General features: G+C 43.6%; 2 protein-coding genes, 1 long non-coding RNA gene and 2 pseudogenes across 3 annotated transcripts; 3 read left to right on the forward strand and 2 right to left on the reverse strand.

The window, feature by feature from the left end:
* Positions 1 to 1,057: 1,057 nt before the first annotated feature.
* On the reverse strand, positions 1,058 to 7,501 carry LOC117438236 (transmembrane protein 231-like). The gene is given in 6 exon segments (XM_034073744.1): positions 1,058 to 1,197; positions 1,331 to 1,371; positions 1,373 to 1,410; positions 2,288 to 2,428; positions 3,216 to 3,358; positions 7,456 to 7,501. Coding segments are annotated over 6 exon segments (549 nt in total).
* Positions 7,502 to 7,585: 84 nt separating this feature from the next.
* On the forward strand, positions 7,586 to 33,106 carry LOC101881402 (gamma-aminobutyric acid receptor-associated protein-like 2). The gene is made up of 4 exons (XM_034073770.1): positions 7,586 to 7,723; positions 8,006 to 8,061; positions 29,266 to 29,438; positions 32,529 to 33,106. Exons 1-4 carry the CDS (start codon positions 7,690 to 7,692, stop codon positions 32,617 to 32,619), a joined length of 354 nt encoding a protein of 117 aa, XP_033929661.1. The 5' UTR covers positions 7,586 to 7,689; the 3' UTR covers positions 32,620 to 33,106.
* A 2,821-nt stretch (positions 33,107 to 35,927) lies between these two features.
* Positions 35,928 to 38,649, forward strand: LOC117438250 (uncharacterized). Its single transcript, XR_004550674.1, has 3 exons — positions 35,928 to 36,151; positions 36,325 to 36,419; positions 37,241 to 38,649. It is a non-coding gene; the product is annotated as an uncharacterized lncRNA (long non-coding RNA).
* A 15,470-nt stretch (positions 38,650 to 54,119) lies between these two features.
* Positions 54,120 to 77,697, reverse strand: LOC117438237 (kelch-like protein 36; annotated as a pseudogene).
* A 20,512-nt stretch (positions 77,698 to 98,209) lies between these two features.
* LOC117438256 (kelch-like protein 36) lies at positions 98,210 to 105,948 on the forward strand (annotated as a pseudogene).
* Positions 105,949 to 121,807: the final 15,859 nt, after the last annotated feature.

A 121,807-nucleotide genomic window follows, 5' to 3' on the forward strand; every position in this document is an offset into this window, starting at 1 on the left:
GAACTTTTCTGGTCACTGTTAAGCTTGTCTGGTTTCATCAAATTAAGTTTGTTCTTTGTTGGGGTGATGATTGGAGGGAAGCCAGGGTCAGTTTATGGTGACCAGAGAACAGTTCTGCTGTTGCTGGCTTTCCAGCCATCTGGTGGTTGCTTCCACCATGGTAAGCACATGATGCTTGCCTTAGCGGATCAGTGGGAGTGTGATATAATCAATCTGCCAGGCCTCCCCATATCTGTACTTCAGCCATCATCCTCCATACCAGAGAGGCTTTAACCACTTGGCTTGCTTAACTGCAGCACATTTCACAGTCATGAATAACCTGGGCAATAATGTCCACTGTTAAGTTCACCCCTCGATCACAAGCCCATCTACATTTGCATCTCTGCCCTGATGGCCTGAATTGTCATGGGCCCACCAGGCTAAAAATAATTCACCCTTATGTTGCCAATCTAAGTCCATCTGAGCCACTCCAATCTTAGCAGCTTGATCCACCTCTTGGTTGTTCTGCTGTTCCTCAGTGGCCAGACTCTTAGGTACATGAGCACCTACGTGGTGTATCTTCACCACCAGGTTCTGCACCTGGGCAGTGATATCTTGCCACAGTGCAGCAGCCCAGATGGGTTTACCTCTGCATTGCCAGTTGTTCTGTTTCCATTGCTGCAACCACCCCCACAGGACATTTGCCACCATCCATGAGTCAGTAGAGAGATAAAGTACTGGCCACCTTTCTCGTTCAGCAATGTCCAAGGCCAGCTGGATGGCTTTCACCTCAGCAAACTGACTCTATTCACCCTCTCCTTCAGAATCACAGAATCCCAAGGGTTGGAAGGGGTGGGGGGAAGTGAGTGAGCAGCTGCATGGTTCTGAGTTACCAGCTGTGCTTAAACCACAACAGACAAAAAATGGTTATGCAAGCAGAACCATCCAGAGGAATGGGCAAGTAGGTATTCAGTTAGCTACAGAACTATAGCATTTGCTTAGCTAAGAAAGAAAAGGTTCAGCAACAAAAACAGTTTTTATTTGGCCTATGTGTGAAAGCCTTAATAATGCAACCCAGTTACATCACAGTATATGCAGTTTTCGAAGGATACAAGATAACTTCCACTGGGTAATGAATAGGGGTGTTAATGATAAATGGTCTATCTGTTGCTCTTCCAGCCATCCATACAGGGTTGGGATCTGAAAAAACTCTTGTAACTAAAATAGGGAAAGGAAACATCCAGGTTAAGTGTTTTTTCAGTCTTAATACAGAGCTCAAATTCTCACAGAACAGCTGCCAGTATGATAATGACTACTGCCCTGTTATTCATAGCTGTACATTCAGGCTTACCATATCTATCCCAATATGCTGCAATGATGTTTGTTAGATCAGTCACTTGCAAAGAGACTTGTGCCATTGACCACAGACACCTGTTACAACAAGGAGATACTTGCATTATTTGTCCACTCTTCAAGGAAGTAACTCTACCAAGTTTCTTACACAAAGTCACCATGCTCTTGAAGGAATGCACATAACCATCAGACTGAACATCTTGGCAGAATGTCGTGGTTTAAAACCAAACTGCACAGCTCGTTCACTCACTCCCCCCCTTGCTCCCCTGACTACCAGAGAGTTAGGAAGGAGAATCCAAAAAATGTAGACCCCACGGGTTGAGATAAGAACGGTTTAATAACTAAGGCATAACACAAATCACTACTGCTACTACTATTACAAATAATAATGATAAAGCCAATAACAAGTGAAGAGAATACAACACCTCACCAGCCACCAACCCATAACTCACCCCACCCTGCCCGACCGAGCACCGACTGATACCTTCTCCATCCCTCCAGAGCTCCAGCCCTTCCGGGTCTCTCCCAGTTACATCCTGGGTATGACGTGCTATGGTATGGAATACCTCTTTGGCTAGCCTGGGTCAGGTGTCCTGTCTCTCCTTCCTCCCGGCCTCCCCTCCTCCCTGGCAGAGCATGAGCTCAGAAAAAGGCCTTGGACAAACCAAACATCTGATCAGTAACTCAAAACATGCTTGCTATCAGCAACCGTTCTCAGCCCGAAAGTCAAAACACAGCACTGCACCAGCTACCAAGAAGGAGAAAAATGACTGCTACTGTTCAAACCAGGACACAGAATAACCTTATCTGCCTTTCAGCCTAACAAGAAAACACCAGTTCCAATGTTTTGCAGTCTACTCTGTACTGGATTATGAATAATTAGGGTGTAACCTATGATACTAGGAGGGTAAAGAGAGGGGGAATGGATGGAGAAGGAAAAAAAAAGTTTCTTCACATTGTATCTGGTATCCAGTCCACAATGGTTAAGCAATTGCCTATGGTTCCGTTTCAGGTGTCCATTTATACAGAGCTGAGACCCTGGCACAGGAGAAAAATACTGAAGAGCTATGCTCTGCATCACAAGCCTTGACATTCTCTGAAATGGTGAACATGAGAAAAGTGAATTTGGGGGGGGACGACACAGGACAGGACATGACACAACACAACACACTTTTCTACTTCTTTGTTTTTTACAGATTTTCTGCATGGATTTTATTTTTCTCCTGACTCCCAGTTTCAGACTGTCACATTACAACAAGGGAACACCAAATAAGAAATATTAATTAATTTTTTTAATTAGCTACCTTAGTTGGGAGTTACTTAACTTTATAAACCAATCAGTCCCACAGAAATTCAGTGAAGTGCAACAATCTGTGGCTAATGACAAAGATTTGACTTGACATGTGAAAAGCAGCAAGATAACTAAACACATTCATTGGAGACACATTTTAAAATACTCAGACAGTAAAGACCAAACAAGAAAGTTCCTTTGCCCTTATCAACCACTCAATCTGAAGGAAAATGTTATTTCCTGTAAAACAAAGGTGCTATGAATATTGGAACTGTGATACTAATCACACTCCAGCACAAATTTAGGACTGTCAGGCCTTTATTCTGTGCCTTGTAGGTTTAAGAATGTTTTCTACATCACACACCAAAACCCAAAATGAAACCAAACCAAAACCAAGACACACAAAACATATCCAAAGATGCAACGGAGCAAGACTAAGAATAACCCAGCAGAGGAGGAGAAAATAAATCATTTGTTAATAAATCTTTCAGATAGTAATTTCAAATATGAAAAGGTTCTTCCATGCTTTGCATAACCACTACTGGAATATTACATTGGGTCTAAATGTTAAAACAAAACTAAAAATGCTCACATAAAACTGGTAGGAAATGAGTAGAATTAGCTGAAATTCAACTACATGCTCTGAAGATTGTAGCAGAAGGTCCAATCTAAAATACAACTGATCCATTTTGCCATCTTGGTTTTCATTGTCTTCTTTAGTTGTTTTTTTGAAGACTGGAATTTATGTTAGAAAGAAAACCAAAGGTAAAACCCCAAGGGATCTCCACAACTGCAGTATGCACATACTACAGAAGCAGATAAACCACACTTAGCAATAAAAAGCTGCTTGACTTTATAGACACAGGACTACAAGCAAGCAAGAAACCTGCAATTTTGTCTGTTATACAATGTCTCATATGCCCTCCAGGGAGGGAAAGCATATCAGACTCTTCAAGGTCTCTTCTGCCCTATACCATTCCAACCACCTCCCCTGCATGCTACAAAGCACACCTTAGTACTGGATCTTGTGTTACATCCTGTGCAAGTGTGTGATCGATAGTCAGGCGTTTACACCTTGCCATTGCAGCCTGCCTCTTAACGGCCTCTGAATGACAATTTATGATTATAAGCCAAGGCTTGCTATGCTTCTGTGCCACAAATGCCCAGCACTTCAGCTATTTGCAAGCATAACAGGATCTATAACAGACGTAATGCAGAAAAAAAATTGCCACTGTTGAATCCCAAAAAGGACAACATTCAGTTTAGAAAGCACATACCTGCTTTCAAAACCAGAGGCTACCAAGCAACCCCTGCAAACTTCAGACCACAATAAGCTATATGGAGGATGGAGGGGAGCAACTAATTTGAGTAAACTGATGTGTTCATGCAAACTACCAGTAGTGCTTAGGGACATGGCCTGGAGGTGGACTTGGTAGTGTTAAATTAATGGTTGGACTTCATTATCTTAAGGGTCTTTTCCAACCAAAATGATTCTACGACACAGGGAGTTGATGTAAAGAATAGTAACGGACTAAGCAAAGGGTTAAGAAATTTTTTTGAAACTATGTCTTGATTGTCTTAACTTAGTATAGGGAACAGATATAGAATCATAGAATAGTTAGGGTTGGAAAGGACCTTAAGATCATCTAGTTCCAACCCCCCTGCAATGGACAGGGACACCTCACACTAAACCATATCACCCAAGGCTTCATCCAACCTGCTCTTGAACACTGCCAGGGATGGAGCATTCACTACCTCCCTGGCCAACCCATTCCAGTACCTCACCACCCTAACAGGAAAGAATTTCTTCCTTATATCCAATCTAAACCTCTGCTGTTTAAGTTTCAACCCGTTACCCCTTGTCCTATCACTACAGTCCCTAATGAATAGTCCCTCCCCAGCATCCCTGTAGGCCCCCTTCAGATACTGGAAGGCTCCTATGAGGTCTCCATGCAGCCTTCTCTTCTCCAGGCTGAACAGCCCCAACTTTCTCAGCCTGTCTTCATATGGAAGGTGCTCCAGTCCCCTGATCATCCTCGTGGCCCTCCTCTGGACTTGTTCTAACAGCTCCATGTCCTTTTTATGTTGAGGGCACCAGAACTGCACACCGTACTCCAAGGGAGGTCTCATGAGAGCAGAGTGGCAGGATGACCTCCTTTGACCTGCTTGTCATGCTCCTTTTGATGCAGCCCAGAATACGGTTGACTTTCTGGGCTGCAAGCGCACACTGCTGGCTCATGTTCATTTTCTCATTGACCAACACCCCCAAGTCCATCTCTGCAGGGCTGCTCTGAATTTCCTTTTTTTGCCCAACCTGTAGCTGTGCCTGGGATTGCTCCGACACAGGTGGAGGACCTTGCACTTGGCATGGTTAAATTTCATGGGGTTGGCATCAGCCCACCTCACAAGCGTGTCAAGGTCCCTCTGAATGGCATTCCTTCCCTCCAGCGTATCAACCGAACCACACAGCTTGGTGTCATCGGCAAACTTGCTGAGGGCACACTCAATCCCACTGTCCATGTCAGCAACAAAGATGTTAAACAAGACCAGTCCCAACACCAATCTCTGAGGGACACCACTCGTTACTGGTTTCCTAGCTGGCCATTGAACTGTTGACCACAACTCTTTGCGTGCGGCCATCCAGCCAGTTCTTTATCCACCGAGTGGTCCACCTATCAAATTGATGTCTCTCCAATTTAGAGACAAGGATGTCATGTGGGACAGTGTCGAACGCTTTGCACAAGTCCAGGTAGATGACATCAACTGCTCCACCCCTGTCCATCATGAAATGCCCGCAGCATGGGGAACAAACCAGAGGAATTAGAGGCATGGGCACATATACGAGGCTATGATAAAATAGGCATCACAGAAATATGGTGGGATGGCTAATATGACTGGAGTGTTGGAATGGAAGGTTACAGGCTTTTTAGAAAAGACAGGCCCGTTAGGAGGGGAGAGGGAGTTGCCCTTTATGTTAGGGATAGGCTGGAGAGTATGGAACTCTGGTGACTGCTGAGCAGTTAACAGAAAGTTTGTGCGTCAGGGTTAAGGGGAAAACAGTGATGGGAGACATTACTGTGGGGATCTGTTACAAACTGCCTGATCAAGAGGAACCTGTGGATGAAGAACTCTACAGACAAATAGGAAAAGCCTCACGCTCACAGGCCCTTGTTCTCATGGGGGACTTCAACCACCCTGACATCTGTTGGGGCGACGGTACGGCCAGGCACAAGCAATCCAGGAGGTTTCTCGATTGTGTGGAAGACAACTTCCTTCTGCAAGCAATAGAGGAGCTGACGAGGAGAAGTGCCGTGCTTGACCTTGTAAAATACGAATTCACTTCTCCACACAAGATAACAAGGTTTTATTAAGGGACAACGTCAATAAAGCAAAAGCAAACAGCGCTGGGCTCATGACCGTAGCCAGAGGCGCAAATGATTAGTAATTGTTACAGGTTTACGTACTTTCACAATTCCATTAGTCACATACATACTCATAATCCCTGTATATAGGCAGGGAATATTATAATTAAGTCCAGTAATTTATTATCATAAGTCTCCTCCTCTTGGCGTCTGCGCACTGCTCTTCAGTAATTGTGGGCAAGGGTCTTGAGGATGAAGTAAGCAGTCTTCCTCTTGTGAGTAGGGGTCTTCAAGATGAAGTAAGCAGTCTTCCTCACAGTGTACTTTTCAACTTTGGCACAGTTGAACACCCCAGTAATCACACAACTTGCTAAAATCAGCCATATCTGTAATTATTCTGATAACTAACAAAGATTTAAAACAGTGTGACCTTCCTGCAAATTTTATATCAGGACAGGCAGACGAGGAGTATCTGAAGCTAGCAGATGTTTGGGAGGCTCTGTCTCTAAACTAACTGATAAGTAGAAGGATGGTGTGAAATAACTCCTTCATGCTTAGTGGGGTCACTAAATCTTGTTATCTCACCACAGACTTACAACACAAACATTGTTCTTTAAAACTAAAGATACTTTAGAGGACTAGTGTGAAACAATTAACTCACATTTAGTGAGGCCACTAAATTCCACAGGCTAACAACATAAACATTGTTCTCTTTCTACAACCTAAGTTAAACTAAAAAGTACTTTATATTTTACAGGCCCTAGCTTTTCTTCTATCAAGCATGCAAACCCCCCCTTTCTTCTCTTTACCTTTACAGATTCTTCTATTATGCGACTCCGTTTTGCTCATCTTGTGTCTTTTTTTAGTTTTGTTACTGTAAACTTGTATAGTTGTATCCACATAACCACACCTATGATTTGCGAAAGCCAATACATTTATCACAGTAGCCAAAACACATTGTTTGAAATCGGGGACACTTTTCCCACAAAAAGATGAATGTCTGACACAACCTGTTTTAACTAGTCGCTATAAGACTTGCGGTTGCCAGCTGGGGAAACTGTGCCAAGGATGAAAAGTACATAACGAGGAAGACCTCTTACTTCATCCAGAAGACCCCGGGGAGAGACCAGTAGATGGCAGTGCGCAGGTGTAGAAGGGAAGCATGAAAAAAACTCTTAACCTTTTGCTTAGTCTGTTACTATTCCTCACATCAGTATCGCGTGTGCAACACGGCGTACGAAAACAACTCTACAACCACCATCTTACCCCCAACCCTCATCATGGCTACAGCAGAACATAGATTGATAGGATACGGCGCCTATCAGCATGCCAGGCGCAGGGTGGGGGTGGGTGGAGAGGTGGGGAAAGGGCTCGCCAGCCAATAAGCGCGCTCCGTTGCATTCCGTGACTGACGGCTGCGGTGAGGTGGGAGCGCGCCCCAGACTGATAGTGGGATAGACGTGGGGGTACCCACGATATGGTTTGGAGCAACCCGGGCAAAGCCGAGCGGACGCATGACTCCGCATTCGGTCGATGGTGGCACTCTCGGCTGGCGCAACCCAGCTCACGCGCCAGCCGGAAGCGCCGAGTTCGGGTGGTTGTTAGGGAACGGACCAACCGGAAGTTCCGCCTACCGAGCCGCGGTGTTGTTGTGACAGGCACCGTGACACCGCCAGGCCTGCCACGAGTTCCCACCGCTGCACCATGAAGTGGATGTTCAAGGAGGACCACGCACTGGGTAAGGATGGGCTCTGGCTGGGCACTGCTCGCCGCCTCTCGTGTTGCTGTGTGTTCCGGTTGGTTCCCCGGGTCGGACGGCCTGTGTCTGGGCGGACAGCTGTCCGAGGCCCGCGGTAGCGAAGGGTGGCGCGATGCCCGAGGACGCATTCCTGAACAGCCGGAGGTCCCCCTCGGGGGGGGGGCAAGGCGACTACGAACCCCACAGGCTGCTGTTCCTGCGGGCCTGGGACACCGTCGGTTTCGTTACCGTGCAGTGACTAATTGCGAGTTTTGTTCACAGAGCATAGATGTGTCGAGTCGGCAAAAATCCGAGCCAAATACCCTGATCGTGTCCCGGTGAGTAACCAAGCCAGCTTCATCTGATTGCTGCGAAGCAAAGATGGATAAGCTGCTTCCATCCTGTCCTCTCATTTAATCAGATCCTACTGTGAAATACAAGCTCACTCCTCTAATCGAGATAACAAGGTTTTATTGAGGGACAAAGTCAATAAAGCAAAAGCAACAGCGCTGGGCACATGACCATAGCCAGAGGTGCGCTGATTAGCATTTGTTACAGGTTTATATACTTTCACTATTGTATTAGTCACATACATATTCATAATTCCCGTGTATAGGCGGGGAATATTATAACTAGCTCCAAGAACTTATTATCATAAGTCTCCTCCTCTTGGCGTCTGCGCACTGCTCTCCAGTGATTGTGGGCAGGGGTCTTGAGGATGAAGTAAACAGTCTTCCTCTTGTGAGTAGGGGTCTTCAAGATGAAGTAAGCAGTCTTCCTCACTGTACTTTTCACCTTTGGCACAGTTGGACGCCCCAGTAATCACACAACTCGTTAAAACCAGCCATATCTGTAATTATTCTGATAACTAGCAAAGATTTAGAACAGTGTGACCTTCCTGCAAAATTTATTGCAGGATGTGCAGACAAGGAGTATCTGAAGCTAGCAGATATTTGGGAGGCTCTGTCTCTAAACTAACTGATAAGTAGAGGGATGGTGTGAAATAATTCACTTATGTTTAGTGGGGCCACTAAATCCTGTTATCTCGCCACAGACTTGCAACACAAACATTGTTCTTTAAAGCTAAAGGTACTTAGTGTGAAAGAATTTACTCATGCTTAGTGGGGCCACTAAATTCCACAGGCTTACAACATAAACATTGTTATCTTTCTACAGCCTAAGTTAAGCTAAAAGTACTTTATATTTTCCAGGCACTAGCTTTTCTTATATCAACTCCCCCCCCCCCCCTTCTTTTACCTTTACAAATTCTTTTGCTATGTGGTTCTGTTTTGCTCAAGAGTTCTGGCCATTTTCAACTTGTTGTCTAATCTTGGGTCTTTAGCGAGCTTTGTTTCTGTTATTTCAAACTCATACAGTTATATCCACATAGCAACACCTATGATTTGTGAAAGCCAATACATTTATGTGTTTATCACTCTACTAAGGGAATTAATCTTTCCTTGTGTCTTCTTAGGTGTTTTAAAGAGGCCCCAAACACATCTAACTAATCCAACATCCTCTCTTCTGCCCCAGTGCACAAGTAAGCAAGAGTGCCCGATCTAAGCACTTTCCAGGCATATTTATGCTTTATCAGTATCCTGATTTCTTCTAATGGCAATTATATCCCAGTAAATACCTTCAGTGTCCTGAGGATTCATTCTGTGCCTGATCCCAAGAGCAATAAGTTCTTTAAACCTTGACAGTCTTCCATCCTGGCTCTATGGGGAAGATGATTTTCTCTCATGTATCCATGTCTATAACCACTTAGCGTGGTAAATTTCCCCATGCAAATCCTGTTTGAAGAGCCAGTGCAAGTGGTGACTTTTCCTTTTTGCATTAATAACTCCCTACCTGCTAATTAGTGAATGAGTTTTCCTCTTCACACCACAATTCCTTTTATAATCGTTCAGTCAGATGACCACACTTCACATCTTTGTTACAGCTAGCAGCACGTCCATGTTCTTGACATACCTGCTTGGGAGTAAAATTTCCCACATCTAGTCTGATCACATGCCAGTTGGTGCCACTTCTGTCTGGCCTTTTGGTAAATAGCATCCATTAGGTAGTGCAGCCTGGAGAAGAACCTCTAATCCCATTGACTTTGCTGCTGAGCTGCAACTAGTCACAGCACCTTCTCCAGCTGCAGTCTGGCAGGCTGAGCTGATCCTTGCCATTCCCTGCTTGGCTAGCTACCCCCTCATGTACAGACTGCAGCGCGCTAGTGACCATCCATCTCCACAGATACCCATTTGTCCATTTCAAGAATATCCCTCATAACCCTAGGGGAAGAAGAAACACTTAAATTCAGTGTGAGACAGAATTACATGATGCTGTATCAGGAATGGACAGCAATGTGTGGATGGATACAGGAGTTAAATCTCAAATTGCAGTGTGATGCTTTTTCTGGGCCAGTACATGTTTTATGCATGATTGGGGAAACAGGTGGTCTAAGGGTTAAAGTTTTTCTAGAAGCAGTTCACCAACAGCCTCAACTTTGATTTATGACAGTTTCTGCATTATGAAGCTAAAATGCTTAGTGTGTTATTGTAATCTTAAAAATTCAAAAGTATCAGTTGTTAAGGCTTCAGTATGCCTTTCAGGTTGTTCTTGGTCTGCTTTACAGGTCCCTCAAACTAAACTGAGGGGGCAGGTCCTATGCCCTCCTTTTATTTCTGTAGGCAGATCTGAAGAAATTATAAGGAAAACCCTCTCCACATCATAAGATAGCATATTTTGTAAATTTACTTGGGCATTACCTGGATGATGTGGCAATGGGGAATGCAGAGCTAAGGAATGGAGACACTGTAAGCCTTATTTCCTCATGTGCTATATTTTTTCCTTTAAGAACTAGCCTGTGTAGAGGAATAAGCATTAAGTCCTTTTCACAAATAATACTTAATTCTCTTTCTTCCTGTATCTGTTGCTTTCTGTTTGTTTTGTTTGTGGCCATCCTGTAGTAAATTTCTGATTTCCTAACCTAAAGTAAGATACTCTAATATCAGTCCAGCATAATACAAAGCAGAGAATAGCATCAGTGAATCCTATCTTGATGACAGTAACACAGTGGAACAAACAATGTGCCTTAGAGTGCAGGTATATACAGAATAACACGTGTGAAAATAAAAAAAAATTGATTTTCAGAGCTAAATTCAGTATGTTATTGCAGACCTGAGTCTACAGACATCCTAAAATAGTGGTTAACACAGGCAGCATTTTTTTCAGAGTTGCAAGCAAATGTTTTTTCCTAGCTGTTAACAGGAGCAAGAAATGTAACTTACAACTGCTAGATAAAGCTAATTATGTGCTAACACATAGATATATCCAAACAAAACAGGGGAAGATGAAGTTTTATTCCCAATGTTATGATCAAGGTGATTTTTGGAATACCCTTCATAAGCCTCTCAAAAAACCCCATGTGATTAACATCTCTGTAATAATGAGTTTAGATTTAGGAGACCAGGTACATGAGTAATTCCAGAGGATGCAAGTATACCTGTGTTAAGTAATAACTTTACTTTTTATCTACAGATGCACTTAAAATGGCAATAAAACATCAAAAGGTTTCTTTTTGAAATGCAGAGATGAAATGCATCCCTTTAGATAGCACAATCACTCTTGTAAAATTATGAAAAGCATTTGGGTCCCATGTGTTTTGCTAACCCTTCAGACCTGGGAAGGCATTTAAATTTATACACTGATCAGAAAACAAAAATACTTCACAGTTCCTACAGCAACCCTTCTACACCACCTATGTTCAAGATAGATGAAATGTCATCTCCAATGTAACTAAACCAGTACTAGATGAATTTAGATGGTCTTTCCTCAAAAATTTATTTTGCTTCTACCTGTAAACCACTGCTGCAACCCTCTTATAATGACATTGTCAGATGCTTGGGGTGGTTGTGCTTTGAGAGAAAGAACTGCTGCTCACAGCCCCTCAACTATGGCTCCCAATTTTACTTCAGTGCCTTTCTTTCCTCCCTACCAACAGTAGCTTCCCAGAAGTAACTCACATTTAATTTCCATGCTTGTGCCTCAAGCATTTTCTCCTGGTCTGGTTTCATAACCAGTTAATGGTTTGTAACAAGTAAAAGGAAGCAGCATCACAGCCCTAGCTCATCCTTTTCTCTACTGCTTCTGGGCTTATGGCAAAGCTGATTTAACTCCTAGTGAAAAGCTACACTGAGTTTTGGGCTCGTTGATTGTTTTTCTATGAAGGCAGTAGTTCAATTTACTCTGAAAATACTGAGATCAGTAAGTGCTCCAGCCTGCCTAAGGTGAGCAGTGGAAGCACCCTGCAAAAATCAAAACCTTGCTTTTACAAAGGTACTGGGATGTTAGCATGTTGTCTCATGAACTGCAGCCATTAGGGTTCCGCTCAAGCAGACTGTTTACTTCTACACTTGGACAGAAACACTTGTTTCCATGATCTGGTTTTGACTTCCTTAAAGAAGGCAGCTCTGCCTTGTTACTGTGATTGAAAACAGAATGGTGTTTCCAACAGTGAATCTGTTAAAGACATCCCACTCAAAACAAGGATTATAGTTTCTTTGTTCTGGCTAATAGGGACCATTGGTCTACGTACTAGTTTGGGAAAGTCAGGGACCTATCCTGTAATACAAATATGCTCATTTTACGCATGCCTTGGTAATCTCAGTGCCTTCATATGCTCTGCTGCTCCCCTCACCGTTTGGTTGTCCTCACTAACCATCAACTGTGGGTGCTTCATTTCCCCTACTTACCCCTCCCCACAACTCTGTTTCCCTGTCTGTCCTGGGTTCAGCAGTAGCAGTCATTTTTTCTCCTTCTTAGTAGCTGGTGCAGAGCTGTGTTTTTGACTTTATTACTATTGGTGGTAGCAGTAGTGGTTTGTGTTATACGTTAGTTACTGGGCTGTTCTTATCTCAGCCCATGGGAGTTACATTCTTTAGATTCTCCTCCTCATCCCTCCAGGAGTGGGGGGTGGGGGGGCAGGGAAGAAAGGGAGAGAGTGAGCAAGAGGGCTGAGTGGCTGACTTATAGCCTGGGTTTAAACCATGACAGTTCTTTTTGGTGCCCAACATGGGGCACAGAGGGTTGAGATAATAACAGATCTGACTGGAGTGTGTCTAATCATATTTGTGATAAGCTTTCATTGTTTCGGATTAATAGTCACTTGTCACAGTGCTGGTTTATTGGCTCTCAAATTTCTTGTGCCTCATCTCACAGTTTCAGTATGTCATACCTTACTTACAGATGGTATTTGTTATGTAAGTGTTTATCAAGTGGGGGGCTTGGGCTAAGGTTCTTGTCTCAGTGTACTTTATGGTAATGACTTGTAATACAATAGAATCATTGATCATGAAACTGATCTGGCTTATGTTCCCATTGTGGTCACCACCTTTATAATTTGGGAGGTATATAATAAAAGTGCTTAGCAATTACACATCTTTTTTCTCTTTCTCGGGTGGTCAACCTATGAGAGAGATATTCTCTTACCCTCCCAACCCCCCCACGCAGACCGTTTACAGCATTATTTGAGAGTTTTGAAGGTTTTGAATGGCCTTTAAATACCCTTGAGACCTGTTTGCTGATTGTGATGGAGATCACTATGTTAGCACATATACGGAGTGTGTTTTGCCCAGGACTATTTTGTCTGGTCCTGAGAGTTAAGCAGAGTCGGGTTTGGGTCTTGTCTAGGGTTAGACAATGGTATAGGAGGACCAAGAGATTTTCCCCAAGGCTGGACAGCCATGAGTGGCAGGGTGTGTGGGACGGTATAGGCAAGTATCTAGGCCAATGGGCCCCTCCAGTGCTTTGGAATTTCACCACTGAGCAAGTACAAAATACAGAAAAATTAGTAAAACAGTTAAATGAGGTGTGTTGTCATCCTGGCCATAGCAGAGATGGACAAATCATGGCAACGTGCTGGGGCTTGGCCTATGCTTACAGGGCCTTCTTTAACACTGTCCAGCACCTTCAAAAGGAAAAAAATGTCCCTGGATCTGAGGGCAAAGCAACAGTCAGCGCAGCTACACCAGCCCCAGCGATATGTACAGTAGCTACCCAAACTTTGGCTGCAACAGACAGCACGACTACTCCAGCAACAAGTACAGTAGCTACACCAGCCCCAGCGACAACTACAGTTGTTACTCAAACCACAGTGATAATCACTGCAGCTAAACCAGAGGACCAATTCGTATCAATAACAGTTGCCCCCATACACAAGAGGAAAAGCAAAAAAAAAGGCAAGAAAGATGAAGCAAGATGAAGAAACAATGTACTCACCACCTGGGCCCAGCATCTGATAAGGAGTCATCATCACGTGATGAAGAAGTGACTTCTCGACCTTGGAACTCAACCGAGCTATGGAATATGCAAAAAGATTTTACCCATTGTTGGGGGTCGAGCATGGGTGCTTGAACAGGCCTACAGCAAGCTGTGAGAAAGTGAACTTATGACCCCAGGTTAAAAGAAGAAGAAGTGTCAAGATCAGCAAAACAGGAATGCAATAACAGGATGCCAGTAATTGCAGAAGCATGATGTAACGCCAAGCTGAAGCGAAGGTGTGAAACCAATCAGGAGAGGTAAAGGGGAGCATTTTGTGAATCTACATCGTATCGGTGTTTTCTCCCCTCCACCTGGCCGCGGCATTCTGGTGACCCCGACGTGATACCAGGAGAGAGAGAGACCGCGGACGAGAGAAGGTGGAGATCCCGGCTGCCTGAGAGAGGCAGGCTGCCCGAGAGAGGCAGGAAAAGAGCTCAAATTACGTGGCCACGGCTGACCGGTGAGTCAGGCAGACTGCGGTCTGGTTCGGGATGGGTTTCGCTGTATCAGCGATGGAAAAGGCTACGATAGAAGGAGTGCTATGCGTAGCGAAGAAAACAGGGTACTCGATACCCCGACAGGAACTTGTGGACTTTTTATTTTGGTGCCGACGAAGGGGGTTGTTAGAAAATACGGGACAGTTATTCTCCAAAGATCAATGGCGTAAGATAGGGGAAGAATTGTGGGAGTCGGTGAAGCTTTTAATCTCGAGACTTGGGAGAAAATTACTAAGGAAGAAGCCCCTGATTTATGGATGTTTTCAGTCCTTCCTAAGGTGAAGGGAGCAACCCTTAAAGAGACAGACCTAAAGTTAATGTTGAAATGGTCGAAGACACGTTACCCAGAGATTTATGAGTCTACCGGATTTGAGATATCCTTGTGGAATGGGGCAAGAGTTAAGCTGTGGAATGCAGCCACGAAAGGCAATGAAGCTGTGAAAGGAGTTAAGCTGTGGAATGCAGCCACGAAAGGCAATGAAGCTGTGAAAAGAGTTAAGCTGTGGAATGCAGCCACGAAAGGCAATGATGCTGTGAAAAGTTTGTTAGTCATTTGGAGAACTGTTTTAGAAATGCTAAAGTCAAAAAATGAGATCATGGAGACCAGCGTGCCCCCCCCCCCCCCCCCCCCCCCCCCCCGAACCTCCACTGGTTGCCGCTGCAGCAGCGAAGACTGAGGACGGGGATGAAGACGATCCTTTCAACCTGAGCCCTATTGACCCCGAGAAGGAGCCTGTGCACGTTCATCAGTTTGCTGTTGCTGCTCCTGAGATTCTGACACCTGATAATGCCGATGCTGACCTGGATGGTGCTCTTGACCTGGAGCCTATTCATCCGGAAAAGAAGCCTGATTTATATCCCCCATATCCTCATGATAAATGGGTAGCTGTAAAGGGAGAAGTGAGATGGGTGGGGGATGTGGATGTATTGCACGGTTTCCCATGGTGTGTGTGCTTCTCACCCGAGATGGGAAGGTCTCTTGTATGCTCTTATCAGGGGTATCGGGCAGAATGTGTCAGACCGTGGAGTTGGGACCCCATATGCAACTCCTGTGATACAGTCTCTCTGTGATACTCATGTACTAGAAGTTGGTAAATATAAGTATGTCCATGTTTCTATTGACCCTTGGAAACCTTTAGAGGTATTGCTGGCTACTTCTTCCAACATAGGCTGGCCACCTGTGTCGGAACGAGTGTGCATTTTGGTCAGTATAAAAGCCCAAGCCTCATGCGATGTGAGGGAGGCAAAGCCTCTGCGGGGACGCTCGCTAAGGTTGAGCCTGCCACCCCACATTCTGATGATGCTTCTCGGAGCTGGTTTCCTGATAGTCTTCACAAGGTCCTTGTGCTATGCTGTGCATGTGGGACTGTGTAGAGGGAGTAATGATTGTCTGGATTTTGTGTTTCAAATATTGTAGTTGTGTGGAGTGTGCTTGTGGGATCCCATACGTGTGTGTGTTTGTAATGAGGGCAGACAGTGTTCTGTGTATTTTTTTGCTGTCAGGTTCATGTAAAAGTTTTAACAGGTAGCGGTTTAACCTTTCGGGCAAGAAAAGGTTAATGCAAAAGTGCAGTTGCCGATAGGCCGGTGGTTTTAGCTGTGCAAAGCAGGATGAGCGACTTTGAAAAAAAAAAAAAAAAAAGATAGAAAAAAAAATGAAAAAAATAGAAAAAAATAGGAAAAAAATAGAAAAAAATAGAAAAAAAAGGGTAATGATAACACATTCTAGCTGTTATTAATGACTGCAGTTTTGATGTATATTGCTTCAACCTTGTTTTCCAGACAATATGCATGTGTAATCCAAAAAAAAAAAAAAAAAAAAAAAACCATCACTTGAGGGCAACTGAAAATTAACAGCTTGAATATGCATGCTTGTAAAGTAGCTGTTATTAGAGGTTGTGATTTTGCATATAAAACCACCTGTATTTACTAGCCAGTTGCTAATAAGAAACTATACCTTGTATTGTATGGATTTGTCACTTGTAAAAGAGATGTTAAAGAATGCAAATTTGCAGCAGCTTCTTGAAAATGCTAAGGTAAAAGCTAGAAATATTCTAATATGATGGTACTGTTACAAAGCAGGTAATGGAACAAATTAAGAGGGTGGGAGAACTCCACTGGTAAGAAGTTTCTTTGATTAGTCCCTCGCTGCCATTAGCATCTTCAACATGCTGATGCACTCTGTGATAGTTACTCTGCTAATGTAAATCTGTGTGTGCTTTGCTGTAGTAGTGACTTGTTACTGGGTTAAGCAGGTGAAACTCTGCATTGACAACAAGGTGCAAGGACTGAGATTGAACAAATGCCTGCTACCACAATCAAGGGCAAGACTGAGTTGGCCTCTGTGTTTGCCACCAAGAAGAACCTTTACCTCCGCTGCTGGCTGCAACCAGCAGGTGTAGAGTGGTGGAGACACATGCCATGCCAGATTTGGTACATGAGCTCTGAATAACTCTGAGGGATACAGCAAGGCCATGAGAGGCCCGAGGAAGCCTAAGCAAGCAAGATAAGAAGAAGCTGTAATTCACTGAGTTATGAGAACTGTGGACTGTTGGCAAGTGTTCGAGGTCAAGTTCTCACACCTGTGCTTAACCAATTATATGTTAGTCACTAAGGGTCTTCAAGACAAGTATCTAATCATGATATGCCAAATTGCTGTAGGTGTGTGTAAGCAATAGTATATAAGGAGTTAATGCTTTGTAATAAATGGCTTTTTGTCTGAATAAAAAAAAAAAAAAAAGGGGGAGTGTAACTCCTTGACTGTTAACACTGTACAGTTTACTTCTGCAGCTGCTTCACATCCCCTTTGCATTAGAATGCTTCTGGGCATGTGTTGTATGAATCTTTCTGATCATCCAGAATCTATTCACAAGAAATTGTTTGAACTTAAAGAAAATACTGTAGAAACAAATCCTATAGACTCTTGGTTAAAATCGTTAGGAATAAGTAATTGGTTAAGGAGTTTAATCATGATGTTTAGCGGACCAATAATGATTATGTTGTTAATTTTGTTTTTTGGACCTTGTTTGTTACAATGTATTATGCAACGCATGCAGCAGATGACGAACACCTTATTTGAAAAAAGAGGGGGAGATGTTGGGGGTCGAGCATGGGTGCTTGAACAGGCCTACAGCAAGCTGTGAGAAAGTGAACTTATGACCCCAGGTTAAAAGAAGAAGAAGTGTCAAGATCAGCAAAACAGGAATGCAATAACAGGATGCCAGTAATTGCAGAAGCATGATGTAACGCCAAGCTGAAGCGAAGGTGTGAAACCAATCAGGAGAGGTAAAGGGGAGCATTTTGTGAATCTACATCGTATCGGTGTTTTCTCCCCTCCACCTGGCCGCGGCAACCCATCAACCAGGGGAGCACATCATCACCTGGTTGCTCCAATGCTGGGATAATAGGGCCGACAGTCATTAACTAGAAGGTACAGAAGCCAAGCAGCTGGGATCACTTGCTAGAGAAGGGGGAATTGACAAAGCAATTGCAAGAGAGAAAAAGACCCTCAGCCTTTGGAGGCAGCTCTTGGCAGATGAGAAAGAAAGGTTTCCATACAAGGACAATGTTATGAGTCGTTCGGCCAAGTGGACTACTTAGATACTCGGGGATAATAGATACTACTAGATACTACTAGACTCGGGGATAATAGATACTACTTAGATACTCGGTTAGATAACCGAGTCTTGGAAGGCTGACGCAGGGACTGTGAAAACCTAGACCTTTTGCCCACTGTAGGAGATGATCTGGTTCGAGACCATCTTAAGAACCTGAATGTACACAAGTCCATGGGACCTGATGAAATCCATCCGCGGGTCCAGAAGGAGCTGGCGAATGAAGTTGCAAAGCCACTGGCCATCATATTTGAAAAAGCATGGCAGTCAGGTGAAGTTCCTGACGACTGGAAAAAGGGAAATATAACCCTCATTTTCAAGAAGGGGAAAATGGATGACCCGGGGAATTACAGACCAGTCAGTCTCACCTCTGTGCCTGGCAAAATCTTGGAGCAGATTCTCTTGGAAGGCATGCTAGGGCACATGAAATACAACAAGGTGCTTGGTGACAGCCAGCATGGCTTCACTAGGGGGAAATCCTGCCTGACCAATTTGGTGGCCTTCTATGACGGGGCTACAAAAGTGATGGACAGGGGTGGAGCAGTTGACGTCATCTACCTGGACTTGTGCAAAGAGTTTGACACTGTCCTACATGACATCCTTGTCTCTAAATTGGAGTGTCATCAATTTGACAGGTGGACCACTCGGTGGATAAAGAACTGGCTGGATGGTTGCACTCAAAGAGTTGTGGTCAACGGTTCAATGTCCAGCTGGAGAGCAGTAAAGAGTGGTGTCCCTCAGGGATCGGTGTTGGGACCAGTCTTGTTTAATATTTTTGTTGCTGACATGGACAATGGAATTGAGTGTGCCCTCAGCAAGTTTGCCGATGACACCAAGCTGTGTGGTTCGGTTGATACGCTGGAGGGAAGGAATGCCATTCAGAGGGACCTTGACATGCTTGTGAGGTGGGCTGATGCCAACCTCATGAAGTTTAACCATGATAAGTGCAAGGTCCTACACCTGGGTGGGAGCAATCCCAGGCACAGCTGCAGGTTGGGTAAAAAGGAAATTCATGGTAGTCCTGCGGAGAAGGACTTGGGGGTGTTAGTCAATGAGAAAATGAACATGAACCAGCAGTGTGCACTTACAGCCCTGAAAGCCAACCGTATCCTGGGCTGCATCAAGATGAGTGTGACCAGCAGGTCGAAGGAGGTGATGCTGCCCCTCTACTCTGCTCTCGTGAGACCTCACTTGGAGTATTGTATGCAGTTCTGGTGTCCTCAACATAAAAAGGACATGGTACTGTTAGAACAAGTCCAGAGGAGGGCCACAAGGATGATCAGGGGACTGGAGCACCTTCCATATGAAGACAGGCTGTGAAAGTTGGGGCTGTTCAGCCTGGAGAAGAGAAGGCTGCATGGGGACCTCATAGCAGCCTTCCAGTATCTGAAGGGCGCCTACAGGAATGCTAGAGAGGGACACTTCATTAGGGACTGTAGTGATAGGACAAGGGGTAATGGGTTAAAACTGAAACGGCAGAGGTTTAGACTGGATATAAGGAAGAAATTCTTTCCTGTTAGGGTGGTGAGGTACTGGAATGGGTTGGCCAGGGAGGTAGTGAATGCCCCATCCCTGGCAGTGTTCAAGAGCAGGTTGGATGAAGCCTTGGGTGATATGGTTTAGTGTGAGGTGTCCCTGCCCATGGCAGGGGGGTTGGAAATAGATGATCTTGAGGTCCTTTCCAATCCTAATTATTCTATGATTCTATGTTAGAGCATGCAAATTTACAGTAGCTGCTAGATGATGCTAAGGCAAAAGCTAGAAAAATTCTAATATGATGGTAGTGTTGTAAAGCAGGTAATTGAACAAATTAAGAGGGTGGGAGAGCTCCACTGGTAAGAAGTTTCTTTGGCTAGTCCCTCGCTGCCATCAGCATCTTCAGCATGCTGATGCACTCTGTGATAGTTACTCTGCTAATGTAAATCTGTGTGTGCTTTGCTGTAGTAGTGACTTGTTACTGGGTTAAGCAGGTGAAACTCTGCATTGACAACAAGGTGCAAGGACTGAGATTGACCAAATGCCTTCTACCACAGTCAAGGGCAAGACTGAGTTGGCCTCTGTGTTTGCCACCAAGAAGAACCTTTACCTCCGCTGCTGGCTGCAACCCAGCAGGTTTGGAGTGGTGGAGACACATGCCGTGCTAGACCTTGATATGAGGGATGGCCTCTGCTGTTATCAGAGAGCCATCCAGTAGAAAAAAGGCAGGCCCAGCTGTGTACAGCTATCAACAGGACCATACTGACTGCCAGAGAAACATATAAAGCCACAGAACTCAACAACATAAAGAAATGGCAATGACAGAAATCTTTGTAATATGTGTTCTATTATGTGTGACCATGGGTAATGGACAAGTATACTGGGCACATCTGTTAAACTCCCATTATTCCATCCTGTTACATGGTATGTAGGATTCACTGGTATGCCACATGTTATACAGGTTCAAGTGACTTCGAATCAGACTAATCTCAATGAAGTAATGCTTCCTAGAGTAGTGGGTTGTTATGTTACACAAGTCAAGCAGTGATAGAGCAGTCACGCCAAATTGTAAAAAACTTTTAGTAAAACTAAAAAGGGGGAGATGTGGAGACAGTGTTCTCACAGGAGAATGGGTATTTGGTACATGAGCTCTGAATAACTGATAGATACAGCAACACCGTGAGAGGCCTGAGGAAGCTTAAGCGAGCAAGATAAGAAGGTGGAATTCACTGAGTGATGAGAACTGTGGACTGTTGGCAAGCATTCAAGGTCAAGTTCTCACACCTGTGCTTAACCAATTACATTTTAGTCACTAATAGTCTTCAGGACAAGTATCCAGGTGTGTGTAAGCAATAGTATATAAGGAGTTAATGCTTTGCAGTAAATGGCTTTTTATCTGATCATATGGATCTCTGACTGAGTCCATTTTGTGGCAGCCTGGCACATCAGTCCCACAGAAGTATAAGGCTCTGGTAGATACCGGTGCACAGTGTACCCTGATGCCATCGAGCTGTCCAGGGGTGGAACTCATCTGTATTTCTGGAGTGACAGGAGGATCCCAAGAGTTGGCTGTACTGGAGGCTGAAATCAGACTGACTGGAGGAAATGGCAAAAGCACCCTGTTGTGACTGGTCCAGAGGCTCCATGCATCCTTGGCATGGACTACCTCAGGAGAGGGTACTCTAAAGACCCAAAAGGATGCCAATGGGCTTTTGGTATTGCTGCTTTGGAGACTGAGGAAGTTGAGCAGCTGTCCACCTTGCCTGGTCTCTCAGAGGATCCTTCTGTTGTGGGGTTGCTTAAAGTCAAAGAACACCAAGTGCCAGTTGCAACCACAACAGTGCACTGGCGGCAATATCGCACCAACTGGGACTATAAGCTGTTCCGTAGACTGGAGAGGCAGGGAGTGATCAGCAGGACCCGCTCACCTTTTAATACCCCCGTATGTCCAGTGCGAAAGTCTAACAGAGAGTGGAGACTAACAGTCGACTATCGTGGCCTGAATGAGGTCACACCACCCTTGAGTGCTGCTGTACTGGGCATGCTAGAACTCCAGTATGAATTAGAATCAAAGGCAGACAATTGGTATGCCACGTTTGACATTGCCAATGCATTTTTCTCAATTTCTTTGGCAGCAGAGTGCAGCCCACAATTTGCTTTTACTTGGAGGGGTGTCTAGTTCACTTGGAACCGACTGCCCCAGGGGTGGAAACACAGCCCTACCATCTGCCACGGACTGATCCAGACTGCACGGGAACACTTGCAATATATTGATGACATTATTGTGGGGGGCGATACAGCAGAAGAAAGAAGTTTTTGAGAAAGGGAGGAAAATAATCCAAATCCTGCTGAAAGCCAGTTTTGTCATAAAACGGAGTAAGGTCAAGGGACCTGCACGGGAGATTTGATTTTTGGGAATAATATGGCAAGATGGACGTAGACAGATCCCCACAGAAGTGATCAACAAGGTAACAGCAGTGTTTCCACCAACTGATAAGAAAGAAACACAAGCTTTCTTGGGTGCTGTGGGGTTCTGGAGAATGCACATCCCAAATTACATCTATATGATGTGACGTGGAAGAAGAATGACTTCAAATGGGGCCCTGAGCAACAACAAGCCTTCGAGCAAATTAAACGCGAGATACTTCATGCAGTGGCCCTTGGACCAGTCTGGACCTGTCCAGATGTAAAAAATGTACTGTACACTGCAGCCGGGGAGAATGGTCCTACCTGGAGCCTCTGGCAAAAAGCTCCAGGGCAGACTCGAGGTCGACCCCTTGGTTTTTGGAGTCGGGGATACAAAGACTCTGAGGCCAGCTATGCCCCAATGGAGGAAGAAATATTGGCAGCCTATGAAGGAGTTCAAGCTGCTTTGGAAGTGATTGGCACTGAAGCACAGCTCTTCCTGTCACACCGCTTGCCAGTGCTGGGCTGGATATTCAAAGGCAGGGTCTCCTCTACACATAGAATCATAGAATAGTTAGGGTTGGAAAGGACCTTAAGATCATCTAGTTCCAACCCCCCTGCCATGGGCAGGGACACTTCACACTAAACCATATTACCCAAGGCTTCATCCAACCTGGCCTTGAACACTGCCAGGGATGGAGCATTCACAACCTCCCTGGGCAACCCATTCCAGTACCTCACCACCCTAACAGTAAAGAATTTCTTCCTTATATCCAAAGTTCCTTATATCCAACTGATACTACATGGAGTAAGTGAGCTGCACTAATTACACAACGAGCTCAAATAGGAAATCCCAGTCGTCCAGGAATTCTAGGAGTCATCATGCACTGGCCAGAGGGTTAAGATTTTGGAATCTCACCAGAGGAGGAGGTGATGAGTGCTGAATAGGCCCCACCATATAATAAATATTCAGAAAGTGAAAAGCAATATGCCTTGTTTACTGATGTGTCCTGCACTATTTGTGGGAAAGCGTCGGAGATGGAAGGCAGCCGTATGGAGTCCATGATGACAAGTTGTAGAAACTGCTGAAGGAGAGGGTGAATTGAGTCAGTTTTCTGAAATGAAAGCCATCCAGCTGGTCTTAGACATTGCTGAACGAGGAAAGTGGCCAGTAGTTTATACTGACTGATGGATGGTGGCAAATGCCCTGTGGGGGTGATTGCAGCAATGGAAGCAGAGCAACTGGCAACGCAGAGGTAAACCCACCTGGGCTGCTGCACTGTGGCAATATATCGCTGCCCAGGTGCAGAACCTGGTGGTGAAGGTACTCCCTGTACATGCCCATGTACCTAAAATTTGGGCCACTGAGGACCACCAGGAAAACCAACAGGTGGATAAAGCTGCTACGATTGAAGTGTCTCAGATGGACTTAGATTGGCAACATAAGGGTGAATTATTTTTGGCCCGGTAGGCCCATGACACTTCAGGCCATAAGGGCAGAGATACAGATGGGCCCATGATGGAGGGGTGGACTTTCCAATGGACACTATTGTCCAGGTTAATCATGTGTGTGAAACATGTGCTGCAATTAAACAAGACTAATGGTTAAAGCCTCTCTGGTATGGAGGATGATGGCTGAAGTATGAATATGGGGAGGCCTGGCAGATTGACTATATCACACTCCCACCAACCCACCAGGGCAAGTGCCATCATGGTGGAAGCAACCACCAGATGGCTGGAAACATGCACTGTGCCCCACGCCACTGCCCGGAACACTATCCTGGGCTATGAGAAACAGATTTTGTGGCAACATGGCACCCCAGAGAGAATTGAGTCAATGGGACTCATTTCCGGAACAACCTTATAGGCACTTGGGCCAAAGAACATGGCATTGAGTGGGTATATCACATCCCCTACCATGCACCAGCCTCTGGGAAAACTGAACGGTACAGTGGGCTCTTAAAAACTACACTGAGAGCAATGGGTGGGGGAACTTTCAAGCATTGGGATACACATTTACCAAAGGCCACCTGGTTGGTCAACACCAGAGGATCTGCCAACAGGGCTGGCCCAGCCCAGTCAGAACTTTTACATATTGTAGAGGGGGACAAAGTTCCTGTGGTGCACATAAAGTATTTGCTAGGGAAGACAGTCTGGGTTATTGCTTCAGGTAAAGGCAAACCCACTCATGGGATTCCTTTTGCTCAGGGACCCAGATATACTTGGTGGGTAATGCAGGAAGATAGGGAAGTCCAATGTATATCTCAAGGGGATTTGATTTTAGGGGAAAACAGCCAATGAACTCAATTTTGCCTGCTATGTCGTACTTTTATAGCCCACCAACTAGATGTCTTCAGGTCACCAGCAACTGGACATGGCTTCCCTCCAGCCATTATCCCAGCAGATAATGAACTTTGATAGAACCAGACGAGTTTTTCGGTATAGGAAGCATCAGCAGACAACGAACCAACACTACACGCAGCCTCTCCTGCCCCGAAAGACTTACAAGAAATGGAACCTATCATCATGGACCGAATGAACTCAGCAGCTTTATAGGGATTGGTCCATGCACTAGGGAATGATCTCTCTCTCTGTATGTGTTTGTGTGTGAATGTGTGTATATATGTAAGAGCGATGGTATATTGAAAATGTGGGATTTGACCATGACGTAAATGGTATGGAATAAGGGGTGGATACTGTCCTGGGTTCAACAGTAGCAGGCATTTTTTCTCCTTAGTAGCTGGTGCAGTGCTGTGTTTTTGACTTTCAGGCTGGGAACACTGCTGAGAACACCGCTGAGAACACCAATGTTTTTAGTTGTTGCTATGTAATATTTACTCTGACCAAGGACTTTCTGAGTCTCATGCTCTGCCAGGGAGGAGGGGAAGCCAAGAGGAAGCAGAGACAGGACACCTGACCCAAACTAGCCCAGGAGGCATTCCATACCACAGTGCATCATGCCCAGGCCGTAAACTGAGAGTTACCCAGAAGGGCTAGATCACTGCTCGGTTGGGCTGCTTATCGATGAGTGATATTGTATTCTCTTCCCTTGTTATTTCCCTTATCATTATTATTATTGGTGGTAGCAGTAGTGTTTTTTGTGTTATACCTTAGTTACTGGACTGTTCTTATCCCAGCCCATAGAAGTTACATTCTTTTGATTCTCCTCCCCCTCCCTCCTGGAGATGGGGGGGGGAAGAAAGGTGGGAGTGAGTGAGAGGGCTGTTTGGCTAACTTACAGCCTGGGTTTAAACCACAACACCTGTGGCAGGGTTTCTGCATTCTACTGTCTTCCCTATATGGTTCCTGCAGTCTCAGCACCTTCACCTTTAAATGCTGCTTTGGTTTAGCTTTTTCCTTCTCTGCATATTCATTGACTCACTCTAGGCTTAAATATGTCCTCAACTCCATCCAAAGTTGAGGTTAATATTACTGTTCAGCACCTCTAAAACTACTTTTAAACCTGACAAGTAGCAGAAAGTAGCAGTCTACAAATCACAAGTATTTTGCAAATGCATAGGAAAATCCAAGAACAATCTCTTCCAATAGCCAGGCTCAAATTTTAGAAAAGATGTTTTTTTTACATCATATAACTGCTCATCTGAAAACTAGTCAGGTGCCAAGACAGAACTAACCCTATGTAACCCATTTTCATATTGCAGCTGTATGGGAAATAGGAACATTCCAGTCTGCTCAACAGATTCCCTACAAACCTTCTTGATTAATAGAGGGAAACTAGGTATGTTAAGGTACAGTTTCTGCAATATTTCACCGAAGGACAAAGGTAAATTTCAGGAGCCTGGAAATGTACTGGTTATCTCTTTAGGTACACTACAGGACTCTGCCCTTGCAATGCTATTTCCTAAGTTACAGTTTCTCTTAGCAGTTCACCCTGTAGCCCATCTGCAGTGGCAGCTAGCCATTTTTCATCCTCAGATTACTAATTCAAGTTACCATTCTCCATAATCCCCTGCCTTCTACAGATGCATGCAATGACTCCCTCCCTCACCAATACAACTGGTCTTTCTGCTGGATTTGAGAGGACAGGCTCATACACACAGAATTCAAGTTTTGTTAGTTCTTCAACAAGTAAGAAAGAACTATTCTTATTTGACAAGTCGATCCAAGTGTGAAGTAAAAGGATTTGCTGTAATCAATTCTCAGACTGTGATGTGATATTCACTGAACAGTCCTATATGTAGCTCAGCAGATTGGCTGTACAGGCTGTTTGGAGAACTGCTGTGCCCATTTTTCAAATCCAAAACTATAGCAAGATACCAAAGAACAGAAACCTCAAATCACTAAAGAATTCTTAAGTTCTGATTTCCAGAGGTAAAATCAGTATGTTATTGCAGACCTGAGTCTACAGGCATCCTAAAATAGTGATTAACACAGGCAGCCTTTTTTTTCAGAGTTGCAAGCAAAAGCCTGTTGATGCTGCAAGCATCATCTTATCCAGGCATTTCTGCTTGGGTCCCTACCTGCTTTCTATTACCAAACACTGTGGTATAGGCAGAGAATAGCCCCCTTCCTGAGGAGTTGGCTCAGCAAAGCTTGTGGTTTGTTGGGGCTTTTTTGTTGGTTTTTTTTGTTTGGTTGGTTGGTTTGCAAACTGCAAAGCACTGTAAAAAATGAATATGTGGTCTATGGCCAACTAGAACATTGCATTATACCACAACTCACACCACAATATCAGCTTGGCTATTTAGATACAACATGGCTTCTTCAGCTCTGCACCAAGTTCCCTGAAGGATGCTTATGCCTCTACTTAGCATAACAGTTTCTGATGTAAGGGTACCTGCTGTGTAATGGCACAGTATGTTGCACAGATGAATACAAAAGACTTCAGTGAGGAAAATAAAAAACCTAATGAATACTCTAATGCTCTAGATGGAAACCTGAGAGGCATTTTGGCATCTCTGGTTTGTGCACAAAAGGTGAAATGGCAGATCAGGTAATAAATTAGGCTGGTGCTTCTCCCTCCCATTTACCTAAATTCTGATTTTGTAGCTTCAGTGTTACTGAAATTTATTTCTAATATTTCTTCCTCTTTGGTGATTTTTTTTCTTTTGTTGTATGCTACATGCAGGTTCTATCATCTGTTGGAAACAGCTTGGGGTGTTGTTTAAAGAAGACAGTTAAGTTGGAAGGGTGGAAGTGGTGTGTATATTAAACCTGTATTTATTTGTTTTGTGGGATTTTATTTAGCCCTATGACAGTTTAAATGAGGATAGGCTGTGCTTGTTGTAAACTAGAATTGTGTGTAACAAGATTGCAAGCAATGATGGTCACACTTGCATGTCCTGTGAGGAGTGGCTAAGGACTCTGGGTTTGTCTAGTTTGGAGAGGAGGCTGAGGGGAACCTCATTGCTCTGCAGCTTCCTGAGGAGGTAATGTGGAGAGGGGGGTGTTGATCTCTGCTCTCTGGGATCCAGGGACAGGACACATGGGAATGGTTCAAAGCTGCATCAGGGGAGGTTCAGACTTGACATTAGAAAGCATTACTTTACCATGAGGGTGGTCAAACACTGGAACAAACTTCCTAGAGGTGGTTGATGCCCCAGGTCTGTCAGTGTTCAAGGCATTTGGATAATGCCCTGAATAACATGCTTTAATTTTTGGTCAGTCCTGAATTGGTCAGGCAGTTGGACTAGATGATTGTTGTAGGTCCCTTCCAACTGAACTGTTCTGTTCTATTCTACTTTCTTTTTACATTGTGACAGTGACAAAACAAAGTAAGCGGCATCTGCACAAAGTATCTGTACACTTCCTTGGATCACCTGCTATTGCTCAGGTACTAGCGCTGCAGCCTAGTTAAACTTTTCATTACTCCATTACAGCTGAATGGGGCAAGGAAGGAATATGGTTAAATGGATTCTTCAGTTTCTTACTATCAACTAGAGTAAGTGAAAAGACAGAAGTCCTGGACTCCTTTCAATCACTAGTTAAAGGGAAGTAGTGCAGGCAAGCCACTCTTAAACGTGGAGCTCTGAAGCTTCTCATGCTTCAAACATCTCAGTAGATGCCAATTCCACTCCTGCCCCCAAGCTTTTGTCACAGAATACACTATTTTTGGCTATTGCATGTGGGGAACTTTAAAATAATTAGCCATATTTAAACACAATAGGACATTAGTGTCCTGGTATGAATAAATCACAGAATCACAGAAGGGTTGAGGTGGGAAGGGACGGTCCAACCCCTCCCCACTCAAGCAGGGCTACCTACAGCCAGGTGCCCAGGACAGATGGCTTTGGAGTATCTCCAAGCTGTGAGACTTCACACCTTCCATGGGCAGCCTCTGCCAGTGCTCTGTCACCTGTACAGTAAAAAAATGTTTCCTGATATTCAGAGGAAACCTCCTGTGCTTCACTTTGTGCCCATCACCTCTTGTCCTGTCACTGAACATCACTGAAAACAACCTGGCTCCATTTTCTTTACACTCTTCCTTCAGTTATTTATAAACACTGATAAGATCCCCCTGAGCATTCTCTTCTCCAGGCTGAACAATCCCAGCTTTCAGCCTTTCCTCATACAAGAGATGGTCCAATCCCTTAAACATCTTGGAGGCTTTTTGTTTGACTCTCTCCAGTATGTCCATGTCTCTCCTGTACTTGTTACTGTAAAAGTCAGTTGGAGAAACCCTCTATGTGTTAGTAAGTTAGAACAGTTTGGTCTATTCTACTGTGTTAAAGACACACACACTATTGTTAGTTTAAAATTTAAGCCCACGTACTGAGGAGCCCAGAACTGGACAGAGCACTCAAGTGTGGCTTCACCAGTGTCAGTTCAGGGGAAGGATCACCACCCTGGACCTGCTGGCAATACTTGCAGCCTGAGATACCATCAGCCGTCTTTGCTGCCTGGGCACACTGCTGGCTCATTCTCAACTTGGGATCCACATCACAGTAATTTCATATCTTCAGTGTAGAAAAAGTTAAATGATGTGCATGCTTTCCTATCACAGATTTTTCTTTTAGACATATTGCATCTTTTCACCCCATGACTCCAACAGGCAGAGGAAGTTTTGTGCCACTGTGTATATGAATTTAAGTTTCAGTGCAGTTTAAGATCAGGTTTTACAGTGCTGGACCAGTCTTACCTCTCATTTGGCTGTGATCAAGAAACCTTTTTGTTCCTCCCCTCTGCTCACTGTTGTAAGCCTGCACCAGCAAGTAGTTTCCAAAAGTTGTCTGTTCATAGCAATCCAGAAAAGCCTGACCTTCACACCTGTGCTTTACAGGTCATAGTGGAGAAGGTCTCAGGATCTCAGATTGTTGACATTGACAAGAGGAAGTACTTAGTTCCATCTGACATCACCGTAGCCCAGTTCATGTGGATTATCAGGAAGAGGATTCAACTGCCGTCTGAGAAAGCAATATTCCTCTTTGTAGACAAGACTGTCCCACAATCCAGGTGAGAAGCTATTCACTTGGTATTCAGAACCATGTCTGCAAGCCTGTGCACACCAGAGGGACAGGAACCTGTCTTTGAGGCTTATCTGCTGATTTTAGGAGGGGTTTGGTTACATCTTAATCTGTGATAGTTTTTTCTCATGAGTTTGATAAACATCTGATTTCTTGAGCTAGGCTGAAAGGAAAGATGACTGAAAAAATATATTATGATTTACTTCCATGGCAAGAGGGTGAACTCTGGAGGTATTATGATATCTTTGTTTGATTGTAAGAACATTTACATAATAAAAAAATCCTTCTCAAAAAAATTTGCATGTTGAAAACTCAAAAGCAAACACCATAAATTTTACTGAAAAAACATTAACCTGTCAGCTCACAAAGAAATGATGCTGTTACTTGTTTTAAAAATTACTTATTTTCTTCTGTAAGCACAAAATTACTATAGAAAGGTTTTTCAGATTGCTTTTATATAGGAATAAGTTTCATTGTTGTCTGCTACATACAAAATAATGTAAAGCAGAAGCAGCTACTACAGCTGCTTTTGTTACAAGACGCTTTAATTGTATTTGAGGAAATGTCATGGTGTTACGTGGCTTAGGTAGAATATTATTCTTATTAACCCTTACCTGTGTAAGAGTTCCTCCAGGTAACCTGTGCAGACTGTTAGCACTATTTTTATTTACTTTGTGATACACAATAGGGATCTGTGAGAACTATCTTTCACAGAATCATTAGGTTTGGAAGGGAACTCTGGAAATCATCCAGTTCAACCTCCCTGCCAAGGCAGGACCACCTAGAGCAGGTTACACAGGAACATGTCCAGGTGGGTTTTGAATGTCTCCAGAGAGGGAAACTCCACAACCCCTCTGTGCAGCCTGTTTTAGTGCTCTGCCACCCTCAACGTAAAGCTCTTCCTCATGTTGAGGTGAAACTTCTTGTGTTTTAATTTATGGCCACTGCTCCTCATCCTGTTGCTGGGCACCACTGAAAAGAGTCTGGTGCCATCTTCCTGGTACCCACCTTTGAGATATTTATATGCATTAATGAGGTCCCCTCTCAGACTCCTTCAGACTAAACAGGCCCAGCTCCTGCAATTTCTCTTCATAAGAGAGATGCTCCAGACCCCTGATCATCCTTGTGTCCCTCCACTGGACCCTTTCCACTAGCTCCTTGTCTTTCTTGTACTGAGGCACCCAGAACTGGACACAGTACTCCTGATGTGGACTCACTAGGGTATAGTAGAGGGGGAGGATTACCTCCCTAGACCCACTGGCCACACTTGATACATGGCTCTCAGCCCCAGGTTGTCCCCAAAACTCACTGAAGTTTTCAGACCATACCTGAGACACCATTTTGTGGTGCCTTTCTGCACCCCTTGGCTCACTTCCATACCTCCTTCCCTCTCAACCACTCTGTCAGTCCCCATGAGCTACTCAACTGACTGCTCTTGCCCATATAACTGCCTTGTTACAGCCCCAAAGGCCCTCTATGCTCCTTCACACATCACCTCAGGGACAGGTCTCCACAATCACTCTCGGGCAATGAGTGCAGCCCGCCAAACATTCTGCACAGCCTCCAATGCAACCCCACAGAGGCCAAGGTTACCCCCTACCACAGCTAGGTGGCCTTGTGCCTGCTCCTGCTGCTTTTGCTTCACACCCCAGGGGGTTGGGCACCACCTGCCCGCCCTGTGCGAAGCAGAGGTGCTCCTAGTAGTTTGGCAGTTCCAGCTTCAGCTCTCACCCTCCATGTAGCTGGAGGCCTCAGGGCCTGGGCAAGGAGCATGGCGCTGGACCAGGCTCCTCTTGTGGCAGCATGAGCCCAATGCTTCCTGCTTGCTTTCTTCTGAAAGTATTAGGAATGCCTGTATGTCATCATCTTAACAGTGCTGTAGAACTTCTAGGGACAGGAAAGAAAGGACACATTGTCTCATCTCACATGTTCAGGATGAGATGCCCCATCTCTGCTGGAAAAACAGGGCCTTGAACCTTCAATATTAATAAAAAAATGTTAACTTGTTAACAGACAAAAAAAATCTGATATATTAACAGTTCTGTTCATCTTGTAGGCTGAGTTCATTACACAGACCACTAAACTCTTGATATGCTTCTTATCCAGAAGTTTATCTGGTACTCACCAATTCCCTTCCATTTCAACTACTGCTGCAACTCCTCCCAGCTGCAGTCTTGGGTAAAAAGCCATGCTCATTTCCCCATCATCTCAGGTGAGCTGAGGAGGTGTCACTTGTGCAACTGCCTGATGTCGACTGCCTGTTTCATCTGCAGATAGATGGTTGGAGCAGTTGTACTGGCCAAGTAATTGCTTGGGCTTCTTTTTGTTTTCAAAATGCAGTCTTTGCCCTAAAGACCACAAGTCATCACTTCTAAACAGTACGGAAAACAAAGCTTTTGCTCCCCAGAATAACCCAGAGCTCAAAGAAACAGTCCAAAAAGCACAAGTTTGATAGACTCAAGACAAGCTGAACATTCACAACTACACCAGGTGGATGGAGAAATCAAGTTGCTCACACAAGAAGCAAGAGGTTAATGCAGCTGCATTCAAGGAAGGTGCCACCAGGCTTTTGAGCCTGGTATTAGTCACACCATCGTAAGAGTGATGAGGCACTGGAATAGGTTGCCCAGGGAAGTTGTGAATGCTCCATCCCTAGCGGTGTTCAAGGCCAGGTTGGACAGAGCCTTGGGTGGCATGGTTTAGTGGGAGGTGTCCCTGCCCATGACAGGGGGGTTGAAACTAGATGATCTTAAAGTCCTTTCCAACCCTAACTATTCTATGATTCAGAACCTGAAATATGTTCAGTGACTAATTTCCAGTAAAATAAGGAAGCATTCTGACACATGCATTTGTGAAGAATAACAAACCCCTAGAAACTGCAGAGAGCCCAGGATCATTTTGCTAACTCAGGAATCAACCTCTTTCATATATCCTCATTTTTGTATTTTAATTTATGCACTGATTCACAAGTTTTAGCTTTTATTGATCCTTGTCTATGTAAGGTTTTAACTGCTACTATTTGCAACTGTCATGATCCAAGCAAACCATTTATCTTTGGGTTTTTTTTTCTCCCTTCAAGCTTAACTATGGGACAACTTTATGAGAAGGAAAAGGATGAGGATGGATTCTTGTATGTTGCCTACAGTGGAGAGAACACATTTGGTTTCTGAATGGTGGGTCCTGGCTACCATACCATCTTGCTGTGTATCATGTAAATAGCTGATCGTTTTCTGTTCTGACATCCATAGAAGTTCCTTCTATATATATGCATTTGTAACTGGATTAGTTTCTTAATATATTGATAGGTCTTGCTTTATTAGACTGTTAAATTACAATGAAGAAGTTTTGTTGGTTTTGTGTTTTGTTTTTTTTCTCATGGCTATGAATTCCCAGAGCCTCACTCCTTTGGGGGATACACCCAATGACATGGATTAAATAATAAAGCAAAGTAGTTGGGTTACTAAAACTTGTAAATAAGAATACATTTATTCTGTTTTGAGGTGTTAGTTTAAGAGATAAAAACATTGAATTAGTATTGGGAACACTGGATTTGCTAGCTTATCCTAAGCAGGAGCACAATGTGATTATAATCAATTGAGCTAATATGTTCCTCTTTCTCAATTAACAAACAAGTATAATAAAAATTCCTGTCACAAACTGGCAGTGCTGTCATTTCTTTACCTTAATTTTGGCAAGAAAGTTATACATCGCATTTACTAGATGCTATACAGCTGCTTATATTATTTACTAGACACTGTACAGCTTCTCTACCTTTAGTATGTGGATGATGATACAAAGAAGAAACAATGAACTATCTGTAGGTTCCAAAATGAGTAGCTTCAGAGCTATTAGATCTCATCAGAAGAGCAGTTATGTCTACCCACAAGTCTGGAGGAGTAAAAGCCTCAGTGGAGGAGTAAATACCATAGTCTTTGGAAAGCAGGACCTAGGTGACAAAAGCATAGCATCTAAGGCAGGACACCTAGGAGAAGGAATGATACAAGAGACAAGAGAGCTAGACAACTGGAAGGTATAGTTTGTACATGAATTATTGCAGAGAGAGAAATCATTGGTAAGGAGTATAGATGAAAACAGTTGCATGAGTAGCTTAAATAAAAAGCAGTAGTTGTGTTAGAGGTAGTTATATAAATATACATGTCTTTTCCAAGTAAAAATTCTGTAGGTATTGTAAGGACATTATGGAAGACATTGCCCAGCGAGGTTGTAGATGCCCCATCCCTGGCAGTGTTCAGTGCCAGGTTGGACAGGGCTTGGAGCAGTGTCCCTGTGGTCTTCCACATGGCAGGGGGGTTGGAGTAGATGACCTTTGAAGGTCCCTTCCAACCTAAACCATTCTATGATTCTACCACACTGAGGAAGAAAACTACAATTAGAAATGCTGCATTCAAGATCAGTACCTCCAGTTGATGAGTACTACTGGCAAAGTAGGTACGCAGAACAGCAGAAATAATGAGACTTTGCCACAAACCCAAAAAACATTTTTATTCACGAGGGTCTCAACTTCTCTTCAGACAGGCTTACCACAGTTACACAGCTGTCTCTATGTACTGGCAAAGAGGCAGAGTTGTGGCTCTGAACAGTAGGGGCCTGGAAAAAAAACACCTGATTGACCTAATTGCACAATACTGGAGTTCACACTTTGATATTAAAGTATACACTGCGTTAGAAAAGTAGCATCACTTTGAACTTCATAAGCCATCAAGGAAACACTAATTACAGTTTAGATTCCTGATAACAGTTTTACTTCATTTTCATACTACATGGTGTAGAAGAGCTTAGTTTTTAAAATGTTTCCAGCCACAGTGGAAATATATAATTTTCCAGGCTTAAATCAAATTCATGTTAACTCAAACTCCCATGAAATCACCTTATACCTAGAATTATATCTGGCTCTACAGTTACTCACAGGTACTAGCAGAAGGACTCCAAAATGAGAAGGTAGGAGCCTGTGAAGCATTGACACTCTAATCAAGACTTGTCACAGTAACAGTGATGCATGTGCTTATTGCATCTGAAAATGTGCTGTTGATTTCAGTAAGCCTTTCACTGTTCAAAAATAGCACTGCATTGTATAGCACTGCTTTAGTAAACATTCCATCACTGCTTCCATCCTGAATTCCTTCCACTACTACCCTTTCCACAAATGTAGTATTAATGTTTACTCTTTGCAGAATTTTTGATTCAGAATGAAAAAAGGTTTCATCTGTGATTTTTTCATAAACTTTTATTGCTGGAAAAGATTTCATTTTCTTTAAGCTGAAACTCCGCAGTTTGACTATGGTTTTCAGTGTTTTTTTGCTAGCTGTTAACAGGAGTAAGAAATGTAACAACTGCTAGATAAAGCTAATTATGTGCTAACACATAGATATATCCAAACAAAACAAGGGAAGATGAAGTTTTATGCCCAGTGTTATGATCGAGGTGAATTTTGGAATACCCTTCATAAGCCTCTCAAAAAACCCCATGTAATTAACATCTCTGTAATGATGAGTTTAGATAGAATCATAGAATAGTTAGGATTGGAAAGGACCTCAAGATCATAGAATCATAGAATCATAGAATAGTTAGGATTGGAAAGGACCTCAAGATCATCTAGTTCCAACCCCCCTGCCATGGGCAGGGACACCTCACACTAAACCATGCCACCCAAGGCTTCATCCAACCTGCTCTTGAACACTGCCAGGGACAGAGCATTCACAACCTCCCTGGCCAACCCATTCCAGTACCTCACCACCCTAACAGGAAAGAATTTCTTCCTTATATCCAGTCTAAACCTCTGCTGTTTAAGTTTCAACCCATTACCCCTTGTCCTATCACTACAGTCCCTAATGAATAGCCCCTCCCCAGCATCCCTGTAGGCCCCCTTCAGATACTGGAAGGCTGCTATGAGGTCTCCACGCAGCCTTCTCTTCTCCAGGCTGAACAGCCCCAACTTTCTCAGCCTGTCTTCATATGGGAGGTGCTCCAGTCCCCTGATCATCCTCGTGGCCCTCCTCTGGACTTGTTCTAACAGTACCATGTCCTTTTTATGTTGAGGACACCAGAACTGCATACAATACTCCAAGTGAGGTCTCACGAGAGCAGAGCAGAGGGGCAGCATCACCTCCCTCAACCTGCTGGTCATACTCCTCTTGATGCAGCCCAGAATACGGTTGGCTTTCTGGGCTGTGAGTGCACACTGCTGGCTCATGTTCATTTTCTCATTGACTAACACCCCCAAGTCCTTCTCCACAGGACTACCATGAATTTCCTTTTTGCCCAACCTGTAGGTGTGCCTGGGATTGCTCCCACCCAGGTGTAGGACCTTGCACTTGGCATGGTTAAATTTCATGAGGTTGGCATCAGCCCACCTCACAAGTGTGTCAAGGTCCCTCTGAATGGCATTCCTTCCCTCTAGCGTATCAACTGAACCACACAGCTTGGTGTCATCGGCAAACTTGCTGAGGGCACACTCAATTCCACTGTCCATGTCAACGACAAAAATATTAAACAAGATTTAGGAGACCGGGTACATGAGTAATTCCAGAGAATGCAAGGATACCTGTGTTAAGTAGTAACTTTACTTTTCATCTACAGATGCACTTAAAATGGCAATAAAACATCAAGAGGTTCAAACTGCTTCAGTTTCAGTTGACATTACTTCCACTGCAATGGACTATGGCTGGTAGATCATATCCTCAGGTAACAGGTAACACTTCTGCTATCCTTTCTTTTGGAGGCATAAGTGTTTCATACAGCTCAGAACTTCAAGTCTGCAATGATCCTTTTCTATAATTCAATAAAAAGGGGCTTCAACTCAACCAAAATAAAGATTTCTCTAAATTGCTTTCCTTTTCACTCCTGTCTCCTTACAGCACATGAACTAGAAGACGTCTTTTCCTGGCCTTTGAATTGCAGAGCTATCTGCTGTGTACCAGAGCTCATTGCTGTATTCTCATGTGAAGTTCAGGTATTCCTTGGCATTCTTGACCCAACCCAGTAGGCTATGCATTGCTTTCCAGGCTTCCTTGTAGTCCTAGTTGGTTTCTAGAGTCTTCATCCTGACAGGAAATACAGAACACTGAAAACATTTCTATTATCCTATTTAATGTAATGCCACAAAAATAAAATAAAAAAAGCAAACACCCAAGAACATGATACCATTTGAGCTATTTCATGCTACTAAGTGAAATTCTCTTGTACTTCTAGACAGACTTAGAGAGGTGCAGACCCTGAAGCTAGTGTATCTAGACACTGTCATCAGTCTTACAAAAGGAAGCAAACCAGCTCCTCTATCATGCATCATACACACTCTTCAGCAATAGAAGTGTCAGTGTTTGTGTGACCATAGATTATAGAAAACTTCCATGATAGCAAAGAAATGTTGAAGCAAAGCAGAAGAGGTGGCTAGAGATAGGTGCTTTGGATTGAGTGGAAGTAGCCTTGTTCTGCTTGAAGAATGGACACGATTGCTGGCTTAAAGGGAAGGGAACAAAGATGAAGAGGACAGTTTTTCTTTTCTAACACAAAATAATGGGGAAGAGTGAGACAAAGGAGAAAACATATTTTTATCTTCTCCCTAAAGCAAAAGAGACTGCAGTTTTGGTGCTCTGTTCCCCTTCCTCATGTAGCACCTACTCCCCACAACTTCAGCAGAACCACTGGTCACTGCTGAGTGCATTATATCATTGATTTCAAAATGGGGAAAGTCAGGTCTGGAGTAGCTGAACACAAGTGCCTCCAAGACATTTTCATCATGATATTTTTTCTTTCCTTGCATTCCTTTCCCAGCCTTTTGCCAAACAGTCTGTCAGCTACAAGTGGCATGTAATGTTTATACACTTGACCCAACATGAAGGGAAGACCACAGGCAACATGTTCTTCATCAAGAAAGAGGAAGAGCCAATCTACTACAGGAACTGTGATCTGAAAAGTCTGAGAACTGCTGCACTAATTTCCAGAACCTCTGAGCTGCTCTGGAAAGTTCCATGGAAAGGCCCACTGCAATTCTTCCACTTGACCAGTGGAACAGTCACAGAATCCCATTATCAAGGGTAGATCATGGTTTAGGAGCACCACTGAACAGGCAAAAGACCAGCAACTATCTGCATTAGCAGCATCCAGGAAACAAGTCCAAGAAGGGCCCAGGTCAATTCACCACAACCACCTTAAAATCCCTAACATAGGCAAACTGTTTCTCTCCCAGATACTCCCCACATGTACCTCAGACATGATAATGTGATAAACACATAAATGTATTGGCTTTCACAAATCACAGGTGTTGCTATGTGGATATAACTGTATGAGTTTGAAATAACAGAAACAGCTCGCTAAAGACACAAGATTAGACAAGTTGAAAATGGCCAGAACTCTTGAGCAAAATGGAGTCACACAGCAAAAGAATTTGTAAAGGTAAAAGAAAGGGGGGGGGGAGGGGGGCTTGATATGAGGAAAGCTAGTGACTGGAAAACATAGGGTTAAAGTACTTTTAGCTTAACTTAGGTCCAAGATAAAGAACAATGTTTGTGTTGTAAGTCTGTGGTGAGATAACAGGATTTAGTGGCCCCACTAAACATGAGTGAATTATTTCACACCATCCTTCTACTTATCAGTTAGTTTGGAGACAGTGACTCCGAACCATCTGCTAGCTTCAGATACTTCTTGTCTGCCAGTCCTGTTTTGCTTGCAATACATTTTGTACAAAGGTCACACTGTTCTAAATCTTTACCAGCTATCAGAAGAATTACAGATATGGCTGGTTTCAGCTAGTTGTGTGTTTACTGGGGCATCCAACTGTGCCAAAGGTGAAAAGTACACCATGAGGAATACTGCTTACTTCATCTTGAAGACCCCTGCTCACATGAGGAAGACTGCTTACTTCATCATCAAGACCCCCTGCCCACGATCACCGGAGAGCAGTGTGGAGGAGCCAAGAGGAGGAGACATATGATAATAAGTTCCTGGAGCTAGTTATAATATTCCCCACCTATACGCAGGAATTATGAATATGTATATGACTAATGCAATAGTCAAAGTATATAAACCTGTAACTAATGCTAATCAGTGCGCCTCTGGCTATGGTCATGTGCCCAGCGTTGTTGCTTTGCTTTATTGACTTTATCAATAAAACCCTGTTATCTTGATTAGAGGAGTGAGCTCGTATTTCACAATACAAATGACCTGCACCTTATCCTCCACCTCAAAACCATACTCTGGGGAACAATATGCATGCTTACATGCAAGGATAATGACCAAATCTTTCTTTGAGAAAAAACTCTTTTATGCTAGCATGCTTCTTGCACTTAAAATACATCTGACATATTTGTTTAATATCTTTGACCCTGCCCTTCACTATAAAAACATCTAATGACTTATATTTATTCTTTATCATAGAATAGCTAATATTAGATACTGTTTACATCTTCAAAACACAGCTACTTTTACTTATGAGGTCACATTTAGGATGGTTAAAGATCAAAAAAAGAATTCTACAACACAGATATTTTGACTGACTCAACAAGCAGCTGTTTTCCTTGCATATGCTGTGCATGCACATATGTAGGTATAGATCCACACAGATAGACATGTAGGCTTAAATTTTAAACTAACAATAATGTGTGTGCCTTTAACATAGTAGAATAGACAAAACTGTTCTAAATTACTAACATGTAGAGAGAAAGGAATGTTCAGCTGACGGGGAAAGGAACATCACGGGACTGATAACAACTAAGGAACAACAGGAAATAAGACCAAGGGTGCCAGCCTTCAAGATAGCAGAGTGGCGCTCAGCATGGAGCAAGACTGGAACAGAACATAAGCAAGGACATACCAAAAGCTAACTCAGCACTAGTAAACACAGTGAGGAAGACTACTGGCGACCACCAGAGACCCCCCACTCAGTAAGAAAGTGCATACTTAATTAGGATTCAAACGACATCCTTGTCTCTAAATTGGAGAGACATCAGTTTCATAAGTGGACCACTCGGTGGATAAAGAACTGGCTGGATGGCCGCACGCAAAGAGTTGTGGTCAATGGTTCAATGTCCAGCTAGGAAACCAGTAACGAGTGGTGACCCTCAGGGATTGGTGTTGGGACCAGTCTCGTTTAACATCTTTGTCGGTGACATGGACAGTGGGATTGAGTGCACCCTCATCAAGTTTGCCAATGACACCAACCTGTGTGGTTCGGTTGATACGCTGGAGGGAAGGAATGCCATTCAGAGGGACCTTGACCTTGTGTGGGCTGATGCCAACCTCATGAAATTTAACCATGCTAGGTGCAAGGTCCTACACCTGTATTGGAGCAATCCCAGGCACAGCTGCAGGTTGGGCAAAAAAAGGAAATTCAGAGCAGCCCTGCAGAGATGGACTTGGGGTGTTCGTCGATGAGAAAATGAACATGAGACAGTAGTGTGCGCTCGCAGCCCAGAAAGCCAACTGTATTCTGGGCTGCATCAAAAGGAGCATGACCAGCAGGTCGAAGGAGGTGATCCTGCCTCTCTACTCTGCTCTCATGAGACCTCCCTTGGAGTATTGTGTGCAGTTCTGGTGTCCTCAACATAAAAAGGACATGGAACTGTTAGAACAAGTCCAGAGGAGGGCCACGAGGATGATCAGCAGACTGGAGCACCTCCCATATGAAGACAGGCTGAGAAAGTTGGGGCTGTTCAGCCTGGAGAAGAGAAGGCTGCATGGAGACCTCATAGCAGCCTTCCAGTATCTGAAGGGGGCCTACGGGGATGCTGGAGAGGGACTATTCATTAGGGACTGCTGTGACAGGACAAGGGGTAACAGGTTGAAGCTTAAACAGCAGAGGTTTAGACTGGATATAAGGAAGAAATTCTTTCCTGTTAGGGTGGTGAGGTACTGGAATGGGTTGGCCAGGGAGGTTGTGAATGCTCCATCCCTGGTGGTGTTCCAGGCCAGGTTGGATGAAGCCTTAGGTGATATGGTTTAGTGTGAGGTGTCCCTGCCCATGGCAGGGGGGTTGGAACTAGATGATCTTGAGGTCCTTTCCAATCCTAACTATTCTATGATTCTATGATTATAATTAGTTCCTGGGAAAGCTATGAATATGCATGAGTATGCTAACTATATTGCTACTTTCAGCAACTAACAGTGTGCTTACCTTTGCGAAATTATTCACGTGTGCACCCAGCACTGCAATAAAGAATGCTGCTTTCTAAAACTTCGAATTGAGTCTTAGAGAGTTTCTCTGATCAACTTTTACAGTAACAGACAGATAGATTCCACCTGCCACTAGGCCAAGAGTAGTACTCCAATGCCTAGCTGCTCTTCATTTCTTCCTTGCTAAATTTTGCTCTTTTTTTCTGAATCTGTTGAAAAATCAATGGCTCTTCAACTCATACCTGGCAGTGTGAGCAATTTAACTAAAACACATGTGAGATTCTTCTAACCTAGATCATTACAACAGACCTTTGTTTGGAAACTGTTAGAGAAGACAGTAAGGAACAACACAGCACAAAAGCAGATAGAGAGTAAGGAGCAGCACAGTATTTTGAAAAATCATGGCAGTCAGGTAAAGCTCCTGATGACTGGAAAAAAGGAAATATAACACCCTTTTTCAAGGAGGGGGATATGGAAGATCCGGGAAACTATAGACCAGTAAGTCACCTCTGTGCCTGGACAGATCCTGGAGCAGATTCTTCTGGAGGGCATGTTAAGGCATATGAAAAACAATAAAGTGGATGGTGACAGCCATTCAGTATGGGGAAATACTGCCTGACCAATTTGGTGGCTTATTTTGATGGGGCTACAGAACTGATGGACAGGGGCAGAGTGGTTGATGTCACCTACCTACACTTCTGCGAAGTGTTTGACACTGTTCTGCATGACATCCTTGTCTCTAAAATGGAGAGATATAAATCTGGTGGACGGACCACTTGGTGGATAAAGAATTGGCTGGATGGCCACATGCAGAGAGTTGCGGTCAATGGCTCAATGTCCAACTGGAGATGGGTAATGAGTGGTGTCCCTCAGGGGTTGGTGTTGGGACCCACCTTGTTCAACATCTTTGTCAGCAACACGGACAGTGGAATTGAGTGCACCCTCAGCATATCTGCTGATGACACCAAGCTGTGTGGTTCAGTTGATATTCTGGAGGGAAGGGATGCCAACCAGAGGGACAGCTACAGGTTGGGTAGATAAGAGATTCAGAGCAGCCCTCCGGAGAAGGACTTGGGGGTGTTGGTTGATGAGAAACTGAACATGAGCTGGCTGCAGTGTGCACTGGCATCCCAAAAAGCCAGCTGTATCCTGGGTTGCATCAAAAGGAGTGTGACTTCACTTGGAGTACTGTGTACAGTTCTGGTGTCCTCAACATATAAGGGACATGGAGCTGTTGGAGTATGTCGAGAGGATGATGGGGGGCTGGGACCCCCATATGAAGAGAGGCTGAGAAAGTAGGGGCTGTTCAGCCTGGAGAAAAGAAGGCTGCATGGAGATCTCAAACATTTGGATACACATTGAGCAAAAGCCACCTGGATGGTCAACACTAGTTGATCTGCCAACAGGGCTGGTCCAGCCCAATCAGAACTTTTACATACTGTAGAAGGGGATAAAGTTCCTGTGATGCACATAAAGAATTTGCTGGGGAAGACAGTCTGTGTTATTCCTGCTTCAGATAAATGCAAACCCACTTGTGGCATTGCTTTTGCTCAGGGACCCAGATATACTTGGTGGGTAATGTGGGAAAATGGGAAAGTCTGATGTATACTTCAAGGGATTTTGATTTTAGGGGGAAACAGCCAATTAACTCAATTGTATACTGTTTCTTGCTATGTAGCACTTTTATAGCCCACCAACTAGATGTCTTCAGGTCACCAGGGGCTGGCCCTGACTTCCCTCTGGCCATCATTCCAACAAAGAATGAACTTTGACGAAACCAGACAAGCTCAGCAGTGACCAGACAAGTTCTCCTGTGTCACCAGCAGGCAACAATCCAGCGCTGCACACAGCCTCTCATGCTCTGAAATACTCTTACAAGAGATGGAGCCTGACATCATGTACCGGATGAAGTCAGCAGCTTTATAGGGGTTTGTCCATGCACTAAGGAATGGTCTCTCTCTCTTTGTATGTGTGTGGATCTACATATATATATGAGACAAGAGTGATGGTATATTGAAAAATGTGGGATCTGAGCATGACATGATGCCAAAGTGGTATTCCATACCACAGCATGTCATGCCCAGTATATAAACTGGGGGCAGTTACCCGGAAGGGTTAGATCACTGCTTGGGTCAGGCTGGGTATCGGTCAGCGGGTGGTGAGCGGTTGTATTCTCTTCCCTTGTTATTTCCCTTATCATTATTATTAGTGGTGGTAGCAGTAGTATTTTTGTGTTATACCTTAGTTCTTATCTCAACCCATGGGAGTTACATGCTTTTGATTCTCTTCCTCATCCCTCCGGGAGCAGGGGGAGGAAGAGGGTGTTGTATGGATTTAGCTAGCATGAGTCAGGCTTCTCTGGGAGTGAAAAAATACTAGGCCTTGGGGAGGTTAGCCAGGGACGGCAGTGGGGAAATGAAACTGTAACAAAAAATAGGATGTAAAACCGCAGTGTAAGGATGTTAAGGTTGACGCTTAACATAAGTAGATGTTGTAACTTGTATTAGGTAACTTTGTGTGAAGCCCAATCAAAAGCTTGTTGGCAAGGCATGTTAACCAATCAGTGTGTAACCAGTGTGCAGATTTGTGTATAAAAGATCGTGTCTGATCTCAATAAACGGCAATTGCTTGATCACATTGGTCATCTCTGCGTTGTCCATGACTCCCGCTTCAACAAGTGGCACCCGAACAGGGACCCTCAGATCGGTACCTTGCAAAATCAAGGTGGAAGGACCGACAGTAAAGGAGGGGGCGGTGAGCTGGCCGAAAGCAGCACTGCCCCAGCACTGGAAGTCAGACGTCTGCATACTTGGAAATTTCGCCTTGATCAGGTGAGTGGCCGGGGAGGAGATGGGGCATTCACTATCCAAAGAGGAACAGGCGGTGGTGAAACTCCTCCAACACCTTCTCTCTAAGAGAGGTCTGCAATATGATAGTGCCACCCTTCAGAGGCTGTTAAAAGCGACAGTGGCTTTTTGCCCTCGGTGCAAGATACGTTTGGGGTTCCAGAATGGGACTCCATTGGTCATAAGCTATGGGACAAAATTAGCAAAGGGTCTAAAGAGGCTCAGAAGCACTCCACATTGTGGAGGTTATAAAAACTCTTAAGGAGGTAAAGTCGGAAAGGACTACAGTCGCATCCGCGCTGACGGCTACGGCCCCAGAGGGTAGCGGGGGAAAAACTGCAGGACAAAATGCCTCTGCGATGGCCTTTGCACCTCCTGTCATACCACAAAGTGCCCCAAAAAGGACTGTGACTGATTTTTCAAAAAAAGGCAAAAGAGTCCGAAAAACTCCCAAACCCAATAAGAATGTGCAGAACGCCAAAAATATGCGGAAAGTTACTGGTGCTGAAAATGAGGACAATACAGAGTCTGAATTGAAGCCAGATGCAGAATCACCTGAGGCAGAGCCAGACCTGTATCCTCCTCTTCCTGACTCTGGTGACGGTTCAGAGGATGAATCCATTTGTTCACTCCATCGACAGATGTCTGTGGGCCTGGGAGATGCCCAGTTGCAGCAGCTTTTGAAAAAACTCAAAGCTCTTGAGATGCAAAAGACTGCTGTGCTGACTGCACCACCTCCTTCTTTTCCTCCTCCACACAGGGAAGGGGGTCCAGAAAAAGGGGGTGGTGGGAGCATGGGGGGGTGTTAATCCAGCCTGAAAGTGGAGAGGAATGATTGAGAATGCAGTGATAACTGGGGAGTTTTCTAAAGATCCTTTTCTTTTCCCTGTCTTTGGCAATGTACAGGGAGGAAAGGACTTTGATTAAAAATAGTAAAGGAGGCCCGTCAAGCAGTAACGACCTATGGGTTGCTCATATTTTTTCTGCATATATTTTAGCCCCTTATGATATAAAAATGATTGTTCAAACATTGCTTCCCCCTAACTTGCAACTTTTGTTTTTGAGTAAATGGGAGTTGGCTTGTATGGAAGAAGAGAATCAGCCCTGCCACCAAGGAGACCCACTGTTTGGGGTACCAGTAGATGCATATTTGGGTCGAGGCCAATTTACTGATCCACAAAATCAGGCGAAGCTTCCCACTTGTGTCTTGACCCGATCCCAAGAATTGGGTCTGAGAGCCTGGCTTTTGCTTCCAAATGACAAGGCAACTCCCGGTTTTTGGTCTCTAAAGCAGGGGCCTGGAGAATCTTATCCACAGTTTATTGATTGGTTGTTTGGTGCATTGCAAGGCAACCTGGATATGAGTGATATGAAGGCAAAATTAATGGATATGTTCACATTTGATGGGGCTAATGATCAGATTCCGGACCACTATGGGTACCCAGCTGATGGGTCAAGCCAGATCAGCGAGTCTGCTCATCTTAATTGCCTGGATGAGTGCTGTAGCAAAAAGTCTGGAAGACCCACTGTTAAGTATGGCATTGCCTCGAGACAACATGTGGGTAACATGGGCAAACAGAACCAACACTTCTAGTTTTTGTGTATCTGTAACAGCCGTGTCTGATCCATTCTGCACTTGTTTAAGTGGTATACCCTCTTTGGAGCCAGAAAGATTTGTGGGATATATGAGTAACATTTTGTTAGCTAACCAAACCATATTGCAACAAGAAGGAGAAAAGGCTAATGCTTCTGATGACTGGTGTCATGGAAATCAGACGGCCTCCAAGAAGCCCCAGGCTGGCAAAAAGGTTTGGTGTGGAGGTTGTATCAATGGTAATATCGCAAACTGGATACTAGCTTGGATGTCTGTTTTATTGCTTCATCATTTGAATAAAACTTTACCATGGGATCCACAGGAATTGCAGCTAGAAGAGTCCACAAACGGAACTAAAGATGACTTGTGCTTTGGTTTTAGTGCTAATATAATTAATACCCTGGCTAAAGCAAGGTGTGTAAGCTCTAGCATCACTATGCAATGCCAGCAGCTTGATGTGTGGACAGATGTGTATGGATCAGGGATTTATGGGATACGGAATGCTTCTGAGGCCCGAGCATGGTGTGGGGGAGATGTAGGACTAGAAGAGTTTGGTCGGCATGAACTTCTTCCAAACATGTCGTTAGCTTTGCCTAAGGGAGTTTTTTTGATTAGTGGTGATCATCCCTGGAAGGGTATCCCAAAAAATCCCCTTGGTGGACCATGTTATCTGGGATGTCTTAGTCTTGTAGCTCCATCAGTATATCTGTTAAACAAAACTACTTTGCTTCGATCTCGCAGACCTCTTGACACACTGGAGAGCACCCGTAAAGATTCTGTAACGCTTTTGGGTAGAACAGAAAATCTGTTAGCGAATATTTTTTGTCCCGGGTGTGCAGCAGCTATTGCTAATGCTAATTTGCAAAAGCTTGCTCGTTGGGCTGTGAAACAAGCTAATCTTACATGTACAGTTTTGACAGATCTCATGAAAGATGTAGATAGTAATCGCAAGGCTATTTTGCAGAAACATAGAATCATAGAATCATAGAATAGATAGGGTTGGAAAGGACCTTAAGATCATCTAGTTCCAACCCCCCTGCCATGGGCAGGGACACCTCACACTAAACCATATCACCCAAAGCTTCATCCAACCTTGTCTTGAACACTGCCAGGGATGGAGCATTCACAACTTCCCTGGGCAACCCATTCCGGTACCTCACCACCCTAACAGGAAAGAATTTCTTCCTTATATCCAGTCCAAACCTCTGCTGTTTAAGTTTCAACCCGTTACCCCTTGTCCTGTCACAGCAGTCCCTAATGAATAGTCCCTCCCCAGCATCCCTGTAGGCCCCCTTCAGATACTGGAAGGCTGTTATGAGGTCTCCACGCAGCCTTCTCTTCTCCAGGCTGAACAGCCCCAACTTTCTCAGCCTGTCTTCATATGGGAGGTGCTCCAGTCCCCTGATCATCTTCGTGGCCCTTCTCTGGACTTGTTCTAACATTTCCATGTCCTTTTTATGTTGAGGACACCAGAACTGCACACAGTACTTCAAGTGGAGTCTCACAGGAGCAGAGTAGAGGGGCAGGATCATCTCCTTTGACCTGCTGGTCACACTTCTTTTGATGCAGCCCAGGATACGGTTGGCTTTCTGGGCTGCAAGCGCAGACTGAAGCCGGCTGGTGTTCATTTTCTCATTGACCAACACCCCCAAGTCCTCCTCCGCAGAGCTGCTCTGAATTTCCTTTTTGCCCAGCCTGTAGCTGTGCCTGGGATTGCTCGGACCCAGGTGGCAGACCTTCCACTTGGCATGGTTAAACTTCATGAGGTTACCATCAGCCCACCTCACAAGCGTGTCAAGGTCCCTCTGAATGGCATTCCTTCCCTCTAGCGTATCAACCAGACCACACAGCTTGGTGTCATCGGCAAAGGGATGTGCTGAGGGAGCACTCAATCCGACTGTCCGTGTCACCGACAAAGATGTTAAATATGACCAGTCCCAACACCAATCCCTGAGGGACACCACTGGTCTCCAGCCAGACATTGAGCCTTTGACCACAACTCTTTGTGTGCGGCCATCCAGCCAGTTCTTTATCCACCCAGTGGTCCACCTGTCAAATTGATGAAAGATGTGTAACTGTTAAACACTTCTATTATATACCTCCCAAAGTACAGAGTTCGTCACCACACTGGGAATGCAAGCCAGATCAGTTTCATGATCAAGGAGTCTATTGTATTGCAAGTCATAACCATAAAGTACAGTGAAACATGAACCTGGTCCTAAGGCCCCCAGCTGATAAACACTAACACAGCAAATACCGGCTGTAAGTAAGGTAAGACATGCTGAAACTGTGAGATCAAAAGAAAATATTTGAGAACCAATAAATCAGCATTGTAATGAGTGACTATTAATACAAAACAATGAATGCTTATCACAAATACAATTAGACACACTCCGGTCAAATCTGTCGTTATCTCAACCCTTCATGCCCCATGTTGGGAGCCAAAAAGAACTGTGGTGGTGCTACCACCAATAATAATAATAATGATAAGGGAAATAACAAAGGAAGAGGATACAACCGCTCACCACCCTCCGACCAATACACAGCCTGACTGAGCAGTTATCTTGCCCTTCTGGGTAACTGCCCCTCCTTCTACATCCTGAGCATGACATGCTGTGGTATGGAATACCTCTTTGGCTAGTTTGGGTCAGCTGTCCTGTCTCTGCTTCCTCACAGCTTCTCCTCCTCCCTGGCAGAGCATGAGACTCACAAAGTCCTTGGTCAGAGTAAACATGAATTAGCAACAACTAAAAACATCGGTGTTATTAGTGCTGTTCCCATGATGAAAGTCAAAACCTCATTTTGGAGTACCAGCAGCAATTTCTTCCCACCAACGCTCACAGTTTAGTGCAAAACCGCTGGAACATGCTGAACCTTTACCTGCAGAAATCTCTGCCCAAAAGTCAGAAACAGTAGCATTAAGGTAAGCCCTGGAATTGGCTAAAGATAAAAGGATAAATATTTGGACTGATTCATTCTAAATACACATTTGGTGTAATCCATGCACATGGTGCCAACTGGAAAGAACAAGGACTTTTGAACACACAAGGGAAACAGATTAAACATGCTACAGAAATTCTACAATTACTGAAAGCTGTTCAGTTACCTGAAGAAGTAGCTATTATGTACTGTAAAGGACATCAACAAGGTGACTCTCATCAGGAAATTGGAAATAAATGACTCTCAAATGCCACGGAAAGGACTCAGAGATCAATATGATCAGACAAAAAGCCATTTATTGCAAAGCATTAACTCCTTTTATACTATTGCTTACACACACCTACAGCAATTTGGCATATCATGATTGGATACTTGTCTTGAGGACCCTTAGTGACTAACATATAATTGGTTAAGCACAGGTGTGAGAACTTGACCTCGAACACTTGCCAACAGTCCACAGTTCTCATAACTCAGTGAATTAGAGCTTCTTCTTATCTTGCTTGCTTAAGCTTCCTCGGGCCTCCCACGGCCTTGCTGTATCCCTCGGAGTTATTCAGAGCTCATGTACCAAATATCCATTCTCCTGTGAGAACACTGTCTCCACACTCAAAGACCACCACCACATTTTTGCATGCATGTGGGAAACTTTCTGGAAAATTATATAATTCATGTGTAGCCTCATGAATGTGTATGTATGCCCAGGGACTATATAAGGATGGCCTGTATAGCAATACGGTGACACACGTTAGGAGGAGCTATCCCCCATGTCTCCTGTGCCGCAATAAAGAATACCTGCTTGTCAACTTAAACTTTGTTTGGCAAGTTCCTGAAGATTTCTCCAAATCAATTGGCTGCAGGCAACATGCTACAATTTACCTGCGCATATGAAGACAGGCTGAGAAAGTTGGGGCTGTTCAGCCTGGAGAAGCAAAGGCTGTGTGGAGACCTCATAGCAGCCTTCCAGTATCTGAAGGGGGCCTACAGGGATGCTGGGGAGGGACTATTCATTAGGGACTGCAGTGACAGGACAAGGGGTAACGGGTTGAAACTTAAACAGCAGAGGTTTAGATTGGATATAAGGAAGAAATTCTTTACTGTTAGGGTGGTGAGGTGCTGGAATGGGTTGCCCAGGGTGGTTGTGAATGCTCCATCCCTGGCAGTGTTCAAGACCAGATTGGATGAAGCCTTGGGTGATATGGTTTAGTGTGAGGTGTCCCTGCCCATGGCAGGTGTGCTGGAACTAGATGATCTTAAGGTCCTTTCCAACCCTAACTATTCTATGATTCTACGATTTCTGTACTGAAAAATGTTCTTAAGAAATGTTTTTTCATTATTATTATTATTATTATTTTGCTTAAGCTGTATTTTGAATCCATGAGCTACAACACTTGAGTTGCAAGTTCTCTTAAGTATTCAAAACCATATACTAGTGTGAATGGGTATGACTTTTAAATTTTAAAGAAGAATCAGAGTTTATATTTCTGAACGATCAAGGTTGCAAATAAAGGTTATACTAGAAGAAAAGTTGTACTATTTTGGTGTGATACAATGTGGAATTTAATAATGCTTTACAAAATCTTCTCTAGATGTGTTTGTATTTTACTTTATTTTAAAATAGATATAATTAAGTAATTTTTTAATAAATCAACAAAATAATTTCAAATTCAATCAAATGGAGATAATGGAACATGCTTCTTAGGTGAACAGGTTTCTTGAAATTTGTATTTTAAATATAAAAAGAACAAACACCGAAATATGGGAGTAACCTCTTGAGGACAAAAGAAGTTTATTTTTGGAGGAAGCAAAAATGAAGGACTAGGGGTGATCAGGAATTACCTGGTACTTTTTTGATGAAAATTGTAGAGTCAATTTAACTCAGATGTTTGCATAATTCTTGATTGCTGAATGGCTCGGTCTTACCCATATTATTTTTGTAAGTGATCTTGTGTTTGTTCCAAAAATAGCATGAAAGAAGGTTGTAAAACCTCTCTGTTTCTCTAATCATTCTTGTTTCTGTCACTAAACATACTTTAAGTGTAAACACCTGGAAAAGTTTAGAAAGAGAAACTGTTGCAGAGAGACTCTTACCTCCATCACCTAGTAGAGATAACCCTCCGTAAGGTTACCCTTTGCTTTTGAAGTTTTTAATGAAGTTAATGGTGATAAGAAGCTGAAGTAGGAGCAATAACTCTACATTATTTAAAGTAAAAATTACTTCTCTAAACCAGAAAAAATATACTTTGGAGAATATTTTTGATACAACAGATAATACTGAAGGGATAACTGTATTTTTCCCTTCTGATGAGTTTGGGTATATGTTTTCTTGAGCCTTTTCTCAGTGTAACTATTTTCTCAAAATAGTAAGACATGCAATGTTGTTTTGGTCACCTGTCTTCTAAACTTAATCTTGGAAGCTGATTTAGGGGAAAAAAAAACCCCAACGAAACAACGAAACAAACCACCACCCTATATTTTTGTATTGCCAAAATCTATGTATTTATCTGCTGCACTGTCCTATTTCTGTATCTTCTAATGCTGTCTTCTTTAGAGGGATTCATACTCCATGTAGTAAGCTCTGCCATGTTGCATTCATTAAAACAAGGATTTATTTATTTTTCCCCTCAGGGTTTGAAGGAAGATAATATAATTTTAAAATAAATGGGAGATGCCTTGTAGCTTTTGCTTAATTGTTTAGGATATTTTAATGCCTTAGAGCTGGTAGCGTCTTTAGTTCAGGAATTAATGCGGAGATGTCCTTTGGCCTCTCAAAGTACGGAATCAGTTTTGTCACTTCTGGCCTTAAAATTTGTAGTGTCCTTGTGGTACTGTGGCACCTTAAAGTAATTAAGTTTCTTAAGTACTGTTTTGTTTGGGCTTTTTTTTATTTTTTTATTTAAGGTTTACAGCTTGACTGTTAGTTGAGACCATATTTAAAAGGGGAATGGCCACTTGTTTTGCATATGGACAAACAGGCAGTGGAAAATCCCATGTAAGTGTTTCTTCTACATGTCAGTAATACACTTCTTTCTATGTACAATACATTTTAATAAATTACTTTAATAAGTAACAAATATGTAATTTACAGTTCTGTGATCTTTATTTTGTATTTTTTGTTTTGTTTGGTTGTTATTGTTTTTTTTCTTCGGACTATGGGTGGTGACTTTTCAGGAAAGAGTCAAGACATCGAAAGGAATATATGCACTCGCAGGTGAGTCTTTATTGTTCTGTTGGCTTTTTGTAAATTAGTCAATACATTTCTATTCCCTGTCCTACAAACATGAGTCTGCATTTTTGCATTACAGTGGAGCTTTGGAAACAAAAAATAGTTCCTAGGTGTATAGTCTTTACACAGTAAATATATATATAGATGACTTCAAAAGCATAAGAAATATAACTGATGACTGAGTTTACAGTCTTGGGGTCTTCTGCATCTTCTAATATAATGTGTCAGTTTAAACCACGGTGCTTTTTACTTGATTGACTGACCCTATCTGTTACACTTGCAAAATATGAGAGATGCTGTGAAATATACACTGTTATGCATTAATGAATCGTCACCAAATGAAAATACGTAACTAGATTTCTTTTTATTTTGGAAATGCACTCACAGCTTGAGATGTCTTTTTAATGATAAAGAAGCCAAACTATAAAAAGTTAGAATTTCAAGTATATGCAACATTTTTTTGAGATCTACAGTGGTAAGGTAAGTACCTGATCTTTTTCTGAGGAAGGTGGAATTTTTCTTTCACAAACAAGATTGTGAGCTTGTCTCATAAAAGATATTTTTTGTACTGAAAGCTTAATTTGAAATAATTCTTTATATTTCCCTTCCAATCACATTTGTGCATGGAATGCTTTGCATATTTTGACATGAGGTTTAAAGAAAAAATGTCTTTTAAAACTACTCTTTAATTGTTCTGTTCCCCCCCCCCCCTTAAGATCTTTGACTTGTTCAACAGGAAGTCAAAATTAAGAGTGTTAGAAGATCATAAACAGCAAGTCCAGGTGGTGGGATTACAGGAACAGGAAGTCAAATGTGTTGAAGATGTTCTTAAACTTATTGAAATAGGCAACAGCTGCAGGTATCTCCAATAGCTTCCACCAATTTTTCATTGCAAATTAAAGAATCAGAACAAGATTTTTTTCTGTCTCTTCATAGTGATTTTTTTTTAAATATGCAGTGGTAGTTGACTACAAGTAAAGAATCTACCTATCTTTTGAATAAAGGTAGTTTAGAGTTTCTCTCTGAGACAAGGGGGAGCACAAAATTACAAAATAGAATATATAAACCTTTAGAATCAGTTTTAAGCAACATTAAGTTTGATGGCTTTGTAACAGTAGCAATGGAAAATTACCGAGGTGCATGATACACAGAAAAAAAGTAGAGTACAGCTAGAGAACATACTGAGAATTCTTGTAGAAGATAAATTGTTATAGTTGACATAGTTTTAAGAAAAACAGTCTAGAAGAACAGGATGCAGGGATAAGGAATATCTGGGAAGGGCAGGTGTCCAGGATGGGATACAGTTAAATTAACCGATAAGTAGGAGGACAGGAGGATTATTATATCTCTGATGCTAACAAACCAATTAAACTGGTATAAGCATCTACTGCATGTGCTTCAAAGGTTGCCAGAAGTGATTAAGACTGTTGGAAGAAGCAAACGACCCTCAGAGACCACCACTGCAATTTTGTACGCGTGCGAGGTCCTTTCTGGAAAATGATGTAATCCATACGTAGGCTCATGAATATGTATGTATGCCCAGGGACTATAGAAGGACAGCTTGTGTAGCAATACGGAGACACACGTTAGGAGGAGCTATCCCCCGTGTCTCCCAGTGCCGCAATACCTGCTTGTCAGCTTGAAAGCTTTGTTGGCAAGTTTGTTCCTGGAGTTTTCTCTGAATCATCTCCTAGACAGAAACGCAGACTGATTTTTCGACAGGATGTGAATGGCATGCATTGTATAACCATCTTACTGACTTAAATTTGCATTATTTATAATCTGGACTACCACCAGACTCTTCATTTCTAAAAAGCCTTGATATGTAGTGACAGGTGTTAAGTATATATATATATGTTTGGGTTTTTTTTAATATACAGCTTTGTTGCTTTTAAAATTAGCCTTGTGCATAGAAAACTGCCTGATCAGATAAAAATGTCACATGTAGCATTTTACTCTGATAGTCTGAAATCTTTAGGCATCTGATTATACTTGCTTTTAAGAGGGAAGTAAAATGTTACTAATTTTCCATTTCTGTTTGAAGAATTGGAAAAACAGTTATAATTATACTATGTACATCAAATTATTAGGGTAAATACAGGACTCTGCCCTGAAAGTACTAACATTCCGATGGTAGTGTGTTTAACATGTATAGTCTTTCACCTATTCATATGTCTTTCCTTTCTTTTGTCAAAGGACATCCGGACAGACATTTGCAATGATATTCAGAGCTCATGTACCAAATGTCCATTTTCCTGTGAGAACACTGTCTCCACACAAATGCACACTCATCTCAAAGCCATGCAGTATTTCAGATTATTCTTAGAACTAAAGGGAAATTGCATGGTAAATTTTCTTTGATTGATCTGGCTGGCAATGAAAGCGGAGCAGATACTTCCAGTGCAGATAGGCAGATATGACTGGAAGGTGCAGAAATTAACAAAAGCCTTCTAGCACTCAAGGTAATTGAAATGTTTCTATTGATTTTGAGTAGGTGGAATCCTTCTACATATAATAACAATTACTACTAAAATGAGTGGTTTTGCAGGCTTTGCTTGTCTACATTGTCTACTGATGTGACAGGTAAAATAACTTTCATGTAGTTTAAAAAGAAAAAAAAAATCCCAGCAGTTGAATTTGAATACTTTTCTGATATACACCTAAAATGGGAGATGACTGACTTTGATACTCTGAAATGCTAGCTAGAAATATTCTTATTGTTCTCTCTATATATTTTTTAAGAAAAGATAAAAAGTTACCTTTATGACAGATTTATTTACCATTGATAATTAATTAACAAAAAAAAGAAAACAGCACAACAGTGCCATATCCAGAAAGAATTAAGAAATCTGTTAAAATAACCCTTGAAAGTTGGACTCCATTTTTGACTACTCTTTAGAGTAAATTGTCTGATACAATCACTTTGCAGATTTTCATACATTAATCTAGAGCACATCAAGAGAGATAAGAAATATTTAAATATTCAAATTTTTGTTTGTTTTATAATGCTCAAAAAAGGTTCAGTCTAAATAGTGAAAGTATTTTGTTTTTCTCACATGGGGGAACAGTAGTCTTGAACAGCCCAGAACTTATCACTGTTGTTGGCTAGCTTTGCTTAAGTTTACTACTCTCTGCACCAGCACTGTGGTTTTATATAAAGAATCTAAACGCAAAAGTCACTTTGATCACTTTTTTATCTGAGTATAAACTCGGGAGAAGACTTGTATCAGACTCTAAGAGATCTCGCAAAACATCACAAAATTGTAATGTGTTATTACAAAATTGTATGTCATGTTGAAAAACTGGAATTGACAGTTCCAAAACTATGGCCTGTTTTGACTTAGTACTAAAATAAATAATCAAATCAACATTGTACTGATGCTATCACTTGTTTCCAAATATAATTGAATAAAGCTGTTTTGGTTTTTTAGCTTACTTGCTGATTTTGTGCTGGCTAGTGCTTTCAGTGCAATACCCATACAACATACTTGGGTCATTTTCATACAAATTTTTTTTTTAATTATAGTGAAAGGCTCTGCTCTACTGGTGGTTGTGACATAAATTATACGGGGAAGGGGAAATAAAAATAAGTGGAGGTCTTGCAGAGGTCTAAAAAGCGGTACAAAAAGATATAAATGTTTCTAAATCATATGTTGGTTTTCCAATTTTCATATATGCCAAAAACATTGAACCTTTTTCTCCATTTGTATTCAAGACCTATTGTCGTGGTTTAAACCAAGCCGCACAGCTCGTGCACTCACTCCCCCACTTGCTCCCCTAAATCCCGGAGAGTTGGGGAGGAAAATCCAAAGAATTTAGCTACCACGGGTTGAGATAAGAACAGTTTAATAACTAAGGTATAACACAAATCACTACTACTACTACCAATAATAATAATGATAAAAGAAATAACAAGTGAAGAGAATACAACACCTCACCAGCCACCAACCCATAACTCACCCCACCCTGCCCGACTGAGCACCGACCAATACCTCCTCCAACTCCCCAGAGCCCCAGCCCTTCCGGGTAACTCTCCATTACATCCTGGATATGACGTGCTATGGTATGGAATACCTCTTTGGGAGGTGCTGTCTCTGCTTCCTCCTGGCATCCCTTCCTCCTTGGCAGAGCATGAGACTCAGGAAGTCCTTGGCCAGAGAAAGCATTTGGGCAGTAACTCAAAACATAGGTCCAATCAGCACCGTTCCCAGTTCGAAAGTCAAAACATAGCACTGCACCAGCTACCAAGGAGAAAAAATGTCTGCTACTACTGAACCCAGGACAGTATCCACCCCTTATTCCATACCATTCACGTCATGTTCAGATCTCACATTTTTAATATACCATCACTCTTATCTCAGTGCACTCTTATCTTAGTGCATGGTCCAGTCCCTATAATGCTGCTGAGTCCATCTGGTCCTTGATGTCAGGCTCCATCTCTTGTAACAGTCTTTCAGAGCATTACAGGCTGTGTGCAGTGTTCACACTTGTGCATAACCTGGGCAATAGTGTGCATTGTTAAGTCCATCCCTCGATGATGAGTCCATCTCTATGTTGCATCTCTGCTATAACGGCCTGAAGTGTCATGGGCCTCCCCTTCATCAGTTTCTGCAATTTGTTGCTGGAGACTCCATACAGCTGCCTTCCACCTATGATGCTTCCAAAGCACTGGAGGAGCCCAATGGACACCCATACTGTCCCACATGCCCTGCCACTCATGACTGACCAGCCTTGGGGAAAATCTCCTGGTGCTCCTATATAGTTGTCTAACCTTAGACAAGACCCAAACCTGACTCTGCTTAACTTTTGAGATCAGACAAAATGGTTGTGGGTAGAACACACTGTGTGTGTGCCAACATGCCGATCCCCATCACAATCAGCAGGCAGGTCCCAAGGGTACCCAAAGGCCATTCAAAACCTTCAGAACTCTCAAATGATGCTGCTGTCACTGGGGCTGATGTAGCTGCTGTGCTTGCCAGCTCTCCCACCACCAGCTTCTCCTTTCCCAGGTCCAGATCTTCCTCCTCTGCCTTGCTGGGAAATGCTGCGTGGTCTCCTGCATCGTGCTGCGGCTCGGCGGGCAACTTCTGGGGGATGCTCTCGGCAGTCGCGGAGCTGGGCTTGGTGGCGGGGCTCGGCTCCTCTGCTGCCTGCTCCCGCTGCTCAGCTGCCGCCTCTTTCCACTCCTCCACTGGCCCAAGCTCCTCCACTGGCAGCCGCTCCCTCCTGGTCTCCAGTCCCGCTCCTGCTGCCACTTGGTCCCCGGGGCCGCTCTCCAGGGCCGCTTCGGCCGCCGCCGGCTCCCGGGACCGCTCCTCCTCAGCTCCCTGCAGCCTCACGAAGACAGAGGCGAGGACAAGGGCAAGGACAGTGAAGAGCAGTGGAACGGCCACGTACAAGTCCACGGCCACGTCCATCCCGCCCCGCTGCTGAACCCCCCCCATATTACAAGTCATTGCCATAAAGTACAGTGAAACAAGAACCTTAACCCAAGCCCCACACTTGATAAACACTAACACAGCAAATACAGGACTAAGTAAGTTACAACATTCTGAAACTGTGAGATCAAGAGAAACAACTTTAAGAGCCAGTAAATCAGCATTGTGATGAGTGATTAAAAAAACAGTTATATCTGTTGTTATCTCAACCCCTCGTGCCCCACATTGGGCACCAAAAAAGAACTGTCGTGGTTTAAACCCAGCCACACATCTCGTGCACTCACTCCCCCCCTTGCTCCCCTAACTCCCAGAGAGCTGGGGAGGAAAATCCAAAGAATGTGGCTACCACGGGTTGAGATAAGAACAGTTTAATAACTAAGGTATAACAAAAATCACTACTGCTACTACCAATAATATTATTGATAATAATAATAATAATGATAAAGGAAATAACAAGTGAAGAGAATGCAACACCTCACCAGCCGCCAAACCATAACTCACCCCACCCTGCCCGACTGAGCACCGACCGATACCTCTTCCAACCCCCCAGAGCCCCAGCCCTTCCAGGTAACTCTCCGTTACATCCTGGGTATGACGTGCTATGGTATGGAATACCTCTTTGGGCTAGCCTGGGTCAGGTGCCCTGTCTCTGCTTCCTCCTGGCCTCCCATCCTCCCTGTCAGAGCATGAAGCTCAGAAAGTCCTTGGCCAGAGTAAACATTTGAGCAGTAATTCAAAACATAGGTCCTATCAGCACCATTCCCAGCCCGAAAGTCAAAACATAGCGCTGCACCAGCTACCAAGAAGGAGAAAAAAAGTCTGCTACTGCTGAAGCCAGGACACCCTTGAGGTTATTGTCAAGTTTGAATTAAAATAGTATGTTAAGAAGAGTGGGTTTTGGTGCTAATTCAAGATTTGCTATTTGCATCAACTTTGTCTTAACCTGTTCATATTTTTGAAACAGGAAATTATTTCTGTAATGTCTCTACATGGAAGTAGTACTATCATTTTGATACCTGGTTTTCTGAGCTGTGATGAAAAGCAACAGTAGTTTAAAAACTCCATTAATTTAGAAGCTGTCAGTGTCCTATAATTCTTTTACTATTAAGGAGACAATCCAATATTAAAATTTCAGTAATAAGCAAGCTAAAAATCATTATAGTAAATGAAAATTAATTACACTAGTTGGCTGCCATATTATGAATTCAACATACACTTTTCTTACTAGTTCTAGTTTGTAATGTCAGTTGCTAAAAGTCTGTTGCCCCTCTCCCTGTCTGATCTGCTTTTCTCCCTAAGTATACCCTAAGTATACCCTAAGTTCATTTCATTTATTCATGGCTTGACTTCGCGAATGAAGATTTGGGAAGAGTTTTACCCATGCTTACTACAAGTGTGTTGATGACTAAAAAGGCCAACGTGGGATAGGCAAATCCGGTTGCAAAAAGGACAACGAAAGGTCTCCTTGGGTGGTATAGGCAGGGCACAATTCTTTCTATTTTGCCTTTTCTCTTTGAGACTAGATTTGCATGTGTTCTCAAAGGAGACAATGGCATTATGTATAGTGTGTCTCCAAGTCTCCCGATTGGAGGCCAAGGTGGACCACTGATGATAGTCAATATGGCCAAGGCCAAGGTATTGTTTCAGGGAGTCCTTATATCTCTTCTTTGGGACACTTCTCTTGCGGCAAAGAGTGGCAAGTTCACCGTAAAACACAATCTTAGGGAGGTGATGATCCTTCATTCTAGAGACGTGCCCTGCCCAGAGCAGCTGCGATTTCAGCACTATGGCCTTGATACTGGTGACCCCTGCCTGTTCAAAGACAGTAACGTTTGACACATAGTCAGTCCAATGGATGTTTAGCATTGTACAGAGGCAGTGCTGATGGAAGTGTTCGAGGAGTCGCAGGTGATGGCAGTAGATAACCCATGATTCAGACCCATATAAAAGAGTAGACAGTACAATGGCTCTATAGACACTAATCTTTGTACTTTTCTTCAAGTCTTTATTGCACCAGACTCTTTTATGGAATTTTCCGAAGGCTCTATAGGCCTTTGCTATTCTGTTGTCTATCTCTTAGTCAATCTTGGCATCCAGGGAAATAATGCTTTCCACGTAGCTGAACTGCTGAACTGACTTAAGCTCCAACTCGCCAATGGTAATGTGAGGATGATGATAAACTTCTTGTGGTGCAGGTTGGTAGAGAACTACTGTCTTCTTCAAGCTGACTTTCAGCCCAAAAAGCTCAGTCACCTCCACAAAGCAAGATGTTAAACGCTGCAGAGCTTCTGTGTGGGCAACAAGGGCGGCATCATCAGCAAAACGCAGTTCACAGACAAGATGATTCAAGGTCTTAGTGTGGGCCTTCAGTCGCCTTAGAATGAACAGGCTACCATCAGTACGATATCAAATATAAATGCCGTTTTGTTCGTCAAGGTCTACCATAGCCCTTTGAAGCATCATGTTGAAGAAGATTGTGAATAAAGTTGGTGTGAGAACACAACCTTATTTCACACCACTGGTTACTGGGAAGGGTTCAGAGAGTGCATCGCCATATCTGACTTGGCCTTGCTGATCCTCATGTAACAGAATAATCATTTTGAGGAACTTGGGCGGACAACCTAATCATTCCAAGATCAGCCACAGGCCTTTTCTACTCATAGTGTAAAAAACTTTGGTGAGGTCAACGAAAGTTACATAGAGCCCCTTATTCTGATCTCTACACTTTTCTTACAGTTGTCTGAGAACAAATACCATGTCTGTGGTACTTCTGTTAGACCTGAAACCACACTGACATTCAGGTAGAAGTTCTTCTGTGATAGTGGGTACTAATCTGTTCAATAGTATTCTTGGGATTTAGCTCTAGAGGGCAGGAGGGCCCAAGACTCTTGGTTAATATTCAAGGATCACCTGCTACAAGCTCAGGAGTGTTGCATCCCGACTAGAAGGAAGTGCAGCAGGAGGGCCAGGAGACCTCCTTGGATGGATAAGGAGCTGCTGAGAAAAATTCAAAGGAAAAAAGAGGCTTATACAATGTGGAAGCAAGGACAGGTGGCCTGGAATTAATACAGTGATGTTGTCCAGGAAGCTACGGACCAGGTTAGGAAAGCTAAGACTCAGTTAAACTTGGGTAGGGATGTTAAAGATAAAAGGAAGAGATTCTTATAGGTATGTGTTGAATAAAAAACAGACTAGTGACAACGTAGGCCCCCTCCGGAAGCTATCGGGAGATCTGGCTACACAGGATTTGGAGAAGGCTGAGGTTCTGAATGACTTCTTTGCCTCAGTCTTCCCTGGCAAAGGCTCTGACAGCACCACCCAAGTCTTGGAATGCAGAAGCAGGGACTGTGAGAATGAAGACCTTGGGCCCACTGTACGAGAGGATCTGGATTGAGACCATCTTAAGAACCTGAACATCAACATGTCCATGGGACCTGATGAAATCCACCCTCGGTCCTGAAGGAGCTGGTGAACGAAGTTGCAAAGCCACTGGCCATCATATTTGGAAAATCATGGCAGACAGGTGAAGTTCCCGATGACTGGAAAAAGGGAAATATAACCCCCATTCTCAAGAAGGGGAAAATGGATGATCCATGGAACTACAGACCAGTCAGTCTCACCTCTGTGCCTGGCAAAATCTTGCAGCAGATTTTCTTGGAAGGCATGCTAGGGCACATGAAAAACAACAAGGTGCTTGGTGACAGCAACATGGCTGCACTAAGGGGAAATCCTGCCTGACCAATTTGGTGGCCTTCTCTGACGGGGCTACAGAAATGATGAAAAGGGGTGGAGCAGTTGATGTCATCTACCTGGACTTGTGCAAAGCTTTCAACACTGTCCTACATGACATCCTTGTCTCTAAATTGGAGAGACATCAATTTGATAGGTGGACCACTCGGTGGATAAAGAACTGGCTGGATGGCCACACGCGAAGAGTTGTGGTCAATGGCTCAATGTCCGGCTGGAAACCAGTAACAAGTGGTGTCCCTCAGGGATCGGTGTTGGGACCGGTCTTGTTTAATATCTTTGTCGGTGACATGGGCAGTTGGATTGAGTGTGCCCTCAGCAAATTTGCCATTGACACCAAGCTACATGGTTCGATTGATACGCTAGAGGGAAGGAATGCTATCCAGAGGGACCTTGACATGCTTGTGAGGTGGGCTGATGCCAACCTCATGAAGTTTAACCATGCCAAGTGCAAGATCCTACACCTGGGTCGGAGCAATCCCAGGCACAGCTACAGGTTGGACAAAAAGGAAATTCAGTGCAGCCCTGCGGAGAACGACTAGGGGGTGTTGGTCAATGAGAAAGTGCACATGAGCCGGCAGTGTGAGCTTGCAGCCCGGAAAGCCAACCGTATTCTGTGCTGCATCAAAAGAAGCGTGACCAGCAGGTCAAAGCAGGTGATCCTACCCCTGTACTCTGCTCTTTTGAGACCTCCCTTGGAGTATTGTATGCAGTTTTGGTGTCCTCAACATAAAAAGGACATGGTACTGTTAAAACAAGTCCAGAGGAGGGCCACGAGGATGATCAGGGGACTGGAGCAAGTCCCATATGAAGACAGACTGAGAAAGTTGGGGCTGTTCAGCCTGGAGAAGGGAAGGCTGCGTGGAGACCTCATAGCAGCCTTCCAGTATCTGAAGGGGGCCTACAGGGATGCTGGAGAGGGACTCTTCATTAGGGACTGTAGTGAGAGGACAAGGGGTAACGGGTTGAAACTTAAACAGCAGAGGTTTAAATTGGATATAAGGAAGAAATTCTTTACCGTTAGGGTGGTGAGGTCCTGGAATGGTTTTCCCAGGGAGGTAGTGAATGCTCCATCTCCTGGCAGTGTTCAAGGCTGTGTTGGATGAAGCCTTGGGTGATATGGTTTAGTGTGAGGTGTCCCTGCCCATGTCGGTGGGATTGGAACTAGATGATCTTAAGGTCCTTTCCAACCCTAACTATTCTATGATTCTTTGATTCTATTCTTGCAAGAATTTTTCCAGCAATGAAGAGCAAAGTTATACCTCGGTAACCTGACCAGTCTGACGTTACACCTTTTCTCTTATACAGAGTGATGGTGATTGCATCACAAAAATCTGATGGTAGGTTACCTTGTTCCCAACAGCGCACAACTAGCTCGTGAAATTTAGCATGAAGTGCTTGGCCTCCGTACTTCCAGATTTCGGGTGGGATTCGGTTGACCCCAGCTGCCTTGCCTGTTTTCACCTGCTGTATAGCCTTAAGATTCTCTCCCATGGTAGGGGCTATATCCAGTTCATTTTTCACCCGATGTTGTAAAATGTGCTGGATTCCTTTGTCTTGGACTACACGATTAGCACTAAAGAGTGTTTGAAAATATTCAGACCAACAATTCAGGATGGAGATTTTGTCTGCAAGAAGCGTTTGGCCATCTGCACTAAGTAAGGGATTTTGAACCTGGTATGTGGGTCCATACACTGCTTTCAGGGCCTCATAGAATTCTCTGTGGTCACCCAAATCTGCACATAATTGAATCTTTTCTGCTAGGCTGAGCCGCCACTTGTTCTGGATGTCTCAAAGTTTCTGTTGGAGTTTACTGCATGCAAGACGAAAGGCAGCTTTTCTTACATGGCAAAATGGCTGAGTGAGGTGTGCTTGATGGGCAGATCTCATCTTTGTCAGCAATTCCTGGACCTCCTGATTGTCATCACCAAACCAGTCTTTGTTTTTCTTTAAGGAGAACCCAAAAGATTCTACGGAGGACTGCAGGATGCTATTTTTATTATGTTGCCAAAGCGCTTCAGGAAAAGAATCTATAAGATGGTCTTCATGCCTAATTTGAAGGTTAGACTGAAATCTGTCCCTCACTGCAGCTATTTGAAGATTATTAACATTGAGCCTCCTCCTCGGAATGCCGCCCCTCTTAGGTTTGGGCTTGAAGTGGAAGTTACATTTGCAACATACAATGTGGTGGTCTGTTTGACATTCTGCACTAGGCATCACTCAGGTGTGACAGACATCGCAAACATTCCTCTGGCACACTAAGACATAATAAGGTTCCAATGTTTTGATCAAGGATGCATCCAGGTTGTCTTCAGTCTGTCTTTCTGCTGGAAAATTCTGTTGGTGATGGTAAGCTGCTGCCCTGCACAAAGCTCTAGCAAGAGGCGACCGTTATCATTGCAGCTACCAACACCGTGCTTGCCTAGTACTCCTTTCCAGGCTACAAAGTTTTTACCTACTCAGGCATTGAAGTCATCAAGGATTATGATCTTATCATCTATAGGAACCTTTTGAGTGAGGCAATGCAGATCGGAGTAGAATTTGTCTTTTTCTGCAGGGTCAGCTTGCAGAGTTGGAGTGTATATGCTGAAAAGAACAACATGTTGCTTATTGTGTAGTGGAAGACTTAAGGAGATGATATGATTGGAATGACCTATTGGTAATTTTTCAAGTTTAGAGATGATGGAGTTTTTAATCATGAAGCCAACTCCAGAAAGATTACTTTCAGGTTTGGATTTGCCTGAACAGTAGAGTGTATAGCCAGCACCATGTTCCTTAAGGCTACCTTCCTCATGAAGGCAAACTTCACTGAGAGCACCATGTTCCTTAAGGCTACCTTCCTCATGAAGGCAAACTTCACTGAGAGCAGCAATATCAATGTTGAGTTGGGACAGTTCGTGGGCAATTAGCGCAGAACAGCACTCAGGACACCCACTGTTTGCCATATCAAGCATAGTTCTGATGTTCCATCATGCGAGTGTCAATCTGGACACACCTTTGGAGGCCTTTGTCTCTTTGTCTTTAATCGACTGCAACAGAAGATGCCTGTTGGCTGCGGCTAGCCAACCAGGTGGAGGGGGAGATGAGCTTTTGTTAGGCCACCTTTTCTAGACCTCTCTCCATATGGAGCAAGCAGTGCTCTCCTTGAAAAAAAGGCTGCTTGGTCATTCAGGATGTTGCCTAACAAGACTGTCATCTTCTGGGTCAGTCTCGAGTGACCAATGTCCTGAACTGCCTGCATGCAGGGTTGGGTCTGTGACTTCCAGTGCACCTTATCACCTGCCGTTTCATCCCTTGCCTGTTGCTACAGGGCTTTGCAAGTGTGGGTAAACCCTTTGGGCCTGTGCAGTGGATTTTTTAGGTGAGGCACAGCGTGTGCAGAACTGGCCCCACCCTTTACACCTGAGGTTTATCTGCCAGGGCCTAGCGAGCTTGGACAGTGTCAGCAAGGTCCTCAGGTTGTAGGTATAGTATAGTAGTAATGTACAACCAAATTTAAAAAAAATCAATCAATGCATTTCCTTGCTTACCTATAAGTATCGAGTCCTTTTTAGCATCTGCATGTGAAATTTACATTCAACCAGCTTCAGTCTTTCTGTTTATCTGAGCTGTGTCCATTCTAGAAAAATCAGGTGGTGAAGTTTTAAAGAATCACTTTAGTTAAAGCAAACTTGCCTTTGTTTTTGTTCTGTTCTGTATCATGGTTTCATTGTGAGCCTGTTTAGTTCTGTTTTATGATGCTTCACAGTTGCAATGCTTTCTTGGGTTATCATCCCTCGGTTTCAGGCCTGGCTTTTGGAAGAAGCTGTTTCAAAGAAATTACAAAAGGCGACAAGGATATGGCTGCAGCTGGAGGATTAGTTGAACTACTGTAGAACTGTTCATGTAACACAAAAGCCATTCCATCTGTTGGTCATGATAAAAGCAAAGATGTAATATGAGAAGATTTTGATGTACGGTTCTTTGAAGAATTTCTGTGGGTAAGCATGCTAAAACTGTACCAAGGAAGTAGTGAAACTGAAGAGATGCCTGTACAGAAAATATTAAGGCAAAGCCAAAAACTGAAATTAGAATCATAGAATAGTTAGGGTTGGAAAGGACCTTAAGATCATCTAGTTCTAACCCCCCTGCCATGGGCAGGGACACCTCACACTAAACCATGTCACCCAAGGCTTCAGTCAACCTGGCCTTGAACACTGCCAGGGATGGAACATTCACAACCTCCCTGGGCAACCCATTCCAGTACCTCACCACTCTAACAGTAAAGAATTTCTTCCTTATATCCAATCTAAACCGTTACCCCTTGTCCTGTCACTACAGTCCCTAATGAAGAGTCCCTCTCCAGCATCCCTGTAGGCGCCCTTCAGATACTGGAAGGCTGCTATGAGGTCTCCACGCAGCCTTCTCTTCTCCAGGCTGAGCAGCCCCAACTTTCTCAGCCTGTCTTCATATGGGAGGTGCTCCAGCCCCCTGAACATCCTCGTGGCCCTCCTCTGGACTTGTTCTAACAGTACCATGTCCTTTTTATGTTGAGGACACCAGAACTGCACACAATACTCCAAGGGAGGTCTAATGAGAGCAGAGTAGAGGGGCAGGATCACCTCCTTCAACCTGCTGGTCACACTCCTTTTGATGCAGCCCAGAATATGGTTGGCTTTCTGGGCTGCAAGCGCAGACTGAAGCCGGCTCATGTTCATTTTCTCATTGACCAACACCCCCAAGTCCTTCTCTGCAGGGCTGCTCTGAATTTCCTTTTTGCCCAACCTGTAGCAGTGCCTGGGATTTCTCCCACCCAGGTGTAGGACCTTGCACTTGGCATGCTTAAACTTCATGAGGTTGGCATCAGCCCACCTCATAAGCGTGTCAAGGTCCCTCTGAATGGCATTCCTTCCCTCTAGCGTATCAACTGATCCACAGAGCTTGGTGTCATCAGCAAACTTGCTGAGGGCACACTCAATTCCATTGTCCATGTCAGCGACAAAAATATTAAACAAGACCAGTCCCAACACCGATCCCTGAGGGACACCACTCCTTACTGAACTCCAGCCAGACACTGATCCGTTGACCAGAACTCTTTGCGTGCGACCATCCAGCCAGTTCTTTATCCACCGAGTGGTCTACCTATCAAATTGATGTCACTCCAATTTAGAGACAAGGATGTCATGTGGGACAGTGTGGAATGCTTTGCACAAGTCCAGGTAGATGATGTCAACTGCTCCACCCCTGTCCGTCACTTTTGTAGCCCTGTCATAGAAGGCTACGAGATTGGTCAAGCAGGATTTTCCCCTAATAAAGCCATGCTGGCTGTCACCAAGCACCTTGTTGTTTTTCATGTGCCCTAGCATGCCTTCCAAGAGAATCGGCTCCCAGATTTTGCTAGGCACAGAGGTGAGACTGACTGGTCTGTAATTCCCCGGGTCAAATGTCAGATGTCGCCCAAGGCTCTTTCCAACCTGGCCTTAAACACTGCCAGGGATGGAGCATTTACCATAATATTTCAAGTTGGTTTTGAAGAGTTACATATCAGGATAATATATCATAAATTGAAATTTGCAAGGTAGCTACATAGAACAGTCTAATTTTTTAACCAGTATTTAATTTTGATGTGCTGCATCCTTGACATGTTGCAGTCATAGATGAAGTGCCAGATCCCTCAGCTCTCCAGGAGGAGAGTAGGAACTTGGTGACTTCAATGTCCCGAAAAGGCCAATGATCCCACTGTGGTGGCTTGTAAGCAATGTAGACACATTCAAAATAGGAAGAATGGTAGTTACAGGTCTTAAGGGTATTCCTGTCCATAAATAGTGCTGCTTTTTTCATCATTTGGAATTATGAATGAGGAGGCGAGTGATGGACAGGTTGGAGTCCCCCTGTCCTGCCTGGACCGAACTTCTTGAGGCATGAGGACATATGATGAAGTACAGACTGAGTCTTATGCATGGATTCTTCTGCCCTTAAAGGGGGTATCAGCACTTCCCTATAGGAGCTGTACCATATATGCAAAAGTTGGGGCGTTATGGCATTTGCCTTGTGTGGTATACTCTAAAGATTAAACTGATGGAGGAGATGCATATACCTTTCACTTTAAATGACTTTGGAAGGATTTTAACAACTTCTAGGTCTTTGTTAATTAGCACCCAGAATGCTTTATAGAGAGACATGAAATCATATGAACTTTTTAAATCTACACTTGTTTTCATTACTAACTGATTCATACCAGTAGTAGAGGTTTAAACTTAAGTATATGTAATAGCAGGCTCTTTAAACTTTCTAACTCCCGCTCACCACATATTTTTCCTTTCTTTCCAGTAGGAGAAATTCCTCTCATGATGACTACCTGTGCTTTTGTACAGTAATGTCAGCAGCAGGATTAAAGAGAAGACTAGGATTTTCTAATCTTCATCAGTTTCAGTCTGAAAAAATGCTAGTGTAGGATCATAGAGGGGCTTGTCCTGGATAGCGCCTTTATGGCTCTCCTGAAAGAATCACAGATGAAAAAACTGGACTACTGAGAGAAATTAGGACAAATAGAATAACAGAATCATAGAATAGTTAGGGTTGGAAAGGACCTTAAGATCATCTAGTTCCAACCCCCCTGCCATGGGCAGGGACACCTCACACTAAACCATATTACCCAAGGTTTCATCCAACCTGGCCTTGAACACTGTTGCCTGATCACAGTTATTTTCTGCTGAGTGCTGAAAAGAAGGTGAGATCTTCAGGGTATTTTATTTAACTGGTAAAGGAAAGACTTCTAGATTCCAGCTGTTTGATAATAAGTTAGCTATCAAGTATTATTTATAGATAATGCCCAGGTCAGAAAAAAAGAAAAAATAAATGTTTACTTAGGAAAATATTTAAACACATGCCTATCTTTAATATTATTAAGTACAGTTTTGTACTGTGGCCAAAAATTTTCTAAAATTAGTCTGCTTGAACAATCTACAAAGATATATATATATAAATAATCTGGTAATTGTTTGCAGGATACATTTCACTTAATTTCTGCTGAGTTGCATATTTCCCTCTTTGAGGAGTCTTTTTTTTTTAATTAGAGTTTTGCATTTACATATTATGTTACAAAGACTGTGAAATTGGGGAAATTGAATTTTCTATGAATTCTTAATGTTTCAGGTATGGTTAAAAAAATTAAATTGAAGCTTTGACTTTATATCTCTTCTTGAGATGTCATTGTATTAGGACACCTGCACATAGTAGACAGTTTTTGTAGAACACCTCAAATGAAAGTGGAGATTAAAAAAAATGTTAATTCAAATTCAACTACCCTTTCATCTGTACAAAGTGATTTATTAATGCGTGACTTGTTTTCTTCATATCGTTACAATTTCTCCCGGGATGGCATCATGTGAAAACACTCTAAATACATTAAGATATGCAAGCAGGTATGGAAAATGTTATTGTTTATAGTTATACGGGCTGATGGTCACTAATGTTTGGAATACTGTTGTTCCATGATGTGTAATTATTTTAACTACTTGAATAATTTTAGTGTATTTGCATTTCTTAATAAGATTAAAAGCAAAATACTGATTCAGGATCACATTTCATTTAATTTGTCACTTTTTACAACCATTACAAGGGAGTCGATAAAAACTGCATTTAAGCCATTACCCAGAGATGGATATAGTGTGAAGAAATCTGGGAGACATCCTCATTAGCTTTGCCCCTGCTCTGGAAGTATCACTTCTTGCATTAGAGTAGTCAGTTTTCATGATGATTCCCTGGGGTGTTAGCTGAAATACCTTTCTACAATGTAATTTTTCATCCCCTTGGTAAAATTTAATTTAGTTGCCAGTGTAATTATTTTCTATATATATCATGTCATATCTAGATCTATCTCAACTAGTTTATTCTTATGGAAATTCTGCGGTTGTTGTGGCCCAGATTTTCTATTTCCCAAAGTCAGACAAATATCTGAGACCTCTAAGTAAAGAGTCAGTTAACCCAACAGTGATGTTATAATCAATGTAAAGAAATTAGTGCTTTCAGAGGCTGATGCAGCACCACTGAGACCTGTACTGCTCTCTGAAAGTATTAACCTCTGCAGTGAGTGTGAAAGGAGTCTTCTTCAGCTGCAGTTCTCAATTTAATGTCTGTGGAGATGTTGTCCTGCATGTGCCCGCAGTCAGACCTGCGACCCTGCTGCAAGGACCAAAGGAGGTGAACAGACTTCTGGGCCATCATAAAGCCTGGTTTTGCCAGAAGAGGCTACCACCTAGTGGTCTGCTTGCCCCAGGGAAAGGGCAGAACCACTTCTGTTCCTGCTTGGCTGAGCACCCCCAAGCCAGTTGCTAATAGGGCACAAAAGGCTTGTAGAGAAGCTTACCACCTGCTGCTCCTGGTATTCGAATGTCTTTGTGTTTGGATCAAGGGAGCTGGTAGCAAATCTGCCTGGCTTGGACCAGTCTATGTGATTTCTTTCCCAGTGAGAAGGGGGTATATACTCCCCTGCTTACAGTAACACAATGAAGGACATTGCACATTAATCAAGACTCCTTGGATCTTTCTACTCCTTATAGAATACGTATTGCTGAAATGACTCCAGAAAATGTCACTGCAAAACAAATTAATTACCTGATTCTAACATACAAAATTGTTGTGCTGAAACTGTTTCTTCCCCTTGGTGTTAAATTTGTATGTTGTTACAGAGTAAATGTCTATCACTGTAAAGTTGCTTCAAGTATTTTGTTTAATTTTTTTATACGAGCAATATATCATTTTCATTGTCCAATCAGGTTTTAGCTGCTGAACACCAGTGTCTGCACAGTGTAAGAAAGGGGGAAGTATAGAATTTAAAGCACTGCAGTGGTTTGATGTGTTAAAAGGAGCAGTTTAATGTAATGTGATAAACACATAAATGTATTGGCTTTCGCAAATCATAGGTGTGGTTATGTGGATACAACTATACAAGTTTATAGTAACAAAACCAAAGCTTGATAAAGACACAAGATGAGCAAAACAGAGTCGCATAATAGAAGAATCTGTAAAGGTAAAGAGAAGAAAGGGGGGGGTTTGCATGCTTGATAGAAGAAAAGCTAGGGCCTGTAAAATATAGAGTTAAAGTACTTTTTAGCTTAACTTAGGTTGTAGAAAGAGAACAATGTTTATGTTGTTAGCCTGTGGAATTTAGTGGCCCAACTAAATGTGAGTTGTTTCACACTAGTCCTCTAAAGTATCTTTAGTTTTAAAGAACACTGTTTGTGTTGTAATTCTGTGGTGAAATAAGAAGATTTAGTGATCCCATTAAGCATGAATGAGTTATTTCACACCATCCTTCTACTTATCAGTTAGTTTAGAGACAGAGCCTCCCAAACATCTGCCAGCTTAGGATACTCCTCGTCTGCCCATCCTGCTATAAATTTTGCAGGAAGGTCACACTGTTTTAAATCTTTGCTAGTTATCAGAATAATTACAGATATGGCTGGTTTTAGTGAGTTGTGTGATTACTGGGGCGTTCAACTGTGCCAAAGGTGAAAAGTACACTGTGAGGAAGACTGCTTACTTCATCTTGAAGACCCCTACTCACAAGAGGAAGACTGCTTACTTCATCCTCAAGACCCTTGCCCACAATTATTGAAGAGCAGTGCGCAGATACCAAGAGGAGGAGAATTATGATAATAAATTACTGGACTTAATTATAATGTTCCCTGCCTATACACAGGAATTATGAATATGTATGTGACTAATGGAATTGTGAAAGTACATAAACCTGTAACAATTACTAATCATTTGTGCCTCTGCCTACGGTCATGAGCCCAGCGCTGTTTGCTTTTGCTTTATTGACTTTGTCCATTAATAAAACCTTGTATCTTGTTTAGAGAAGTGAATTCGTATTTCACATGTAATATTGAATATAGAGCAAATTTTATTAACTGCATGAACTGAAATCTGGAATGACTCTTCTGAAAACATTGCTATTATACTCTATTGCAAATTAGCAGCACTGATTTGTTAGTGTCTTGGGTTCAGAAGTAGCAGTCATTTTTCTCCTTCTTAGGAGCTGCTGCAGTGCTGTGGTTTTGACATGCAGCCAGGGAAAAACGCTGCTAACACCGATGTTTTTAGTTGTTCTGAGTCTCATGCTCTGCCAGGTAGGATCCAAACTAGCCAAAGGGGTATTCCACACCACAGCACATCATGCCCAGTATAAAAGTGGGGGCAGTTAAACAGAAGGGCTAGATCACTGCTCGTTTGGGCTGGGTATCAATCGGCAGGTGGTGAGCTTTTGTGTTCTCTTCCTTTGTTATTCTCCTTATCATTATTGGTGGTGGCATTAGTGGTTTTGTGTTATACCTTAGTTACGGGACTTATTTCAACCCGTGGGAGTTACATTCTTTCGATTCTCCTCCCCAACGTGGGGTCCAAAGGGTTGAGATTACGACAGATCTTGCCAGAGTGTGTCTAACTGCATTTGTCATAAACATTACTGTGATTAATAGTCACTTATCACAGTGCTGATTTATTGGCTCTCTAAGTTGTTGCTGTTAATCTCAGAGTTTCAGCATGTCACATTTTACTTAGAGCTGGTATTTGTTGTTTTCGAGCTTATCAGCTGGGAAGCTGGTCTAAGGTTCTTGTTTCACTGTACATTATGGTAATAACAGATGAGACACCCAAATCCTAAGTGAAGTTGAAAATCTGCCCCAAAGTCCTCTACCGTAACATAAGCACTCCCACAAAGGATTCAAGTAGCTGCTTTTTCAATTTAAATAGGTTGAATTTCCATTTGCAATGAGCCCTGTCCTTTCACCAAAAAGAAGAAAACACACTAAACATTAAGGACTTTAAGCAGAAAAACAATACAGCTCATGTCTCACCTTTATCCACTGGTTACAGAGGGGAACATACCTATATAAGAGATTTGAAGCTGCATCCCCTCCACTGTCTCTTGAAAAGCTGCCTCCAGCTATGAAGATGAAGCTTCCCAAGAGTGCAACACAGTGGTGACTTTGCCTGGCTGGGAGAGGGATCTCTGCTACCCACTGCTCCTTTCTGGTGTCCAGGAAGCAGGTATCATCACTCAGTTCCAGGCAGCATTCAGAAACCTCCCCACCCCCAAAGAGAAGCCTCTCCTCGCAAGTCCGCAGGGCTGTCCGCTTGTTCTGCAGCACTGGCTGAGCCGTGATGTTGTGATAGTGCACTGCCTCCTCTATAAACCCCTCACAGTTTGCTTCTTTGGGAAGAAGAGAGCAGACAGCAGGCTTGACTCGATGGAGGAGATCACTTTTAGGTATCAAGGGAAAAATGAATGTTATCCAGAACCTGGTAAGCCTCGTTCTCCCTTTCTGGGTACTGGGTAAGCCACTGCAAGGCAGCCTGCAGCAAGTCATGCTCACACTCCTGCTGCACGTTGCTGCTGTCCAGGTATTGGCACAACTTCTGCAAGGAAATGTTCTGCAGGAAGTCCGGGGTGAAAGACAGTGTGCTGAAGTTCTGCAAGATGAAAGAATCAATGTAGGAGTCAAGGCTCTTCAGGTTGTAAACAGAGGCCAGCTCTTGCAAGTAAAAGTAGTTCTCCTCACTGACTTCATTCTCCAGATACAACAGAAATCAACCACCTTTTGGATCTGCAGCAGGTGAGCTGTTTCAAGCACATATTGAGCGAGTCGATATTGCCTCCATCTAAAGACAGCTTACTGCCATAAAGGAAATCTACCACAACCCTGAGACCAACGTAAGAGGCTCCAAAAAGTTCAACCTCTTTTTAGTGGGCTTCTCACATACCAATGGTGAACATAGAGTTGAAGTAGTCACTGCAAACAGCAAGGAGGTTCCGATGGGCAGGGACTCTCTGTTCATCCACAACAAGGACAATGTCACAGAAGAGGCCTCAGTGCCTCTGCTCATTCAGGCTCTGAAGAACTAGACTGGAATGGTCATCCCACCTGTATACCTGGAATAAACAAACACTATTAGGTAGGTGTTATCTTCACCAAGATAAATTTCAGTACGTACAAAAGTGTTTTTCCACCAAATGTAGTCATACACAAGCGCGAGAATCGCTTATTTGTGCTGTACATTTATGATAAATTCTGACTTGAAACAGTTGGCAAGCAACATAGTACAAGCACCCAAACCCCTCACCTTCACTTTGAAACGTCTATGAAGACTTTAACTGCTTCCTACTCACCCTTTATATATATATAAAAAGAAAATTTACTCCTATCTCCTCCACAATGCTGCATCCAAACCTCCTCTCTGACGATTTATGCAGGCACAGTTTTCTGAAACTCTTCAACTCATTGTCTTTGAGACATCTTGTTGAAATTTCCTTTCTTACTTGTCCCCCAAATGATTTCTTACAGAGTTTTTTCTCAACCGAGTTACTTGCCAAATATTTGGAGTGGGAGAGACACATGCAGCAGTACGACAATTTTTCATTCAGGACATGTATTTTGTTTGAGTTAGTGCTTACTTGACAGCTGCCCCCTCTTAAATCTTCTCAGAGCTCTTCATTTCCAAGCTTGTTATGGTAAAATCTTGCTTTCCATATTATTCCAGGCACACACACTGCATTCAAAATAATAGCTGTTTATTTATATGCAAAGCCACACATGTGGATAACCTATTCCCATAAGATGACTACTTGCTTCCAGAAGCCAAGGTATTTTATGTTTTAATGAGTACAATAAGTATTTTCCTTTTTTAAAAAAGAGGAAAATGCCCTCTGAACATGTCCATTAAGTGCCTTTCTGAGATCCCTCCAGTCTAGACATTCTTCCCACTAGCTCTGTATGTGCCACAGAGCTTGTGAAGCAACCAATGTTTGCCTCTTTCTCGCAGACTCACATTACCAGTCTTAAGAACCACTAAAATGGAAATGTTTTTGTTACCCTTTGAATGTCTTGCAGAACACATACTGAAGGGGCTGGCTACGCCAGCATGTCAGGCAATGCAGCTTTTAGGGCCATCCTTCCAGAGGATGGGTTCAGCAGTAGCAGTCATTTTTCTCCTTCCTAGTAGCTTTCGACTTCAGTTTGGGAACAGTGGTGATAACACACTGATGTTTTTAGTTGTTGCTAATGTTTACTCCCATCAAGGACTTTTTGAGTCTCATGCTCTGCCAGGGAGGAGGGGAAGCCAGGAGGAAGCAGTGACAGGACACCTGACCCAAACCAGCCAAAGGGGTATTCCATACCACAGCACATCATGCCAAGTATATAAACTGAGGGGGGAGAAGTTACCCAGAAGGCCCAGATCTCTGCTCGGGTCAGTCTGGGTATTGGTTGGCACATGGTGAGCAATTGTATCCTCTCCCCTTGTTATTTCCCTTATCATTATTATTAGTGGTAGTAGAAGTAGCTTTGTATTATACTTCAGTCATTGGACTGTTCTTATCTCAACCCATGGGAGCTGCATTCTTTTGATTCTCCTCTCCATCCCTCTGGGAGCAGTGGAGGGAAGAAGGGGAGAAGTGAACAAGTGGCTGTGTGGTTCTGAGTTACCGGCTGGGCTTAAACCATGACAACTGAAATGCCTGATAGTCAGGTTAAGTTAAATGCGAATACGTAACTTTAATTACCAAATCCAAACCAGGCAAAGTTGCAGAGCCTTTAAGAACATGTAAGAGAACTGAAAGGAGGTGGAAAGGAAGCACATCTTTGCATTAAACCTAAATTAACTCTGAACAGTTCTAGCTGCAAGACCTTGGGTCTTGCTCAGTTCTATATCCTCAGGCTGCATTCCCAGAAGTGACATCCTGAAAAGGCATAGCAGCCCATATCTACATGGCAGTCACACAGACGACCTGAGGTCTCTTCAAGGCTCTCAGGCATTCAACCTTTCCTTCACCAATCTGTTGCTTCTCCTAGAAATCCCAACTATCCGTGGCTTTCCTGGTTTCCCCGAACAGAAAGTACATGATTATTGCTGTCTGGATAAGCCATTAATGGGTTGGTTAAAACATGGTGAGACAACCTCCTACCCACCTGGGTGGGAAAGGTTCAAGTCCTAGAGTCAATTTTTCTCCCGTGCACACAACCCTTGCTCTAGATCTGCACTCTGTGTACATAATTTGGTAGTTGTACTTCTACCTGAGGAGATAACCAGGACTGAGGCATGCAGCTCACCACTGGCCAGACGTGATGGCATCCAATCTTCCCGAGCTAACACCAACTTTGGGAACCTTGCCTCCTATATCTACCTTTTAGCAGCTAGTGGTACAGTGACAGGCATTCCACCAAAGGTGAGACCCAAATTAATAACCAAGCGTGCTGCTCTTAGCATGATAGCCCAGTAGTTTCTCTTTAGTTTTGCTTATGTTCTTCTTTAAACAATGGAGACTAAGCTGCCAAAAAGCCTTCTGTTGGAGTAGCCTTGTACATGCAAGTGTACAGAGTTAAACCAATCTAAGTGAAGAGGCTTCCGTAATTATAGGTTTCCTGGGCCAAAACTTTTTAATTTGCCTTATACTCATTGCCTAATCACATCACTGAGCCTAAAAAGGAAACTCTGGCATAAACAACAAAGTAACTTCCATTGAGGAATAAAACTGCCAGAGATCCGTAACAGAAAAAAAAATACAGGGTTTAAGGACTGTGAAGTTTTTTATCGTCATTTTTATGAAGCTGAAAAAAGGTGGCATCACACAGGAGCCCAAATCAGAGATGAGGGGATGGAGGAGATGGGAAGAAGAATAAATATGGCAAAGGACAAACAGATTTATGGCAACTATGATAAAGGACAGTGGATGAATAGGCAATAACTAACATCTTACAGCACCTTCTTCTGCATATGACTATTTGGGGACAGTTATTGGATTACACCAAAAAACATATTCCCTCTTGTATCTTTAAATTGGCCAATCATTTCTCTCTAATATTCTCTTAATACCATCGTGCATAACAAGATTAGACCAGAACATGAAATTTGCCAGAGATCCCTATTTACTTGGCTGGATGTCAAGTCAGCAGCACACACACCTGATAACTTGTACTCCCAAAAGCCTTGTTGCCATGCAGAACTGCTGCTACTTCAGAAATCAAGCATCAAATCATGATGTATAGCATTGGATGGACTCAGAATACATTAATAGGTTTCAGTCTCTTAGCAAGTTCTTTGGTTCAGTGAGCAAATAACAGAAGCTGATAGCTGCATGTTTCAAAACCAAGATTAATTTTGTACTGAACATTTTTCTCAAGCTACTTATATTCTGTAGAATGGCTTTAGCATTATCCAGTAATTTTAACAGATAGTGACAGCTGTTGTCTAAGCAAGAAAATAAAGTAATGCTGTCTAGTTAACTAATTTTTAATACACTGAATTATTACTAAACTCAGACTAAACCACTTGAACAGTAGACAGGATCAGCACTCAGGGAAAGATTATACTGGTAGAGATGTATTTAAAAATTAGCCCTATTTATCTTTTATCAATTGTATCAGAGCAGTATTTTAACTTCTTTCAGATTCAAAGATCAAATTTCTTTCAGATTGTTAACGCAGTACCACTTCCCATCGGTGATGCAAGAGAAAATTTGTCTCATTTGACTTTGATAAGACAGATACAGGCACTGAAAAGTTTCTCTTTTCTAGTTGTTGTTGGCAGTACAAGGTACTAGCTCTGCAGCTTCTGTAACCTAGTGCTCACCCCAGAACAGAAAAGCAGTTTCCACTGGTATGAAACAAAGCAAACATAATAATTGCAGCTGACATCAACATCTTACACACCTTAGGCCATCATCCTGGTGACCTGCATAAAGAGCTAACCTAAGGTGGACTTTTCTGGGTTCCCAACTAAAATCAATGTACTTGTGCAGACAGATATTCTATGCAAAGAAAATTAACCTCACATCTTGAGTTCACTGGAATAACCCCTGTTTATGGGATCTAGACTCCCATTTTGCACAAACCAAAGACTAAATCCAAAGAGGAATCCCAGCTTTGCTTCTGTGGCTCGCTTAGACTTTATAAGATGGATCAGTGTGAAAAATTCCCAAAATAAACACTTTGAATTTAATGACTGAATTTCTGGTGCAGAGAAAACACTGTGCTGTTGTGGAGACAGTGTTCTCACAGGAGAATGAATATTTGGTACATGAAATCTGAATAACTCTGAAAGATACAGCAAGGCCATGAGAGGCCTGAGGAACCTGAAGCAAGCAAGATAAGAAGCTGGAATTCACTGAGTGATGAGAACTGTGGACTGTTGGCAAGCTTTCAAGGTCAAGTTCTCACACCTGTGCTTGACCAATTATATGCTAGTCACTAAGGGTCTTCAAGACATGTATCCAATCATGATATGCCAAATTGCTGTAGGTGTGTGTAAGCGATTAACACCTTATAAGGTGTTAATGCTTTGCAGTAAAGGGCTTTTTGTCTGATCATATTGATCTCTGACTGAGTCCATTCCCCAGCATGCTGTGATGAAGTGGGTTTCTTTTTCAAGTTATGAGTCATGATGAGCAGATGCCCATTTGCTGCTGATGATTTTTTCTTTTTTTTTTTAATTGCTAGGTAGCAACTTTTTCTATCAAAACTATTTGAGCAAGTAGACCACCATTTTCATACCTCTTTTAAAAAGCTTTGAATATTCACATTCCTCCAAACAGTTCATCCAATGGAGATCTTTCACTACCCACCCCCCTCGAACCTTCTTGTTATTTCTGTAATTTGGGGTTTTACACAAAACATACAAACCTTTGAGTATTCACTTATCTTGTGTGGACGACAGATCCTGGTTTGCCTGGTTCCCTCCATGACAGCCGTCTCTGTAGTACTTCTGGAACAAAAACAAAGATGTTAGCAGCATGCCAATCCTTTCAAGCTGCTGAAACCACAGTGTGCTGAATAAACACCACAATTAATAAGGCATGCACATCCTAATCTGCAGGTCGAAAATGTCCAAGTTAAAAAAGGATGGTTTTGTCGCTGTCCGATATTGTTTTCTCACGTTAATAACACTTGGTTGTGTCAACAAAGTTCGCTGTACTCTAAAGTATAACCGAAGACCACCGCGTGTATTACTGATGCAAATTATTTACTTACCAGTGCTCGCTACAGCTGGCAGAAGTAAGACCATTTCTCTCTCACGACCAGGCCAGGACACGCTTCACCCCCGGCTGACACTGGGCAGCGGGTGGCTCCGGCAAGGCCCCAGCCGCGCATCCTCATTGTGTTCGGACAGCTGCACAGGCCGCGCTCCCTAGCAGAAGCGTTAAGGAGAACGAGAAAGCAAAGCGGCAGCAAATATCAGAAGCCGAAGACGAAGGAAAGACGCCTCGCAATTAACTCATAGCGCACGCAACAACCTGCGGCGGGAGGGGGACCAGGAGTCGCAGCAGCGGACAACCACATCTCAAGGCCAGCCCAGGAAACGCTGCTGGTCGGAACGGGGCGGGACCAAGGCGGGGCGGGAAGAGGCGCTGGGCAAATAACAACTGGGCTTGGAGTGAAAGTTTGTGGGGCTGGACGGCAGTGGGGACTCCTTAGATCTCGGGGCTTTCACCTGCCGTGGCCAAGCCGGTGCTCTCAGGCAAGACCATCGTTGTCTGTGTCAGGTCGGGCGCTGTGTGGTGTTATTGGTACAGAGGTGATCAGCTGCACAGGGTGGGTGTGCTAAAGGTACAATGAGAAGCCTGGTCAGCACTTCATCTGGTTTTCCTGGGTGTGAAGCTATCTGACCAGCCCAGATTGCAGCCAGCACCACTGTGATGCGCGGATAGACTCCACAACTAGTTAAAGTTGTAAAGTAGGTATGCTTTTATTCAGCACTGAGGTGCATGGGGAAAGCTCCTCCAAAGCATGCACACCTCAGGGTTGTTCTCCCTTTACATTTATTCTCTTAAGGTATACATAGACATGAGGTTGCTCAATCCGCCTATACATATTTATTATCTATCCCCGCTTTGTATTATAATGAGCCAGAAGGTCCTTTGCACCTGCGCAGTGCCCCTTCTGGTCATGGGCAGGGGTCTCAGGATGAAGTAAATGAGTCTTCCTCTTGTGGGTAGGGGTCTTCAAGATGAAGTAAATGGGTTTTCCTCTTCTTAAACTTTACACCTTTTAACCTTCAGACATGGCCTTAGGGTTTGGTCGGTGCCCAGTCTGCTTCTCCCCTGCTTCTCAGTAGGACCAAACACCTGTGCTTTTGTCATGGCCTTAAGGTTTGGTCAGCGCCCAGTCTGCCTCTCCCCGGCTTATCAGTAGTGCTTTTGTCCCTTGTCAGTAGAACTAGCATCTGCTTCTCCCCCTCCAGCAGTAATCAATGCCCCAGCATGTCAGATACTTCACAAGAGACAACACCCCCATCTAAGCAAAGGAATTCTTTTAACCCCCTTGTACATTTTTCTCTGCATTACCCCCCTGTACATTGGTTACCCCTGTATCAATCCCCCCTTTTTCTATAAAGTGAGTAAATTCTTTTACTATATTATTTATGACAGAGCTATCCATGTTCCTTCTATTGATTTTTAAGTGATTTTGATAAAATTATACGTGGAGAAGGCCTTGGTTAAGTATATCTCTGAACCATCCAGTAACTCCTAGGTTATTTAGCTATTCATCCAATCCACCTCCAACAATTTTAAGCTCTTGCATATTCTCCTGCAATTTTCACAGCTTAGCATGGATTGATTAAGAATGGTCAGATAAGTTCATGCAGCACATGCCTTCGAAATCCTCACAACCATGTCCATGGGCCAATTATAAAGCTATGGCTTGGACCATGGTATAGATATAAAAGATTTCATTTTAAAACCAAAACCTTTTCTACAAGACACCCCCTGTATCTTGCAGGACCCAAACCACGAGATGCCTGCTGCCTCTTGTGACTGTAAACCACAGGATGCCTGCTGCTTCTTGTGGGTGTATACCAAATGGACGCTAGCAGCCGGGTATACATCTAAAGTGGGCCAAGCTTCATGTAGTATGTGCAGCACTTGTACTGCCCTTATCTCATTCAGGTAGTAAGTGATACCTGGATTTATATTCTGATTACAATTGCAAGGTTGTGTTAACACCCATGGATCACTCTATCTTTCGCGAGTTGGTCTGTTATTACCGCTCGATGTGATTTTCCAGGGAGCTTTTGGAGCCTTTTTGAATCCAGATGCTTTGTTCTCTAATTTTGATAGTACTGAAAGTTGTAATACTTGGAACGGCCCCTTCCACCTTGGTTCGAGTTCTTCTTCCCCTGTGGGTCTGAAAGATTTTATATACATATAATCCCCAGGTTGTATATTATGTACAAGACTATCCAGTCTTCTGCTTCGAGTTCCAGCCATATGTTTTTCAGTTACAGTGGCTGGAACTCCATATCATGGTATTATTTCCTGTTACAATATTGTCGTGGTTTAAATCAAGTCCACACACAGCTCATTCACTCACTCCCCCCTTGCTCCCCCAACTCCCGGGCAGTTAGGAAGGAGAATCCAAAGAATATAGCCCCCACGGGTTGAGATAAGAACGGTTTAATTGCTAAGGTATAACACAAATCATTACTGCCTTTACTACTACAAATAATAATGATAAAGCCAATAACAAGTGAAGAGAATACAACACCTCACCAGCCACCGACCCATAACTCACCCCACCCTGCCTGACCGAGCACCGACCAATACCTCCTTCATCCCCCCCAGAGCTCCAGCCCTTTCGGGTCTCTCCCAGTTACATCCCAGGCATGACGTGCTGTGGTATGGAATACCTCTTTGGCTAGCCTGGGTCAGGTGTCCTGTCTCTCCTTCCTCCCGGCCTCCCTCCTCCCTGGCAGAGCATGAGCTCAGAAAAGGCCTTGGACAAACCAAACATTTGAGCAGTAACTCAAAACATGCTTGCTATCAGCAACCGTTCTCAGCCCGAAAGTCAAAACACAGCACTGCACCAGCTACCAAGAAGGAGAAAAATGACTGCTACTGCTCAAAACAGGACAAATATTTTTGTTACCTCCCGGGTTTTTGCACTTCTAGTTGGAAAGGCTCAACCTGAAAAGGTGTCTGTTAGTACCAACAAATGCCTATACCCCCCTTTCCTTGGCAGTTCCGTAAAGTCAATCTGCCATTGTTGGCCTGATCCATTGCCCCTTCCAATTTGGCCCATTTTGAGTTTGGGAGTATTTTTTTTTCTTTTTTTTTTTTCTTTTTTCTTTTTAGTATTTTGCTTTGCAATTAATAGGAGTCCTGTATCCCCAGGACACATCTTTGGCCCAAGTTGCCGGATCATAATAAGAGATTATTCATTCAGGTGGCCACTCATTGTCTTTCCAATTCCACATATAACCCCCTTCACAAAGTAAATTTCCTACTGGTTTTACACCATTTTCCAAATTTTGCCAACAACTTTTCCGATTATACCCGTTTGCAAGATCCATTGTTGTCTCCTTTTGTTCCCTTTTCGATTTTTCCAGATTGCAGGGTCACTTATATTACTCTCCATTGCCTCCCAGGGCCATCTCTCTCCCTGGTTAGTTCCCCCACAAACATAGCAGTTAGTTACATTCAATGCTTTAGCTATATTTTCAGCAAGATTTACAAAGAGATTTTTAGCAACTGTGAGAATTTCATATTGGACTCCAGTTTCCATTTCATTATAGAAGGAATTGAATAATAAATGAAGTTGTATTGACTCTCTATATTTTTCTTTGATCTTAATACTAATAATCACACCTGGGTCTTCCCCAGTTCCATATATCTTAAGTCCAATTTTAGTTACTTGCTTCTGATTCCAATTTTTTTTTTTTTTTCAAATCTATGAGAGTTAAATTTACCGGATTGCAGGCACGGATTGTACAGTTATTGTTTGCATTCTTGCTATTGAAGCTTGTAAAGTCTTACATTGATAATCACATCCCCAGCCTGCAGTATCCCAGCATACACAAGACCATCCTTTTCTTCCACAGAGGTGTGATGACTGATACCCAGCTGTTTGATTAGGTACATAATCAGGATTTATATGACATTGGTATCCACCTAGGCAAATATATTTTGGTTGGCTACTATAGTACCGCCTCCACTCTAAACTTCCACGATTAGTATCTAAATCATCATCTATAATATCACATGCATCAAGAATCATTGGCAGTGAGGTACTCAAATTGGTTATAACTTCACTTATTCCAATTAATCTCCCTTCTTCTGAATTTGTTCTCATTTCTACCCAATACAAGGTTGGAAGTTCCTTTGGATGATAACACAGTTTTGCTTGTTTTTCCTGACACAATTCATACTGGGTTTGATTGTATATGCAACTGCCTATCTTTGTTCCTTTGCATTCATAAACAGTGTGATAAACCAAGGTTTTAGAGGTTATCCTCCCTCTTCTAGCTGTGGTAATACATTCACTACAGTTGTTGTGAATGTTTTTAGAAGCCACGGCATTTTCCCATATGTTTCCTATCAGAACTGACACCAAAAGAGGTCCGGTCAGGATCATAGTGCTCAGCGGTCACAGCCCCAGGGGTTGCAGCCCTCAGCAGACCTTTTCAGCTGCAGCACCAATTCCCTCCGGTCTTGCCCTCTCTGGTAGGTTAAAGGTATATTCCCCGTCGGCTATTACGGCAATAGTATTTGACCCACAACAACTGTTCCAACGAGGTGGTGATTTCACACTGAATGCAAAAAGAACTGTAATTGATTTCTCAAAAATTGTTCATGGTCTCTCCTATGAGTAATAATATACTTCAAACAATTGGGACACTTGGCTCTAATATACAAATTGCAGTGTTTGCATATAGGACATGGATTGGTACTGGCCCTTATCCTATGGTTTCTTAAAATAATTTCAACTATATCTGCATTTCCCATATCAGATTTACAGGAGTCAATATGAATTCCCTCAGTTACTTATCCAAGTCCTCTAGAGGGTCAGCTTGGCGTCTCTGGGTTCAGTCACAACTTTCCATTCTTTTATGGGTCCTTTTACTCCAGACCTGTGTGTCCACCTTTTTTCAGCAGTTCTTATCCCCGTTTCTGTAGTTAAAAGAACAAGAAATGGTCCCTCCCAACGAGGGGATAAACTCTTCTTTTCAGCTTTTTATTAGTATCCTGTCATTCTAGTTCTAATTCATTCACCGGAGCCGCCCCATGGCACTCCCCTCCAGGGCAGTCTCACTTCCAGGGTCCAGCCTCCCCATAGCACACACACAGATCTGGATCCACAGAAGAGCCTACTCCCCCACCTCTGCTCAACATTCCTTCTCCACCAGTTTCAAAGCAACTACTTTCTTTTTTATACACTTTCCACGTTTCCTCCTTTACTCCCGGTCCACATTTATCCAACAACCCTTCAGTCCCATCTATCAACATGTCTGTTTCCACTTGTTTGCCTACCCCGGCACCCATCCCATGCTCAAACACAGGAGCTGCTCGAGCTCCCCTCCTTTCCTTTGGTTTTCCTTAACTTTAAATGTCTTTCCCCAGTATCACGATCTGAACAACATCTCTTCAGCTTAGCTTTGATTTTTTCCTGTCCTTTTCCAAAGCCAAAATTAAGGGATCTGGCAGAGGTATATTAATTTTGCACTCTGTCACATCTGCATACATTACTTCATTCAATTTTCCTTGCCACCTCAAAAACAACATTAATTATAACAATGTATCATAATTCAAAGTTCCATTTTAGGCCATTTTTCCTGATCTTCTAAAGTGTATGAAGGTCAGCATTGGTTACAATATTTTACCAACCTTCTCTTGTTTACAGAGGCCCCAGAAGACCCTCTCAGTTCTTTCCAATGTGCCAAAATGTAACCCAATGGGCTTTTCTTCAGAATTTCCTTGTCTTGACCAGCTCCCATTTCAGCCAATCTTTTACAAATCTCTATATGCACTTATGAAAATATGAGAGCACATAAACACAAGTTGTATGATATTCTTAAGGGGATCAGTAAAATAATATTTCTGGGTTCTGCAGATCAGCTCCCCTGTTGTTAGATCATAGTTTCAGTTCCAGTAAAATTTCCTTTGTAACCATGCCTCTTCATATTTTCTTTGATACTTTTACAAATCCTTTCTCAGTTTTTCCTTCTAACTTCCTGGAAGTCCTCTGGGACTTTGTGGCTTTCTCTACAAAGCAATCTTTTATTTCTGGTCCCAAAGGATAACTGATTGGGTAACTATAATTTCCACCCGCCAGTGTTTTGTAAGAAAACCCAAGCAATATTTGCCCCACTGGCACCCTGAGTGGCTGTAAAAGTGGAATCTGCACCGAGAGCACTGCCACAATATCCATGCAAAATGCCACACGTCACATACAGTTACACTCCCACAAGGCACACAGGGACTTTCTGAGCTACTTAATAACTGTACACACACAAGAAGATACACAGGACAGAAAAACGCAGCAAGAGGGGCAGCAGGACACTCCCCTCCCCCCTTTTCTAAGCTGCTCACCCAGTCAGGACACACAGGTTTACACAGGAAGGACAGCGGGAGGGGCAGCCAGGCCCCACCACTCACACAGACAGGACACACAGGACCAAAAAACATAGACGCTTCATCCGTCTCCGGCCGCTCTCCTCGCAGAGACACGGAACTGCGGATTGGAACTCCACACTCGCTTCGTAGCTATGCTACATCTCAGTCACACAGAAGCACAAACTGACACATGGGATCCCACACACTCACACTATGGTTCCACTTACCCTTCTCCTGCTTCTTATGGTCACGGTTCTCAGAATTTGAGAAGCAGCGGAAACCTGGTGGGTTCTCTTACCCTTCCGCTGCTCCCCTAGCAGGTCCATCCTGGCTCCCAAAACTTGGGATATAGCGAAAACCCGGGCTCACCCAATCCGCTCCCAGTATCACTAGCAGCCGCTCTATCAGTCATCGAGCCCCTTGCTTGCAAGCCCTACCTACCAAGGGGAACTTAGCTGTGCGCCAGACGTCTCTGCGCGCCTTACCAGCAGCCCCGGGCCATGCGTATGCCTTTTAGGCCCCCTAAATTACCAAAACCCCAAGCATACCATCTCTCCGCAGCCGGCACAGGTTGTTGTCTGTCCTCGCTATGAGCAGACGAGAAGCGGAGCTCCTCCAGGCAATCAGCCTGTGGCACCGAGGATGTCCACCCCTCAGCTGATCCTGCAGCCGGACAGAGGCCTCCTGCCTGGCTCACCAAATTGATGTGTGGATAGACTCCACAACTAGTTAAAGTTGTAAAGTAGGTATGCTTTTATTCAGCGCTGAGGTGCATGGGGATAGCTCCTCCAAAGCATGCACACCTCAGGGTTGTTCTCCCTTTACATTTATTCTCTTAAGGTATACATAGACATGAGGTTGCTCAATCTGCCTATACATATTTATTATCTATCCCCGCTTTGTATTATAATGAGCCAGAAGGTCCTTTGCACCTGTGCAGTGCCCCTTCTGGTCATGGGCAGGGGTCTCAGGATGAAGTAAATGAGTCTTCCTCTTCTTAAACTTTACACCTTTTAACCTTCAGACATGGCCTTAGGGTTTGGTCGGTGCCCAGTCTGCTTCTCCCCTGCTTCTCAGTAGGACCAAACACCTGTGCTTTTGTCATGGCCTTAAGGTTTGGTCAGCGCCCAGTCTGCCTCTCCCTGGCTTATCAGTAGAACCAATCCTCTGCTTTTGTCCCTTGTCAGTAGAACTAGCATCTGCTTCTCCCCCTCTAGCAGTAATCAATGCCTAGGCAAGATGGTAGTGGCAGGTACTTAGGACAGACAATACTTTTGTTTAAGCAAAGGAATTCCTTTAACCCCCTTTTACAATTTCTCTGTATTACCCCCCTGTACATTGGTTACCCCTGTATCAAGATGCAAAGAGTTTGTATGCAGACTCCACAGAGTCCCCTTTCAGTGCAATGGTCTGCAGTGAAGTATGAGATGGAGAGAGCATGTGTGTGCAAACTGAATCACTTTTACTGAGTTTCTTGCCATATTTATACAAAGTCACACAAACTATTTTTAGACAAGCTATTTTTAGATCTTAACTGTAATGTGTGGGGTTTGTTCATCAAAAGGTTTAAAGGGAAATATTGCTTGCTACAATCTAAGACACTCTCTGCCGCGGAACGGACTCAGTCAGAGATCAATGTGATCAGACAAAAAGCCATTTATTACAAAGCATTAACTCCTTATATACTATTGCTTACACACACCTACAGCAATTTGGCATATCATGATTGGATACTTGTCTTGAAGACCCTTAGTGACTAACATATAATTGGTTAAGCACAGGTGTGAGAACTTGACCTCGAACGCTTGCCAACAGTCCACAGTTCTCATAACTCATTGAATTACAGCTTCTTCTTATCTTGCTTGTTTAGGCTTCCTCGGGCCTCCCATGGCCTTGCTGTATCCCTCGGAGTTGTTCAGAGCTCATGTACCAAATATTCATTTTCCTGTGAGAACACTGTCTCCACATCTCCCCCTTTTTAATTTTATTAAAAGTTTTTGACAATTTATTGTCTGCTCTATCACTGCTGGACTTGTGTAACATAACAACCCACTACTCTAGGTAGCATTATTTCAGTAAGATTGGTCTGACTTGAAGTTACTTGAAGTCACCTTTATAACATGTGGCATACCAGTGAATCCTACACACCATGTAACAGGATGGACTAATGGGGATTTAACAGATGTGCTCAGTATACTTGTCCATTACCCACGATCACAAATAATAGAACAGATATTACAAAGATTTCTGTCATTGCTGTTTCTTTATGTTGTTGAGTTTTTGGGGCTCTGTATATTTCGCTGGCAGTTAGTATGGTCCTATTGATAGCTGTACACAGCTGGGCCTGCCCTTTTCTCCTGGATAGCTCTCTGATAACAGTGGAGGCCATCCCTCACATCAAGGTCTGGCATGGCATGTGTCTCCACCGCTCTACGCCTGCTGGGTTGCAGCCAGCAGCGGAGCTAAAGGTTCTTCTTGGTGGCAGACACAGAGGCCAACCCAGTCTTGCCCTTGATTGTGGTAGCAGGCATTTGGTCAATCTCAGTCCTTGAACCTTGTTGTCAATGCAGAGTTTCACCTGCTTAACCCAGTAACAAGTCACTACTATAGCAAAGCACACACACAGATTTACATTAGCAGAGTAATATCAGAGAGTGCAGCAGCATGCTGAAGATGCCAATGACAGTGAGGGACTAACCAAAGAAATTTCTTACAGTGGAGTTCTCCCACCCTCTTAATTTGTTCCATTACCTGCTTTGTAACAGTACCATCATATTAGAATCTTTTGCCTTTTGCCTTAGCATTTTCTAGCAGCTGCTGCAAATTTGCATTCTTTAACATCTCTTTTACAAGTGACAAATCCATACAATACAAGGTACAGTTTCTTATTAGCAACTGGCTAGTAAATACAGGTGGTTTTATATGCAAAATCCCAACCTCTAATAATAGCTACTTTACAAGCATGCATATTCAAGCTGTTACTTTTCAGTTGCCCTGAAGTGATGTTTTACAATCCTTCATTTCTCTCTATCTTGTTCTGCTTGGGGTTTTCAAGGTCAGCTCCTGTAGCTGATGCATCAAATTCTTCCATTCATCTGTCCAGCTCATGGCAAAGCTTGACAAACTTTGCAGGCAGCCGCCGTGGACCTGTAGGTATTAGGACAGAAATATACTCCTTCCTCCGGGTTATCAGTTCTTGAGAAGTAGACAGGTCAAAGTGACTCCTTAAAGCAGAAGCATTCTAATGCAAAGGGGATGTGAAGCAGCTGCAGAAGTAAACTGTACAGTGTTAATAGTAAAGTTTGCTGTAGCATTACCCTTTTTTTTTTTTGATCAGACATGCATATTGTCTGGAAAACAAGCTTGAAGCAATATACATCAAAACTGCAGTCATTAATAACAGCTAGAGTGAGTTAATTATTTAGCATGCATAAAATTCTTACCCAATAGTTGTAAAAACTATTACATGAACCCAACAACAAAACAAAACACTGTCTGCCCTCATCACACACACACACACGCTTGGGATCCCACAAGCACACTTCACCCAACTACAATATTCGAAACACAAAATCCATACAATCATTACTCCCTCTACACAGTCCCACATAGAGAGCATAGCACAAGGACCTTGTGAAGAGTATCAGGAAATCAGCTCCAAGAAGCATCATTGCAGTGTGAGGTGGCAGGCTCAACCTTAGCGGGCATCCCCGCAGAGGCTCTGCCTCCCTCACATCGCATGAGGCTTGGGCTTTTATACTGACCAAAAAGCACACTCATTCCGACACAGGTGGCCAGCCTATGTTGGAAGAAGTGGTCAGCCATATCTATCAAGGTCTCCAAAGGTCACTGGAAACATGGATATACTTATATTCACTAACTTCTAGCTCATAAGCATAACAGACCGACTTCATGCAAAAGGGTAACCTATCCCATAATCGTAATTTATATTTTAAACACTCATGAGAGACCCACAGTTCACAAGACCCATGTATTGGATAAATTACAGAATCACAGAATCCCAAGGGTTGGAAGGGACCTTGAAAGATTCAGTCCAACCCCCTGCAAGAGCAGGGTAACCTGGAGTACGTCACACAAGAACTTGTGCAGGTGGACCTTGAATATCTCCAACGTAGGAGACTCCACAACCCCCCTGGGCAACCTGTTCCAGTGCTCTGTCACTCTTACAGTAAAGAAGTTCAGAGTTCATCCAGTTAACTCATTCAGCTGTTGACAAGGGGGATATCCTGGTTCTCCTTTGGTGCTGCTGGCTCTTTCCAGGGCTTCACCCACCGAGCTGGCACCCACCGCAGGCCGGAGTCTGTAATTACACACATATATCCTCGACCACTTAATTTTACTTCCACAGGACCCTTCCAAATGCCAGTTTCCATGTCCTTGTATTGGACCAGGATACCCTGAGTCTTATTCATATAACCTGAGCCTAGTGCCTGGCCATGTATTACAGCAGGAGGGTCATTAAAGTCTCCTGTTAGTCACAAGAAATTCATAACATATACAGCTTTCTGTATTCTTGCTACCAGCGTAAGCCCTTCTTCCCCCCCCTTTCTTTTTTTTTTTTCCAATAACTGTTTCAGTGTTTGATGTGTTCGTTCAATGATAGCTTGTCCTCGGGCATCTGTCAAGGACAGGCCGAACTGTCGAACCAACATGTTTGCCGATTGGTGGAAGAAGGCATGAGATGTCCGGGCTTGTTGAAAAATATCTACTGGTGGCCCTGCCCATGCCGGAGCAACTAATTTATCTCAAAGGCTTCTGGAAAGGCCTGAGTGGCCAACTCTGATTGTAATAGTCCAAGTAGGTGGTCCTTATTTAAATCCTGCGTTGCAATCAGAATATCATCCATATAGTGGTAAATTAAACAGTGCTGTAAGTATTGATGAATCGGCTGTAATGACCAAGAAACATAAAGCTGACAAATAGTAGGAGAATGTTTCATACCTTGAGGCAGCACAACCCATTCATATCTTTTTAGTGGTTCTCCTTTTTTAATTGCTGGGACAGAGAAAGCAAATTTTTCCTGACCACTCGGATGCAGGGGAATTGTCAAAAAAGCAGTCTTTTAAATTAATTATTATTAAATCCCATCCTTCGGGTATCATAGTGGGACTAGGTAAACCAGCTTGCAAGGCACCCATGTCTTGCATGACGGCATTTATAGCCTGCAAGTCATGTAACAATCGCCATTTCATGCTTTTCTTGGGGATGGTAAATATAGGAGTATTCCATGGGCTGCTGGAAGGCACAATATGGCCTGCTTCTAATTGTTCAGCGACCAATTCATGAATATGGGACAGCTTTTCTTTTGTCAGCGGCCATTGATCAACCCATACAGGTGTTTCAGTAAGCCATCGTAATTTATAGGTTGGCCGTCCATCAATGGCCACCATTAAAAATTTTTTGTAGTCAATCTCATTCCCATTTGACTAAGAGCATCCCGTCTGAGCAATGCAATTGGAGAGTGCATGACATATGGTCTGATGCGTGTATGACTGCCATCAGATAGAAAGACATCCACCAATTCTGTACTAATTTTTGTCGATTGCATTCCTCCGATTCCAATAACTCCTGTGGCAACGGCTTGTAGGGGCCAAGCTTTTGGCTACTGACGATATGGTATGATAGTAACATCAGCCCCCGTGTCGATTAGCATAGGCAGTTTAATTATTTGATTATTATGGCCCCGTATAGAGACCTGGTCCTCGGGTTTGTGCTTTGCAATATCCAATGCAAACAAAATGTGTGGGATTCCTGTGGAACCCCATGCCTGATTTCCTCTGATTTTTTGCCCCATCTGGGGAACTTTTGCTTCAAATGGAACTAATTGAGCTATTTTAGAATCCTTGGGGATGTGTACTGGGGGTGCATGTGTCTGCACCATGATCCCAATGTTTCCAGTATAATCAGCATCAACTACGCCTGGTAATACAAAGACTCCTGTCCTGGATGTTGATGAGCTTCCTAATAGCAAAGCACATAACCCATGACCAAGGGGCCCACTTAATGTAGATGGAATGCAATGGACAGAAGTATCAGTAATGGTAAAATCTATTGCTGTTGCCACATCCACTCCAGCACTCCCTGCTGTGGCGGAGGGGACGCAGTCCAGACACCCTGATTTTGTGTCATCGCGCGGGGTGGTGTCGCGCTCACCACCAAGTTTCCCAACAGGGTTCCATCTTTCTTAAACCTAGAATGACATGCTGCTGCTGTGTGACCACGTCTGTCACATCTAGCACAAACGCTTGAGCTGCTGCCCTGGGGGGGGCGACATTTCTTTGCAGTGCATTGTTTTTTAACATGTCCCAGCCGTCCACAATTATGACATTTTACACCCTTTATGCCCCCTCGATCATCCTGACCTTGTTGTAGAAGAGGTCTGACAGCAGCGGCAAAGGCATGTGCCATATATTCCGCCTTTTCCTCTGTTGTGCCCACCTTAGAGCATGCATCCATCATTTCTTGTAATCCAGCAGATTTTGGCAAAGCCTGTAAAATACGCTTACAAATCGGGTTAGCATTTTCCATAGCTAAGGACATAAGCACAGACTCTTTAGCATTAGATGCCAAATCAATATTTTTTCCAATAGCATCTGTTAATCTATCGATAAATTGCATGTAAGGCTCAGTAGCTCCCTGTTTTACCGATGTATAAGAGGGATTAGGTTTTCCTGCCTCTGGCACAGCTTTTAACCAGCTAATGCCAATTGCTGTGCTTGCCATAAAACCTCAACCCTCATATGAGTCTGTACTGCATCAGGATGAAATTGGCCCCTCCCTAGTAACATGTCAGATGTGATACCATGTAAAGGGTCAGTGGGATTGCGAGCTGTCATCAGCAGCTCTTGCAGCTAACTCTTCAAACCCACTCTTAAAGTGTAAGAACTGGGAGGGGGTTAACAAAATTGCAGCTATTCGATAACAATCACTAGGAGTTAACAGCATACTAGAAAATAAGGCAGTTAGCATCTGTTGAGTATATGAGGAAGACAACCCATATTGAGCAATTGCTCCTTTTAGTTCTTTCATAGCCTTCCAATCCATAGGAGTCCAGAGAGGTTGCCCTTGGGCATTCACAATAACTGGAAATGCAGAGGGGACATCAATCGGTAAAATAGTGCCATCTATAATCGCATCTTGAATAAGACCACGCCATCTCAGGGCACTGGGAGCAGCTTGCTGAGAGAGTGCCGGAGTTGGTGGTAGCGGCACCTGAAAAGGGTTAACTTCTGTGGATTGCTCGAGAGCTTGCTCCTTATCTTTAGGCCCCAGCTCCTCCAGGTGGTCTCGTAAATCTTGTAGCTTTTGATCTAACAGCTTTAACCAGCGATGCCATTCCTGGCTATTTTGCGGCTCCGACGGGAGCGATGCAAGTGCTGGTGTCAAAGGCGAAGGGGGGTGTTGTAAAGTGGGAGTTTTATTATACTCCTCAAAAGGTTCTCTCTCCCCGTCCGTAGGGGGTGGTGGGCCGGGGGAGAGATATTTTCTGCCTCTGGGGCAGTAGCATCACGAAAAGGATTAACCATAGGTGGTCGTGGTCGCACACCCTCCCTCTCCCAAGCCCCCTCATCGCATATTGCGGGGTTGGAGGGGGGCACTGGGTCCTCAAACATCCATACTTTCTGACGCACGGGCTTTCGAGCTGGAGCTGCCTCACCCGAAACCAACACTCCGGCTGCTACCGGCGCACCAGCAGCAGCCGGCTGTTGCTCAGGCGAGTCCGAAAACATCGGAAAGGCAGACATGGCTACTTCCTTCTCAGCTTTCATAGCAGTTAATGTGTCTTTTAACAGTCGCCACAGTGTGGCAAGGGGCCTTGCCTCCTTTGACCCTTGGGAATTATCGTCCCACAAACACAACAAACATAACACACACAAATACAAACCAACAAAAAACAAACAAAAAAACCCAAATACAACAAACACAAACAAACACAAAAACAACTTTCTCCCAAGTCTCAGTCTTAAAAGCTTCACCAACCTCCACAATTAGCTTTTTCTTTTTACACCAGAGTAAAAGCCTCTTCAGAGTTTCATCATCATACTTTATCCCTCTCTCAGAGAGGATATGTTGGAAGGGCTTAAGCATTACTTCATCTTCTTTACTTAACTGGTTTCCCATCCTTAAGCTCCCTTCCAACCGTCCGGCTGCTTACCTTATTTGCACTGCGCAGTGTCTTCCGGGCTCACAAGGCTCCGATCCAAGGATTCCCTCCTCCGAGGCTTCTGCCTCCCGATCTTGGTCCAGCCAGATCGATTCCAGCTGATTTCTTCACGGCCCAGCGATTCACACCCTCCTCCGTTTCAATGTGAACTTATAGAGGGTCCCTGTTCGGGCGCCATTTGCCGCGGAACGGACTCAGTCAGAGATCAATGTGATCAGACAAAAAGCCATTTATTACAAAGCATTAACTCCTTATATACTATTGCTTACACACACCTACAGCAATTTGGCATATCATGATTGGATACTTGTCTTGAAGACCCTTAGTGACTAACATATAATTGGTTAAGCACAGGTGTGAGAACTTGACCTCGAACGCTTGCCAACAGTCCACAGTTCTCATAACTCATTGAATTACAGCTTCTTCTTATCTTGCTTGTTTAGGCTTCCTCGGGCCTCCCATGGCCTTGCTGTATCCCTCGGAGTTGTTCAGAGCTCATGTACCAAATATTCATTTTCCTGTGAGAACACTGTCTCCACAACTCTCTGTAACTGTCACTGTGTGGAATCATATTCCTTTTTTTTGTGGTTGTTGTACTTTGTGAGTTATAAAGGGGAGGTCAGTTTTATTTTTGCACGGGATGGTGGGGGAGAGGAAGCCCCGAGCCCGGTGCTGAGTTTGGAGCCAGTGAGATTAAGCTGGTGTTCAGAGCGCACCCCATGCTGGTGGAGGGAGGGGGAATTAGGTAGTTTGAAGTTATATCTTGTTACATGCACCATGTAAGGAATAGAGGTTCCGGTGACGGTGAGGCTGGAAACGGATGCTCCTGGAAACTTCTGGGAGCTTCTCGAAATCTCTCGACGATGAGACCCCAGCAACAGAGGGAAGCAATGGAAAAGCGCCACGTCAACAACCGGGCGAAAGGAGGCAGCGGAATTGGCTGAAGCCTTGAACCGAGAAGGATAAAGGACAGCATCCCCAGGGACCCGGCGTGCGCGTCTTGGGTGGAGCGGAGACTCCCCAGTGCACCCAGCGCTGTTTTTTTAATCTGCTATCGCTAGCTCAATTTAATATATTTATAAATTTGCGTTTTAAAATGAGATTGGCTCACTCATTGATAACATTAACTATTCAACTGTTATCCTTGTTTTTGTACTACCTAAGCTCTGATTAGTTCCAACACTACAATTCACAACATCCTTGCTTATTAGGTCCTGTCCTCCTGTTGTGAAATATACAGGAATGATTCGTGTCAGGAATTTAGGCGTCCTTGTCGCCATTGCACTTTGTGTGAAACCAGCCCTCCTTTGTGACCATGATTATCATAAGTGCTCCTGTCAATAAGGAGAAACAAAGGGGATAATCTCTCCTAATCAATCGCTTTGTTTTTCAAAAGGGGCTTCCCTTTAACGGTTTGACTGGCCTAAGGAGGTTAGATAACCAAGAGATACATTCTGTTACAGGATGTTGCAAACTTGGGTACTAGGCAAATAACCATATAAGGTATAGAACAAAATGTTAAGACTACGGTTAAGCTTGTAAGCATTTTTCTGTTAATACATTACTAAGAAAGTTCAGCAACGTCTTCACCGGAGAAAGACCCCAGCAAACAAGCAAAGAACAAAGGAAAGGGGCCACATCGACATTCGGGTAAAGAAGACAACAGGATTGGCTAAAACCCAAGACTGAGAAGTATAAGAGACTGTACTCCAAAGATCCCGGTGTGCGTTGCTGGTGGAGCGGAGACTCTCCTGTCCACCCAGCGCTGTTTGCTTATTGCCTCTCTTAAATTTCTAATCAATTGTGAATAAAATCAATTGGGACAAAACCCGGTTTGCGGTAAATTTTTATAACAAAATTGGTGACCCCGAGGTGATCTCTGTGTGGCTGCTGGGGACTATAGCTCTTATGGGGAGGCGCCCCACACTTTGTGGCTTGGGGGTTCTAGTCCTGAGCAGTTCCGCGAGATCAACGAACAGAGAGAGAGACAATAACCAAAATATTTGAGCTCCCTGAAAACTGCAGTACAACTTCCTGTAATTCTTGTGCACGAAGATCCGGACGAGAACAGCGGACTGTAAGTATCGTTCGGTTGGGAGGAAAGCCGGTGTGTGTGTGTCTGTGTGGAACGCAACTAAAGTTGCGTTGCGTGGTTTTCTCTGACCAAGGTTCCAGTACGGAAACCCAATGGTAGAGAGACGGAGTGTGTGGTGAGACATGAACCAGATACCCTGAATCTGTAAGAATACAGGTTAGGTTATCAGGATTCATGAAGTGAGTGTGGACCTCTTCTAGGCGCGTTTCCAAACTCCCGCGAGGGACTTGGCCGCTGAAGGAGGGAAGCGATAGTAATTGAGTGAAAGAAAATACACCCGGCAAACGGGTCAGAGTAGTGGTTGTAACTCTAACCCAAGGAAGGGGCCCAGGAAGAGGTCCCAGGGGCCCAGGTAAAGGTCCCAGTCCCGGGGGCCCAGGTAGAGGTCCCAGTCCAAGGGGCCCAGGTAGAAGAGGGAGGATAACCTCTAAAACCTTGGTCTATCACACTGTTTATGAATGCAAAGGAACAAAGATAGGCAGTTGCATATACAATCAAACTCAGTGAGAACAAATTCAGAAGAAGGAAGATTAATTAGAATAAGTTATAACCAATTTGAGTACCTCACTGTCAATAATTTTTGATTTGTGGAAGTTTAGAGTGGAGACGGTACTATAGTAGCCAACCAAAATATATTTGCCCAGGTTGGATACCAGTGTCACATAAATCCTGATTATGTACCTAGTCAAACAGCTAGGTACCAGTCATCACACCTCTGTGGAAGAAAAGGATGGTCTTGTGTATGCTGGAATACTGCAGGCTGGGGATACGACAAACAAACAGCAGCTGTACAATCCGTGCCTGCAATCCGGTAAATTTAACTCTCATAGATTTGAAAAAAAAAAAAAAATTGGAATCAGAAGCAAGTAACTAAAATTGGACTTAAGATATATGGAACTGGGGAAGACCCAGGTGTGATTATTAGTATTAAGATCAAAGAAAAATATAGAGAGTCAATACAACTTCATTTATTATTCAATTCCTTCTATAATGAAATGGAAACTGGAGTCCAATATGAAATTCTCACAGTTGCTAAAAATCTCTTTGTAAATCTTGCTGAAAATATAGCTAAAGCATTGAATGTAACTAACTGCTATGTTTGTGGGGGAACTAACCAGGGAGAGAGATGGCCCTGGGAGGCAATGGAGAGTAATATAAGTGACCCTGCAATCTGGAAAAATCGAAAAGGGAACAAAAGGAGACAACAATGGATCTTGCAAACGGGTATAATCGGAAAAGTTGTTGGCAAAATTTGGAAAATGGTGTAAAACCAGTAGGAAATTTACTTTGTGAAGGGGGTTATATGTGGAATTGGAAAGACAATGAGTGGCCACCTGAATGAATAATCTCTTATTATGATCCGGCAACTTGGGCCAAAGATGTGTCCTGGGGATACAGGACTCCTATTAATTGCAAAGCAAAATACTAAAAAGAAAAAAGAAAAAAAAAAAAAGAAAAAAAAATACTCCCAAACTCAAAATGGGCCAAATTGGAAGGGGCAATGGATCAGGCCAACAATGGCAGATTGACTTTACGGAACTGCCAAGGAAAGGGGGGTATAGGCATTTGTTGGTACTAACAGACACCTTTTCAGGTTGAGCCTTTCCAACTAGAAGTGCAAAAACCCGGGAGGTAACAAAAATATTTGTCCTGTTTTGAGCAGTAGCAGTCATTTTTCTCCTTCTTGGTAGCTGGTGCAGTGCTGTGTTTTGACTTTCGGGCTGAGAACGGTTGCTGATAGCAAGCATGTTTTGAGTTACTGCTCAAATGTTTGGTTTGTCCAAGGCCTTTTCTGAGCTCATGCTCTGCCAGGGAGGAGGGAGGCCGGGAGGAAGGAGAGACAGGACACCTGACCCAGGCTAGCCAAAGAGGTATTCCATACCACAGCACGTCATGCCTGGGATGTAACTGGGAGAGACCCGAAAGGGCTGGAGCTCTGGGGGGGATGAAGGAGGTATTGGTCGGTGCTCGGTCAGGCAGGGTGGGGTGAGTTATGGGTCGGTGGCTGGTGAGGTGTTGTATTCTCTTCACTTGTTATTGGCTTTATCATTATTATTTGTAGTAGTAAAGGCAGTAATGATTTGTGTTATACCTTAGCAATTAAACCGTTCTTATCTCAACCCGTGGGGGCTATATTCTTTGGATTCTCCTTCCTAACTGCCCGGGAGTTGGGGGAGCAAGGGGGGAGTGAGTGAATGAGCTGTGTGTGGACTTGATTTAAACCACGACAATATTGTAACAGGAAATAATACCATGATATGGAGTTCCAGCCACTGTAACTGAAAAACATATGGCTGGAACTCGAAGCAGAAGACTGGATAGTCTTGTACATAATATACAACCTGGGGATTATATGTATATAAAATCTTTCAGACCCACAGGGGAAGAAGAACTCGAACCAAGGTGGAAGGGGCCGTTCCAAGTATTACAACTTTCAGTACTATCAAAATTAGAGAACAAAGCATCTGGATTCAAAAAGGCTCCAAAAGCTCCCTGGAAAATCACATCGAGCGGTAATAACAGACCAACTCGCGAAAGATAGAGTGATCCATGGGTGTTAACACAACCTTGCAATTGTAATCAGAATATAAATCCAGGTATCACTTACTACCTGAATGAGATAAGGGCAGTACAAGTGCTGCACATACTACATGAAGCTTGGCCCACTTTAGATGTATACCCGGCTGCTAGCGTCCATTTGGTATACACCCACAAGAAGCAGCAGGCATCCTGTGGTTTACAGTCACAAGAGGCAGCAGGCATCTCGTGGTTTGGGTCCTGCAAGATACAGGGGGTGTCTTGTAGAAAAGGTTTTGGTTTTAAAATGAAATCTTTTATATCTATACCATGGTCCAAGCCATAGCTTTATAATTGGCCCATGGACATGGTTGTGAGGATTTCGAAGGCATGTGCTGCATGAACTTATCTGACCATTCTTAATCAATCCATGCTAAGCTGTGAAAATTGCAGGAGAATATGCAAGAGCTTAAAATTGTTGGAGGTGGATTGGATGAATAGCTAAATAACCTAGGAGTTACTGGATGGTTCAGAGATATACTTAACCAAGGCCTTCTCCACGTATAATTTTATCAAAATCACTTAAAAATCAATAGAAGGAACATGGATAGCTCTGTCATAAATAATATAGTAAAAGAATTTACTCACTTTATAGAAAAAGGGGGGATTGATACAGGGGTAACCAATGTACAGGGGGGTAATGCAGAGAAAAATGTACAAGGGGGTTAAAAGAATTCCTTTGCTTAGATGGGGGTGTTGTCTCTTGTGAAGTATCTGACATGCTGGGGCATTGATTACTGCTGGAGGGGGAGAAGCAGATGCTAGTTCTACTGACAAGGGACAAAAGCACTACTGATAAGCCGGGGAGAGGCAGACTGGGCGCTGACCAAACCTTAAGGCCATGACAAAAGCACAGGTGTTTGGTCCTACTGAGAAGCAGGGGAGAAGCAGACTGGGCACCGACCAAACCCTAAGGCCATGTCTGAAGGTTAAAAGGTGTAAAGTTTAAGAAGAGGAAAACCCATTTACTTCATCTTGAAGACCCCTACCCACAAGAGGAAGACTCATTTACTTCATCCTGAGACCCCTGCCCATGACCAGAAGGGGCACTGCGCAGGTGCAAAGGACCTTCTGGCTCATTATAATACAAAGCGGGGATAGATAATAAATATGTATAGGCGGATTGAGCAACCTCATGTCTATGTATACCTTAAGAGAATAAATGTAAAGGGAGAACAACCCTGAGGTGTGCATGCTTTGGAGGAGCTTTCCCCATGCACCTCAGTGCTGAATAAAAGCATACCTACTTTACAACTTTAACTAGTTGTGGAGTCTATCCGCGCATCACAGTGGTGCTGGCTGCAATCTGGGCTGGTCAGATAGCTTCACACCCAGGAAAACCAGATGAAGTGCTGACCAGGCTTCTCATTGTACCTTTAGCACACCCACCCTGTGCAGCTGATCACCTCTGTACCAATAACACCACACAGCGCCCGACCTGACACAGACAACGATGGTCTTGCCTGAGAGCACCGGCTTGGCCACGGCAGGTGAAAGCCCCGAGATCTAAGGAGTCCCCACTGCCGTCCAGCCCCACAAACTTTCACTCCAAGCCCAGTTGTTATTTGCCCAGCGCCTCTTCCCGCCCCGCCTTGGTCCCGCCCCGTTCCGACCAGCAGCGTTTCCTGGGCTGGCCTTGAGATGTGGTTGTCCGCTGCTGCGACTCCTGGTCCCCCTCCCGCCGCAGGTTGTTGCGTGCGCTATGAGTTAATTGCGAGGCGTCTTTCCTTCGTCTTCGGCTTCTGATATTTGCTGCCGCTTTGCTTTCTCGTTCTCCTTAACGCTTCTGCTAGGGAGCGCGGCCTGTGCAGCTGTCCGAACACAATGAGGATGCGCGGCTGGGGCCTTGCCGGAGCCACCCGCTGCCCAGTGTCAGCCGGGGGTGAAGCGTGTCCTGGCCTGGTCGTGAGAGAGAAATGGTCTTACTTCTGCCAGCTGTAGCGAGCACTGGTAAGTAAATAATTTGCATCAGTAATACACGCGGTGGTCTTCGGTTATACTTTAGAGTACAGCGAACTTTGTTGACACAACCAAGTGTTATTAACGTGAGAAAACAATATCGGACAGCGACAAAACCATCCTTTTTTAACTTGGACATTTTCGACCTGCAGATTAGGATGTGCATGCCTTATTAATTGTGGTGTTTATTCAGCACACTGTGGTTTCAGCAGCTTGAAAGGATTGGCATGCTGCTAACATCTTTGTTTTTGTTCCAGAAGTACTACAGAGACGGCTGTCATGGAGGGAACCAGGCAAACCAGGATCTGTCGTCCACACAAGATAAGTGAATACTCAAAGGTTTGTATGTTTTGTGTAAAACCCCAAATTACAGAAATAACAAGAAGGTTCGAGGGGGGTGGGTAGTGAAAGATCTCCATTGGATGAACTGTTTGGAGGAATGTGAATATTCAAAGCTTTTTAAAAGAGGTATGAAAATGGTGGTCTACTTGCTCAAATAGTTTTGATAGAAAAAGTTGCTACCTAGCAATTAAAAAAAAAAAGAAAAAATCATCAGCAGCAAATGGGCATCTGCTCATCATGACTCATAACTTGAAAAAGAAACCCACTTCATCACAGCATGCTGGGGAATGGACTCAGTCAGAGATCAATATGATCAGACAAAAAGCCCTTTACTGCAAAGCATTAACACCTTATAAGGTGTTAATCGCTTACACACACCTACAGCAATTTGGCATATCATGATTGGATACATGTCTTGAAGACCCTTAGTGACTAGCATATAATTGGTCAAGCACAGGTGTGAGAACTTGACCTTGAAAGCTTGCCAACAGTCCACAGTTCTCATCACTCAGTGAATTCCAGCTTCTTATCTTGCTTGCTTCAGGTTCCTCAGGCCTCTCATGGCCTTGCTGTATCTTTCAGAGTTATTCAGATTTCATGTACCAAATATTCATTCTCCTGTGAGAACACTGTCTCCACAACAGCACAGTGTTTTCTCTGCACCAGAAATTCAGTCATTAAATTCAAAGTGTTTATTTTGGGAATTTTTCACACTGATCCATCTTATAAAGTCTAAGCGAGCCACAGAAGCAAAGCTGGGATTCCTCTTTGGATTTAGTCTTTGGTTTGTGCAAAATGGGAGTCTAGATCCCATAAACAGGGGTTATTCCAGTGAACTCAAGATGTGAGGTTAATTTTCTTTGCATAGAATATCTGTCTGCACAAGTACATTGATTTTAGTTGGGAACCCAGAAAAGTCCACCTTAGGTTAGCTCTTTATGCAGGTCACCAGGATGATGGCCTAAGGTGTGTAAGATGTTGATGTCAGCTGCAATTATTATGTTTGCTTTGTTTCATACCAGTGGAAACTGCTTTTCTGTTCTGGGGTGAGCACTAGGTTACAGAAGCTGCAGAGCTAGTACCTTGTACTGCCAACAACAACTAGAAAAGAGAAACTTTTCAGTGCCTGTATCTGTCTTATCAAAGTCAAATGAGACAAATTTTCTCTTGCATCACCGATGGGAAGTGGTACTGCGTTAACAATCTGAAAGAAATTTGATCTTTGAATCTGAAAGAAGTTAAAATACTGCTCTGATACAATTGATAAAAGATAAATAGGGCTAATTTTTAAATACATCTCTACCAGTATAATCTTTCCCTGAGTGCTGATCCTGTCTACTGTTCAAGTGGTTTAGTCTGAGTTTAGTAATAATTCAGTGTATTAAAAATTAGTTAACTAGACAGCATTACTTTATTTTCTTGCTTAGACAACAGCTGTCACTATCTGTTAAAATTACTGGATAATGCTAAAGCCATTCTACAGAATATAAGTAGCTTGAGAAAAATGTTCAGTACAAAATTAATCTTGGTTTTGAAACATGCAGCTATCAGCTTCTGTTATTTGCTCACTGAACCAAAGAACTTGCTAAGAGACTGAAACCTATTAATGTATTCTGAGTCCATCCAATGCTATACATCATGATTTGATGCTTGATTTCTGAAGTAGCAGCAGTTCTGCATGGCAACAAGGCTTTTGGGAGTACAAGTTATCAGGTGTGTGTGCTGCTGACTTGACATCCAGCCAAGTAAATAGGGATCTCTGGCAAATTTCATGTTCTGGTCTAATCTTGTTATGCACGATGGTATTAAGAGAATATTAGAGAGAAATGATTGGCCAATTTAAAGATACAAGAGGGAATATGTTTTTTGGTGTAATCCAATAACTGTCCCCAAATAGTCATATGCAGAAGAAGGTGCTGTAAGATGTTAGTTATTGCCTATTCATCCACTGTCCTTTATCATAGTTGCCATAAATCTGTTTGTCCTTTGCCATATTTATTCTTCTTCCCATCTCCTCCATCCCCTCATCTCTGATTTGGGCTCCTGTGTGATGCCACCTTTTTTCAGCTTCATAAAAATGACGATAAAAAACTTCACAGTCCTTAAACCCTGTATTTTTTTTTCTGTTACGGATCTCTGGCAGTTTTATTCCTCAATGGAAGTTACTTTGTTGTTTATGCCAGAGTTTCCTTTTTAGGCTCAGTGATGTGATTAGGCAATGAGTATAAGGCAAATTAAAAAGTTTTGGCCCAGGAAACCTATAATTACGGAAGCCTCTTCACTTAGATTGGTTTAACTCTGTACACTTGCATGTACAAGGCTACTCCAACAGAAGGCTTTTTGGCAGCTTAGTCTCCATTGTTTAAAGAAGAACATAAGCAAAACTAAAGAGAAACTACTGGGCTATCATGCTAAGAGCAGCACGCTTGGTTATTAATTTGGGTCTCACCTTTGGTGGAATGCCTGTCACTGTACCACTAGCTGCTAAAAGGTAGATATAGGAGGCAAGGTTCCCAAAGTTGGTGTTAGCTCGGGAAGATTGGATGCCATCACGTCTGGCCAGTGGTGAGCTGCATGCCTCAGTCCTGGTTATCTCCTCAGGTAGAAGTACAACTACCAAATTATGTACACAGAGTGCAGATCTAGAGCAAGGGTTGTGTGCACGGGAGAAAAATTGACTCTAGGACTTGAACCTTTCCCACCCAGGTGGGTAGGAGGTTGTCTCACCATGTTTTAACCAACCCATTAATGGCTTATCCAGACAGCAATAATCATGTACTTTCTGTTCGGGGAAACCAGGAAAGCCACGGATAGTTGGGATTTCTAGGAGAAGCAACAGATTGGTGAAGGAAAGGTTGAATGCCTGAGAGCCTTGAAGAGACCTCAGGTCGTCTGTGTGACTGCCATGTAGATATGGGCTGCTATGCCTTTTCAGGATGTCACTTCTGGGAATGCAGCCTGAGGATATAGAACTGAGCAAGACCCAAGGTCTTGCAGCTAGAACTGTTCAGAGTTAATTTAGGTTTAATGCAAAGATGTGCTTCCTTTCCACCTCCTTTCAGTTCTCTTACATGTTCTTAAAGGCTCTGCAACTTTGCCTGGTTTGGATTTGGTAATTAAAGTTACGTATTCGCATTTAACTTAACCTGACTATCAGGCATTTCAGTTGTCATGGTTTAAGCCCAGCCGGTAACTCAGAACCACACAGCCACTTGTTCACTTCTCCCCTTCTTCCCTCCACTGCTCCCAGAGGGATGGAGAGGAGAATCAAAAGAATGCAGCTCCCATGGGTTGAGATAAGAACAGTCCAATGACTGAAGTATAATACAAAGCTACTTCTACTACCACTAATAATAATGATAAGGGAAATAACAAGGGGAGAGGATACAATTGCTCACCATGTGCCAACCAATACCCAGACTGACCCGAGCAGAGATCTGGGCCTTCTGGGTAACTTCTCCCCCCTCAGTTTATATACTTGGCATGATGTGCTGTGGTATGGAATACCCCTTTGGCTGGTTTGGGTCAGGTGTCCTGTCACTGCTTCCTCCTGGCTTCCCCTCCTCCCTGGCAGAGCATGAGACTCAAAAAGTCCTTGATGGGAGTAAACATTAGCAACAACTAAAAACATCAGTGTGTTATCACCACTGTTCCCAAACTGAAGTCGAAAGCTACTAGGAAGGAGAAAAATGACTGCTACTGCTGAACCCATCCTCTGGAAGGATGGCCCTAAAAGCTGCATTGCCTGACATGCTGGCGTAGCCAGCCCCTTCAGTATGTGTTCTGCAAGACATTCAAAGGGTAACAAAAACATTTCCATTTTAGTGGTTCTTAAGACTGGTAATGTGAGTCTGCGAGAAAGAGGCAAACATTGGTTGCTTCACAAGCTCTGTGGCACATACAGAGCTAGTGGGAAGAATGTCTAGACTGGAGGGATCTCAGAAAGGCACTTAATGGACATGTTCAGAGGGCATTTTCCTCTTTTTTAAAAAAGGAAAATACTTATTGTACTCATTAAAACATAAAATACCTTGGCTTCTGGAAGCAAGTAGTCATCTTATGGGAATAGGTTATCCACATGTGTGGCTTTGCATATAAATAAACAGCTATTATTTTGAATGCAGTGTGTGTGCCTGGAATAATATGGAAAGCAAGATTTTACCATAACAAGCTTGGAAATGAAGAGCTCTGAGAAGATTTAAGAGGGGGCAGCTGTCAAGTAAGCACTAACTCAAACAAAATACATGTCCTGAATGAAAAATTGTCGTACTGCTGCATGTGTCTCTCCCACTCCAAATATTTGGCAAGTAACTCGGTTGAGAAAAACTCTGTAAGAAATCATTTGGGGGACAAGTAAGAAAGGAAATTTCAACAAGATGTCTCAAAGACAATGAGTTGAAGAGTTTCAGAAAACTGTGCCTGCATAAATCGTCAGAGAGGAGGTTTGGATGCAGCATTGTGGAGGAGATAGGAGTAAATTTTCTTTTTATATATATATAAAGGGTGAGTAGGAAGCAGTTAAAGTCTTCATAGACGTTTCAAAGTGAAGGTGAGGGGTTTGGGTGCTTGTACTATGTTGCTTGCCAACTGTTTCAAGTCAGAATTTATCATAAATGTACAGCACAAATAAGCGATTCTCGCGCTTGTGTATGACTACATTTGGTGGAAAAACACTTTTGTACGTACTGAAATTTATCTTGGTGAAGATAACACCTACCTAATAGTGTTTGTTTATTCCAGGTATACAGGTGGGATGACCATTCCAGTCTAGTTCTTCAGAGCCTGAATGAGCAGAGGCACTGAGGCCTCTTCTGTGACATTGTCCTTGTTGTGGATGAACAGAGAGTCCCTGCCCATCGGAACCTCCTTGCTGTTTGCAGTGACTACTTCAACTCTATGTTCACCATTGGTATGTGAGAAGCCCACTAAAAAGAGGTTGAACTTTTTGGAGCCTCTTACGTTGGTCTCAGGGTTGTGGTAGATTTCCTTTATGGCAGTAAGCTGTCTTTAGATGGAGGCAATATCGACTCGCTCAATATGTGCTTGAAACAGCTCACCTGCTGCAGATCCAAAAGGTGGTTGATTTCTGTTGTATCTGGAGAATGAAGTCAGTGAGGAGAACTACTTTTACTTGCAAGAGCTGGCCTCTGTTTACAACCTGAAGAGCCTTGACTCCTACATTGATTCTTTCATCTTGCAGAACTTCAGCACACTGTCTTTCACCCCGGACTTCCTGCAGAACATTTCCTTGCAGAAGTTGTGCCAATACCTGGACAGCAGCAACGTGCAGCAGGAGTGTGAGCATGACTTGCTGCAGGCTGCCTTGCAGTGGCTTACCCAGTACCCAGAAAGGGAGAACGAGGCTTACCAGGTTCTGGATAACATTCATTTTTCCCTTGATACCTAAAAGTGATCTCCTCCATCGAGTCAAGCCTGCTGTCTGCTCTCTTCTTCCCAAAGAAGCAAACTGTGAGGGGTTTATAGAGGAGGCAGTGCACTATCACAACATCACGGCTCAGCCAGTGCTGCAGAACAAGCGGACAGCCCTGCGGACTTGCGAGGAGAGGCTTCTCTTTGGGGGTGGGGAGGTTTCTGAATGCTGCCTGGAACTGAGTGATGATACCTGCTTCCTGGACACCAGAAAGGAGCAGTGGGTAGCAGAGATCCCTCTCCCAGCCAGGCAAAGTCACCACTGTGTTGCACTCTTGGGAAGCTTCATCTTCATAGCTGGAGGCAGCTTTTCAAGAGACAGTGGAGGGGATGCAGCTTCAAATCTCTTATATAGGTATGTTCCCCTCTGTAACCAGTGGATAAAGGTGAGACATGAGCTGTATTGTTTTTCTGCTTAAAGTCCTTAATGTTTAGTGTGTTTTCTTCTTTTTGGTGAAAGGACAGGGCTCATTGCAAATGGAAATTCAACCTATTTAAATTGAAAAAGCAGCTACTTGAATCCTTTGTGGGAGTGCTTATGTTACGGTAGAGGACTTTGGGGCAGATTTTCAACTTCACTTAGGATTTGGGTGTCTCATCTGTGAAGTTGTTTGTCAGCATCCATCTGCAACTCTAGAGTACTTTGGGAATAATGCTACAGTGGACTTACAGGGGTGATTGCTTAGTTCATCTTTCTCAAGCAGTAACAGATATAATTAAATCAAAACTGGGTATGATATTAAAAGAAAATGTCTCTGACTTTTGTCAACCTCTCTGTGATAAATGTCTCTTAGAACAAGCTATTCAATCCCAGTCCTGTAAAACCCTGGGGCCAGCACAGATTCCTGTATGAACCAGTCATTCTTTGTTGTTTGGCAGATGACAACCAATCATTGTCGGCCACTAACGGTCATTTGGTGAGGTGAGTAGCTCCAGAGAGAATGCTTTCAGCACCGGAGTGAGGGGAAACACAGCGTCCAGGTGCCTCAATTCTGAGTGGCAAGAGCCGCCAAGGGAGTCTTCGACAGGACTTGCCCAGGAGCTGGCAGCTCTGCTGACGTGAGCAGCTGATTCACAGGGGGCAGCACCAGCCCTGAGTGGTTAAAACATGCCCCAGCAAGCATAAGCAACCAGGAGCATGGTGAACAGGGTGGGCAGGCAGGATGTGTCATGTCAGTTCATGCAGGCAGAGTGAATGGTCAGCGTATGTGATGTTGAGCACTTGTCCCAGGCCCACGGCTTTGTCTGGCAGGTCTGCTCTGGCTGCCCTGGCAGTGGCCAGCATCTGCACCCAGACAGAACTGATGAGGGGAGGCTGCAGCACAGACCTCGGAGTATAGTTGGTGCCTCCACTTGTCTCTTGAGGCAAGGGTGCACAGTGGGAAGGGCTGCACTCTGTGTGCTCTGGTAGAGGTCCTCCTGCAGCAGGTGACTGAACTGCGGGAGACTCGGTAAGCTAAAAGATGTCAGGGAAGCTGAGAGGGAGCTGGGCTGTTTACCCCAGGCCCAAACTGTGCAGGGGCCACAAGCATCCACCATAGCACCTCCAGAAATGTAGGAGGGTATTAATGCTGGAAGCTGAGAACTAGTAACAAAAAAAAAAAACCCAAACAAACAACAAAAAAGGGAAAAACCCCCACAAAACATAACCAAATCCCCTCCTCCCCCCCCCCCCCATGCGGAAAGTAGAACTGAGCAAGCTTGATGGAGGGGCTTGGTGACACTTCATATGCTGAGGTTTTCACCTCCGGTTCCTGCTCTAACCTTCAACCACAAAATTGGGCTCAGCTTCTACCAGAGGCAGCTGCAGTACTTTGTGTTTTTCAGGGCAGTGTTTTTCACAAAACAGGAATTCAAAATGACGAATGAAGTTTATTCTGATACCACTTTTTTAAAATCTTTTAATCACATTTTCTGAATCTGCACTGGTAGTAGCTCTTATCTCCTCCAACAAAATGTAGAAGATGGGGTGTGGGACAGAAGGGAAGAGACATAGCAATAGGAAGAAATATTTAGCTTCTGTGCCCATCCCTTCCTACACTTTTTTACTGACTAGTGGCATTCCAGTATCTGAAGGGGGCTTACAGAGATGCTGGAGAGAGACTCTTCACTAGGGACTGTAGTGACAGGGGGTAATGGGTTCAAACTAAAAAAGGTGAAGTTTAGGTTAGATGTAAGGAAGAAGTTCTTTACTGTGAGGGTGGTGAGGCACTGGAATGGGTTGGCCAAAGTAATTGTGAATGCTCCATCCTTGGCAGTGTTCAAGGACAGGTTGGACAGAGTTTTGGGTGACATGGTTTAGTGGGAGGTGTCCCTGCCCATGGCAGGGGGATTGGAATGAGATGATCTTAATGTCCTTTCCAACCCTAACTATAATTAATATGAAGCTGTAACCCTAGACCTTAAACTGACGACAGTGTGTGTGCCTTTAACTTAGTAGAATAGACCAAACTGTTCTAACTTACACATAGAGAGAAAAGAATGTTCAGATCATGGGGGAAGGAACATCACAGAACTGATAACTAGGAAGACAGCAAATAAGAACCAAGGATGTCAGCCTTCAAGATAACAGAGCAGCACCCAGCATGGAGCAAGACTGGAACAGAACAAAAGCAAGGACATGCCAACTGCTAACTCGGTACTAGGACCTTGCAAGTGTGTGCAAGCGCTGAGGTCATTCAGTAAACACAGGAAGACTATTGGTGACCACCAGAGACCCCCACTCAGCAAGAAAGCACATGCATAATTAGGATGTAAATATTATAAGTAGTTCCCGGAAATATGAATATGTAAAATATCCTGGAAACCTTATAAATATGCATGAGTATGCTAAATATATAGCCACTGTCGGTAAGTATTGGTTGCACTCACCTTTGTGAAATGATTCGCATGTGTGCCCAGCACTGCAATAAAGAATGCCTGCTTTCTGAAACTCCAAACTGAGTCTTAGAGAGTTACTCCAACTGACTTTTATGGTAACAAAGCAGGGTATGTGCAATTTTGTATGTGCTTTTCAGAAGTCAGGCAAAGTGAAACACCTCCAGCATATTTCAATGAGTAATATTCCTGCATTGAAAAATAAAAAATTGATGATCAATTTGTTTCTTCAGATTTGATTGCCTCCTTCAGATATGATTGCCTCTTTCAAATGATTCTTGTAGCTATTGCTGTTCACTAGGCATAGCCACTGATTGTGGCATAAAGAAAAGCATCAACTTTTTCTGTAGCTAAGCTAGGCTGCATGCATGTGCTTGGGAGAGTGTCTTGCTTGCTTACCTGTACAGAACTCCACTTTCCAGTTAGTGTAGGAAAACATTTAACCTACTTCAACAAAGGTCATTCAAGTTTTTCTTAACTTGCTGTCATTTTTTAAAATGCTGAATGTAATGTGATTGCTGTCAGCAGCAGGCTTTGTGATGGATCCAGTGTCATTTTACTGTTCTCCTGACTCCTCAAAGCTATCTGTTATCTGACACTACCTCCACAGTGGAGCATCCTGCATATCCTCCAGGTGGCTTGCTGGTTAGATGTGGGTTTAAAATCTGGTGCAGTTTGAGAAAGGAGATGAATTCAAGTTGTTCATCCTACTTCCCAGATAGGTAGTCTACTTCTTAAGACCCATCCCTGTGCATATAGAGAGGCAAAGACTCCAGCAACCAGACTGGGTGTCACTGGAGACATATGCTAATGGTTCTTGTCCATAAGAGACCACAAACAAGGTAGAGCAGCATCTATGTACACTTCACCTGCCAGAGCAGGTGTGGAAGTCAGAGAGCAATGCTCAGGGTCTGTCATGTCAAAAAGAAGAACTGAGAACAAGTTATGTGCTTCCATGATTAGACAGATTGTGAGCTGTGGAATTTTTTGGGATAAATTCTTATAACTATGCCTTAGTCCTCTCTTCTTTTTTTTTTCTTCTTTTTCCTGTGTGGCTAAGAGGCAGTACAGTTGTGAAGTCATCTCTGCAAGGTCTCCAGGGATGAGGCTCCGGCCCCTGTAGTTAAAAGGTCTGTCCTGGTCACTCAGCATTCTTACGCCAATTGTTTCAAAGATTTTTCTGTTTCTTGTAGCAGGATCTTGCTGAAAGGTATGATTCAGACATTGGTCAGGAATCAGAAACTTTGGTAGGCATCTAGAATAATAGACATCTTTTAGCTTTTCTCAGAACTGTTGTGCTTTCTGTGTAAATGTGGGGGTTCTTTTCTATTCCACCTTTTCCTTTGGTGCAAAAATACTTGGCACTTAAGTCTGTGGAAGAGCTTATGATACCATTTGCAAGAAACTATTACCATGCAAAATAAAAACAGCTCAGAGTTCTGTCCACATTGTTTTGTGTTCAGACATGGTTCAAAAGGCTAAAGTAATGCTAATGTAGGTTTGCTTGCCATAGAGGCTGAGTTGTTGAGTCCTTGACTACAAAGGATGATAGTAGAGGCTGGTAAATGCAGCATGAGGAGTATATTGCTCTGCAGTCCTATGGACATTATATTGTCTGGGCTCTTTGTACCAGCGTGAGCCAGTTTGCTGTGACTGGTGCTGCAGCTACATCTTTTGACACCCCCACACACTCAAAAAAAGAAAAAGGTGCAGGAAGGGTATGTTCAAAGAAGACAAGGGTGGCCCTCACCTTAGCGTTCTACTTCAAAGAGCTCAAAGGGGTTTGGTTAGGGAATATCCTAGTGTGAAGCCAAGAAGAACCTCAAAAATTAGGTTTGTAGTGGAAGATAACTTCCTTCTGCAAGCAATAGAGGAGCCGACAAGGAGAGGTGCCGTGCTTGACCTCGTGCTCGACAACAGCGAAGGGCTCGTTGGAAATGTTACGCTCCAGGGAAGACTTGGATGCAGTGATCACGAGATGGTCGAATTTGAGGTCCTCAAGACAGCGAGAAGAGCATGCAGCAAGCTCACATATAGGTATGTAGCAGCTAAAAAACAGACTAGGGACAATGTAGGCCCCCTCTGGAAGCTTTCGGGAGACGTGGCTACACAGGATTTGGAGAAGGCTGAGGTTCTGAATGACTTTTTTGCCTCGGTCTTCACTGGCAAAGGCTCTGACCGCACCACCCGAGTCTTGGAAGGCAGACACAGGGACTGTGAAAACCTAGACCTTGGGCCCACTGTATGAGAGGATCTGGATTGAGACCATCTTAGGAAACTGAACATACACAAGTCCATGGGAGCTGATGAAATCCACCTTTGTGTCCTGAAGGAGCTGGCGAATGAAGTTGCAAAGCCACTGGCCATCATATTTGAAAAAATCATGGCAGTCAAGTGAAGTTCCTGATGACTGGAAAAAGGGAAATATAACCCTCATTTTCAAGAAGGGGAAATTGGATGACACAGGGAACTACAGACCAGTCAGTCTCACCTCTGTGCCTGGCAAAATCTGGGAGCAGATTCTCCTGGAAGGCATGCTAGGGCACATGAAAAACAACAAGGTGCTTGGTGACAGCCAGCATGGCTTCACTAGGGGGAAATCCTGCCTGACCAATTTGGTGGCCTTCTGTGATGGGGCTACGGAAATGATGGACGGGGTGGAGCAGTTGATGTCATCTACCTGGACTTGTGCAAAGCGTTCGACACTGTCCCACACAACATCCTTGTCTCTAAATTGGAGAGACATCAATTTGATAGGTGGACCACTCAGTGGATAAAGAACTGGCTGGATGGTTGCACTCAAAGAGTTGTGGTCAACAGTTCAATGTCCAGCTGGAGACCAGTAACGAGTGGTGTCCCTCAGGGATCGGTGTTGGGACTGGTCTTGTTTAACATCTTTGTCGGTGACATGGACAGTGGGATTGAGTGTGCCCTCAGCAAGTTTGCCGATGACACCAAGCTGTGTGGTTGCGTTAAAACACTGGAGGGAAGGAATGCCATTCAGAGGGACCTTGACACACTTGTGAGGTGGGCTGATGCCAACCTCATGAAATTTAACCATACTAGGTGCAAGGTCCTCCACCTGTGTTGGAGCAATCCTAGGCACAGCTACAGGTGGGCAGAGAAAGAATTCAGAGCAGCCCTGCCGAGAAGGACTTGGGGGTGTTGGTCGATGAGAAAATGTACATAAGCCAGCTTCAGTATGTGCTTGCAGCCCAGAAAGCCAAACGTATTCTGTGCTGCATCAAAATGAGGGTGACCAACAGGTCAAAGGAGGTGATCCTGCCCCTCTACTCTGCTCTCGTGAGACCTCACTTGGCGTATTCTGTGCAGTTTTGGTGTCCTCAACACAAAAAGGACATGGAACTGTTAGAACAAGTCCAGAGGAGGGCCACGAGGATGATCAGGGGGCTGGAGCACCTCCCATATGAAGACAGGCTGAGAAAGCTGGGGCTGTTCAGCCTGGAGAAGAGAAGGCTGCATGGAGACCTCATTGCAGCCTTCCAGTATTTGAAGGGGTCCTACAGAGATGCTGGTGAGGGTCTATTAATTAGGGACTGTAGTGACAGGACAAGGGGTAACGGGTTAAAACTTAAATAGGAAAGGTTTAGATTGGATATAAGGAAGAAATTCTTTACTGTAAGGGTGGTGAGGCACTTGGATGGGTTGCCCAGGGAGGGAGTGAATGCTCCATCTCTGGCCACATTGGGCAGAGCCTTGGGTGACATGGCTTAGTGTGAGGTGTCCCCACCTATGGCAGGGCGGTTAGAACCAGGTGATCTTAAGGTCCTTTCCAACCCTAACTATTCTATGATTCTATGTTCCTGCCCAGCCCTACCAGGCTGTAGAGCTGGGATCCACATCATTTAACTCAAGGCTGACGCAATCATGGCTAGTAGCCAATGTGAGCAGGGGCCCATGCTAGACCTTGCTTTCAAAAGCTTATTAACCAAGGATGATTGAGTTTCAGTAATTGATGTTCTTCAAATAGCAACTTTGTTTGGTTTTTTTTCTGAGCTCATAGGTCACACTTTCCTCATTTTTTTAAGTTCAAAATGTCTTTCCCTGAGTAGCCTTTCCTCATGGGTTTGGTGGTGAATTGTTACCATGGTTCACCAGTTGTGCAGACCCCTTCCCCAGTAAGACAGGTTCAAAAGGCAGAAGCCCAAAATATAATCAGGCCTATTTTTGGGGCCCAGACAGTGGGACTTAACTGACTATCGTCTGTGAGACCTTCTGTGTCACACTATCGTCTGCATACCAAGTAAAGATATTTCCAACCCAAGTGTTAGTCCACGCTCAACAAACATAGCTGATTCTGCTGCAGTTACTAAAATTCCCCAGCTGTCTGGGCAGCTTTCAGGCATTCAGCCTGGGGCATTTAACAAATTCACTGATTTTCAAGAAGTTGATAACCAGCAATCTGATACAACCAGTTCAGTCATTGTAATAATGCCACAGACTAATATTCCTCCTTCCCAACAGAAGAACTTTTTAGAAAGTTTAAAAAAAAAATATACTTTTTTTGTACCACATTTTGCTAGCTCAGTCTCTTGTTTGCTATATAGGACACACACATTAATAGGGTAATGGCTTGCCCTAGTTAGAACATGGTTCAGCAGGCGCTGGTAATGTTTGCAGCAGCAGGGAGAACATGTTTCGGCAAGCACTTGTAATGACTGCAGCAGCAGAGGGAACATGCTTGGGCAAGCACTTGACTTATCTGGAAAAACAGTTGCTTAAGCAAAGGCCCATGAAAAGTAATGTGATTGGTTGAAAGGCGAGTGATCAGTAAAGCCATTGGCTGATGATGGCTAGGTAAAGTACTAAAAAAGCCTGTAAGCTGACTCAATAAAAATCTCTGGTTGCATCATATCTGGAGTCCGTGCTCCGTATGTCACACTGGGGCAGTTGATTTCAAAACTACTGGATGCCCTTGCAAGGAAAAGCGAACTGTGGCCTGCACTCTGCTGCAAAATGAATTGAGAAAACATGAATTGGGAATATCAGTTGTGGCATACCACTTGGCTGCCTTTGACTCCAGTTCATACTGAAGTCCTAGCATGACCAGTATAGCAGCACTCAAGGGTGGTGTGACTTCATTCAGGCCACAAAAACTATTGTTCCTCTCCACTGTCTGTTAGACTTTCGCACTGGCCACATGGGGCTATTAAAGGGTGAGCGGGTCCTGCTGATCACTCCTTGGCTCTCCAGTCTACAGATCAGCTTATGGATGGGAATCAGGAAGACTTGGTGTGATATTGCCACCAGTGCACTGTTGAGGTCTCCACTGGCACTTGTTCTTCAGCCTTCAGCAACCCCACAACAGAAGGATCCTCTGAGAGACCAGGCAAGGTGGACAGCTGCTCAATTTCCTCTGTCTCCAAAGCAGCAATACCAAAAGCCCATCGGCATCCTTTTGGGTCTTTGAAGTACCCTCTCCTGAGGTAGTCTATGCCATGGATGCATGGAACCTCTGAACCAGTCACAATGGGGTGCTTTTGCCATTTCCTTCAAGTCAGGCTGATTTCAGACTCAAGTACAGTCAACTCCTGGGATCTTCCTGTCACTCCAGAAATAGAAATGGGTTCCACCCCTTGACAGCTTGATGGCATCAAGGTACACTGTGCATCGCTATCTACTAGAGCCTTATACTTTTGTGGGACTGATGTGCCAGGCCATCTGATCCACACACTTGTCCAGTAAACCTAATTGTCCCCTACCTCCACCTGGCTGGAGGCAGGGCCCATCTAATAGTGATCATAACATTGGACACTTAGGTCTTGTAGGCAGGTGCCACGGAATGGACTCAGTCAGAGATCAATATGATCAGACAAAAAAGACATTTATTGCAAAGCATTAACTCCTTATGTACTATTGCTTACATACACTTACAGTGATTTGGCATATTATGATTGGATACATGTCTTGAGGATCCTTAGTGACTAGCATATAATTGGTCAAGCACAGGTGTGAGAACTTGACCTCGAAAGCTTGCCAACAGTCCACAGTTCTCATCACTCAGTGAATTCCAGCTTCTTATCTTCTTGCTTAAGCTTCCTTGGGCCTCCCATGGCCTTGCTGTATCTTTCAGTTTTTCAGAGTTCATGTACCAAATATCCATTCTCCTGTGAGAACACTGTCTCCACATCTTCCCCTTTTTAGTTTTACTAGAAGTTTTTTACAATTTGATGTGTCTGCTCTATCACTGCTTGACTTGTGTAACATAACCACCCACTACTCTAGGCTGCATTATTTCATTAAGATTAGTCTGATTTTAAGTCACTTGAACCCTTATAACATGTGGCATACCAGTGAATCCTACACACCATGTAACAGGATGGAATAATGGGTATTTAACAAATGTGCCCAGTATACTTGTCCATTACCAATAGTCACACATAATAGAACAGATATTACAAAGATTTCTGTCATTGCCATTTCTTTATGTTGTTGAGTTCTGGGGCTTTATGTGTTTTGCTGGCAGCCAGTATTGTCTTGTTGATAGCTGTAGACAGTGATTCGGAGAAAATTCCAGGAACAAACTTGCCAACAAATTTTTCAAGCTGACAAGCAGGTATTCTTTATTCAGGCGCCGAGAGACACGGGGGATAGCTCCACCTAGCGTGTGTCCCTCTTATTGCTACACAATCCATCCTTATATAGTCCCTGGGCATACATACATATTCATGAGGTTACGTATGGATTACATCATTTTCCAGAAAGCTCCCCGTATGCGTACATAATTGTGGTGGTGGTCTCTGAGGGTCGTTTACTTCTTCCAACAATCTTCATCACTCTTGGCAGCCTCTGAAGCATGTGCAGTAGCTGTTTACTCCAGTTTAGTTCGTTCGTTAGCACCAGAGACATAATAGTCCCCTTGTCCTCCTACTTATCAGTTAGTTTACCCATAGCCCATCCTGGACACCTGCTATTCCCAGATACTCCCTATCCCTGCATCCTGTTTTTCTAGATTTTTCTTAAAACTACCTCAACTAGAATGATTTATCTTATGCCAGTATGTTCTCTATCTGTACTCTATTTTTTCTTCTATGTACTAAGCACCTCAGTAACTTTCCACTGCTACTGCTACAAAGCCATGAAACTTAACATTACTTACAACTAATTTTAAAGGTTTATATATTCCATTTTGTGATTTTATGTTCCCCTTGTTTCAACAGCCGTATCCTTGACCCCATGTCAGCAATGGCACTGGTCCATTCCACTAGTTATCATGCAGATCTTTATACAGAACCAGTGGTTTGGGCAAGGAATTGTCTGTCAGATGTTGCAATTCATATATTGCAGAAAGAGAATCAAAACTAGAGAAATTTAAAGAATTTAGTAAAAATTGCTCTTTTGCTAACTGTCCTTGGAGAAAATCCTGGCATTCCCCCTTTTTTTTTATCTACTATCAATACCTGCTTTAGATGACCCTACTTGAGCAGAGGACTTGGACTAGATCATATCTCCTACATATGCCAAGCACAGGCTGCTGGGCCTGCCCTTTTTCTCCTGGTTGGCTCTCTGATAACAGGGGAGGCCATCCCTCATATCAAGATCTGGCATGGCATGTGTCCCCGCCACTCCAAACCTGCTGTGTTGCAGCAAACAGCGGAGCTAAAGGTTCTTCTTGGTGGCAAACACAGAGGCCAACCCAGTCTTGCCCTTGACTGTGATAGCAGGCATTTGGCCAATCTCAGTCCTTTTACCTTGTCAATGCAGCCCTTCACCTGCTTTATCCAGTAACAAGTCACTACTACAGCAAAGAACACACAGATTTACATTAGCAGAGTAACTATTAGAGTGCATCACCATGTTGAAGATGCTGATGGCAGCGAGTGAATAACCAAAGAAATTTCGTACAGTGGAGTTCTCCCACCCTCTTAATTTGTTCCATTACCTGCTTTATAACACAACCATCATATTAGAATCTTTCTAGCTTTTGCTTTACCATTTTCTAGCAGCTGCTGCAAATTTGCATGCTCTAACATCTCTTTTACAAGTGACAAATCCATATAATACAAGGCTTAGTTTCATATTAGCAACTGGCTAGTAAATACAGGTTGTTTTATACACAAAATCACAGCCTCTAATAATTTACAAGCACACATACTCAAGTTGTTACTTTTCAGTTGCCCCCAAGTGATGTTTTGCAATCATTCATTTTTCTCTTCCTCTGTCTCATTTTGCCTGGGGTATTCATGGTCAGCTCCTGTAGCTGAGGCATATGGTTCTTCCACTCGTCTGTCCAACTCATGGCAAGGCTTGACAAACTTTGCAGGCAGCCGCCATGGACCTGTAGGTAGGAGGACACAAATACACCCCTTCCTCCAGATTATCAGTTCTTGAGAAATAGACAGGTTAAAGTGATTCCTTAAAGCAGAAGCATTCTGATGCAAAAGGAATGTGAAGCAGCTGCAGTCAAGGAGTTTGCTGTGTCATTACCCACTTTTTTTTTTCTTTCTCTGAAACCCTGATGCTGCTTGGGTGATGGCTGATAAAGCTTGTGGTTGCACTACCCCTCTCGGTTTAGCAGTTCTTGTTTCAACTGATCTGTTCCTCCAAGTCTTGGATTCACCCCCAGGTTACTTTAAACACACTAAACATGCGCTCAGCATGTTGCAGGTGCTCTTTAGGCTTTGTTTGTGGTGTCTCTACAAACTGACCCAATGCTTCAACAGATCGAGAGGTTTGGTGTGGGTTTTTTTTGTTTTTTTTTTTTTCCAAAATCGCTCACCCTGTTTTCCACGGCTACAAACCCCGGCCTGCTCAGCAGCCGCTATAAATGCCTGCCTGCTCAGCAGCAGCAACAAATACCTGCCGCAACCGCACTTTTGCATTAACCCTTTCTTGCCCGAAATATTAAACTGCTACCCGTTAAAAATTTTTGCATGAACCCAACAACAAAAACTACACTGAACACCATCTGCCCTCAACACACACACACGCACACACACACACGTATGGGATCCCACAAGCACACTCCACACAACTACAATATTTGAAAAACAAAATACAGACAATCATTTCTCCCACTACATGGTCCCACATACAGAACATGGCACAAGGACCCTGTGAAGACTATCAGGAAACCAGCTCCGAGAAGCATCATCGCAGTGCAAGGTGGCAGGCTCAACCTTAGCGGGTGTCCCCGCAGAGGCTCTGCCTCCCTGACATGGCATGACGCTTGGGCTTTTATACTGGCCAAAATGTACACTCATTCCAACACAGGTGGCCAGCCTACGTCTGAAGAAGTTGCCAGCAATATCTATAAAGGTTTCCAAGGGTTGATAGAAACATGGACATACTTGTATTTCACCAACTTCTAGTACATGAGTATCATAGAGAGACTGTATCAAAGGAGTTGTATATGGGGTCCCAAGTCCATGGTCCGCCACAGTCTGCCCAATACCCCTGATAAGAGCATACGAGAGACCTTCCCACCGTGGGTCTTGATCCAGCACATACACCACAGGGAAAGCACACAATGCTTCTGCATCCCCTATCCATCTCGCTTCTCCCTTTACAGCTGCCCATTTATCATGAGGATCTGGGGGATATAAATCAGGCTTCTTTTCCGGATGAATAGGCTCCAGGTCAAAAGCACCATCCAGGTCAGCATCGGCATTGTCAGGCATCAGAGTCTCAGGATCAGCAAAAGCAGACTGATGAATGTGCGCAGGCTCCTTGTCGGGGTCAATAGGGCCTGGGTCAAAAGGATCGTCTTCATCCCTGTCCTCAATCTTCACAGCTGCGGTGGCAACCAGTGGAGGTTTGGGGGAAGGACTGGGGGAAGGGGGGGGGCACTGGGCTCCACAATCTCATTTTTTTACTTTAACGCCTCTAAAATAGTTCTCCAAATGACTAACAAATTTTTCACAGTGTCATTGCCTTTTGTGGCTGCATCCCACAATTTAACTCCTGCCCCATTCCACAAAGAGTTGTCAAAAATTATAGACTCATCAATCTCTGGGTAACATGTCTTCAACCATTTCAACATTAACTTAATTAAGTCTGGCTCTTTAAAGGTTTTTCCCTTCACCTTAAGAAGGACTGCAAATATACATAAACCGGAGGCTTCTTCCTTAGTACTTTTTCCCAGGCCTCGAGATTAAAAGCTTCGCTGACCCCCACAATTAGCTTTTTCCCCTTACTCCAGAGCAACAATCTTTTTAGCATAGCTTCATCATACTCTATCCCTCTCACAGAGAGGATATGTTGGAAGAGTTTAAGTATTGCCATTTTTTTTCCTCTTCCACCTGCGTCAGCTGTTACTTTATTTGCACTGCGCAGTGTCTTCCAGGCTCACAAGGCTCCGTTCTGAGGCATCTACCTCTGAGGTGTCTACCTCCCGATTCCGGTCCTGCCAGATCGAATCCAGCTGATTTCCCCATGTTTCAATTTCTTCAGTTTCAGTGTGAAAATATAGAGGGTCCCTGTTCGGGAGCCATTTGCCGTGGAATGGACTCAGTCAGAGATCAATATGATCAGACCAAAAGCCATATATTGCAAAGCATTAACTCCTTATGTACTATTGCTTACATACACTTACAGGGATTTGGCATATTATGATTGGATACATGTCTTTAAGACCCTTAGCGACTAACATATAATTGGTTAAACACAGGTGTGAGAACTTGACCTCGAAAGCTTGTCAACAGTCCACAGTTCTCATCACTCAGTGAATTCCAGCTTCTTCTTATCTTGCTTGCTTCAGGTTCCTCAGGCCTCTCATGGCCTTGCTGTATCTTTCGGGGTTATTCAGAGTTCATGGACCAAATATCCATTCTCCTGTGAGAACACTGTTTCCACGGGCAGGGATTAGACCTCTTTATCACAGGAGCTGGAGTAAAATCAGCTCTTCCACTCCATCTGGGAACCTGCTCACCAGAGCCTGAAGCTGCAGCTTTCATGGGATAATCAACCTTCACCTTTGTTCTCCTTTTCAAATTGTGCACCCATACCTTCAGAACTGAGGTAGGTTTACCACGCCACTTAATTATGTCATTCCCGTGATCCCACAGGCAAGACCATAGGGTGCCCATGGAATGTACCTCCTGTATCTTCTCTTTTGAGCAGGAGGTTGCCTTCCGCTAATAGCTGAGATATGGGTTGGTACATGTGGGGAGCTGGAGAGATCAGATATATCATCTCTCAATTGTTTGAACTCTTGGGACAGTTTTTCAACAGCTGAAATGATGGAAGGGGTGAGATTGTCTTATAAGTCTCAGAGCTGACGAGTCAGTTCATCCACTGTTGGTGGTGCTATGTCATGCCAGGTCATTGATGTCACTGAGTGTTATGGTTTAAGCCCAGCCGGCAACCCAGAATCACACAGCTGCTCACTCACTGACCCCCCCCTTCCTCCTCCCACTCCTGGAGGGATGGGGTGGAGAATCAAAACAATGAACTCCTATGAACTGAGATAAGAACACTCCAGTAACTAAGGTATAACACAAAACCACTACTGCTGCCATCAATAATAATAATGATAAGGGAAATAAAAAGAGAAGAGAATACAATCACTCACCACCCGCCGACCAATACCCACCCAGACCTGAGCACTGATGAAGAACTTCCAGGTAACTGCCCCCAGTTTATATAGTGGGCATGTCCTGCTGTGGTATGGAATGCCTCTTTGCCTAATTTGGGTCAGGTGTCCTGTCTCTGCTTCCTCCTGGCTTCCACTCCTCCCTGGTAGAGCATGAGACTCACAAAGTTCTTGGGCAGAGTAAACATATGAGCAGTAACTAAAAACATCAGTGATATCAGCATTGTTCTCAGGCTGCAAGTCAAAAATATAGCACTTCACCAGCTGTTAAGAAGGAGAAAAATGACTGCTAGACTGCCAGTACTGTATCCACTCCTTACTCTATACCATTCATGTCATGCTCAGATCCCACATTTTTCATATATACCATCACTCTTGTCTCATATATATATATATATATATAGCCAGGCACACACAAAGAGAGAGAGATTATTCTGTAGTCTATGGACCAATCCCTACAAAGATGCTGAGTTCATCCAGTCCATGATGTTGGGCTCCATCTCTTGTAAGTCTTTCAGAGCAGGAGACGCTGTGTACAGTGTTGAAATGTTGCCTGCTGATGACACCACAGAGTTCATCACTGCTGAGCTCATCTGGTTTCTTCAAAGTTCATTCCTTGCTGGGGTGATGATCGGAGGGAAGTCAGGGTCAGTCACTGGTGACGTGAAGACATCTAATTGGTGGGTTATAAAAGTGTTATATAGCAGGCAACAGCATACAAATGAGTTCATTGGTTGTTTCCCCCTAAAATCAAATCCCCTTGTGGTACACATCAGACTTCCCCATCTTCCCGCATTACCCACCAAGTATATTTGGGTCCCTGAGCAAAAGCAATCCCACAAGTGGGTTTGCCTTTACCTGAAGCAGGAATAACCCAGACTATCTTCCCCAGCAAATTCTTTATGTGTACCACATGAACTTTATCCCCTTCAAGCGTATGTAAAAGTTCTAACTGAGCTGGGCCAGCCCTGTTGGCAGATCCTCCAGTGTTGACCAACTAGGTGGCTTTTGCTAAATGTGTGTCACAGTGTTTGAAAGTCCCACAGTCCATTGTTCTCAGTGTAGTTTTTAACAGCCCATTATATCGTTTTGTTTTCTAAGAGGCTGGTGCATGGTAGGGGATGTGATATACCCACTTGATGCCATGCTCTTTGGCCCAAGTGTCTATAAGTTTGTTCCAGAAATGAGTCCCATTGTCTGACTCGGTTCTCTCTGGGGTGATGTGTCATCATAAGGCCTGTTTCTCAAGGGCCAGGATAGTGTTCCGGGCAGTGGTATATTTTTTCAGCCATCTAGTGGTTGCTTCCACCACGGTAAGCACATGGCGCTTGCCTTGACGGGTTGGTAGGAGTGTGATATAGTCAATCTGCCAGGCCTCCCCATATTTGTTCTTCAGACATCATCCTCCATACCAAAGAGGCTTTAACCTCTTGGCTTGCTTAACTGCAGTACATGTTTCACAGTCGTGAATAACCTGGTCACTGATGTCCATTGTTAAGTCCACCCCTTGATTAGGAGCTCATCTGTATGTTGCATCTCTGCCCTAAAGGCCTGAAGTGTCAAGAACTAACCAGGCCAAAAATAATTTACCCTTATGCCGCGGAACGGACTCAGTCAGAGATCAATATGATCAGACAAAAAGCCATTTATTGCAAAGCATTAACTCCTTTTATACTATTGCTTACACACACCTACAGCAATTTGGCATATCATGATTGGATACTTGTCTTGAAGACCCTTAGTGACTAACATATAATTGGTTAAGCACAGGTGTGACAACTTGACATCGAACGCTTGCCAACAGTCCACAGTTGTCATAACTCAGTGATTTACAGCTTCTTATCTTGCTTGCTTAGGCTTCCTCGGGCCTCCCATGGCCTTGCTGTATCCCTTGGAGTTATTCAGAGCTCATGTACCAAATATCCATTCTCCTGTGAGAACACTGTCTCCACACCCTTATGCTGACAGTCTATGTTCAACTAAGCTGCTTCAATCTTAGCAGCTTGATCCACCTGTTGTTTGTTCTGGTGTTCCTCAGTGTCCCAAATCTTGGGTACATAAGCCTCTAAATGGCAGACCTTCACCACCAGGTTCTGCACTTGGGCAGCGATATATTGCCACAGTGCAGCAGCCCAGATGTATTTCCCTCTGCCTTGCCAGTTGCTCTGCTTCCATTGCTGCAACCACCCCCACAGGGCATTTGCCACCATTCATGGGTCAATGTAGAGATAAAGTACTGGCCACTTTTCTTGGTCTGCTAAAAGGACAAAGGCCAATACAGAAAATCATTCCATGAGCACACATAGAATCATAGAATAGTTAGGGTTGGAAAGGACCTTAAGATCATCTAGATCCAATCCCCTGCCATGGGCAGGGACACCTCACACTAAACCATGTCATGCAAGGCTTCGTCCAACCTGGCCTTGAACACTGCCAGGGGTGGAGCATTCACAACCTCACATGAAGCATTGCATTTCATAAAACAAGAGAGAAATGTCCTCATCGTAGAAAGGTGGATGAATCTTCTTTCTGCTGTCAGTGAACCTGCCCTCTGAGTAGCCAAAGCCACATAGTTCTTTATTTCCTTCTCTTCAACTTTTATGGTTAATCTTTCTCTACTACTTGCTTCCCAACTGAACTAAACTTTTGCTGAATTTGGTAGTTTAAGGAAAAAAAAACAAAACAGAACAGAGTAAATTAGCAACGAATATAATGGACTCTTGCCTGGAGGTTTTAGTATTCAGTTATGAGTCAGTCCTCTCAAAATCATGGAATTGGCTTAGGCCCTTGAGGGTTTTTTTTCCAGATACAAATGCTGAACCCGTTCACACCTTTGTCATTTGTGACATACTTAGGATAGCTTCACTCTGCCTTGCATGGGCACACATCCTGCGTCTCACCTGCCAGAGCAACCAGTGACATGCAGCTTTCTACAGCCTTTCAAGGTGAACCCTGCATTAATTCTTTGGCGACAGCCTGGCTATGTGCACTTTTCCAGCTGCGTTTCTCCTGCACCGCACTACCTCACTCCGGTAGGACAGGGCGGCCGCGCTGCCTTC

The sequence above is a fragment of the Melopsittacus undulatus genome (genome assembly GCF_012275295.1).
Source record: "Melopsittacus undulatus isolate bMelUnd1 chromosome W unlocalized genomic scaffold, bMelUnd1.mat.Z SUPER_W_unloc_3, whole genome shotgun sequence".
Classification (NCBI taxonomy): domain Eukaryota; kingdom Metazoa; phylum Chordata; class Aves; order Psittaciformes; family Psittaculidae; genus Melopsittacus; species Melopsittacus undulatus.

What these genes read in the sequence shown, in the direction of transcription:
- LOC101881402 (XM_034073770.1), top strand. Translation starts at nt 7,690, where the DNA reads ATGAAGTGGATGTTCAAGGAGGACCACGCACTGG. An exon ending in CAAGGAGGACCACGCACTGG is followed by an intron (nt 7,724 to 8,005) that starts GTAAGGATGGGC and finishes TTTTGTTCACAG; the next exon opens with AGCATAGATGTGTCGAGTCG. An exon ending in AATACCCTGATCGTGTCCCG is followed by an intron (nt 8,062 to 29,265) that starts GTGAGTAACCAA and finishes TGTGCTTTACAG; the next exon opens with GTCATAGTGGAGAAGGTCTC.